The 144,179-nt window shown below is 38.7% G+C and overlaps 3 protein-coding genes and 2 long non-coding RNA genes across 8 annotated transcripts; 3 read left to right on the top strand and 2 right to left on the bottom strand.

Annotated features, from left to right (window-relative positions):
- Positions 1 to 5,672: 5,672 nt before the first annotated feature.
- Positions 5,673 to 13,843, bottom strand: LOC139459067 (toll-like receptor 4). The gene is made up of 2 exons (XM_071240509.1): positions 13,797 to 13,843; positions 5,673 to 8,200 (listed from the first exon to the last, which is right to left on the bottom strand). The coding sequence occupies exons 1-2, from the start codon at positions 13,813 to 13,815 to the stop codon at positions 5,673 to 5,675; spliced, it is 2,547 nt and encodes an 848-aa protein (XP_071096610.1). The 5' UTR covers positions 13,816 to 13,843.
- Positions 13,844 to 33,033: 19,190 nt separating this feature from the next.
- On the top strand, positions 33,034 to 83,166 carry LOC139459768 (DENN domain-containing protein 1B-like). Of its 3 annotated transcripts, none has more exons than XM_071241431.1 (22): positions 33,034 to 33,260; positions 44,809 to 44,870; positions 45,274 to 45,317; positions 47,298 to 47,347; positions 48,566 to 48,673; positions 50,058 to 50,217; positions 51,846 to 51,899; positions 52,837 to 52,898; positions 54,340 to 54,438; positions 55,047 to 55,097; positions 56,546 to 56,591; positions 57,102 to 57,203; positions 58,047 to 58,155; positions 58,954 to 59,090; positions 60,849 to 60,980; positions 61,936 to 61,995; positions 64,563 to 64,595; positions 72,711 to 72,764; positions 73,655 to 73,762; positions 74,794 to 74,849; positions 76,720 to 76,801; positions 79,566 to 83,166. In XM_071241431.1, exons 1-22 carry the CDS (start codon positions 33,244 to 33,246, stop codon positions 80,634 to 80,636), a joined length of 2,697 nt encoding a protein of 898 aa, XP_071097532.1. In that variant the 5' UTR covers positions 33,034 to 33,243; the 3' UTR covers positions 80,637 to 83,166. The 3 variants fall into 3 exon arrangements, with proteins under 3 accessions (XP_071097532.1, XP_071097530.1, XP_071097531.1); XM_071241429.1 differs by having other exon boundaries at positions 76,720 to 76,879; XM_071241430.1 differs by lacking the exon at positions 64,563 to 64,595 and having other exon boundaries at positions 33,035 to 33,260; positions 76,720 to 76,879.
- Positions 83,167 to 83,218: 52 nt separating this feature from the next.
- LOC139459770 (uncharacterized) lies at positions 83,219 to 85,913 on the top strand. Its single transcript, XR_011652700.1, has 2 exons — positions 83,219 to 83,759; positions 83,984 to 85,913. It is a non-coding gene; the product is annotated as an uncharacterized lncRNA (long non-coding RNA).
- Positions 85,914 to 95,060: 9,147 nt separating this feature from the next.
- Positions 95,061 to 103,051, bottom strand: LOC139459066 (uncharacterized). The gene is made up of 4 exons (XM_071240508.1): positions 102,943 to 103,051; positions 98,283 to 98,446; positions 97,054 to 97,128; positions 95,061 to 96,475 (listed from the first exon to the last, which is right to left on the bottom strand). Exons 1-4 carry the CDS (start codon positions 103,019 to 103,021, stop codon positions 96,341 to 96,343), a joined length of 453 nt encoding a protein of 150 aa, XP_071096609.1. The 5' UTR covers positions 103,022 to 103,051; the 3' UTR covers positions 95,061 to 96,340.
- Positions 103,052 to 113,150: 10,099 nt separating this feature from the next.
- LOC139459767 (uncharacterized) lies at positions 113,151 to 121,054 on the top strand. Of its 2 annotated transcripts, none has more exons than XR_011652698.1 (3): positions 113,151 to 114,310; positions 116,681 to 116,822; positions 117,736 to 121,054. It is a non-coding gene; the product is annotated as an uncharacterized lncRNA (long non-coding RNA). The 2 variants fall into 2 exon arrangements; XR_011652699.1 differs by having other exon boundaries at positions 116,678 to 116,822.
- The last annotated feature ends 23,125 nt before the right edge of the window (positions 121,055 to 144,179 follow it).

Below are 144,179 nucleotides of genomic sequence, written 5' to 3'. Positions count from 1 at the left end.
CCTGTTTCTATTTTGTAATGATGTTAGTGAGTATGTGAAAATCCTGACCACTCTGAGCCAAAAATTGATCTTTGTGATTGGAGAAATGCATTTTACTGTATACTTGTACTTTCAATATTGTCACTTTTTTCAAAAAGCTTTTGAGAACAAAAGCTCCATGACGTCCAGGGTTATTGTCATAGTGCAAACCACTTCAATACGTTTCTTTGAAACTTCAAAAGTTGTTTAATCAGGGTTACATCATTCTAGGCCTCATGAAGGATGAAACGTCAAAATTGCAATGAAAATTATTTGAACAGGTCACTGAACTAGATATTTGGGAAAAAAAGGTAAGCATGTCCTGCGAACGCAGTAGTACCCGCCACTCACACAATTTGCATCACACTCACACAAACAGCAGTACTCCTGCCCTGGTACGGCAACCAGCAAACAAACCAGACCAGCAAGTGATGGACCAGAACATACAGTGACACTTACGCAAATTTACCGGTAAGTATGAACTTGAAATTGCTATACTAATCTTCCATTTTGTCTGCTGTGTACAAGTCCAAAGATCCTGTAGATTATAAGTAAAAAATAACGTTAAATAACATTCGTTTTGCAAAGCTTTCAAAATGTTTATGGTTTTATGAAGGGCATTTTGAAATTTGACGCATCAATGAAAACATTTGTCTCCGAAGCAATCCCATATCTCGACCTGTACCGTATGTTCCCCATGAACAGGTGAGTAATTGACTTGCCTTTGCATGTGTTTGTGATGGTAGACGCACTCCTTTCCTCGAACACATGGATCATCACTTGATAGTGACTCCTGAACACATACTGATGTTAACACGTATGGAAATTCTAGCAGCTACATCATCATGACGCCCTCATATCAATGGCTATTCACATTTTACCAATTATTGGCCTGTCATATCTGAAAAAGATGATCCAGTACATTACAGCTAGAACCTTGATTTGCTGACTAAACAGCAACTTGCAACTAATCACAACTTTCAAATCACATTGGTATGCGACGCAAGAGACAGGGAGAAAATGCATGTCATTTACAGACATCCCAGGAAGTGAATTCACGGGCGCTTCATGTTAGCCTTGCAGGAGTACTCTCTCTTTTCCAGTGTCCTCTGTACGATATGATGTATCACCATTAAACATGTGTAATCGGGCATAAGCATTTTGTGAATTTCACTTTCAAAACCAGTTGAACCACGAAACATTTCTATGCAGTGTCATTTTCAAAAGTTGTTTCTATTTAGCCTGACTTTCGCCTCAACTTGGAGTTTTTCATGTGTATCTTAACACCACACTCAGCAATGTTTCCAGATGTATGATGGCCCTCGGAAATAATCGTGTCAGACAAGACAATCCTGTCATTGACTTCCCGAGCAGCGAACCACGCAATTAGGATCTTATGCCAAGGTATGAACTAAATCACCGAGCCTGACCACTCGATCCATTTAGTCGCCTCTTATGACTATCGTGGGTTGTTGGGAACCTTTATTCTTACCTGGAATTCCATGGAGATAGAACAATAAGGGACCGGGTGAGTACATATGGAGGGTTACCGTGAAGATCCGGGGAAGAATAGGTCTTCAGTAACCAATGCTTGTTGTAAAAGGTGACTATGCTTGTTGTAAGATGCGATTAACGGGATCTTGTATGACATTATTGTCGAAAATAAGATACAAAAGAAGAATTTTGTCCACACATGACACACTGACAATGCTTCCTCATGTGTAACACAAAATGGTCATCTTTCGGAGGTTATACTTAATTCGAGGGCTGAAGACAAGGGGATCCCGTTTTGCAGCATCTATTTGGTTTGCAGCTGAAGTCGTGGGTTATGTGATCCGAAGCTATGGTGGTATTAAAGGAATAGTACTTAATGTCAAAGACTATAAACTCAGGCAATATGCGGACTAAACTTAGCTTTTCTTAGACAGTACAGAGACTTGTCTTAGAACTTCGATGAATAGTCTTTTAATATTTCATAGAATGTCAAGACTGAAAATGAACATTGATGGACCAAATGGAGAAAAATATATCTTACTAAAGAGTGAAAAATCATCAGCGCTTTCTACTTTAGGACCTAACCAGAGAGAATCTTTTTCCATTTTATTTGGAATGGTAAACCTTATAAAATAAAGAAATTTAAAAAGGACCATAACAAGCAAGAATTAGAATGATTGATTTGAAAGGATTTATCGACCCATTGACATTTTAACTACATTTTAACTGTATTTAGAGGCACTTCTGCAATAATATTTCACCCTCGTAAAATCCTAATTGAGAATCTTGCAACGATGTGGGCTAACATAGAAATATCTATGTAACCCTTTTTGGAACGATGCCTTCGCAGCATGGAAGAGGTACAGACACCGTTTCTAAAACTGATCAAACTGACCTAAGAAAATTTAACCACTATGGTTTAACCATTAGTTCAATAACTCATGACTTATCTTCATAACTGGTTCAATAAGGGTGTATATACAGTAAAGGGTCGCTGCAACTCTAAAAGCTTCATGTCTTTCGAAGAGGAAGAAAATGTTAGAGGGACTTTCTTTGTCTTTAAAAAAGTTATTAGGAATATTCCCAGAGCCCTGAGAGAGACTGTTAACAGTACGATCTACCTAGATCAGAAAACTGGAATTAATATGATGCTGTTGAACTTAATTACACCCGCACAAGGATGCGCAAACTGTACCAGCAGTATGTAAACATTTGCGTTTGTACTAATTATTAAAGGTGTACAGAAAACACGGAGTTGCTCGATTTTCAATATTCACCACGTAAGAAACACTCAAAATGAATTCAAGGATGAAAATAATAGATAAAAATGTGTATACTTTTTGTGACGATGAACCAGAGAGTAGAAAATACCTCTTTGTTTCCTGTGAGCATGTGAAGGTGTTTGGGAATGATCTGATCTTGTTCATTATTATTTGATATATGAACAGAGTTCCACCATCCGTCCGACCGTCCACTTCTCACAGGGGACAACATTTCTGAAAAACTGTTTAATTCAGAGAAATGACATTTTACACACTGATGTTACTGGTCATGATCTCGAATGAGTTCGAAAGTTGGTGTCGTATGCAAAGTTTTTGCCCCTGCTTCGTGCTTTTCAATTTGGAGCATACTGCATTTCCTCAGAAACGATTGAAGTTACTTGAATGAAAGTTTGCATGCCTATCTTCGAGATACTTTTCTTGACTAAGTTCGAAAATTGGCACCGTCAATTATTGTTTTACAGTTATGGCACTGCCGTCATATAGCTGGAATATTGCTGAGTGCGGCGTTAAACAACAAACAAACAAACAGTTAGGGCCCTGAAATTGAGACAAGATTTCACAGAAACTACTGAAGTTCCATGAATGAAAGTTTGCATGCTTATCTAAGAGATACTTGTCAGTTCAAAGCAACGTGAAACCAAACTCACCAATTACTGTAATCAACCACTTTTCATGTCAAGTCTTGTTGGCGGCAGTTGTATCGACTACCACAGCCTGGTGACAATGGCTGTTTTTAGTCTGTCAAATGTATTACAATAATCGGGCAAATTCGTATAGAAAACAGAACAAAACTTTCAAAAAATGTTGTACTGGAGAAAACAGTATATGATGCCATGTGGCCGATGGTACATTTCTCTTTTAACAAGTTCGTGAAAATCAACTCAGGTTAATATATATTATGTTATGTTCAAGATCACGTTGATTTTTATTTACTTTTAAAACTGAAATGTACTATGGGCCATATGACCTCACATACTGAATTAGGGGTGGTAGGGTAGCCTAATGGTTAAAGCGTTCGCCCGTCACGTCACACCGAAGACCTGGATTCGATTCCCTACATGGGTACAATGTGTGAAGCCCATGTTTGGTGTCCCCAACCGTGATATCGCTGGAATGTTTCTAAAAGCGGGATAAAACCCTACTCACTCACATAATGAATAAGTTGTCTGTCTGCAAGAGAAAGGGAGATATTGCATGGCGTTAACTTGTCCAGACAGCACTGTCATGGGGATTGTATGAGCGCTTCTTGTTAACATTGCAGTAGTACCCTCCCCTTTCCAGTGCCCTCTGTGCGATTTTGAAAGCTTTACTGAGGTCATGAATGAGTGAGTGAGTGTGTATGGTCTTTTAGCAAAAGCCAACTGCTGCAACGTCTGGGGTTGCGGTTGACGTTGCCGTAGACGTCTATCCAATTCATCCCACACGTACTATATCGTGTTCGAATCCGGGGATCTGGAGGGCCAGGGGAGAACATCAACGTTGTTGTTGTACAGACAGGCTCTTGTGATCCTTGCTGTATGCGATCGAGCATTGTCTTGCTGCAATACACCGTTGCCTTTTGCTGTAATTGGGAGGACGTGTGATAGGAGAATTTCGTTGACGTATCGTTGAGCCGTAAGATTGCCCTGGATATGGACCAAACCTGACCTGCCATGATGAAAGATAGCGGCCTACATCATAACGCTAACTTCACCAAACCTGTCCACTTCCTGTACGCTGTTTCCGGCGTAACGTTCTCCCGAAGTCTGTAGACCCGTGCTCTTCCATCCCCTAGGCGGAGGAGAAATCTTGATTCGACGCTTTCTCTCCATCGCAGTTGAGTGCATACTCTCTGTTGACGACACCAAAGCAGTCATTGTTGACGATTTTGTCGACTCAATATGATGCTTCAAACTGAACGTCTTGCTCGTAGACCTGCTGCTCTTAAACTGTTCCGTACGGTTTGGCTGTGGTCGTCCTTTCACGTAGGTGGCGCAGTCGGATGTAGCGATCTTGGGTAAGGGGTGGTTACTCTTGGTCGTCCCGACCTTGGCCAATCATGTGTTCACCCATGCTGTTGAAACCGATCTCATAGCCTTGTGATGGTGCTGGGCGCTACATTAAAACCCCTGGCTACAGCTGATCAGGAATCCCCAGCCTGCAAGCGGCCTATGAGGTTGTTTCATTGCACTTCTGTTAATCTTGGCATGTTGTTGAACTGTCACTTTTCGATTGACGCAGATACCAGGCAATCAAATACCCTGCACTTTAATACCGTTTATGGTGCTGCTGCAGCTCCATTGCCTTTTTGTTAATGCAGTAGGTGCGTTTTTCCGAATCGTACGTGTTTCGCGACTAATGGTTTACTTGTATTTGTTGTGATCATGTTGATCCGGGAAATTTGTCACTGACACTATATCACATTAAACCTCTTCATTTTGCGACTCTCGGTCCGCTAAGTTTGCTTTTATGGCCAACAATATCCGTATTGCGTTTTTTTAAGAGTATATAAATTTATATGAGGAAGTCCAGCATTTCATATATTGTTCTCTCAGTAAACTTCAAATGATATTTGCTTTTCACTTTTTAAGTTTCCTGAAACTTTGAGATGTTGCTATGTCTATGGTAACAACAGGTAGTAATAAATGCCCTATGGATCAAGGAAAACAATAGCATACAGTTATAAATGTGTATTTTATTATGTATATTGTATATATATTATTTAATTAGCTAATATTACATTTATTACTTTTTAATAACCTCGATCTCATCAAAAATATTTTTGAAATAGCAGAGATGGCACTCAAAATGGAAGGGACTTTTCACAAACTAATCAAAACTTTACAATTTATGCTGACATCAAGGTGGACAAAAACCCGCCACATCCAGGACGTACGTTCAGATCCATCTCAAAACATGTTCAAAGAGTCGTTGCCAGGCGTTGTATTCCTCCAAGTCCTCCAGAACAAACACACCATCTCCATCTAGTAGATGAGTGAGTAGAGGAGGGAGCGGGTGACGTAAGATGGTATCCGAATATAGAAGCATAAGTCTCTTAGGCATGTTATTGTTGCATGCATAGATCCCAGATGACAGTGTAAAGGAACACAACTCGTCCTGAAGGAAAGTCTCGGTCACATACAGGACAGTCTTCCAGCTGTTGTGAATACAGTTAATAATTTCCTCAGCTGCGCAAACGCCCACTTCGAAGTCTCTGTCTGGAATACATAGTCGTAGACCTCTCTCAACCTCCATCTTCTGTAGAAAAGTGGTACACACCCACTGATAATCATCATGTTGAGAATAGTAAATGAATATGTCATACAGATAATCTTGTCGGCGTTGAACACAATAATCAAACCCTATTAATCTCAACATCCCGTATTTTAACGAAATGGTATTTTTCAGTATCACATGACAAATGACAAGACTAGATATCAGAACACACATCAAACAAACTGAAAAGGCAAGCCAAAATCTAGCGTAGCAATATCTCCAGTGTCTCCCAAAGGAACTAGTAATGTTTGAAAGTTTGATGAGCTGGCCCTCCTTGTTGAGGCAACTGTACGAGTCAAAGCGTCGAAACTGGACATCTGTGTCAATTATCCACGTCAGAAAGTCCAGGGCTCCACATCCACAGGACAAGATGTTTCCATGAAGGTCAAGTGAAATCTGCTGCGAATCAAATACCCTTTCATCTAACATTGTTCTTGTATTTGTGCTCAGAACACCGATGGAATTAAATGAAAGATCAATATGAGTGATGTTTAACATTCCAGACAATTCAATAGGGACATCTTCAAACACATTACGGCTTAAGTTCAAATATTTTAAGTTCTTAAGATCCCTGAATATATGTGTATACATTTTGTATAAAGAGTTAAAGGATATATCTAATGAACGGACGTTTTTGAGCGGACTAAACAGTGTCCGGGAACTCATGTTAGACATTAAATCAGTATCAAAGTGAACATTGTTTAGATACAGTATCATGACGTTTGGGAATGATTGAAAAAATGTCAATGGGATTTTTTGAAAGTAATTCCCTGAAAAATCAAGATATTTTACATGCTCTACACCATAAATGCGCCATGAGTTCACTATCAAGGCAGAATAAGAAAGATCCAAATATGTCAAGTGTTCACCTCCATGGAAACATATGTTAGTCCCCTTAAAAACTCTTTCATGTGCGCCTGACCCACTCAATAAAAGTTTCTCCAATAACGGAGGAAGATAGAATGTCATGTTTCCCCATGATTTCCCAAGCAAGTCTTTGGAATTTTTATCCTGTCCATCACCAAGATACAAATGATTTATCTGCTTTGACACATCCAGTACAACAAGGTTAACAAATTCAGGAAGAAGAAACAGCAACTTAGGCTCACCAGCTACAGCATTTCGTCTGAGGTCAAAATATCTTAGACAGCTTTGAAATGGTTCCTGTAATAGCGCACTACTTTCAATCACAATTATGTTATTTTCTCTAAGAATCAGTCGCTCAACACATATGGTTACAAGGTAACGGGTCATTTCAGACGTGAGCATGAGTGTTTGATTGTTTAGTACATCTTTGACAGTAACATCATATCTGTGCACATGTGAAAAGTCTATTTCGGTCATATTCCTTCCACTTAGTCCTTTTAGGCTTAATAAAGACGGATATAGTCCAAAGGGTGTGGTGTCTCTGGCAAGCAAGAATCTAAGTTCAAAAAAAGGAGAGAAGACATTGTCATCCAGAAATATAAGATTACTACACCATGACATTGTTAGGTTGCTTATAGGTGCTTCCCTGAAATTCACAAAGGAGCTATTCCCTAAACGTCTTATAAGGACAGGTGATCCAAAAGTGAGACTCTTCAGCCTCTTCATTTGTGCAAAGCCAGGTCCAAACACGGGTTCTCCAGCCCCATCAATAACCAGTGATTCGAGATAGTGAAGATCAGCAAATGTAGCGTCAGGATATGTCAATGATGAAAACTGCATCTTCATTCTGCCCACACGAAGTGTTGTCAGAGATGTCAGGTTTTGAAATGTCCCAAGAGGAAGAGAGGAATAGGTAAAGTTAAATCTATTCCCATCTAAGTTGAGTCGTTGAAGGGCAGGCAGGTTTTGCAGAGCACCTTCCTCCAGAAACTCTATGTTGTTATCATTCACAAGCAGCGTATGTAATGAGGGAAGGTATGGCAGTGATCCTTTCCGGAGGCTTGATAAGTTGTTGTTACCCAGATTTAGTTCAGTTGTGTTTCTGGGAAAACCTCGAGGGACTCTGCTGAAACCACAACTTGAGCAGTCCACTGTTGTTTCATTGGCTGCATGGGAAATGTTGCATTTCTGAAGGTCGGAATGTTGCTGAGGGGAACACTCTAATGTCATCAGATTCGGAATTACAATCCAAACCAAACAGCAAAACTTGACTGGCATCATCCCTGTCAATATAATTGTAATATGCATAAATATAATAATATATTATTAGCAACCAGTTGATATCGGATGATATAAGATGAGCTTTGCATTCCTACGATTTCAGTTGTTTTGTTTAACCTTTAGCCTGATGAATTGTTTTAGCATAAAGCACTGTAAAGAGAGTGGACGGTTTCAAACAGTCGCAGCTTCATTAAACAAGGGACAATTGAAGAAATATGTTCCACATTTATTCCTGATAAAAAAATACACATCACTGTAGAAAAATATCCCCGGTGTTTTCAATCATGCCAAGCTGAAAACCAAAGCGAACATGAAATTTGTAAATTTTCTTGAACTTACCTTTTTAAATCGTTAAATTTCTGCAAATTAAGTTCAGTAAACATATCTCCAATATGTTAATTTTAACAAAATATAAAGTCAATTTTGTATGGCAAAAAACAAGGCGATGGTAATTAATGCCCAATTTCAGTAAATGTCTTTTCCACACGTTTAACAGAATATAAACGTAATTTTCGAAGTCATCACGTCAGTTACAGAAAGAAGAACAATCGGATTAATCAGACTTGTCATGTTATTAAATTTGCAGGAAACAATAAATGACTTATGAATATTTACCAATCCTAAGCTTTTGTTGAATATTTACGATATACCAAACACGAATCCCGTGTTGTGATTCTAGCTGACGTACGAAAACCAAACATGGCGCGCTTCGCCCGTCCCCAGCATAATTTATTGATCTTTTAACATCAACAAAATTTACATTGCCTGCATATATATGTCTTGGCGAAAGTTGATGATGCTAAAGCTGGAATATTGCCGTGTACGCCAATAAACAACAAACAAACAACTTCAATTTCAGTTTAATATGATGAGAGAGAATAGAAAATGCAGATCGTGAAATCTGACATCAATATTTCAGAAAATGCAAGGACACCGGATGTGATGTCACAGACAGAGGTAGTTTGCTGATACTTTTTCAGTTTCAGTTTCAGTTTTCGGTGTTTAATGCCGCACTCAGCAATATTCCAGCTATATGACGGTGGTCTGTAAATAATCGAGTCATGACCAGACAATCCAGTTATTGACATCATGAACATCGATCCACGCAATTGGGAGCCTGACCACCCGATCCTGTTAGTCGCCTCTTACGACAAGCAAAGTCGACTTTTACGGCATGTATGGGTTGCTGAAGACCTATTCTACCCCGGATCTTCACTGGTCCTGATACTCTTTCGTTGCAAAACAATTACACTATATTTTTAATAGTTTGAATGGTTTTGAATAGTCACATCCAGAATAAACCCAAATCACTACATAGTATCCAGTAAACACCACTAATATGAAATAACAATGTGACTTTGACGATATAATTATTATTTAATCCGTTTGACCTTGTATGCTCCCGGAAATGGTAGACGATGACGCAACATGCCACGTGCATGTTTCTTGGTATCTTTTATTTGAATTTTTGTTGATTTATAAGGATCACCATTCAATGTTGAATATAAAGAGATAAGATTCACGTATCTGCCTGATGATTTTGCTTTCACTGTAATATTGTGTCCCACGCAATACGTCAAGATACCGTCGATCGGCAATGATCAACTTCACCAAAGAGTTGTGCGAAATGGGCGCGTGGGCGTGTTTGTTTGTTGTTTATCGCCGAACTCAGCAATATTCCAACTATGTGACGTCGGCCACTAAATAATCGAGTCTGGACCAGCAAATGCAATGACTGACATCATGAGCACCGATCCAAGCAATTGAGAAACGATGACATGTAGCAACCAAGTCGCCTTTTACGGCAAGCATAGTTGCCTTTTACGGCAAGCATAGTTGCCTTTTACGGCAAGCATGGGTTGCTGAAGACTTATTCTATCCCGGATCTCCACGGGTCTGCATCAATATGTAGGTTAGGTATGGAAGGATCGATGCTCATGGTGTCAATCACTGAATCAGAGGGGCAGTCGGGTAGCCTAGTGGTTCAAGCGTTCGTTTGTCCCGCCGAAGACCCGGGTTCGATTCCCGACATGGGTACATTGTGTGAAGCCCATTTCTGGTGTCCCCCGCCGTGATATTGCTGGAATATTGCTAAAAGCGGCTTAAAACCATACTCCCTCACTCACTGAATCAGAAAATTCCTGCTAAATGACGTTAACCTTCAAATTAAATCTGAACCAGACAAACTAGAGATTGATATTAGGATAGGATGACATCATATACTGATGCCGACAACATGATCCACATAGTCGCCTCTTACGGCCAGCAAAGAGGGCAGAATTACGAGGCGGCATGTAAACCATGACGCTTGGACCAGGCAAACCAGTGGTTCGCCCGACACCGTCTTTTACGAAGCTACACAGTCAATCAAGACCGACAGCAGACCACCCAATCCCCTTTTAGTCGGCTCCTACAACACAGCAGGGAATCTTTTATACCTCGGACTCCCATGAAACATGAACAGTTGATTTAAGACAAGGAAATCTCCTCATGTATTGAGGAATTTGTAAACGATAGGATGCAGTGATCTTCAAGTTGATGCATTTAAATAACATATATGCAGTTGACAAATATTGTTCAAGTTATCTCTACACCACCTGGGGATTCCAAGGAATGGTCACGAGTCCCCATTATCCTGTGATTCTGTCTAAATATGTTCAGGTGACCAGTCGAAGGGACTTGGACGATGACGTGAATTGTTGCTCGTACTTTCAGTCACTGGAAGATTCCGGGGTAGAATAGGTCTTCAGCAACCCATGCTTGCCGTAAAAGCTGACTATGCTTGTCGTAAAAGGCGACTAACAGGATCGGGTGGTCAGGCTCGCTGACTTGGTTGACGCATGTCATCGATCCACTGCATGGATCGATGCTCATGATATCAATCACTGGATTGTCTGGTTCAGACTCAATTACTTTCAGACCGCCGTCATATAGCTGGAACATTGCTGAGTGCGGCGTTAAACAACAAACCAACGAACCAAATCATCACTGGTTTGCCGGGTCCAGACTATACCGCCATGGTACTGATGGGATTATTGTTTGGCGTTAAATCCTAACTCACTCACTCACACTCATTGGAGTAATTGACCTGCTACAACATTCCCTCACACGCTCAATGACAGGACAATTATTTTTGGAGAGGAAACCTGACACCATCATGAAGCTTAAGTATGTAAATGTGAGGTGTCTCGAGATGTTTCTCTTTTATGGGAATTTGACTGTGCGGGGACCTTGACACTTGCAATACGTGGATTGTAAGGTTGTCTGGTTGTTGTTTTTATTAACGCCGCACTTTATCCATTAAGTCACCTCGTACGACAGGTCGCCAGGGTCCTATTCTGACAATGAATCACCAAGGGGAAAAGAGAAGAAACGCTGCAATGAGGAAGTGGAATCAACGTTGCGCCACAAAGAGTTAATTACAGCGAGGATCAACCAGGAAGCTTAATGACAGTGTGTTTCCTATAACTTTCCCATATTTACATATTGGTACTACTAGCTACTTCATAGATAGAGGTTATTACGCGAGTGTGTTTGGGGATGGTAAATATCCTGCATTAGGAATAAACATTGTATTTAGCGAGCCTTGGCAAAATCTATTTTGATTTGTTGAGAAGCGTTCAAGCCGAGGTCTAGTACAAGCACAGATATGGCTACTGATCCCGCTTGGCTAGGCCTCGTGCCCTCGCAAAATTATTTCGAAATTTATATCTCCAAAGTTGCCAAAACTTATAAAATGCCTTAGCTACGTCACAGATAGACACTGATTCTCAGTATGTTAGACTGTTCTTTTCATAGCAATTATCCCTGTAGTTTATCCAGATTCCCGATGGGTAATTCTGACTCCAAGGGCGACGCCACGTTTGTTTATAAACAGTGAAAGTAGTCCTACTTGACCTTTGATATTTGCATGTCTATCTGCATATGACCCCAACGGATATCGTTTTTATCCGTTGGCTTTATCCTGCCGAGAAACCTACCCATTATATGATAAATATATTTATTCACTAATGTTTTTGATTTTCAGTATATTAGACTGTTCTTTTGATTATGATAGCAATTATCCCTGTAGTTTATCCAGATTCCCGATGGGTAATTCTGACTCGATCGCCAAATGACAAGGGCGACGCCATGTTTGTTTATAAACAGTGAAAGTAGTCCCACTTGACCTTTGATATTTGCATGTCTATCTGCATATGACCCCAACGGATATCGTTTTTATCCGTTGGCTTTATCCTGCCGAGAAACCTACCGTGTAGGAGATAGTGATTCTAGGCCATACTAATTCCTCTGCAAGAGATAGTAAGTCCTACGTAGGAGGTACTAAGTCCTACGTAGAAAATAGTTATTCTAATCCATACTAAGTCCTACGTAGGAGATAGTAATTCTAGTCCATACTAAGTCCTACGTTGGAGATAGTAAGTCCTACGTAGGAGATAGTAAGTCCTACGAAGGAGATACTAAGTCCTGCGTAGAAGATACTAAGTCCTACGTAGGAGATAATAAGTCCTACGTTGGAGATACTTAGACAAAAACAAATTTTCACCGTGGCCCTACTACGCTTCCGTAGAAAACATTAGTGAATGAATCATACTTGAACATATATCAGAAATTCCCTCAGACTTATCCATAATATTCTTTTTGGGTTTAACGTCACACTCAATAATCCAGCTATATCACGGGGCTCTGTAAATAATCGAGTCTAGACCAGAAAATCTAGAGACTGACATCACGAGCATTTATCTAGGCAACTCCGCTACTATGGCATCTTCACCAGGGATTTCGGCAGCAGTGGAGATCTAGCCTAGTGCTTAAAGCGTTCGCTAGTCATACCAAATATCCGGGATCGATTCCCAATTTGGGTACACTATTTGAAGATCATTTCCAGTGTCCACCGCTGTGATGTTGATAGAATATTGCTAAAAGCGGCGTAAAACAATACTCAGTCACATTTAGCGAAACTAACATTGTTCGAACACTGCTTTGAAATAATACAAAATGTGTTATGTTAGGGAATTGTTACTTCTCTTTCTGAAACAGTTAACAATACTGAGTTATGAGTAAGTGAGAAAAAATATTCCGGCTATATCACGGCGGGGGACACCAGAAATGCTAAAAGCTGCGTAATACCATACTCGCTCAACACTTGACAGAGATTAAAACTGTAAACTTAAATTATATCAAATATGCTATTGTGTCATTTGTACAATGTGTTTAACAATATTGTAACCCTTGTACTTGGGGTGCTATATATTCAAAACATTTGACATGAACAGATACAATTCACCCGGCATACATTCACGAGAGACTCGTCAAGATCCGGGTAGAGAATAGGTCTTCAGCAACCCATGCTTATCGTAACAGGCGTCTATGCTTGTCGTAAGAGGTGACTTACGGGATCGGGTGGTCAGGCTCGCTGACTTGATTGATGCATGTCATCGATGCTCATATTGTCAATTACTGGATTGTCTGGTCCAGACTCGATTATTTACAGACCGCCGTCATATAGCTGGAATATTGCTGAGTGCGGCGTTAAACGAAAAAAAATTAAAAAAACCCAACAGCATTCTCGAGACTATCAGCTATACTGCCACCTACCTGTCAATTCCAGATTCATGATCGTTGAGCTTCTCTGTTGTGTTACCTGTGACAGCTGCGCTAAGTTGTGTCGGGGATCCGACAGTGATAGTTAATATCAGGGTAGATGACACCCGAATAGGCTGACCCACAAACGTCGCGTCTCTCCGCTCTGTTGCTTAGGGATGTGACGAACACCGGAGTATGCAAACAGGAAAGTGTGATTCGATATATGGACACATCATACCAAACGACATTTAAATGACTTGTTGTTGCCCTACGTGGCGCTCGGCATTAAGGGAGTAAAACAAGGACTGGTCGGCTCGTATAGTCAGTATACTGTGTCTGGGGAAGGGAGGGAGGGTGGTGGTGTGGAGTGTATCCATGTTTAGTTAGTGAGTGAGTTAATGCTTTATGTCACATCGGCAATATTTCAGCCTTAACGTGTCGAGAAATTATACATTTTTGATACATATATTTTAACTAAATAAAAACCTGTCATCGATGGACAATTTAATTATTAGAATATCACATATCAATATTTAAAACTAGCATACACCTATAAAAAGATATGACTATAAATAACGGTACAATATAAAAAAGGGCTATAGATCGCCAGCAGCTGAAGGTAGATCACCATGCTAGGGACCATGGGGACTTACAGTACTTGAGCTTCCTGCATGGAACCCAGGAGGATTTACATTATCCCTTCGGCAACTAGCGATTGTACGCAAAGTTAGCCACAATTATAATTACAAATATACTACGTTTAAATTCATTCTTCCAATTTAAAAAGTCAGTCATTTTATACAAGACATATTATCAAAATTTACCATACAATTCTATTTCATTTAAAAACTCAATAATTATATGAAAATTAATATTGTTAATAAGATCCTTTAGAGAAGATGATTTGAAATATTTATCCCTTGTGATTGCAAAATCAATACAGTCAAGCAGGACATGCTTGACCTTGATTCTCTCATCACAAGGGACACAAAATGGAGGATCTTCACCTTTTAATAAATATTAGTGACTATATCTACTACGGCCAATACAACATCGTCGTAAAATGACCTCTTCAAATCTGGACTGACAACCCAAGTAGGTGTAACCGATATTTGGTTTAATTTCATGTAATTTATTGATACCTACTTGAGTGTCCCACTTCTGTTGCGTTTGATCTCTGATGTAACATCTAATACCAGGTTTGATATCGCTGCATCAGAAGTGGTGTCACAGATTTGTTGAGTGCTGCTTTTGCAGCAGCATCGGCCACTGTGTTCCCACTGATTCCAACATGGCTGGGTAACCAACAAAAGACGATGTCATATTGGCCAGTAGCAAGTTTATTATATAATTCAATAATTTGGATTAAAAGTGGATGGTTACATGATATAATTTTGATAGCCTGAAGACATGAGAGAGAGAGTCTGAAAATAATACAAATTACCTATGCTTAGATTGTTTACCAATACATTTTAGAGCTGTTAAAATGGCATGGGATTCGGCTGTAAAAATGGAACTATGATCTGGAAGTCGTGAAGAAATAGTCCTGGATCCAATGACAGTGGCGCAGGCAGCCGCGTCACCATCCTTGGATCCATCTGTGAATATAGTTTTGTAAGTTTTATATGTGTTCCGCAACTGATTAAATTCTTGTTGGTAAATTAGTTGGTTTGTTTCGGATTTCTTAAGTTTAGTTAATCAACCTCTGGCTGTACCAACTGCAATGGTGGAGATGACAAAAGCTGAGTTGGAGCTGTATTTATAAGATCGATATTAGCAGCTGAAATAGCAGGTTTGATTCGTAGACCGTGTGGAGGAATAAGGGATGGCTTTTTAAGGTATTTGTCCTCATAGAGAGGATGAAAAAACGCAATCATATGCAGGATCAGTTTGATTTGAATACAGCTTTGTAAGTTATTGTAATGAGAGTTTTATCCTACGTTGATTAAGTGATGGCTCGTCAGCCTCCACATACAGACTTTCGATAGGGTATGTTCTGAAGGCTCCTAGGCTAAGCCTCAGGCCTTGATGATGAGTACTATCATATATTTTTAAGTTACTTTTACGGGCTCCTCTTCCCACTTTGAATTTGAAACGACTTTCAGAAAGTCAAGAGCCTTCGGGCATTTATTTTTCAAAGGTTTTATGTGTGGTAAAAAGGTCAGATGGTTGTCAGAAATAATGCCCAAGAACTTGGCTTCTTTTACAACTTTAATAGAAGTGCTATCCAAAACTAGTTCTGGGTCTTTATGTGATTTGTATTTTCTACGAAAATGTATACAATTCGTTTTTGATTTTGAAACTTTAAAACCATTTTCTAATGACATTTATGGATTTTATTTAGACATAACTGTAATTGTCTTTCAATAGTATGCATATTTTTACCACGACATGAAATGTTAAAATCATCCACGAATACAGATCCATCAATGGAATTATTTAAAAAGTTAGATAAGCTGTTTATTTTAATACAGAACGATGTGACAGACAATATAATGCCTTGTGGGACAACCTGATCCTGACTGAAATGATCAAACAGTAGTATCACATGTAGTGTCATATGCTTTTTCTGAATCGATAAAAAAGATAGACACTGCATGTTGTTTGTTTATGATGGCATTTTTAACAAAGTTTCCAAACGAACTAAATGATAGATGGTACTTCTGTTTTTACGGAAACCACATTGTATATGTGCCAGTAGATTATTGGTTGCCAGGTACCAAACTAAGCGATTATTGATCATACGTTCCATAGTTTTGCAAACGCAGCTGGTCAATGAAATTGGTCGATAATTTGAAGGATCAGTATGATCACGACCAGGTTTAGGTATTGGAACAATAATAGCTTCACGCCACGAAGAAGGAAATTCTCCTGAAGTCCAGATGTCATCTAATATTGTTAAAAGGGTTTCTAGACATGATTGTGGTAGACATGATTGAGTTGATAAGGTATATTATCAGATCCTGAAGCAGTATCATGAGCTTGCCCAAGAGCAGTATGGAGCTCATGCATGGAGAAGATTTCATTATAATCTTCCCCATTATCTGATTTGAAATTAATAGATTTCTTTTCTTGCTGCTCTTGGTAGGATTGGAATGTAGGGACATAATTCGACGAGGAGGAATGTTTAGACACCAAGTTTATTGGTAATATCTGAAGTATCTGTCAACAAGTCATCCCCATTTGTAAGATGGTGGATGCTAGTTTTCGCACCCTTACCTTAAATTCTTTTAATCATGTTCCATACTTTAGAAAATGGAGTACGTGAATTTATTTTAGAGACATATTTTTGCCAAGATTGGCGTTTGTTTTGTTTAAATATGCGCCTGGCTTTAGCATTCATAATCTTGAATTTATTTAGATTATGCACCATTGTGTGGCGGCGGAAGTAATGCTTGGCCTTTTTCCTGGCCTCTATGGCTTGTTTGCTAGCATCAGTAAACCATGGTTTTCGTATGTAAGGAACCGCAGAAGACTTTGGAATACATTCATCAGCATTTTTTTGTTAATTCATCAGAAAAACATTTGATAGGATCAGGAACACCAATAAAAAGATTACGTTTAAGTTTGTTTGTACAGAGAGTTCCATAGAAGGCACAGTTTGCTTTATTAAAGTTCCATCTTGATGATGGAGGGACATCAGATGGGGTCACAGGCTTTAAAATAGTAGGGAAATGGTCACTTCCACAGAGGTCATTGTGGACTGACCATTCAAATTCATTCAGTATATCTGAATCTGTAATTGACAAATCCAGAGAAGAGTAAGTACCTGTTCCAGGACCTGTGTCCGACCCATCATTATATATGCTCAAATCGTTATCAGAAATGAAATGTTCTATGGTCTTTCCTTTGTTACTTGTATGCGCACTGCCCCAAAGCAGTTTATGTCCATTGAAATCGCCCATAATGATACATGGCTTGGGGAGCTGGTCATACAGGGCCTGAAGGTCAGTCTGCGTCATAGAAGACGATGGAGGGATGTAAACGAGCATAGGGTAAGAACAATGTGCATAGTTATACGGACAGCGACAGCTTGAAGTGGGGTATCAAGGAGGTACAGGGCTGTGAATAACACCCTGCCTCACCAAGACAGAAGAACCTCCAGTTGCTTTAGCACCCGGAGGTGAATAGAAATGATACGAATTATATTGTCTGATATCCTTAGATCAGTAGTTTTCAAGTAAGTCTCTTGCAGGCAAAATGCTGATGGTTTATGATCTTGTATTAATAATTGCAAATCATTAAAATTATTTCTTAGTCCTCTGCAATTCCATTGGACGAAATTTGGAGAGCTACTCAAGGTGGCTCAACTGGTGATCTGGAACGTGAGGGAGGACCACTCCCAGGTATGGAGTTGGAAGGAGTGACCTCGATCTCCAGAGGTTCAAACGAATTGTGAACCTCAACAGGGTTAGACGTATGAGAAGGCACCTCCAAGTGTTGGAGGGCCCTGGCTCTTTTCTTTATCTTTTTTTTTCCTTGTTTGTCAGGTGGACAGTGCCCTCAACATTCTCAATTTGTTTCATGGCATCATGAGTCTGATACTGGTTTAGATGGTAGAACATCAGTTTGAGTTTCTGATGTTGATGTTCCTGGAAGGGCGATAATGGGATCAGGGATGATCTGTTGATAAGTAACCCACGAGATCATTGTCTAACACTGAACAGAAGTTTTGGTTGGTGAGGGAGAGGACGCTGCAGCTGAATACGTTTTAGTCAAATGAGTTTGCGATTGAAGAGGTATTAACTTTTTAGCTTCATGATAAGAAATATTGTTGTTGCTTTTGTTTTTAGGATTTTTGTTTCAAATTCAAACTTTGGGCAGAATTTGGTAGATGCCATATGCCCTCCGCTGCAGTTCACACAATTGATAGTGTTAGCGCATTCAGAGCTGTCATGAGCTCCACCACAACGGAAGCATGCTGCATTGTTACGACAATACTTGACACCATGTCCAAATTGCTGGCATTTGAAACAACGGAGCGGGTTAGGTACATAGACCTCCACTCCGATGTTGAAGTATCCGGCTTTAATGGAAGTGGGAAGGACTGAAAGAGAAAAGGTGAAAAGGTATGTATTCGTTTGTGTGATTGTTCCATCATATATCGTGATTTCAAGCTGTTTAATAGAATATTTCGTGACAAACATTTTTGTTTCTGGGGCATGAAGTAAAAATAGAACCGTTTAGTTTTGCGATACGATAATCAAATGCGCGCGGGGCGCGTGCAGTGGTGGGAAAATCATGTTCCTAATACGGAGGTATTTTAGAGAGTCAAGCTATCATTGCAGCGCAATTTCGAATTCCAATTGCGTGGATCGATGCTCACGTAGCTCTACTCTGGGTGCGGCGTTCAACAAAATACAAACACGTAGACACGCACACAGGCATACTCTAAACAAACGTGACGTCTCAAAGACAAGCTCCTTCCCAGCGCGTGATACCTTCGTTACACTCTCGGTAACAACGCTTTTGAATATATTAAAGTCCACAGTTTACATTTACATTTTCAATAACGTTAATAGATAATTATGATAAAGTGACAGACTAATTTTGGGCAACATTATGCCATTAGGTATTATATCAATGTTAACAGCAAATTAAACAGGGCTGACAAATTGAAGACTAACACACATAAGAACCTTGATGAAAGCAATGTGCCTGTAAGAGAGAGATACACTGACATATCGATACCAACGACAACAATAATGATAATTACAACGATTAGGGTCCTCATACTTTCCAAATTCCTTCTCTTTCTCGAACAACAATAAGAATTACAACAATTACACAGTAGGGTTATCATGCTTTCTTCTCTTTCTCGAACTTTTGCCAGGAGCAATAATTTGTGTACAGTCATTTTTCAGCTGTAATTATTTTGGGATGACAACTGAAACAAAGATAAATTGTTTGTGATTAGGCCCTGTACCTAAAACACTACTATCTGATTTCTATTCTGCAAAATATATTGAATTTATGTGGCGAATGGGCCTCACAAACTTTGGTCAATTTATTCTGCAAAATATACAGTTAAAGTGAGATTTGAAATTTGGACAACATTAGTGTCGGAACAGTCACTGTCGCAGTTCCGTGACAGATTGCCGTCTACTGACTCAGATAGTTTAAATGAACCTAACGATGCCTTGAAACCGTTCGGAAAACACCGTTTGATGATTGGTAATATCAATATAGGTGTCATTTACCTGCACGATTCATTTGGTCTCCAACATTCGAACGGAAGTCCAAATATAAAAACAACGATTACTCCCCTGTTGTATCGATTGACCCCGGAAAAATAACAAATATATGTATTAAACATTTTCTAAACATTTTTTTAAAACTTTTAGATAATGTATCTATTAGATGATGGATTTATATCAGTGTATGTTTGAAATTATGTAATTTGAAATACTTTATACTACTGACGCTTAACTGTGGCGTTTATCCACTTATGGGCTGCTTTGATATATGCAGTGTGGGCGCGGCCATTACAAGAATCTTGAAATTTGCCCTCTAACCCCAAATGTAGTCACGTTCATATTTTTGTTTATGTGTTTGGGAATGCCATCATAGTTCATTTTGTAAAGGTTTACGACTGACCATGTTTCCCAGATGAATTTACTTTGTTGTTCGAGATTGCAGACTTACGGAAAATCAACCAACTTCTCCCTTACATTCTTACTGTATCAGTTACATGATAGTTTTATCGAAACAGAAATTCAAATTGACAAACAAAGAAAGTAATTTAGCAGGGGTAAGTGTATTCGGCGTCACGACAGTCGTCACTTGTTTGTAAAAATAACGGTCAATCGACTGCGAGTTCAACTCCAAGCATGGTTGTGATCATCTATCACTGTGGGGAGTTTTGATTGGTGGCCGCGACATTCGTGACCAACTCGTGTTATTCCGGGACAAGCCTAATGGCGACTCGTGCCCCTCTCATGTCCATTTTGTGCGACCGGGTTCCGTCTAAGCGCAAACGGGCATACCTAAAACAATTGTCAACTCGTTGCGTAATGGTTCACATAAATTTCCCCATGTAGTATCTTTATTTCAGATGCAATTTAAAGCACATTGGGACGTGCGGAATTATACAGTGTGATTAAACACACTTAACTGTGTCTTCACTGTCTTGGGTATATTTTTAGACGCAGGACATATGTAAAATAAAAAAAAATATTTCTGAGGGACTTTTTGATGAAGAACTTGAAATCATACGCGCATTCTGATTGGTTTGTCGTATTTTCGCACATAACATTCATCGAGAGGGGGGCGAGTCTTCTTGCACGTTACGGAAAGGGGCGAGTGGTGACGAATGGGCAGCGATAGTATAGAGAGCTCCGCGAACGGACTTTCGCTGTGAGGAGCTTGGTAGCGATAGAACAGAGAGCTCCGTGCAATCGTTGTGAGGAGCTTGGTCTCATAGACTAGGGTGAGAGTAGCTTCCCTTGGATAAAGGGCAGTTACTCTAGCGGACAGACAGACGGATTGCCGAGAAAGGCAAGTAGAAACAATTTCTGGTGGCAATTAGCATTTTGCATATATGTAGTTGCCACTGTAAAAAAAGGATTCAGTTGGAACTATATTGACTGTCACTGTCCGACTGACACATCACTTACCTTATATATATATTAATGCGCACATTCCAGGAAAACTTGCAACGTTTAGGTAATGCTTGTGAGAGATGGGAAGAGAATTTCGAGCACGGAAATGAAGAATGACATTATATGATAAAGAGGTTATTGTGGAATGTATCCGGAATAAGAGTATGTATTCCTAGTACAGGATATTTACCATCCCCAAACACACACACGTGTTAAACCTCTATTTACACAATTGTATATAGTATCTAGCGTGACGTCATGTTTACAAAGACAGCCATGTCTGGGGATAAAATGGTTCCTTAAAATGAGGGGTGACGTGAGCGTATGTCTGTTCAACTTGCTTCACGGGAACATCTGTTGTAGTTTGTTTACAACAAATTTATTCAAATAATATCATCATTGTGTGAGAACGGTGTGTTAAGAACTGCCTCAGTAAGTCAGACAGAATGACAGCGTGCCGTAATACATTTATCATGTACATCAAGTACAAGACGTCAAAATGGTCGACACGTGATGGGGGGAGGGGGGGGGGGGGGGGGATTTCCGAACTTGTTAATGAACCTGTGGCGGTTACATGTGTTCGTCATCATTGCTCAGTTGGCCGATTATTGAAAGGTGAAGACAGAAATGTCAAATAGATACTCAGGTAAATTCGTAGATTGCTGTAGACTGTCACTGTCAGTCAAGGCACAGATTTGCATTTCCTCGTTTTGTTCACTAGGATGGGTCGTAGCGAGGATGATAATGCAATTAAACAGTCTGACGTCGCTCAATGTATGCTGAAACCTTTGAGTCAAGATAAAGTTAAGAAACAACGCTTCTGTATTTATTCGTGCTGGGGAGTACACAGCGGTTCCCTCAGTCATGTCAAAGTAGTCCGTTTGTGCCGTTCATACTCGTCAATTTCGCGGCCCAAATTCGAAAACATTTTCCCATTGGCGCAGTCTTTCAACTGACCAAGCATGAATAAACACACACACACACCACCACCTCATCCCCAGTCTACACCCAGTCTGGGTTCAACCAAGCTATTTACGTTTACTAGCTCAGTCGTTGATGACTGTTAAACTTCCTAGTAGCAACGTTTTAAAAATGTATATTCATTACAAAGTTCGGCTTGACAGTGTTATGCTCTACAGACAGGTGTAATGCAAAATTGCACAACCACACTATTCCAGTTCAGCTTTATGTTCAGAAATGTACATAAAGAAGGAAGTTCTCAAGTAAGAACTGTGATGTTTTCCTCCTTCCCGCATTAGTCTAAAACTGTATTACCGTATTCGATGTAGTAAGCGCCCAGGGCGCTCTTAAAATTAGAAATAGGGGGCTCTAATTAGAATATTATTTTAGAGTTGAAAGATAAATTTAGTGGTTTATGCTGACGGCCTGAACTGTTTATATACGAGATATTTTTCCAGAATTTAATTGCCCATAATTTAGGGTGCATATAACACAAGCGCAAAGTATTATACACAAATAAATAAGTCTTGTTTACATTGATCAATCGGAAGGGGTGCTCATTGGGATTGTTCACTTGCCAATATATTAGAAAATATCGCCGTGGGCGCTTATTACGTCGAATATGGTTTAAGATTATTCATTACAAACATCGTATTGAGTTACATGCATCGTACAAGTTTAACCTTAACAAATATTTCTCTTTTGTATACTCACAAACAGGAAGCCTTTGTCGAAAGGCGCGGTGGGGAAGCCTAGCTTGTGGTTAACGTGTTCGCAGGTCACGCCGAAGATTCGGTTTGATTCCCCAAACGAGTACTATACGTGAAGACCATTTCTGGTGTCCCCCATCGTGAAATTGCTGGAATATTGCTAAATGCGGCGTAAAACAATACTCACTCACTCATTCACCTTTAGCGAAACTAACATTTACGTCATGACAAACAACTATTTTCAGTGAAAGATTTGTGTGTCACTATCTTATGATGGCCAACCCATTACAACAAGCAAGTAATTACTTGTGAATCACGAACGCCAAAATAGTCGCCAACCTGTAGAAGTTCTTGCTTTCGCTTTTCGATTGCCTGTTGACAATTGTTGGACAATTCGAAAGACTCATCTTTTTCAGATGGTTGTATTGAGGTGAGGCGATGCCAGAACAATTTGCTACAAATCTGCGTTAATACGAGGCCATACCTAAGAAACGACTCACGTCATGGACATTTTTAGGGGGCGGGATCTGTGTGACTGAATCTATTTTTAAGGGATCCACATGGATGCTATCTATGCTGAAGATATGCCCTAAGTAGGTGACTTATTTTGACGCGGATTTACATTTGCTTGGTTTAAGAGTGAGTCCTGCGAAGTTGTCGGGGGATATAGAAATGGGTTCTGTCTGTGTGTGTGCGTGTGTGCGTGTGTGCGTCCCGAAATCGTTTCCGCAGCATAACTCAGAAACAGTTAAATATTTCTCTATGAAACTTTGCATGTCTATCAGACTCATGCTGAACTGGTGCCTTTTACTATTTAGGAATTTTATAAATTTTTATTTGTTACGTTTCCATGGCAACAAGTTGGACTTAGGTTCTTTAAGGGTGGTGTTTGTTTCCGGAGCGTAACTCAAAAACCATTAAATACTTTCTTACAAAACTTTGCATGTCAACTAGGCACATACTGAACTGGTGCCTTTTGCTATTTAGGAATTTTATAAATTTTGATTTTTTAGGTTTCCATTGCAACAAGTTGGACTGAGGTTCTTTAAGGGTGGTGTTCGTCTCCGGAGCATAACTCAAACACTTTTAGTAATTGTTTTTGTTTATGTTTCCATGACAACAAGTTGGATTTAAGTTTTAATGTAGGATTGGTTTACTCAAGGAGTATAACAAATAAACCGTTAAATATTTTCTTGCCAAACATTGCATGTATATATATAAAGCGCATACTGAACTAGTGCCATTTGATATTAAGGAGTTTTAGAAATGTTTATTTTAGAATTTCCATTGCAGTTGATGAAGGCCATCGGGATATGGGCCCATATCCTCAGGAACGCTACCCGCAGTTCTGCTGCAGTTGTCGGCCTTGGGCGTACGTCGTTGAGTCGATGTTGGATCTCACCCCACAAGTGTTCAATGGGATTCAAATCCGGATTGAGGGCAGGCCAAGGCCTGATTTGGGCGTTGTGCTGCTGGAGGAAGTCCCAGGTGACTCTGGCAGTGTGGGGACGGGCGGTGTCTTGCTGAAAGGTGTGGTTTTGATAACGGGCCAAAAAAGGTACGATATGGGGTCTGAGGACTAGGTCAATGTAGCGGAGAGCTGTGATGCCATTACCCTGTACAAATGCCTGTACAAATATTTTGAAAGACCACAGGTCCCACTCTCTGGTTCAGTCCGATTCCACCCCAAACCATGAAGCTTGGGCTGCCCCACTGGTCTTGTTCCATAACACAAGCATCAGCATAACGGTCGCCCCTCCTTCGCCAGACCCTGACACTGCCATCCGCCGTTGAAACACAGTGGCGACTTTCATCAGTGCTGTTGACGCCAATTTGGATGCTGCCTGGCCCATTGAAGGCGGGCCATTGCAGGCGGGCCATTGCAGGCGGGTGACGATCTCTCAGGATAGGTACACGAGCAGGACGAAGGTACGAGATGTTGTTGGCAGTTAGGCGACGTCACACTGTAGATCACTGATGGCACCCTGGTGGTTGCCAATGGTTTGCCGAGCTGTTTCAGTGGCCATTCGGAATCGGTTCTGCAGATGTTGGCGTATAATGAACCGATCTTGTCTGGGAATAGTGACTCTAGGACGACCACTACGCGGTCGGTCGTCCGTGGTGTTGGTGGTGTTGTGGCGATGTTGCAAACGATATATATTTTCAGAAGTGACGTTTCTTTTGCCTTTCAGTGCACTAAGAAATTAGACACTAATTAAACCGATGATACTTAAGTACTATTTACAGGTAATCATAAAACAGGTGAATGTGAAAATTACAAATACAACATTATTTATAATAAATAGCATTTACATATTGTCAAACATGCCAATAAAGGCATTTACATATTGTCAAACATGCCAATAAAGGCATTTTCACTTGAAATACGGTCAATGTCCCCCACTTTTTCACGACGCTTGCTTGGAACAAATCATCAAGTCCCAACACAATGTCACTTGCACCTCCTGGAATGTTGATGCTGCCTGTAGAGTTGTCAATGTCAGGGGAATCTGAAGATTGACATTCAGTGTCCACATTCACAACACAGTCTCTAGCACTAGCACTACCAGTCTTTCAGCTAGAGTTCTATTCATTCTTTCAACCTGTCCATTGCACTGTGGGTTGTATGGAGAGGTTCTTGTTCTTTTAATGTCCAGCTTGCTGCACAACTTTTGGAGAAGATTAGCTTCAAAGTTCCGACCTTGGTCAGAGTGTAGTCCCTCTGGCAGTCCATAGCGGCACACAATTTCGTTATATATAATTGTAGCAGTAGTTTCCGCCGACTGATCAGGTACTGCAAATGCCTCTTCCCATTTGCTGAAAGGATCACACAGCACAAACAAGTATCGATTACCCCGTTGTGTTGTTGGAAGTGGGCCCGCAAAGTCCATGTTCCACCACAAGAATGGTTGATCTGGGATATTCGTCCTCCCCTCAGGTGTTCGGTCTGGCAGTGAAGGATTTTTCCTCTTTAGGCAAGTTACACAGGACATGCACCACTCTCTAACATTGCATCGCCATCCAAACCAGAAGAATTTCTTCTGCACAGCAGCAATAGTCTTATCAATTCCAATATGGCCATTTCCTTCATGAAGAGCCCTTAAAATCCTCTCTGCTGCTGATTGAGGGCAAATCACTCTTTTCACGCTGACAATGGTTTTCAGCACAAGCACATTGTTGCACAGTTCAAGCTTATCACCCTCACTCATAATAAAGCTCTTCACATCTCGCTTGATATCGCTTGGTTTCTTGTGATCAGTTACCCACTGTTGCAGTACTGTGATATCTGCATCTGTCTGTTGCATGTGAATCAGTTCCTCCATTGAGAATAAACTTGGTATGGCGATTGCATCCACTTGAGGCGCCCTTGACAGTGCATCCGGAACTTGCGTATCCTTGCCTGGTCTATGTTGGATCGTAAAATCAAAATTCTCCAGAGCAACCCTCCACCTTGCAAGTTTACCTCTGGGCTCCTTCAGACTGAGAAGATATGTCAGTGGCTTGTGGTCTGTTATAACTGTAAACTGGTTTCCCTCAAGGTAAACAGCAAACTTCTCCAGCGCCCACACAATGACAAGACACTCTTTCTCTGTAGAGGAATGGTTCTTTTCAGCTCCCGTTAGTGCTCTTGCACCTGTCTTTAACACTCCATCCTAGTGGCTGCGTTTTGCTAATACAAAGGGGATCTAATGGGTCTGGTGTCGCCTGTTTCTATTTTGTGATGATATAAGTGGGTATGTGAAAATCCTGACCAATCTGAGGCAAAAACTGATCATTGTGATTGGAGAAATGGATTTTACTGTATTCTTGTACTTTCAATATTGTCACTATTTTTAAAAAGCTTTTGGGAACAAAAGCTCCATGACGTTCAGGGGTATTGTCATATTGCAAACCACTTCAATAGGTTTCTTTCTTTTGTCATATCCAAAATACCTAATTGTTTAAATATGTTTCCAAAGTGCACAATTCCTATCTCCTCTTTCTGTTTAATGTATACATGAAACATTCAGGGTATCCCTCTGATCATATGCCCCCTCTGGGCAGGACCCTCAGTCCGCAGGATTATCTATAAATGTCAATTAACAGCTCCATAGGTCGCTGGGTCTTACCTATTGTCTTTACTATACAAAAATGATGTATCATACTGCTATTTTCACTGTTCTGTTTAAAATTTACCAGGTGAAATTGGTGAACAGTGAGAAACTCTTTTTTAACGTTCTCCCCACAGGTTGAATTTGAAATGTGCCGTAAAAAAATATCTCAGCTTTCTTTTTAGAAGAAAAAAATCCTAAAAATGAAAAAAAGAAAGAGATAAAGACTACCCTAAACACTTGTGGGTTTCACCGAAGCGGTAAACGTCTGAGACCTGCACCACTTCGGGCTTTCCTCCCACATTAAGCTGACACGCCGTGATATAACTGGAATACTGTTAAAAGGGGCGTTAAACCCAACTCACTCACTCACTCACTCTCAGTGACGGGAACACATGTGCTATGAATTGGGCCTGCTTTCTGAAGATTGGTGTCCAGCGATATCGCCAATTCAAGGGACACGTGTACGCTTATTTTATCTTTAAATATCAATTTATTTAGTAAATTTACATTTTTTTTATCTTAAGGGGTTAGGATGGTCCTGATCTTTGAAATTCTTAAAAATTCTTTATGTTCAATTTCAACATTTCTGTTCTGCGCACGTAAAATCCTTTTCTATTTTTCGCCAAGACAGCTTTCCAGCTAACACATAACATTTTCAAAACATTTTCAAAGGGTTTCATTGTAGTTTTTCAAATACATTTTCATCAAAACATTTTATTAACGTTTTAGAAATGTTATGCAACTATTCAAAATGTTATTGAAATATTTTCAAAATGTTATTCAAGAACATTATGCTATACCATAGGCGAAACTATTTCATAGCATGTTATTACAATGTTTTCAACACGTTGCAGAAATGTTTTGCTAGAACATATTTAGTGAAATGTTATCATCATGTTTTAAATACGATGTGTACACATATGTAAAATCATTCGAATAAGGTGTAAATGTTTTATAATTATTCAAAATGTTATTGAAATGTTTTTAAAATGTTTTTTTCCCCCAAGAACATCATGCCATAACATTGGCGAAACTATTTCATAACATGTTATTACAATGTTTACAACACGTTGCAGAAATATTATGCCGGAAACTATTTCATAGAATGTTATTGAAATGTTTTTAAAATGTTATTCAATACAAGAACATCATGCTGTAACATAGGCGATACTTTTCCATAACATGTTGCTGAAATGTTTAAAATGTGGCAAAATGTGGAATGACGTCACACTATTACGTCATAGTTTGCACCCGCCATCATCAGTTCAAGTTTACTCTACATCCCAGATTTCTTTGGGGGGTGGGGCGGTGAGGGTCCATTTTCAAAAACAGTATCCGCTTATCTAAGCAGTATCTCAATGGCGTTGTGTAAATATAACATTTGTTGCATTTGACCACTTTCTAAATGGCCGTGTGTATTCATAGCTTTCGGCCATGGGAGCCGTGCCAATTTACACTGTCTTGTCAGTGGGTACACAAAGTACGCGATCTAGGGGTGCTTTGCAAAGCGCGAATCGCTTGCGAGCGATGTACAGCGATTCGTCTTTCAGCCGCTTGCAAGCGAAACAATCGCAGGCTGAGGTAACTTCGTTCTCAAACCAAAATGGCGGCTGACTTTGAAAGCGGAACAAGAAATTCTTGAATTGATCAAAGAGGAAATGAGCAAATGTAGCTAACACCCCATCATCTTCAGTCTGCTCCACATCTTCAAAGTAGTGATAAATTTCATCAGCTCGTCATCGAATCTCTTTTATTACGTCATTCTACGTCAAGGAAACGAAACGGTAGTTGCGCCGCCATTTTGGAAGAATGCGGATGAGCTTCGAACTGTTGCAGCGATTAATTTGCCTTCTCTGAGCGATTCGTGGCTTGCAACGCGACCCTAGACTACCAATTGTCGGATTTCTATTTTTGTGGAAACCTCGATGGCTGAGGGTGTGAGACAAAAACATTATGAAAGCTTAACAACTGCAACAGACACCAACCTAGTTGAACCTACACAATACGTAATGATCGAAGTGAAAACAATGTGCATATGCGGAAATTACATTCCCTTGCGTACTTGAACAATCATCAAATTCACATCAGCAATGAATGACTTTTACCCGTGTTGAATGCAGAGCGTAACGTGTATTTATAGCGTATTTAAGCTTATGGCATATCATATTGTGTAGAAATTCAGAGGGACACTGTTGTTCTTAAATTGGCTAATACAGCAATGTGTTTCTCACAGCCTCGTAATGTTAATGTCACGGTTTGTTTGATACCAAGTTCTTTTCAAACATGATCTGTCAATGCATTTCATTGTTAGTAATACTCGCATTATTAAATGTGGCATTGAAATGAAGTTCAATATGCATAAAGGCCCTGGTGTAAACAACTATGAAAATACAGTAGTAGTTGAATGCTTGTTAAAGTGTCACACGCACAACACGTACAATATGAAATCGATGCACATAAGACAACAGGTGTATGGAGTGCTTCCAGCCAGACATTGGCTTATGAGACACTCTATACAATATAAACAAAATATATACACAACACATATAATGAGACCCGTGAAGATTCCGGGTAGAATAGGTCGTAAAAGGTGACTATGCTTGTCGTAAAAGGCGAAACCGGATCGGGTTGTCAGGTTCGCTGACTTGGTTGATGCATGTCATCGATCCCAATTGCGTGGATCGATGCTCATGATATCAATCACTGGATTGTCTGGTCCAGACTCGATTATTTACAGACCGCCGTCATATAGCTATATAGAGTGCGACGTTAAACAACAAACAAACAAACAAACAACAACAACATATAATGGGAGAGGTCGGAAATTTAGCTACGCAATCAGAAGACTCACAGGAAAAATAACAAACTTCTCGATTCAACAACGAAAGAAAAAGAGAACATATATATAGAGAGGGGTAATTTAATAATCATGGCGACGACTGTTGTCTCTTAAAGCTTTTAAAAAGTGTTGCGGCAAGCAATTTTTGTAAAACGTTTGAATTCATTAATAAAATATTTTGTCTTCGCATTTCACATTAAAAGTTCGGTTGTTTTCTTCAGCTGCACAATATAAATACATGTAGCTGCTCATGAACTTGCACACCACTTGATATTTGAATACTGTACAGAACATGTTTTTATGTCTTACAAACTGCACCTGTCACCCACACGCACAACAGTTAAAGAATGATGTGACGGGAGTAAAAAGGAGAATGTGATCATACGACGACTGGTAACTCGTAACTAAACTCATTTCATCAATGAAGACCTAACATTCACAGAGGACGTTTGCAAGCGGGCACTTTAGTATTCATAGCCCATGTCAGCCTGTATGTGCAAGCCCATGGGCGACATAGTTAAAATTTTGAGTTATCGATTCATTATTTTTTCTACCTTAGGATGTACAGATGAAAACAAGCAATGTTGAATTTTGGAATTACCTTTGACCGAGACTGGCCACAGCATGGAGCGTTTCTGGACAAATGGGTTTCCAGAATTAAAATAATGTTATGAACCTGTATAATATATTTCACCTTTGGATTAACAATATAATACTTATTATACCCCCGTTTGCGAAGTAAATCGGGGGTATATAGCGTTCCGTCTGTCCGTCCTTCCGTCCGAGCTTTTGTACGGCCATAACTTTTTAACTATGCACCCTAGCTTCACCAAACTTGCTACACACATTTACAACAATGAGTACTTGTGCATTTTGCTAGTTTGAAGATTCTGATTTTTTAAATTTTTGCCGTTTTCATGGAAAAATTAAGAAACATAAACTTTTAGGGTGGGTGTTTTGTACGGCCCATATCTTTTTAACCATGCACCCTGGCTTCACAACATTTACCACAATGAGTACTTGTGACTTTTGCTATTCTGAAGTTTCTGAATTTTTTATTTTTTGCCTTTTCCCAGGACACATTAAGAAACATCAAGAATGTATGTTGTGCTAAGCATTGATTATCCCACATTAGATTGAAATATATTTGCAAAAACGTGTTCATTTCAACCATTATGCATCCTCATGGGGTTACAAAGGAAAGGGCAGTTCCTCTGACTTAAAGCAACAGGTATATTTCATTAATTAACTAACTATTTACTATTTGTTGTTGACCAGCGGGGATAACGGGGGTATGTGAGCTTTGCTCACTTCTTTCTTGTTGAATATAGTTCATGTTATAACTTTGTTTGTTTTCGCTGCAGCCAGGGGTCAAAGGGGACAACAGCATTCCAGGAGATACACACGGAAATGTTAGGTATGTATTGAGGAATACACCAAATACACCAGGGGCTGTGAATGATGCAAACGTAAGTGCAGAAACTGTTGTTAAATACCATGAGCTACTAGATCAAGTATCTTTTGATGGTTTGTGGCTTTAAATTGATGCTAAGAATTGGATTTGTATCTGCACTCAGCCACTGACCGTTAAGTGGGTTGGGGTGTTCCTGGTGTACCACTTTTTGTATTCAATGTGATGATTGATGCTGTAATACTATTATAGTTACCACAAGAATTTATCAGTTTCTGAATGAATGTTTCCACCAAACATATGTTAATGTTAGAATACTGATGAAACGTTATCTTAAATGGAATATTGTCTCTTCGGTTGGATGTATCTATACTATATATATGGTGGGTTTTTTAATACCTGCTTTAGATTATTTCAGAATTTGTTTTATGTTTCAGAAACGTGGATCAAGGCAAAACCAAAGAAAGAAGACTGTGACAATCAATATTTTAGAAAGGTGTAAAAGGTTTCTAAAAATATTGTAATCTCCACAGAACTGAGTTTTGGGGTTCTTTGTTGACTGAATGTTGAAGACATGGCATGGATTATCACGTCGGTCATTGATATTGTATTTTCTGCAGTACATGCCTGAGGGGTGTACAGTCCCTGACTCTTTGTCCTAATCTTTTTATCTTGTTAACTGTGAGTTGCTGTTGAAAGTTTTGAACATTGGCAGCAAAACACTGAGGTTTTTCAACACCCTGTTTCGTTTTTAAAACATTTTGGAAACGTAAAACCAAATGTTCACAGAAAACGTTCCTGAAATGTTTCCGGAACCATACAAATTGACTTGAATAAAACGTTTCCAAAAGCATTTCTGGAATATTTTACAGAAACATTTTAGAAACGTTATAACCAAATGTTTCCATAACGTTGCTGGAACCATACATAATCATGCGATGAATTTTTTTTAAAAACATTTCTGGAACGTTTCGTAAAATGTTTTAGGGATGTTTTTAATAACATATTCGAGTTAGATGTGTTCAAGCAAAACATCTTATAAATGTGCCTACTGCCTATGTTTGTGAAATATGCACTAGAATACTTTGTTTTAAATATTTTATTTCGATAGAAAAATGAAAAGGGGGACCTATGAAAATGGCATTTCCAATATGAATAGAACGATTTGTTAAATCAGCCTGAAGAAATGGAATAGATGCAGATCTCGACATCTGGAACCATATAACGTTATATGTTTTATAACAAATAAAAATCAACCGAATCAGTAAATTCACCAAATAAACACACACACAAAAATAATTAGTATAAACACTTCATTCTTTGAACGTTCTCTAAATTTATTTCAAAACAGTTCAGGACACACTGAAAAGAAATGTCACAAAAATAGCTTTAAGTTAGCATGTTCGATCTATTGGTGTTATTCAAATTCACACTATTAATTCCACGAAATATGTATACCAGTGAGCCGAAACTCATTTATATTCTGTGCGCTTGTGTATGACTCATACGACGGAGTTATCTGCCCCTGACGAGCACTTGTTGATAAGACATTTCCTAAAATACCGTCACGACTACAGCTACTTAGTGACATAATTGTACATAATGATACACAAGATGTCGCTATGTGTGTGTGTGTGTTCATAGTTGGTACATTTCTCTCGAATTGAAGATAAAAATGCAACAATAATCACGTGACCATCCATCAAGATGGCGGACGAGGGTGTACTTCCGCTCTTATGATGTAGATTGTGAAAAGAAGATTAACGTTCATCAAATGCTGAGGTGTCTTTGGAATATTTCGTGGAGCGCACCTGCTGTGTAGTTCCGGACGTGAATCTACAGACATGGGATCGCGTGTCAAGTATGTCGATACTGTTTTGTTCAAATACCTGCTTCCGTGTTGTTGGGGACACCTTTCATTTGTCATTGATAACGGTTCAGTTTTGACAACTGTTGCAAATACCGCAGGGGAGGAGTAGCGTGCTTGTTGTGCATGTAGCTTAACATTTCATTCATTGGGAAAATGTGCAATTTCAGTTATTGAATTAGGGTTGAGATAAAGTCAAAGGAATATATTCTGGAGAAATCACAATGACAGTGTTGTTAAGATTCCAGCTGGCATATAAATCGCAAAGTTTGCACGTTGTGGATCACATGACAGTATGCGTTCAATAAGTGGACAGTTTCATGTCAAGGTCCTTCTATTCAAGTTTAAGATACATATTTCTTTACAATATAATTTACCACATATTTTGAGTATCCTCTGGGCCTAATTATTCAAAGCCAAATGAACAGGTTAGATATTAGATAATGACAGGCATTCAGCTGGTGATGAAACTATGCTTGTGAAGATATCCAGTAACTTTAATATTTATGAACAATACTTTCTTGCAAGTCAGTGCAGGGTTTTAACTTGACCTACCAAATAGGGCTGGGACAGGTCCAAATTTACTACCCGGGTACCCACCATCCTATTACCTGACCCTACCCGGGTACCCCCTGTAGATATTTAGAGATAGGTACAAACTGTTGGATTTGGAAAAGTTTGACCGTAGCCATGGCAAAATGTATTCAGATACACGTGTAAAACGATCTGGTCATGCATACACTGAAGTTTAATGTGTGAGGTTTTATCTTTATTCAAACATATAAAAGTACGAAGGAATGGGTACATTGTCAGAAAGAAATGGGAACATTAGTGTCTTATATTGTAACCAGAGTTTCAGATAATTTTTGTCAATAAACAATATATATCACGTGACTAACCACGGGTCCGGGTAGTTCTGCGGGCATGGTGGGTACCCGGGTCCTACTCAGGACCCACCCGACCCGAGTTACCCGTCCCAGCTCTACTACCAAACTAGGGCTCCAGGGAAACCCCAATACTAAATTTGAGGGTCCTGTAAAGTAATAAAATTATGTAGTGTACTGTATTGTAAGATTTCATAATTGCTTAAATTAAAGGACCTTTATGTTTCTTGTCAAGAATTTGGTAGAATGGCATGGTAGGTTATCCTTGTGAGTCTCGCATGCCAAGTCACCCATGACACAGTACCTGTGTCAGTGTTAGAAATTGGCACTTGTCCTGTAGTCCTTGCCAAACTACCCAATAGTTAAGGTATCATAAGGACTAGTAGAAATTTGCCATTTTCAAGGGTCTTCCTACATGTTATCATTATAAGGACTAGTGGACAAAAAATATTAGTTTCTACCCTTGTGTGTCCATTGAATGGTGAAATTATGGGGAATGTGTCGATTGATACCCAAAATATCTCTATCCCCCAAATTTAACATGTCTTAAGTGAGAGTGGGGCCTTAGAGCATACACTGTCTTCTTATTCCAAGAACATAATACTTCATGGGCAATGGATATACAGGAAATATCAGCTGTTTCATTTGATCCATGGTGATACTTGTGCCATCAACATGTTTAAACAATACTTCCTTTGTTTGTGTATTGTTTAACTCGGCAAAATTCCACCTATATGACGGCGGTCTGTACAACACCTCTTTTCCTGTAACAATACAAGAGTTTATTTATTTACCAGGCATAGAGAAACAAAACACGTCCATTTGCTTTGATATTAAAGGCATCTTCTGGGGGCAAGTGGGTTTTTTTGATGTGTGTGTGTGTCATCGTGTCTTCTTACACAAGTTATTGCAATTTGGGGTAGTGAACATTTTATGTTGAAAACAAATTTTCTACCTCTGAAACACTCATCTTGTACATTCCACATCCCCCCGTCTCCTCCAGAGAATATAAAAAGATAAATATTGTGTCAGAGAATTTATATTTTGTATGACAGAAGCAAAATAAATTCTTCATCTGAATCTCTTAAAAACTTCCATGCTATTCACACCCAAACCCAGAATATCGAGTGATCAGTTCCTTCGATTCCTTCGTCTTCAACTATAATGTTACACAACATGGTCAGAGTAAGAATAATCTTCAAGGTGATTGGTAAACGGTTGCTGATAATCCTGATTCAACATTTTTCAGTGGACACAGTTACCATTACTTATCAGCTTTGTCATGACAGTAATGATTACTCCTCAGTTGACATGTTAAGTTACTCTAGTAGAGTTCTCTTGTAGTCTTGCAGTGCACCTGTACTAAGCAAGCATCTGCCACTTGTAGAAGTAGGGGATAACAAGGGATAAGGGATCATAAGACTTACATCGGAACAACGAGAGATAGGGTTGTCTCAATACACAGATGCATTGCAACTTTACACCAGGTGATATGATACAACACCTACCCATGTGTCTGTCCAGTCATGTTGTAATTCTGTATCGATTTTCAAAAAGTAACATTTACTACATTTTGCAATAGGCCTAACCTGGGCAACACCATCTAGGATTCCAAGTTAAGTGCCCTTGGCAAGCAAATTGGGACAAAATAGTGATATTGTTCAAAATTTGTTTACTAATGTTGTTGTTTTCGTAATTTTTAAAAAGTGGGAATTGTTTAATTGAAATTTGGAATTTAATCATTTGCTGCATCTGATCAGGTCCAGACAACGCCCTGATCATGAATGGTTCTCATGAAGTACAACTGAATACTAACCAACATTCCACTCAGTGACATGAATCAAAGGAGGATATGACTTTCATCAATGGATGAGGAGGAAAATCTGATAGTTATATATTTCCTTAATGCATTATGTCTGATAACTTGACTAGCCATCAGATCTTTTGTCAGTACATGTCATTGTTAAATACATGTGACAGTTCCTTGTAAATATTTTTGTTGTCCCTGAAAGCACTTGATGACATTTGTTCTGCAGTATGGTATTCTGATATTGTGAAGATGTGTCTAATTCCACGAACAATGAGAGTATATTAAATCATTTCCCAGTGGTAGTTTAAGAGTTGTCTTTCCCTGTCTCCTATGTGACAAGGTCCAAGGCACTCATCTATGACAGATTCAATGGTTATTGTGCAGTTATTGTAACAAAGAAACTCTGACTTGAAGCAGTGGCTATATTCTAGGGTTGTTCTGCCACTCCCAGCAATACTGCAGTTAACAGATATCCTGCCAAGCCTTTGTCTAATTATTGCATAAGATGAGAATATTGCATAAAATGAGAATCTCATTTCCACCATGGTGATGTCAGCTCAGTATATGTCCTGTTCGCTCCATCCTTGTTCTGAAAGCTGACTTATATGGGGGATCGGGAGTTCATTGTTCTTCTTGATAGATCTTGATAAAAGGGAGTAAAAAAAATAAATGTAAAATAAATTATTGTAGTAATCACAATTCTGTAATCATGGTAATAAATTTGGCAATTATTATGTTTTTAAAAAAATCTACTTTGTTATTTCCACCTCCAACTCCACCCCACCCCATCCCAACCCCGGCCTTCAGGTATTTTGGTGAAATAAATATGTAAAACTTGTTACTAAATTGGTTTCGTCTATGGTCTGACACCATTTTCTAGACTTCACTATTGTGACTGTAAATCACAGGTTTTCAGTCTGGTCAGAAGCGAACTGAATCCAGAGTACAGCATCATTTGCCACAGTCGTGATGGTCACTCTGTCTCATATCGTGCTTATCAAGATTGTGAAGATGTGGCTGTAGGTTATCTCAAGAAAGTCATGTGATAACTTATCATATAGCCACAAGTCTTATTGCTGACTTGACATGCTGAATGTGAATCCTGAAATTGTCTGCAGGGTTGAAAGAAAGGGACCGTTATTTCAAAACCATAGTGTTTCAAGTACATGTGTAAAATAATTACTAGATTGAATTTGAAGTTCTTTGGTAATAATTGACTAATAGTAATACGATGTTGAAGTCCCCAGGTTTTGTATTTTTTAGTCTTAACACTGAAGTATAGGTTGGTATTGATCTGTGTATCACCTTAGATATCTCGATAAGATACATATCACGATACAGACTTACGATATCCCGATACACCACAACAGATACTGAATAGTAAGCAATGATAAAATCACAGAAATACAACTCTATAACTTCTTGAGTCATACATTTGTTTATTATTGCGTCAACAGACATAAACAAAAAATATGAGAACAAAATATCAAACAGTTCTTTTAGGCAATGGGATGGTTATTGAATACTTACTGTGAGTGCTATGCTACTTACATCATTATGGGAGGTAACTCCATCAGTTCCTGTTCTATTTATGGCTTGTCCCGTTCTCGCAAACTGACAATTCAAGTATCCTCTGTACCTAAGTATCAATGACATTGTAGGTATTGGTGAATCGTTACGGCACTACAATATTTCCTCGCTAATTGAGGTCTTAGAAATTATGACTTATGCAAGGAAAATGATTTTACAATAATAGTATCAATGCAAATTATCCAGGGAGCAACATTTTTTCAAGCATGCATCAGGCACTCTTTACGACAATGCTTGTCATAGGAGTCGACTATCAGGATCGGGTGGTCAGACTCGCTGACTTGGTTGATGCATGTCATCGATCCCAATTGCCTGGATCGATGCTCATGATGTCAATCACTTGATTGTCTGGTCCAAACTCGATTATTTACAGACCACCTTAATATAGCTGGAATATTGCTGAGTGTGGCGTTAAACAACCAACCAACCAACCAACCAACCGTTAGGGATTCCAGGATACACTGCTGATGTTTTCCAATATAAGATTAGCCCGAGTAGTATTGTTGATCAGCATGTGTAGTTTTCAGCAGTCGAAATTAAGCATGAAAGTCATGTGGTCATTATTGTAACTCTAAAGTGAAAAAAACCATTGGATTTAGATCCTGGTAGTCACACCGCCTGCTCAAAATGTAGGGGTTTCTTTTCATTACAGACTAGAAATGGATGAATTCATAATTATGTCTCCCCCAGAATGGAGGGAGACATATTGTTTTTGGCACGGTTCCCGTCGGCGTCGGCGTCGGCGTTCCCACCGTTTCCGGACCATAACTCAGAAACCGTTTAATATTTATTCGCGAAACTTTGTATACACATTAACCCAGCACTGAAGTGGTGCCTTTTGCTATTTAGAGATTTTTGACATTTTTATTTTTTCTCGTTTCCATGGAGATAAGTTGAACATAGACTCTGAATGGGGGTAAGCTTTGTTTCCTGACCATAACTCAGAAACCGTTTAATATTTTTTCGCGAAACTTTGTATACACATTAACCCAGCACTGAAGTGGTGCCTTTTGCTATTTAGAGATTTTTGACATTTTTATTTTTTCTCGTTTCCATGGAGATAAGTTGAACATAGGCTCTGAATGGGGGTAAGCTTTGTTTCCTGACCATAACTCAGAAACCGTTTAATATTTTTTCGCGAAACTTTGTATACACATTAACCCAGCACTGAAGTGGTGCCTTTTGCTATTTAGAGATTTTTGACATTTTTATTTTTTCTCGTTTCCATGGAGATAAGTTGAACATAGGCTCTGAATGGGGGTAAGCTTTGTTTCCTGACCATAACTCAGAAACCGTTTAATATTTTTTCGCGAAACTTTGTATACACATTAACCCAGCACTGAAGTGGTGCCCATTAGTTGTTTGAAATTTCTAGGAGTTCTATTTTTGTCTCTGTTATTTAGTAATGGAGGGTGGGAATGAAGAGATGGGGTTTAACGTGAAGTAAACGAATGAATGGGGGTTAGGGGAGTGGGGGGAGACATATGTTTTTACGAGTAAAAACACTTTCTAGTTTATTCATTGTGGTGAAATCCACATAAATATGAAAACTAAATGTCAAATTGAAAATGGCGGGCAGTAAACATGGTAAAAGTAATTTTGTGATAAAATCACATTCTTGGTCAATAATATGGACATGTAGACTCTGCCTCTGGACAAGTGAATTTTTACTGTTTATCTGTGCTTGGACAATTCTTCAAGGGCTGGTAAAAAGTTCTATCAGTTGAACGTGATAGGGGTCCAAATGGACACAGCAATGGAAAAGAACGAGAACCTATCAGTCATCAAGTTTTTGACTTTAGAGAGAAGTACTCCCCAAGAAATTCATGACCACATGTCACAAGTGTATGGGGATAAGTGCCCTAGATATTCCACTGTTAAACGTTGGGCAGCTATGTTTAAGGCTGGAATTATCAGTGCCTACTATGCTGATTTGCTTCATCGCCTGAGAGATTCTATCAAAGAAAAGCTGTGAGGAATGCTGACTGCTGGAGTTCTAATATTTCATGACAATGCCTCTTCTCACACCTTTCAACTTGCAAAGGCTGCTGTGTGACAATGTGGTTTCGAAGAGCTTCTTCACCGTCCATACTCGCCAGACCTGACACCAAGTTATTGTCACCTGTTTCCTAAACTGAAAGGACACCATTGTGGAAAGTGCTATGACGACAAGAATTACCTCAAAGCTGTTGTGAATGGGTTTTTCAGGGTGGCTTCAGAAAACTTCTTTCTTCCTGCCTGGAATTGAAAAGCTTCACTATCGATATGAGAAGTGTGTTGAAAAGCAGGGAGATTATGTTGAATTTTTTTTTTAAAAAACACTTTCACAATTATTGGTTTTGTTGTTTAGGCTTTACCATGTTGACCAGCCCTCATAGTATTGTGTTTAAGACCTGTATTGCCCTGTTTAGGCCCTCATTAACATGATAAAGTTGACACGATATGACAGAATTATGAGTTTAGTCAGTGTTTGTTAGGTAAAAAAAAGCCAGTTACAGGTATTACAGGACATTACAATAAATATACTGGTCTGCAAGGTCTCCCGCGATTGTAGCTTGATAATCACGTGACACAGGACACACTATACATACAGCATAGCCTCTGTTCTGTAGCAGACAGATTTTCTTCTCTTCATTTACAAGGTACATTTTCAGTGTTGTATGAAGCATGAATGTCAATGGGTCCTTGTTTGTGGGTTGCTTGGTTTGTTGTTTTACGCCGCACTCAGCAATATTCCAGCTATATGACGGCGGTCTATAAATAGTAGAGTCTGGACCAGACAATCCAGTGATTGATACACATTGTACCTATCTCGGGAATTGAACCCGGGTTTTCAGCATGACGAGCATACACTTTAACCACTTGGCTACCAGAACCATTCAAAACCTGGATTGCCCCAATTATGTTTCTTGGTTTGTCAGCACCACACTGTGCTCATGGGTTTCACCAAAGGGATAAATATCTGAGACCTGAATCACGTCAGGCTCTCCTACTACATTATTAAACTAAACATGTTACTGGAGTACTGTTGAAAGGGTGTTAAACCCAACTCACTCACTTGTATTGTGTATGATATCACAGCATCATGTTTCGTTCTCTCATTCTCCCATGATGTTTTGGCCTGTATCTGACAGATGAAGTGTAAGATGGCCATCTGTGGCTGAAAGTTCCGCTGACCACAGAGTTCCAAACACATAGCCTTTGACATTTCAGATTATTCATGACTCATTATATTGTTCACTGGGAGTCAGAAATATTTGAGTCCTGGGTCCTGTTCCACAAAGTGATCGTAGCGCTACGACTGTCGGAAGCCTATGCTAAAGAATGGGAGTTACGATCATCTTAGCGCTACGATCGCTTTGTGGAACGGGGCCCTGGCCCTGGCATCAGATAAGCTGAGGATTTGTGTAAATAATCAAAACAAATCGTAATTACCAAATTATTTATCAGTTGCTTCCACACAAACATCCATGAAAATATTCAACCCCCAAATAATATTGTGACACTGTATAATTACCAGATGTATCCATGTATCAACTTGTGTGTGCTATATTTCTTCACAGATCTGTATTTACTGATTGAATGCAGGCATCACATATACATTAACTCTTGTATACCCTCAGCCAGTAATGGCTGCTAGTGACAACATGTCACCCGATCTACTGAAAGACCATATTCAGAGCTGGCATCTGATTGCTGAACATAAATATGTAATTAGTTATGATGTGATGTCATGTATGATAATGATATGAATGCAATGCTAATGAAAGAACAGATTAATAATGCTGCCTTCAGTTTATCATCCACATATAATAATTTTATTAGGGGATTAGTTCCACATGATTGAATGCTGACTGAATACCTGTGTTCCCTTTCCCATAATGGACTAATCCTTTATACACAATTTACAAAGACCAGTATATCAGTGGTAGATAAAGAAATGTGAATACATAGCAACCTGTCTTCATGGTCTTGTCTCATAACATGAAGTGCAATGCAAATAAATGAAGAGATTAATAACCTCCGAAAATAACCTAATAATTTGCTTCTGTCAATCTGTTAACAAATGGTCCGAAGTTAGTCAGCTTGTTGTAAGTGCAGGCACAATGAGCCATAGGTAGGTAGCTTGAGTGCCCCAGGAGGCAGGGGAGTGTAGGCTGTATATCTATAGATATGACCCAAGAAATGAAAACAATAATGGCCGTAAATTGCAAGATTGACTAACACTGCACACATGACAACAATTAAAATCTAAATCTGTACTATCTTATTTTATTTTACTTCCGACCGACTGAATAATATCTCTCTCTCTCTCTCTCTCTCTCTCTCCTCTCTCTCTCTCTCTCTCTCTCTCTCTCTCTCTCTCTCTCTCTCTCTCTCTCTCTCTACTGTATCACAATACACATTTACCTGACCATGAATTTTCTCTCACAAGTCACAACAGATAAGCTCTTGAAGGACAAAATAAACATCTGTACTATCTTATTTCATTTTATTTCTCGCTTTCCAACCATGAATATACTCACTCACTCAAGGTGTCACAATACACATTTGCCTGTCATTGTCAATACTCATCCCCAGCACTGTAGGCTACGTCATGTTCTCCATATGAACATGATGAAGCCCCAGCCTTGCTGCATGCAAGTCTAAGGTTGTAGTGACTATCAGTGTCATGCTTGGGTAATCATTAACTGCAAGATTGACAGTCATCAAAGACTCATCATAAAATCTCAGACGAAAGGTAAACAAAGCAGAGTTTTAAGTCCCTGACTCTTAACTTGCCAGGACAGCCAATTAACCTAAACCAAGCCGACATTACAGTGTGAAGTCGGAGGCCTTGCTAGATGCCTACAGTGAGCCTGTGCAGTCCTGCTTGGGCAACTCCGGCCAGTATTGCCAGGGGACATACAGGTGTTAACACTGTGGGATTACTTTACAGGAGCTGTCACAGTGATGTATTCCTTTCACTTGGGACATTCACATCCTAACACGACATAACCCGTAATAAGATTGGTTTGGGTTCCACATTCCTGACTAATGTGATCATAAAATGTCAAAAGGTTAAGCTTTTTGTCATAATAGTACCATATTCACCATAATAAGTGCCCTAGGTGCTGAGAGTGAGATAACTGACAAAGGAGCATGCTTATTAAAACCATACGCAACGAGTTAAATTTATTTTCAGAGATATAGGTAGTGAATGAACTTAGTTCAAACATCCATTAAACCAAAACATTTCGATAATAGTCACTTGTCAATTATATACCCCTTCAGCGCTGCTGGTTTCTGTAACCATGGTAACAAATGTTTAACATTCACAAGAAAGTATGGACACTTGTCGGTCTTAGGCAGTTCTAAAGATTTCTTACAGATTGGTCTAGATGTTGTTTATTTTTGGAACAGGGTGCTTAATACAACAGTTATAGTATATTTTTAGTAATATTTGTAACATGTTGTATATAAGGATTTCTGTGAAAGTAAGAAACATTTTTGCCGATGATGATGATGATGATGATTTAGATGATGATGATGATGATTTAGATGATGATGATGACAATAGTAATGATGATAATAATAATTCGAATGATTACAGTTGGGCTCTACAGCCTTTCAGCTTAGAACCCTAATAATACTACTAATAATGTGTGTACTTATTATACGCTAGCCCTGATACACACGGTGCATGCTCAAAGCGTATACACTACCAGCATGAAGCTGATGGATATAGGAAGTGCAAGTTGCTCATTAAGGAATTGCCTTGACAGAAACTGTAAGCATGGTAAGTGGACAAGTACTGGTATATTTAGCATTGTTTTGATGGGTTGTGAGTATAGATGTTTACTTGTCCTCATTCAAGAAAATTGTCAATGTCTGCTTGTCCTGAGTGGAGGTTACTTTTCGAAATTTTGTGCCCACAATCTGGCCAAATCTGGTAAATCATGGAAATGGGATGAACAGCTGAAGATATGTGACAAGATGTTTTCTGGCAAATATTTGTCTTTGGAAACTTGAGTTTAATTTCTGGTAAATTATTTACCTGAACAAGTTAAACAAAAAATTCTAACGAGAATTTATCTGTCAGTGTTCCACACCAGGGTTTGGGGTGGGGGGTGTTGATAGTGGTTGGGATTTGGAAGGGGATGTTAGGGATGGGGAGGTGGACAGGTGTGTAGGTCAGCAATGTGTAGGAGTGAGTGAGTTTGGTTTTACGCCGCTTTTAGCAATATTCCAGCAATATCCCGGCGGGGGACACCAGAAATGGGCTTCACACATTGTACCCATGTCGGGAATCGAACCCGGGTCCTCGGCGTGACGAGCGAACGCTTTAACCACTAGGCTACCCGACCGCCCCGCAATGTGTAGGATAGATAGTGTCACACACCTGAATTATCTCCTCAGAACTCCCAAGTTCAGTGTTACCAGTGATGTTCCAACCAATGATATCACTCCCATGAAAGTTTGAATTTGATCCGTCACAGCAGCCATATTGAAAAATCTATTTAAGGTTATCACTTGGCCTTTTTTGTTCAGAACAAAATTTGGCATTTGTTTACCAGTAGTTTCCACAGGGTTGTTTTTTGGTTGTTGTTGTTTTTTGTAATGTTTTGAATTTTGTATTGTTTTGACCTTGCTCTTTGATACTCACTCATTGGACATTTTGCTGAGGTAGCTTAACGTTGGCGTGTATGTTTCTCCTGATGATGACATCATATTTTGTTCAAATCAAAAAGACCGCATCCTTGGTCTTGTGGAAGGTCTGGGGTCTGGGGATCAATCAAGGTGCGCCATACCAAAAGACGTTAAAACACGATACTTGTTATTACCCTGCCTGGCACTCAAATTTGGAGCTTAAACTCGTCATCGGTTTACTGTGTCTTAGTGGGGTTTTTATGTTAAACTGTGGCATGGTATGCCAGTTGGCTAGCACTAAAAATATAAGTGCAATAATCTTGGACACAATGTTAAACCCCATTTCACCTCACCTCATATCATGAAATTCTAGTTTTATTTTTAAGTCCTCAGTATTTATGTACAAAGGCTTTGATTATCAGTGCTGACAGTTACAGCAACCTGTTTCAAGTGTGTCAGTGTTGACATTTTGAACTTGTGACTTTATGTCTAGGTGAGCTGCAGTGCCATGGCACTATTTGTTAGGGGTTTTATTACTGGCCATGATTGACAGCTGGCGTCAGCATTAAGACTGAAATGGAAACACATTTGAACCATGTTCAGGGTTGTTTGTTTTGTTTCTATTCAGAGAGAACCCGGTGAAGTTGTTCGAAGTGTTTGTGGAGGTGGCCAAGCCTGAAGCTGGGCAGGGTGAGTTTCATATACATGTTACCATGGCTACAGGGAACATTGTAAAATGAATTTGTGCTGCAATCTGATTGGTTGAAAAACAGAAATCTTTTAGTCGTCATGGTCATTATAATCCTTAATGTAATAGCTATTTTGTCAAGCTGTTTTTTTCAAGGGTTTTTTAAGTCTGACACTGACAAAAACAATAAGAATTATAATGTTTTATCAAAATTTTTCAGAAGAACCATAATTTCTCTGGGTGTTTTAACCAGGCTGGTTTCCTAATCATAAACCAAGGTGTGGAATAAATAAGAAAAATCTGTCCTAATAAGAAATATATTGGGATATAATGTTTTGGCACTATTTAGCTGTAAGAAAAATGGTCATTGGATTCCAATTATTTCATGCGTCTTGATTTTTTCAGATGCTTTCATCCTGCAGCAGTATCCTCCAGAGTATGATGATGCGGTGAGTTGCATCGTTATGTTTAGCTCATCTGACTGTTTGGCTCGATTGGTGCGACCGCGTCATACCAAAAGACGTTAATAGATGGTACTTGTTGTCACCCTTCTTGGCGCTTGGCATTATGGGGCTAAAACATGGACTAGTCGGCAGAGAGGCAGTATCCCGTGTCTGAGTAGTGTATTCATGTGAAACTGCGGCATGGTATCTCAGTGGGCTAGCACTATAAAATCACCAAATGACTATTTTGTGTTACAGGAAACACAATGCTAACCCACTCTGTGAAGTTTTTACTTACTATCAACATGTAAAACAAGGCTTCTGTAAACAATAGAAATGTTTTAAGTATTTCATTCTCGAATTTTAAAGTTGCATTTTCATTTCACGACCATACTTGTACATGTTGTACAACAGAGACAGTTTTCACCATTTTGGCTGGACTTGGCAGGTCAAATTGTATCCCAGTTAGACCTGCATATGTAATTATTATGGTGACTGTAGTGGACCTTTTGGTTCCCACATGGGGCATGGGACATGTGGGAACTGCAGTGCAGAATACGTCTGGTGTAACCATGGAAACAGCAGACTTATCAAGGATTTGATGGTTACCATGGTTACCAATGGATCGCCTGACTGGTCATGTGTCATGGACCTCAAGGTCATGGATTATTATTTCAGAATTGACTTCAATACTTTTTGTGTTAATGGAGGTATAAATGTGAAAAAACAGTGTGCATTCTCTTTAAATCTGCCTTTTTTACTCAAAAGTGTGACTAGGTAGACACAATTTTATGGATAACACCTTCTTTAATATTGTAAAATGCGACGTTTCGGTATAGATCCTTATACCATTGTCAAGCAGGACTGAATGAGGGACAAATTACGGAATATATATAGTAGGTGGAGGAGCTTTTTACAGTATCAAAGAAGTTCTTATCCATAAAATTGTGCCTACCTTGTCACCCATCAACTTCTAAGGAATGCCTATCAAACAAATCAAAGTGTGACACCAGTTTTGATGTGTGTACTCCAGATAATATACTGAAATCAATTCTTAAGAACAAGAAAGACATGTCAACAGTAATAACTTCACAGACTGCTTATGTAGCCATTAAGACAAGAAACCAGACAACAGTATGAAGCGGTGATAACACTCAGCACAGTAATGCACCCCAAGCCCTGCCCCTTCTATTACCGGCCCATGAAGATTCCGGGGTAGAATAGGTCTTCAGAACCCATGCTTGCCGTAAAAAGGTGACTAGGCTTGTCGTAAAATGCGATTAACGGGATCGGGTGGTCAGGCTCGCTGACTTGGTTGATGCATGTCATCGATCCCAATTGCGTGGATTGATGCTTGAGATATTAATCACTGGATTGTCTGGTCCAGATTCGATAAATTTACAGAGCGCCGTCATAAAGCTGTAATATTGCTGAGTGTAGCGTTAAATAACAACCAACCAACCAACCTTCTATTACCAGCTGATCAGGAAACAGTAGTCAGCTAGTGGGCATGGTTCAATATATTTTTTGGGCTGCTTGGTTAGCCCATCAAATGCCGGAGAATCACTTGCAATTTAAACATTAATGCTAAGGATGACTGTTTGCAATGCCTATATTTGATTATTTAGGAATATATACAGGCTGGCTTGAAATAGCTGGAATATTACGGTCTCAACAAGTGTTCCTCAATGAACGTGTTGATGCTGAGTGCATCAGTTGAATCAGGAAGTGATATGGCATGGTTGCAAGGAAAACTTTGTTCCTGTCATTGAGTGGTTTTGAAGTATTGTTATATTTAACTGTTCATGTTATGGCCAGGAGAGCATGTCAGGGTTGTTTGTGGTGAAGATTCAGTACACTACTGAATTAGATTGCTTGTCGGAACTATTTGATTCATGTAATGAGAAAAACAATGTTTGATTTTGTTTAATAAAAGAAAGCAATTTAAGATTCAGTGCTATTAATGGATATTTTGACCTTTTTCAGGAAGTACTTAAGACTATACCAAGGTTTGTCTACCCTTGTGAGATGGACTGGTGAGTTCAGTTATTTGTTATTTGTGTCTTCTTTTCTTTCCCACCTGTGAAGATTTGGGGTTGAATAGGCCTTCAGCAACCCATTCTTCCCGACATGGGTACTATGTGTGAAGCCCATTTCCGGTGTCCCCCGCCGTGATATTGCTGGAATATTGCTAAAAGCGGCGTAAAACCATACTCACTCACTCACCAGTTGCATGGATCGATGCTCATGAAGTCAATCACTGGATTGTTTGGTCCAGATTCGATTATTTACAGACCGCCGTCATATAGCTGGAATATTGGTGAGTTAAACAACAAACAACAAACAAACATCTTTCTTCTCTGGCCCAGGTGTGGTCTAGTGGTAGAGTGTCCGCCTGGAGAGCTGAAAGTCAGGGTGTTAAATCCCTGGGCCTCGTCATACCAAAAGATGTCAAAAGATGGTATTTGTTGTTACCCTGCCTGGCTCTCGGCCTTAAGGGGCTAAAACAAGGACTGGTCGGCTCGGAGTCAGTATACTGTGTCTGAGGGGGGTATTCATGTTAGTGGGCTAACACGATAAAATCGGCATAGGTCCAGACTAGTACAAGCAGCCACACACGCACATGCACGTCGCATTGTAAGTGCAATAATCTTGGACGCAACGTTAAACCCCATTTCACCTCACCTCACCTGGCATGCTACAATTTGCTCTGCCGAAAGTACTTACCGTATTCGTCGTAATAAGCGACCAGGGCGCTCTCAAAGTTAGAAATAGGGGGCTCTTATAAGAATATTATTTTGGTGAAAAAAAACAGAGTTGAAAGATAAATTTCATGGTTTATGCGGACAGCCTGAAATGTTTATGTAAGACAGATAGATACTGTTTTTCCAGAATTTAATTGTCCATAATTTAGGCGAATAAATAAGTTTGGGTACATTGATCAATCGGGGTGCTCAATGGGATTGTTCACTAGCCAATATCTTTGCAAATGTTGCCGTGGGCGCTTATTAGAGCGGGGCGCTTACGGTAGTTCCAAATTATGCATGAGAGGTATCAATTCTAAAGTGAGACGACCCCAAATCTCCTGATTGAAAGTATTAAGAAGTTGACATCCATAAGTCAAATTTAACTTTTATCTTTGAAACGATTCATTGTGGCCTTTAAGAGAGCTTTAGTTTGGCAAGTCATCTTGTATTTTTTTTAAAATAACTTTGTGAGGTAGACACATCTGATGGGATGATTCACTGTTTCAGCTCCAACGTAGATCACTTCACCTTCGTGTTGACGGACCAGGACAGTCAGTACAGGTTCGGCTTCTGTCGACATGCAACCGGCGCACAAACCTGCCTCTGTGTCATCAGGTAATATGTTCCGCATGTCTCGTACTCAGGGTTCGAACTGTCTTGAAATGACCTTGAATTTTCTAACTAATCCCAATCTCAAATATATTACCTAGAACTATTTGAAAATCAATGTTGATATCTGTTAACAATAACAATGAAAACAGTTTGTATGGATCTGTATTTAGTCAGTAACCATGGTAACCATAGCGTTATCTGCTATCCTGCTAATCATCTTCTGCTTTCTCTAGAGTCGAATTTGCCAGAATCCAAAACAAAATTGAATTGATAAATATCTAATGTCATTTGAATTTTGGGGTGTTCTGAACATGTTGGTAAGGTCATTTGTGACTGAATTTGTGAATGCACATGTCTATGTTCATATTAACATAGATGAAAATTGGCAACATTCACCAGTCCGAGTTAGTTCATCTAATGTTAAACGTATTCAAGGTTACAATGTCAGGTTAGCTGGCATCTTAGTGTTACATCACTGCCTCTGTGCTCGAGTGTTTTGAGCGTCCGGGGAGTGGAAGGTGGCTGGTTTGATCCCCAGCCTCGTCACACCAATAGATGTTCTAATGATGGTACTTGTTGACCTGCCCGGCGCTTGGCATTGAGAGGGATCAATCAAGGACTGGTCGGCTCAATAAGTATACTGTGTCTGAGTGGGATATTCATGATAAGCTTTGGTATGGTACCTCAATTGGCTAGGACTATCAAATCGGTGTTAGAATAGTACAGGCAGCCGCATGCGTGGGGGCGGTCGGGTAGCCTGGTGGTTAAAGCGGTCGCTCGTCACGCCGAAGACCCGGGTTCGATTCCCAAAATGGGTAAAATTTGTGAAGCCCATTTCTGGTGTCCCCCGCTGTGATATTGCTGGAATATTGCTAAAAGCGGCGTAATCCATACTCACTCACCGCACGCGTGCACGCACACGTCACTATTTAAGTGCAGTAATCTTGAACGCGACGTTAAACCCCTTTTCACCTCCCGTCACCTCAGCATTGTGTTTCATCCTTCTTGTTTAAGTAAATGTTCCATTTACCGTATTCAACATAATAAGCGCCCAGGGCGCTCTCAAAATTAGAAATAGGGGGCCCTTATTAGAATATTATTTTGGTGATAAACAACAGGGTTAAAAGATCGTAAATTTCATGGTTTATGCTGAAATGTTTATATACGACAGATATATTTTTCCAGAATCTAATTTCCCACAATTAAGGATGCATATAACACACGTATTATACACGAATAAATAAGTCTTGTATACATTGATCAATCGGAAGGGGTGCTAATTGGAATTGTTCACGAGCCAATATATTAGCAAATATCTCCATGGGCGCTTATTAGAGCGGGACGCTTATTACGTCGAATACGGTAAATAACGACTCCCTATTTTCAGCTTCCTGCCATGGTTTGAGGTGTTTTACAAGCTGCTAAATATGGTAGCGGAGCTGCTGAACCGCACGGACGACAACAGCCTGACGCCCCTGCTGGAGAACACGTTCAATCATGAGATCCCCATGCCAGGGGTGCCTGTCACCATCCTTGCCCAACAGGAGGTAGGCCTCGGCTCCAGATAATGTTTAAGGCCATTGAGGTTTTAGCTTACTTGTTATCATTCACGCTGGGTGTCATTTTGTTCGGGTATTCCATTTATTTGAATCCCTTGGATCCAGTTTATTTGGTATACTTAAACCAATGATGTGCCATTTTAAAAAATACTTCTGCTTAAAATGCAGTTTCAGTAACTTCTAATTTTCTTCTGTTTATGTGCTGCCCCAAATTCACATAAGCGATAATGTCTCGGTTGCAATGTGCAGAACGTTTGTGCATTATGCCATGCAGTAAAGTTTATGAATAGTTGATGCCTACATTCGATCAGTAAATAAAGATAAGTAAAGATATTCAGGTTCGCAACCTGAAAAGGTGTGTTGGGTTATCATGCAAAGTGTTGTTAGGCTAAAAAACATAATAGTCTTGGTTCTCAGGCACCGCCCGCATCATCATAAAGTTCCCTGTGCATTTCGTTTTTATTTCCATTTTTCAAAAACAATAAAAAATCCTTAAATATTCCATGTCCAACGGTAGTCAAATAGTGTATTCCAGTATTTTATTCATCAAGGAATACATATATGTAGGGAGGCCTTTTCCCAGATTGATTGTACACAATTGTTTATTGTAGTGCCCGCCTACACAATATTTTCAAAAGCCATTGCCTGAGAACCAATTCTTTTATTGTTTTAAGCCTTATTCTATTTGTTTTGGTAAACTTTTTATGTGTATTTGCAAGTATCTCAAAATTAATTGGGTAATGGTGATTTATAGGGCGTATTTTTTTACTTGTCCTGCTGAACCCTTTCTGCAGAATATCTGTGTTTAATGAAAACCAGTCTCGGTTATTGAAATAGGTAAAGCATAGTTAGGTTTCTTCCACGTGCATATATAAACTACTCAAAAGAAGTTAAAGATAATGACAGATTATCTTTAGTAATATGACAGAATTGGATGGTCTTTAACCACTTTTGATTAGTATGTGTATATAAATCAGCATCAGCAGCGGTAGAAACTAACAGTTTTAGTCCACTAGTCCTTATAATGATAGCATATAGCAAACCCCTTAAAAAAGGCAAATTACTAGTCATTATGATACCTTAACTATTGGGCAGTTTGGCAAGGACTACAGGACTAGTGCCAATTCCTAACACTGATCAGGAACAAAATGGACGGGAGACATTTATTGTTTTAATAAGAGATTTCAATGACTATGTGTTAGCCTGGAGGAAGAACCGACAATGTATAGTACTGAAGGTTCATATGACTGTCAGGACACCATTGTGTTAGCTGAGGTACTGGCCTGAATTACACAATATCTTCCAGGGATTGAAGTTGTTTTGTCTTCTTGGTAAGGTAGTAGAATTTTAGACGTTACAGAAATGTCTTTTTAGGTAAATAACGTATCCACTACTTTGCCAAGTAGATTTCTACTGCTCTGAAGCGGTCTCAAAGTGTGTATTTGAAAATCCCAAGACAAATGTGATCCATTATCTGTAATTCCTTTGTTCACGGTATTCTCTTAAGGGCTTGTAGGTTAGTGGGTGGCCAAGTAGATGAGGTGTGTGATCGTCATGCTGAAGATTAACAACCAGCTTCCCTAACTTGACAATATTCTTTGATTGGTCTGTTTCAGATGTTCAGCTTCACAAGTCCTGATCTCTCCCAACTACCCAATATTCCTTCTAGTGTAAGTGTCTCACCGTGATTGTGGTACCACTGAAAGACAACTCTCTGTGTGTGACCATGAGTGCATGGTCATTACAGGAAGTTTGATCGGAGTGGCCTCCCTTTAGACAATACTGACCCAAAACTATCCCTAACTCATATAATAAGCCAATACTTGTGCTGTTACCTGGCAATGACAATAATAATGCTGAACTAGTAAAGCCTAGCCTTCCAGGTACATACAGCTGCTCAGTGGCGTTTATAGAAAGACATTAAAAAAACATACAGGGATAAGATTCATCCATGGCAGGGGGCACGGTCGGCCCAGTCGTCTAAGGCGCCGCGATTTGCTGTGCAGAGTTGCGTCCCTTGGGCACGCCAGAAACCATCATTGTGGGTTCAAATCCTGGTTCGCCTGATTATGTTTCTAGGTTTGTCAGCACCTTACCCGTGCCCTTGGGTTTCACCAAAGTGGTAAACGTCTGACACTTGCATTACTTCAGGCTTTCCTCCCATATTAAGCTGACACGCTGTGGTGTAACTGGAATACTGTTAAAAGCGTAGTTAAACCCAACTCACTCACTCCCATTGTTAATGCACTCTGTTGAGTAGATGGTAAAAATTGCAATATATTTTGAGGATTTGTTTGATAAGAAAAATACCATTTCTTTCTGTAATGGAGAAAGATAATTTAACTCATTGTGGATATATTTTACGGCAACTTTTATGACCATAATTACTGATATTGCTTATTTTTAGAACTCACTCACTCATTCATCCATGACAATGTCCTGTATTTTTCAGATCTTTGTGTAGCGCTAGTTAACACTAAGATCAGATTTCAGTGAGAATGAATTTCCCATGTACTGGTATTAACAGCTTGTGTTGAATTGTCCATGAACCTCCATCATTTGATTTTAACTATGTCAGTGCATAATGATATTCTCTTCTGTTTTCAGCGTAATTTAACAGAATACTACAATGCAATAGATACAAACAATATGATGGTCATTTTTGCCAGGTGAGTCTGATTTTTCATAGTATCCTTATGTTTACTGAAGCAAAAATTTCTGAAATGGTATTTACTTAAACTGACTATATTTTTTCTATTATTATTTCAAATGTACTTTATATCACAAAGGTGGCAGTGTTTGATATTTAGAGGTGTCCAGGGGTCCCTCAGGATTGCTATAGTATTGGAACCTAAAGATCTGTGAAGATCCGGGGTAGAATAGGTCTTCAGCAACCCATGCTTGCCATAAAAGGCGACTGTGCTTGTCGTAGGAGGCAACTAACAGGATCAGGTGGTAAGGCTCACTGGCTTGGTTGATGCATGTCATTGATCCCAATTGCGTGGATCGATGCTCATGATATTAATCACTGGATTGTCTGGTCCAGACTTGATTATTTACAGACTGCTGTCATATAGCTGAGTGCGGCGTAAAACAACAAACAACAACAACAACCTAAGGACCACTAAATGTTTAATACTTACATTGGTGTCTTGACACAGCCCCTTTGACTTGCTTGCTTTATTTCAAACATTGGGTGGTACCACTTAATCTATCTTCTTAAGTTTGACTTCATTTGCAAATGTGTGCAGGCTGATATTCTGCCCCAGTGTCAGTAAATATTCCAAAATTGGAAATTTGCCAGGTCATGTTATTATAGCAATAACAAGTGTTATTGTTTTGTAGACATGACTGCATTTCACTGACAACATGTTTCAACGTTTAGTTTTACATTTTTGCATTGAATGAAATATCAACATACTCCTGAATTTAAGAAAATACGAACTTGTGGTTTTTTTTCCAATTTGTTTGCCAACATCTTCCCGAGGCAAGAGAGTTAACTGACTTTAAAAGTCCAGTTTCTACCCTTGCCAAACTATGCTGGAATTCCTGGGCTCGATCGTAGCGCCGTCAGTGGCTATTATGAGTTATGTCCCTTCTATGCCTCTCCTGTGGACCAATCACCTACCACCTCTCGTATCACTTGCATTTGCTTCAAACAAAATAGCGGCACCCAGTCAAGATGATCAGATCGATAATCAAGATCTATATATTGTGATAAAACAAGTCTTACTTCGCAAAGTGCATCAAATCACGTAAACACCTTATTAAAAACATGAAAATATTTAGAAAATATCTGCTGACGAGTTGGCAGTGCACATGCTTTGCAAATCTGGCAATCGACTGAAATCTGCACGACAGTTTACGAACCGGATTTCGATTTCGGAGCGCAATTTTGGTTGGTCTCTGCATAGACTCGTTAGTCCAGCCAAAATGTAACTCCATAATACCAGCCTAAATCGGCAAGTTTGGAAACTGGACTTTTATAGTCAGTTAACTCACTTGCCTCGGGAAGATGGTCTGATAAGGGACCTTGGTTTAGAAGCCTAGAGATAAATCCCTGGTGGATCTCCTGCATATAACATGGTGGTTATTATTGAATCATTTCAGTATGCTCAATGAAAGGCGGTTGCTGTTTACTTCGAAGAAACTGAGTCGGTTGACGGCGTGCATCCACGGAGCCGAGTCTCTACTTTATCCTATGCATTGGTAGGAATAACTTGACACTTTTTATAGGTTTAAGTGTACAGACATGCTGACCATGTTAAAAAAACTGTCCCTGGGAAAATACAATTAAAATTATTAATGATTAATACACTGTTTAATACCTGACACACCTTTGTGACTATTAAAAATGGGAACAAAAGTTAGCTGGTATAAGGATGGACAGAAAAAAGTGTGAGAAACTGAACAAAATGTGCCATGAAATTAAACTGTGGCACTCACTCAGGTAGAAGTGTTTTTCTTTAAAAAAATACAACCAGAACTAACAATCATTCTGAAAAAATAGTGTGTAAGCTTAAAGAAAATTATTTTCCATAAACAAGCCTCACACAGCCTGAGTAAGGCCTTGAAAATGCCTTAAATGTCAGTAACATTAAAATGTTAATGAAAAACTGATGACTCGGTAATCTACTTTTTGTTGATTTTTCTAAAATATAACTGCAGAAGAATTGATTTTGGAATCAGATAAGAAATGATGAACAATCAGCTGATGTCAAAAAATAACTTATGAATTGGCGTATTTAAGAAATAAATGCATAAACCTTTTTTACATGATTTATTGTGAAGTAACTTTTGACATGCTTCTGTTTCAGGCAGTACCTGTTTATACCTGTATTACCTGCCCACCTGATAGATTATGCCTCGTAAGTCGTTGGTAACAATATGGCTCTGTGTACTAAGTTGAGTGAAGAGTTGTGTCCCTTGGATACTGATTATAATAATTGTGTTCATATCTCAGTTTTGGTACAATGATGAGTTTTTGTCTGATCATTTATTTCTCCATGGTACTCTGATAATGTGCACCAACCAATACACTTTATAGAACATTTCCACTTGAGCTGCATGTACCTCAATCCCTGATATGTAATATTGCTGACTGTGCATCTTTGTGCCTGATATGTAATATTGCTGACGGTGCATCTTTATACTCCCAATATGTAATATTGCTGACTGTGCACCATTTTGCCCTGATATGTAATGTTGCTGACTGTGCATCTTTGTGCCTGATATGTAATATTGCTGACTGTGCACCTTTTTGCCCTGATATGTAATATTGCCGACTGTGCATCTTTGTGCCTGATATGTAATATTGCTGACTGTGCACCTTTTTGCCCTGATATGTAATATTGCTGACTGTGCATCTTTTTGCCCTGATATGTAATATTGCTGACTGTGCATCTTTGTGCCTGATATGTAATATTGCTGACTGTGCACCTTTTTGCCCTGATATGTAATATTGCTGACTGTGCATCTTTGTGCCTGATATGTAATATTGCTGACAGTGCACCTTTTTGCCCTGATATGTAATATTGCTGACTGTGCATCTTTGTGCCTGATATGTAATATTGCTGACTGTGCATCTTTGTGCCTGATATGTAATATTGCTGACTGTGCACCTTTTTGCCCTGATATGTAATATTGCTGACTGTGCACCTTTTTGCCCTGATATGTAATATTGCTGACTGTGCACCTTTTTGCCCGATATGTAATATTGCTGACTGTGCATCTTTATACTCCAATATGTAATATTACTGACTGTGCACCTTTTTGCCCTGATATGTAATATTGCTGACTGTGCACCTTTTTGCCCTGATATGTAATATTGCTGACTGTGCATCTTTATACTCCAATATGTAATATTGCTGACTGTGCACCTTTTTGCCCTGATATGTAATATTGCTGACAGTGCATCTTTATACTCCAATATGTAATATTGCTGACTGTGCACCTTTTTGCCCTGATATGTAATATTGCTGACTGTGCACCTTTTTGCCCTGATATGTAATATTGCTGACTGTGCACCTTTTTGCCCTGATATGTAATATTGCTGACGGTGCATCTTTATACTCCAATATGTAATATTGCTAACTGTGCATCTTTTTGCCCTGATATGTAATATTGCTGACAGTGCATCTTTATACTCCAATATGTAATATTGCTGACTGTGCACCTTTTTGCCCTGATATGTAATATTGCTGACTGTGGGTCTTCATGCTCTGACATGTAATATTGCTGACTGTGGGTCTTCATGCCTGGACATGTAATATTGCTGACTACAAGCCCCGTACATGACCTATTTGTGATGTTTCAGAGCACCCATGCCGTATGTGATAGGAGTCCACACAACTCTGATGGGCGTGAGTTCACTTGCTCTTCCTCTATTTGTTTGGAGGGGTGAAAATTGAAATTGACGAAAACTTTACCCATTTTCAATATTGCCCACATTTTATGGACAGAAATGACATGATGGAGACTTTGCGACATTTCATTTATGTTAGTTATTTTCTCAACATGTTGGAAGACATGGCAGATACAAAGTATGGGTAATGTGTACAGAACCATTCTAGGAATTCTCTACTTCAAAGTTCTTTAATATCTGCATATCGATTTTGGTTAATCTAAGACGAAGTCAACTCTACAAGGCACATATAAAATCTTAATATGGTCCACAATAAGAAAGTTAGAAAAATGTGCAGTAATAATGATGTGCCTTGTTCTTGCTGGGTAAATACAAATACATTTACGCTCTTTTCGTAAAGTTATTCAACACACGTGTAATAATCTCTATGTTGAGCATATGTAGTTACCTCCCTTCTTCTCTTTATAAGTGTTACTATATCCAAGATTATATTTTCTCTTTGCCATAGAAATTGCGGCCATCTGAACTTGGTGATGCTGTGATCGTTGATGCAGACAAGAACACAGTTCAGACAGAACATAGCGACCTCGAGGACCTGCCAGAGGAAGTGGTGAGAACAGTGGGGATCCTGGGTTGGAACTGGTCCCCAACCTGCTGCCAGGTCGTTAGAGGGAATGTAGTTTGTTCCTCGTAATATCAACCACTGGATTGTCTGGTCCAAATTTGATTATTTACAGACCACTGTCATATAGCTAGAATATTGCTGAGTGAGACATTTAACAAATTAACAAACCAACAAATACTGCATATTAATAGCGTTAGAAATTGTCACTAGTCCTGTAGTCCTTGCTAAACTACCAAATAGTTAAGGTATCGTAAGGACTAGTAGAATTTGCCCTTTTTAAGGATTTTGCTATAAGGACTAGTGGACAAAAACTGTTAGTTTCTACTGCTGCATCTACTAGTCTGAGGCTAGTCTGAGGCTAGTAATGTTTGAAGGACTAGTGGATTTCTAGCACTGCATCCAGGGATCTCTCATAATGATAAACAAAATAAATAAAATGATGGAAATAGAAATGAGATGTTATGCTCTCGAAGTCAAATCTCATAAAACATAAGTACAATATGATACCTCTCGGCATGAATATCTGACGATTCAGACAACCAGAAGGTTGTGTCAGTTGAACCCGCAGTGAACTTTGACCGCCCAGTCTAAATGAAGGATGAGAAGAATACACAGAATGATAACAAACAAACAAACATAAAACTATAAAGGCACACCCATGATATTGTTTCATTCAGAACTCACTAATTATATTCTTTTTAATGGCGGACGTTTGGTAAACTTCATGACCCGAGTCACTTCAGTCTGTCCTACAAGCTGAGGCACTTCAAGACAAATGAGATGTACTTATAGCATGAAACCCAACTCACTCACTCACTCACTTTCCAGTTGGCCTACCTCAAGAAACATCTGAAGGGGGACCGTGTGAAGAGTTCCATGCTGGAATCGGGGGACGCCATTTCTCGTGCATTCCTCAATGCTCTCGTCAGACTCATAGGTATTCTTAGACAATAAATTCTTTCATTGGTTCACATATCTGACAACCCTAATAAAATAGAAGACTGGAAAAACATAACATGAAAAGCACTTATATTGTTTTAATCTGCTGCGTGCAAACTGCATGCACAGCTTTTAATTGTTAACTTGATGTTTTGAAATACAGAAATAGAAATCTGCAATTTCTTATTTTTTGTTCCACCCACCTACCTGTTGGATTTTTTGCGTTATATGTTTGTTAACCAAGAAATAATAAGTAGGAGCCCAGTGGCAAATCGTGTCCATCTTCAATTTATTATAATGCTTGTTAGGAAAGAGGAAAAAAGAAGTAGGAATTGAAAAAAAAAGTAATCATGCTGAAACTGAATCTGAATATGGAAACAGAGTTTATTATCAATACCGTATTCGACGTAATAAGCGCCCCGCTCTAATAAGCGCCCACGGCGACATTTGCTAACATATTGACCAGTGAATAATCCCAATTATCACCCCTTCCGATTGATCAATGTACACAGGTATAATACACACTCGCAATTAAATTCTGGAAATATATATCTGTTGTACATAAACATATCAGGCTGTCAGCATAAACCACTAAATTTATCTTTCAACTCACCAAAATAATATTCTAATAAGAGACCCCTATTTCTTATATCACCCTTGGCGCTTATTACGTTGAATACGGTAATTTCAACCTCATGCAAAAGTGATATTCAAAAGTGTTTATTCACATGCTGAATTATAATTTCATGTCAAATTTACAATAGGAGACAAAAGTTATTTTTATTTCATTGTCAAGGTGGATATCGTGATGCGCTCAAGTTCCACACGGGAGAGCCAATCACATTTGAGCCTGACGCTTTTGTGACATCACGTGCAACTCCCTCCATGCAAGCGTTCCTGCAGAAGATGCTCCAGCTGCAGATCTTCCAGCAGGTGCCCTAATGTTGCCTTAATGTTGCCCAAATGTTGCCCTAATGTTGCCCTAATTTTGCCAATAATTTATGCAATGATAATTTATCATCCTAAACTGGCTTCCACAGGAGATATTGTTTGGGTGAGATCAAGCTGAGAAAATATAGATGTTGCTGCAATGAAATTGCATGACCATGCTTTGAAGACCATTGTGACATCATCAATTACCATGACCTCACAATCAAATGACATCACTATTCTCTCTGGCACTGAAGTTGTCATGACCCTGGTTATTTCTATTGAAAAACCTAAAACGTTGGAAGAATGATTTTGGGTGATACATAGAGAATCTCACCCGAGTGTCTATTGATATCAAATATATCAATACGAGTTGATAAAAGTGGAAAAATTCCAAGGCTTGCTGAAGATATTTGCGACTTTTATCAACGACATGAGGGTGAGATGTAATTTATCATCCAACATCATTCTTCCAATTTTTTCAGTTTGTAGACAGTAATAAGCAGTATCTTAAGTGTAAAAACTACTGCTAACAGCTTCAGTAGCAGAGCCATTAGTGATGTCATTTGATTGTGACGTCATGGTAACCAGTGATGTCACAATGGTCTGCAAAGCATTGTGATGCAATTTTATTGCAGCGATATCTACAGTGTAGATATGGCTTGATCTCACCCAATCGATATCTCCTGTGGAAGTCAGTTTTTGGTGATACATAGCAATCTCACACTTGTGTCTTCCAAGCTTAAATATACCAGGATTATTTGATAAAAGTAAAAGTATTCTGAGCATTCCTTGGATATTTCTAACTTGTCTAGTATATAGGGGGGCACGGGTGGCCCAGTCCTCTAAGGTGCTGCGATTTGCTGTGCAGAGTTGCGTCCCTTGGGCACGCCAGAAACCTATGATTGTGGGTTCGAAACCCGGTTTCTAGGTTTGTCAGCACCATACCTGTGCTCGTGGGTTTCACCAAAGTGGTAGACGTCTGAGACCTACATCACTTGGGGCTTTCCTCCCACATTAAGCTGACACGCCGTGATATAACTGGAATACTGTTAAAAGCGGCGTTAAACCCAGCTCACTCACTCACTCACTCACTCACTAGTATAGAGTTGGTCTCGGAAGGTGAGATTCCATATATCATGTACCGGTATTTAAAGCTAAATGTATACTATAGGGGAATTTTGTAAAAGACAGAATATTGTGTTATTATGTCACTGATTAATGTGTTTCAAGAAATACATTTTTTTACTTGGAAGGGGACAAACAATTTTTTCCAGGACATCCAGTGAATACAACCTGAAGGAATAATTTTTTCCTATATTTTCTTGACGCAAACTATTTTTGTTAAAAACATCTCATGGATAACACCATCCTTTAATAATAGGTCAGGGCAGTCGGGTAGCCTTGTGGTTAAAGCGTTCGCTCGTCTCGCCAAAGACCCGGATTCGATTCCCGACATGGGTACTATGTGTGAAGCCCATTTCTGGTGTCCCCCGCCGTGATATTGCTGGAATATTGCTAAAAGCGGCGTAAAACCAAACTCGCTCGCTCACTAATAATAGGTCAAATGATCTGCTTTGAGTTTAGCTGTTAGACCATACTCCTGATGAGGCTTTTGACATCAAAACGTTATCCGTAACATTAAATTGAGTTAAGTTTAGGTTATTAAGATTACTCTGATTTTTGCAATAATTTTGAAAGGTATTTGTGAATCATAAGAGCTTAATTTCTGATTGTTTGGCATATTGTTTCTTTTTTTAGTTCATCAATGGCCGCCTTGAAATCCTGAACTGTGGTGAAGGCTTCAATGACCTGTTTGAGAAGGAGGCTGTGCTCCACGCTGACAAACTCAATACTCAGTCCAAGTACAAGGAGTGGGCAGGCAACATGAAGGTACAGCTACAGTGTTAAAAACTGGCACTAGTCCTGTAGTCCTTGCCAAATTGCCCAATATTTAGTGAGTGAGTTAAAGTTTAACGTCACATCGGCAATATGTCAGCCGTAGCCCAATATTTAAGGTATCATAAGGACCAGTAGAAACTTGCCATTTTTATGGGTTTTGCTATATGTTATCATTATAAGGACTAGTGGACTAAAACTGTTAGTTTCTACCACTGAGTTGCCTCCCTTTCCATCACTCCCAGTTTCAAATAAATTTTCCTAGCATTGAACACTCATAGTTTTTGCACCAAGGCTTTGGGTTACTATTGTTTTGCAATTATTTCACCAGTGACCACCCAGAAATGAGTGACGCACAGTGTTCCAGTCGGTCCACACAGTCTAGCCAGTTTGCCTTTGCTACATAGGGGTGTTTAGAAAAAAAAAATTCTGTTTCCATAAAAACAACTTTGATTTTGACTGTTCATATTGGTGTGTACCTGACAAAGTTCCGAATCACAATTCCATGGTATTGTTTTGATAGCACAATAACTACTCTTGTATACGGATAGACAGATTAGAGAGAAATACTCTCATCAAGTTGGACCTAATGTGACAGTCAGATGATTTGTGCTTTCAAATATGTGGGGGCCGGGGGGATTGTCATCTTCTGATGACTCTTGTTTTTGTTTTTTTAGTTCAAACTGGTATGTAATTATGTAACCAAATAAACAGTTGTGTACTATCAGCCTGGGTAAGGGCCTCCCTATATAAATGTATTCTTTGATGAGTAAAATACTGGAATACAGTACTTGATTACCGTTGGACTTGGAATATTTAAGGATATATTCATTTATTATTATTTTTTTTTATAATGGAAATAAAAAAGAAACATGCGGTAAACTTTATGATGACGTGGGCGGTGCCTGAGATCCAAGACTTTTTTTTTAGCCTTATGTTTGTTTTCCAGCGACAAGGGAAGAAGTTCCAGAAGAGTGGGAAGGAGGTTCTGTCTGACGTGAGAGAGAGGGTAACTATCACTGTTCTCTGTACATTAACCCCACTGAGTGTCAGCCCTGGACCCACCCACTAGCCTGAGATGTGCTACCAGTTCTAACTAACACAGACATTGAGGGTGCACTTTGGACCTCATGAAAAAAAGCCTTTGTTAGGAAAAGAGACTGATCCTGCAACTAGCTGTGTGGGGAAAATAGCAATCAGCTTGTCTGTTTGTTTGTATGTAATCATTAAACAACATCCCAATCTACCTATCTAACTTGAAATTACTGGATCACGTTGCCAGAGGTATTTTGAAATAATGGCCTCATTTTTTGGTTTAAACATTCCCATTGTAAGGACCCATGCTGTTTTGGAACTGACAGAAACACAGGTCACTTTTCACTGTAGAGGGAATTGTCACATTAAGGGCACTTTCTGGCCTAGGGAATGAATGTAATGGAGTTTCTCTTGTTGTAGACAATGATTCAGGAAAACAATTAATCTCACCAAAATCAGACGTTAGTCCTTGTTACCCCTACACAAGGATCTGAGGACATCCTATCACGGGGTGCATCAGAAAGAGCTTTCAGCTGACCAATCAGAACGTCGCTTATGAGATTGCGAAAATGAATATTCTAATGTGTTTTCATGCAACCTTGAAGAGGTTAACTCGGAGCGTTCTGATCAACAGTTACAGGCTGTACAACTGATTCTGTCAAAATCCTTTTGTGTCTCTAGCTTCAGTGGTATAATCATTTGAAACGGAAGAGATTTTCTATGGCCCGTTGATGGAATTCGCCATTTTGGTAACTAACTCCGTTAAGCTCGAGAAAGCTGCTTTCTGATATGTAAATGTCTACTTCCTGTTGATCGTTTCATTGTTTTGTCATAGTTCCCTAAAGATTATGATGTGCCCTGTAATGGGATGTCCTCAGATCTTTGTGTAGTGGTAGCAAGCACTAAGATCTCATTTGAATGAGATTGAAAAGAAAGAAAATGTGATAAGAGGGTTGGAGTATCACAAAACACGTGTGGCTCTCGTGTGTAGATTTACTGGCTGAAACTCCCTGCATGTCTGCCTCTTGATCAGTTCAGAGCAGGATGGGACATCTTTCCACACTGGACAAAATTTGACAAAAAAATCATTTGTGAAATATGCAAATTCATTGCTATAAAGTTATTGAGTAATATCTGATTCATCTGATTCTGAACCTTGTATGTCTCAAAATGGAATTTTGTCAAACTTGAGACCTAGTCATCAATGCTTCACATGTTTGAAACTACAGTCCTCATCACTCGCGAGTATGTACGACCACTTTACAGTGTACTATTTTGAACCAGCCAATCAAACCATGGCCTGGCACAAGTGAGAGGGAAATTAGCAGGTGCTCTGACCAATGAGTGCTCAGAATACAGTGCACAAACAACACATATCTTTGTCTTGCAGCCATCTACAACATACTCTATATATTGCTTCAAAATCAGACAATGGCAGGTTTCACAAAAATATCCTCCATGAAGCAGAGCTCATTTGTCTTCAACGATATATGTACTGCCTCATTTTATTGCTTATTAAATGATATGAGTCCTTGATATACTGCAAATTGGCCGAATGTATTCATGACGCGTGATGGTGGAACGTGTAGACAAACCCAAGTATTGATGACAAAGGGGCAGTTGATGAAGTGTGACTGTTTTCTGACTCATAGTATTGTTTGGTATAGCATATGATGCAATATAGACACCACACCTTTGCATGGTGCCATCATGATAACATTCTGTTTACAATTTGTTCCTTCTTTTTTTCGCTCTTCACCTTGAGATTTAGGGTCCAATCTGTCCCTGTTTGGTCACAATTTATACTAAATTTTGATGATAATTTGACAGGAGTATCACTGAAGCCCAACTCTGAGTTGAGTCATCGAAGGTTGATAGGTGCTCACATTATCAACCACTGGTTTGCCAGGCTCGACCAATCATTGAAATCCTCACATAGATGAGGTGATAGTGGCTGTGGTATAAAGCCCCGTACATCCACCTTCCTTGTATTTCAGCATATTGAGGTATAATAACCATATTTCATAGGCCTAAATTGTTTGGCTTCTATTACATGCTGTTAAAATCAGTGAAGAATTGTCCTTTAAAGTTTGATATTTTCACAAATTTGCATCAAAATGATCCTCAAATATATCTGTTTTTTTGTACAATTTAAATGTAAGGCCCAAGTAACTTACCAGGTAGAGGTTGTATGTAATCGGAACCAAGCAATTTGTTTAACATGTTCAAAGCACATTGGCCTATGTCTCTGCCTCTGCTGGAGGCATGGGATCACCCAGTGGTCTATGATGCCATAAGATGCTTTCAGAGTTATGTCCCTTTGCCATGCCAGGATCCGCTGATCTTAGATTCATCTTGGTGATGATCTTAGGTATAGCATAATACCATGCCTATGGTAATGCCACAGTGGACCATCCCCCTATGTAATACCGACCTGCTGTGATGTAACTGAAATACTGTTCAAGACAGCCTGATACCCACCTGACTGACACACTCATTCTATCTTTGCTTCTTCTCATGTGACTGACTGTTTGTCAACAGGCACCGATTATGATGAATTCTGCTGTTCAGTCTGTAAGTGACAGTTTGCATGTCCTGTCCACGCCATCCTCGATTGTTCGGTGTAGTATGTCTCTGTTCTGTTTTATGAATACCATGGACTAATTCGCCACCATAGTTTTATCTTTCTTATCACAAACTTGGCACAGAATTTCTCTCGCCCATGAGCTTGAAATCAACAGCACAGACCAGACTGTTGTTCAAGTGATATACCGCTAGTTTCAGCCTGGAAAGAACTGCGGTTTGAGTGGACGGTATTTTTAGCATCATGTAAATCAAGCTATGGCAGTTAATTGGTCCAGGGTATTTATCAACACAGGATGGAAATCAGGGCTCAAAAAATTCTTAAATCCAACTTGTTCTGCAGGGCAAGTCGATAATAGTTTGTGCTCGTCCTGCAATATTTTCAATTGCTATGTTAAATTTTAAAAAGTTTTATGTTCTCAGTTGTTATTTACGTCTGACAGTAAAATGTAATTCAGAGTCCCCGCCATCTTTTTTTTACAGTCATACTGTATTTAAGAAATTTTCCTTTTTTTGGCCTGTTTGTTAATTAAATCATGTTTTTTTTGTCTTTAGCCCCACCATCCCCAACAAAAAAACTTTGTATGTCAGCCATTTTCCTCACAAAATCAATCATGATGTTCACTATCACTTTGACATTTTAGCTTTAGTAACGAGTCACTTACAACAAAAATATAAAAAAATAATGATCTCCCATTAAAAACTAGCTTCGATAACTTCTGCGCAAACGCACTTCCATTTCTGAGACAGATACCAAGTATGTCATCCTATTTATGATATGGGCGACATATATTTCATTGTTATTACTTTGATCGTGCGATATATATATTTTAGGTTCAAAATTATCTTGCATCTTTTACTGAAAACGATTAGAGATGAATTGATACGCCAAGTAGGACGAGTGTTTCTTCAATTCGTTCTCGGCCTGCACATGCTGGTCAATATGAGTGGATTTTTCGAGCCCTGGAGATACGATACACCTGATGATCGCAGACGGTCAGACCCGCACGTCTCTCCCCTAACCAGCATGTCCTTACATTTTTCTTTTGTTTCCTGATTTCTCACTCTCCTCTCCAGAACAGAAATATGTGAATCTGTGTAAAAATATTGTTTTTTTCAAAACATGATTATTTGAAGAAAGTGTTTTTTGTAGATATCATGTTGCAAGGAATTATGAATGTTCTACTTTAAATGTTGCATGTATATAACTGTGGAAACTTCAACCTTTGTATATATGTGAAGTCAGCATCTTGTAGTCTTACAGAAAATTACATGTATCGTATCATGGGCTGTGGCGTAACCTAGCCTTTTAAACATTGGCTCATCAAAGACCCAGGTTTAATTCCCCACATGGGTTCAATGTGCGGAGTCCTTTTGTGTTGTCCCTTGCTGTGATATGGCAGGAATATTGCTTAAAACTACAAAACACTCACTCACTCACCTTAGCATCTTCCTGAGTCAAGGGAGTTAACTGACTGTAAAAGTCCAGTTTCCACCCTTGCCGAACTAGCCAGGAATTTCTGGGCTCGATCTGAGTTATGTCCCTCCTATTAAAAAATCAGATTCCACCTCTCATGTCGCTTGCATTTGCTTCAAACAAAATGGTGGCACCTTTTCAAGACAATCTGATCGATAATCAAAATCTATATTGTAATAAAACAGGTCTTACTTCACAAAAGGCATCAATTCAGGTGTGCACCTTGATAAAAAACATGAAAAGATTTGGGAAATATCTGTTGATGCCGAGTTGGCAGTACACATGCTCTGTAAATCCTGCAATCGACCGAATTTGTATGGCAGATTACAAACCAGATGCCAATTTCGTTACGCAACTTTGAATAGACTATGCATGGTCTTGTTAGTCCAGCCCAAATATAACTCCATATATCCAGCCTAGTTTGGCAAGGGTGGAAACTGGATTTTAAAAGTCCCTTGACTCAGGAAGATGTCCTCTTTGTACCTCACATGTATGATGGAATGTCACATATAGGGAGTAACTCCTACATGTCCTATCTGTGGTCGATCTTACTATGGAATGGTTAGAAATAAATAAAAGAAGTTCAATTTTGTATGAATATCACCATTCTGACTTCAAAAACCAATCTGACCCTACAGTTTCTAAAGGTCCCCAAGGGATAAGAGTGTCAGATCAGAATAATTATTTCATAAATTTGACTTGGCTATATGCCCTCGTCAATATGCCCACATTTTATAACAAAATATGCCCATTAACATATCTTCTTATTTTCATTATATTTGAGGCTGACGGATAAACAATGTTTGCATGCATATGTTATATATCTACCTAACTTTATCATACTTTGTCAAGGAGTATTGGACATCAGTTAACAAATTTTCCAGTAGTAATTAGGAATGAGTTATAAATGTAATGAATAATATGTTACTGTGCTGTCAGCCTGGGCCCTGTTGCACAAAGCTATCTTAGTGCTAAAGTGGTCATAACTCCCATACTTAACTCAGGCTTATGATAATCATAGCGCTAAGATCGCTAAGAATAATATATTATTGTGCTGTTAGCCTGGGTCCCGTTCCACAAAGCTGTCTTTGCACGAAAGTGATTATAACTCCCGTACTTTAACTTAGGCATATGATAATCATAGCGCTAAGATCGATTTGTAAAACAAGAACTTGGTCTTCCAAGGTACAGTAAAAGGGAAGACAGATAATCCCCAAATGGGTGGCATCTCTATAGGACATCATATAACAGAACAAGAGAGATTGTCAAGTCAGATTTTCAAATAGACCATAGACCTATCTTACTAACCAAGGTATTTAAAGTTAATATGAAAATGAATAAATTGATATTATAATGAATCATACATGTCATATTTTCTTCATGATTTTAACTTGGGGTAGATGCTTTGTTTTTCGGTGGTTTTAAATATACTTAAGTTTCTGGGTGTTCTTGGTTTGAATTATTTTAATGTTTTGTCCTTTTTTTAATTAGAGTACCTCTCAGAACTTTTTTTTAACTTGTTTTTTTACATTCATTTTGATCAATGTAGTGATGACTTTCACCTGGTATTGCTTCTAGTGTTAAGTTTTTCTCTCTAATATTCCAATTTGTTTCAGAACTTTCCAACATTTCCATGGATATTTACTATGCCTTTAGACATTTGTAGAAATTAAGATATTGGTAAGAAGAAATGTGGACCATGTTTCCAGTGTGAATCTAAAGTACAATGTCCAAGGCGCCTCAGCTTATGTACAGAGTGAGATACCAGGATCGTGATATACATCTATACTAGGGCTGGGACGAGTCAAAATTTACTACCCGGGTACCCACCCCCCTGTTACCTGACCCTACCCAGGTACCCACTGTAGGTCTCAAGAGAGAGGTACAAAATGTCCGATTGGGAATAGTTTGACCGTAGTCCTGGCAAAATGTATTTTGATACACATATATAAAAATTTCTCTGGTAATGCATGTATACACTGAAGTTGACTGAAGTTTTATCTTTATGCAAACATATAAAGTCAGAAGGAATGCGAACATTAGTCACTTATAGTGTAACCGTGGAAGTTCTAGATAGTTTTTGTCTTTAAACAATATATCACATGATTAACCATGGGTAGTCCTGTGGGTACCCGGGTCCTACTCAGTACCCATCCGACCCGAGTACCCGAGTCAGCCCTAGTCTATAACATGCATTAATTTTGCTTTTCTCACAACTTAACATGTATACCTGAGCTGACATTTTGTGCTATTACTGACCTACTGATTGAGACAGCATTAAGCTTACTCACTCACTTCACACACTGATGCAAGTCCATACGTCCTTGTAGTCCTGTCTGCAGATTGGGGTACAAGCATGGCATATGTACACCCATGTCTGTTGATGTCATCGTATCCAAATTGCTTGATCAATGCTCATGATGTTAATCACTGGACTGTGTGATCCAAAATCGATTATTTACAGACCGCCGTCATACAGCTGGGATATTGCTGAATGTGGTGTTAAACAACAAACAAACAATGAAAACTTGATGTAATACTTCCTAAACATTGTCCTTCCAAACATTCAAGCTTCATGTAAATTACATCGGTCAGTAGTTCATGCATACCAATGCCATGAAACAGTTATAGCATAAAAATATAATGCCACTCATCTTGATTCTCTTGGGGTGCGGTGGCATGGGTTGCCCAGTCGTCTAAGGTGTCGCGATATATGATTGTGGGTTCAAATCCCAATTTGCCCCGATTATGTTTCTAGGTTTGTCAGCACCATACTCGTGCTTGTGGGTTTCACAAGAGTGGTAAAAGTCTGAGACCTGCATTACTTCAGGCTTTCCTCCCACATTAAGCTGACACGCCGTGATATAACTGGAATACTATTAAAAGTGGCGTTAAACCCAACTCACTCATTCACTCACTCTCATGGGGTGTGAAGGAAAATCTACAAATTGATTTATTTGGGCCTCAAGTATATATCCTAGTTTCTGTGTGCATCTTGAGTAAATATTGTCACAATAGTGCTTGATACTCTCTTGCCTTCATTATGTTACAGTTTTATGTTAAAAAGTATCCGGTTGAATAGATTTTAAGCCCAGTAATAGATATTTTGTTCAGTCATTGACCATTGTTGGTCTTTGCTGTTGGTCAATATGCATTTTTGTTTAGAAGTTTACATCATTTATTTACAAATTTATATTCAGAGGAAAGGGGAATTTTGATTTCTAGATCTTATCTTATTCCACATTTCATTTTTTTAAACGTCAGTTGATCCATAACGCAAGTAAAATAACAATATCATCAAACAAGACCATGCTTCCTGGGAAGGGTTTACAGGTACAAACAACATGGATGTTTTCGAGGGTACAGAGTAGGATGTAGAATGCTGTATTATCATGCCACTAGGAAGTCATCATCATCATCATCATCATCATCAAACATGTCTAATACACAGCTGACTGCCTGTAATATTGCTGGTCAAATCCCCCACACCCCACACCATCCACCTCTTTATATATAACACCCTATTCTCCCGCCATCCTGTCCATACTACTTGCTGCACAACTATTTGTCCTTGTATTCAAGGTCTGCACAGGCTTTAATAGGCCTTTAACTTTGATTCTACCTTAAAAAGGCATTGAAAATAGATACATTCATTTGAGAAACCTTGAATAATCCTCACCAGCCCTATCTGTAGTACATTAGAAATAATACTTTTGACTTGAAGAAAACAATTTGTAAACAATCTACTTCTGGTTAGAGTTGAATATCCACGAATATGTAACAAATTTAAATGGAGAAAATATAATAATGTATTTGCATAGTCTGGAAATTTTGTGAGGGAGCCTGAAAAAGGCCTGGAATCGTTGGACTGAATTTTTATAAGGACCTTTTTTATGAATTTGGAGTATTTCTGATTTGATGTGTATGTATACTGAACAAAAGACGTCAGGGATCATAAATAATTTTGGAAATATTTTTTTGTAGTGACTGAGCACACAATTTCATAAAAATATCCCCAAAGATGTTCATGATCCTTAGCTTTGTTTTGTTCACTTTATGATGTATGTATGCTGTGTACAACAGTGCCTACCTGTCATAGTCTCGTTTGTCCACCTGTACATAATGTCTTGACTTTGTTTGTTGCCTTGGCTGCATATGTCTACAATGTGTCTAAATCAGTCTCATGGTTTGTTTTGAAATTAACTGTATAACCCACATTTTGTGTGGACTTATTAATAACACCGTCTCATTAAAGTCAGATATTTTACACCGATATGATACCTCTCTGTGTGAAGATCTGATGACTCCACCATTCATCATAAAAGTTCACTTTACACCCTTTCCGAATTATGGACCAACGAGTTTATGCACAAAATCAACATCCAGTTCATAAAGTGCCATGCAGATTTTGGTTGATTGCAAGATTTTCAAAGCATTTGTACCGTCAACAGATATTTTCTCAATATTTTCATGTTTTTAATCAAGGTTCTCATGTAATTTGATGCACTTCACAAAGTAAGACCAGATTTATTACAATATGGATCTTGATTTTCGATCAGATCGGCCTCACTGAGCCCCGCCATTTTGATTGGAGCAAATGTAAGTGATATCAGAGGTGGACATAGAAGGGACATAATTCGTAATAGCCACTGGTGGCGCTACGATCGAGTCAAGAAATTCCAGCCTAGTTCGGTAAGGGTGGAAAATGGACTTTTACAGTCAGTTAACTCCCTTGCCTCGGGAAGATCAGGTGAACTTTGACCACCCAATCAAAATGAAGGATGTCGTCCTCAGATCTTAATGCAGTGAGGTATTTTATAGGAGTAAAATATCTGATTGTAATGAGATTGTGAATAACAAATCCAAGGGATACTGTTTTCATCAATCTTTTTTCACAACTGGAAGTATTTTGCCAAACTACTTCCTCAATTGTGATGTATCATCCAAATGAGTGAAACCTGTATAATGGCTACCGTATTCGACGTAATAAGCGCCCACAGCGACATTTGCTAAGATATTGGCTAGTGAACAATCCCAATTAGCACCCCTTCCGATTGATCAATGTACACAAGACTTATTTATTCGCGTATAATACGCACTTGTGTGTTATATGCACCCTTAATTATGGGCATTTAATTTTGGAAAAATATATCTGTCGTACATAAACATTTCAGGCCACGAAATTTATCTTTCAACTCTGTTTTTTTTTCACCAAAATGATATTCTAATAAGAGCCCCATATTTCTAATTTTGAGAGCGCCCTGGGCGTTTATTACGTCGAATACGGTAATGCTGTGTCATCTAATTTGATTATGTCATTTATCAGTTAAAATGAAAGTTTTGTCTTACATTTGAAAACAGCCATTTAGTTCACGAGTTTTTCCATATTCCTGCTTTTCGTCTGCTGGAAATTACTTTTGAAATTTATCCAGCAATATATTTGTATCACGGGAAGGTTCCTCTTTGTCATGTTTGTCAGCATCACATTGTGGACCCGTGAAGATTCCGGGTTAGAATAGGTCTTCAGCAACCCATACTTGCCGTAAAAGGCGACTATGCTTGTCATAAAAGGCGACTAACAGGATCGGGTGGTCAGACTCACTGACTTGGTTGATACATGTCATCGATCTCAATCACATGGATCAATGCTCATGATGTCAATCACTGGATTGTCTGGTCCAGACTCAATTATTTTACAGACCGCCGTCATATAGCTGGAATATTGCTGAGTGCGGCGTTAAGCAACAAACAAACAAACAAACAAACAAAACAAACATCACATTGCGACATCTTGGACTGGGACCATTGGTGACTTGCTTCTTGGGTCAGGGCTGAGGTCTTCGACTTGACCAACACCAGGAAACAAACACAGGAAGAAAGGACAAACATAGCCTGATACTAATAACTTTGCACACTCTCCCTTCAACATGTAACACAGTCACAGCTGTTCATTCTCATGAATTACTCAGGGTGGATGGGTAGCCCAGTGGTTAAAGTGTTGGCTCGGCACGCTGAAGGCTATGTTCAATTCCCCAAATCATTTAATGGGTACAAGGTGTGAAGCCCATTTCTGGTGTCCTTGACGTGTTATTGTTGGAATATCGCTAAAATAGCTCTAACAACTCACTCGCTGAAATAATTACACAGCTGACTAATTAATTATCACAGTTGCCATGGTAACGGAATAACAAATGAAATATACATGTTAATTATGTTAATTGAAGTTAACTACTCCATGTTTTAAATGGTATAAGATAGAGTATGTATGTGTGTAATAATGGTTACCATTGGTTGAAATGGCACATATTCGTATCTTGGATGCAGGACTTTTTTAACCACAGAGATGGGATTACTAGAGGGTAACAGCCACGCCCAAACTACTGGGAAATAAGTCAGATAGACCTGTAGGTCTGTGAAACTGTGGTAGATAGATCAACATAATAAAATTTGTGTTCGATATTGAATCATGCTTGACTGCCATTTTGGTTTAGCGTTGAACCCCTTGAGGGTGCTCAAAGGGTACTTATGGAACCAAACAATGTTCCACGACCATGTTTATGTTCTGGTTGCCACGGATTCCAGATATGTATTTGTCAGCACTGTATGTAGATGGTGTATGTGTTTTACAGATGAAGCACCAGGGTAAGAAGGCTGTTTCCGGTATCAAGGCAAGATTAAACGAGGTTAGTCCTACAACAGTCAGTTGACTGATTAAAACATGTTTTTATGTTTTAACATTTTCTCTTGTAAACAGTGTGAACATGTGTCATGTTTCTTGCACAATTTAATGATTTTTCTTTCCTTAGGCTAAAAAAAAATATAGTCGTTCTCAGGCACTGCATCATCAGAAAGTCTGCGAACGTTTCGTTTTTATTTCCATTTTCAAAAAAAATCAAAAGATCATAATTCTTTAAAACAATGCGATCCACTATAGCACGCAGTTACTTCTCATAATATGATAATGGCGGCAATTGGAGTTTGTATGCTTGTATATGTAGGGAGGCCATTTCCGATGTTGGTGGTACACAACTGTTTATATGGTTATGTACTAGCTTGAACAAGCAAACAAACAAAATCACCACCTGCCCACTCCATATTTTCAAGTCATTACCTGAGAACCAATTCTTTTATATTTTTAGCCTTATATTGTAAAAAACAGTATCAGTTTTCTGTTGACCTGTTAAGATTTCAAGCTTTTTTAAAAATATAAATTTCTTGTATAGAACTAATCAACATGTCATTTGCAATATATATTTCAACTGAATTACATGCGGTGGTATGATATGACTTCCAGAACATTCTTTGGGGCGGTCGGGTAGCCTAGTGGTTAAAGCGTTCGCTCGTCACGCCGAAGACCCGGGTTCGATTCCCGACATTGGTACAATGTGTGAAGCCCATTTCTGGTGTTCCCCGCCATGATATTGTTGAAATATTGCTAAAAGTGGCGTAAAACCATACTCACTCACTCACTCACTCCAGAACATTCTGACCAAAATTCATTTCTTTGAAATATTTGTAAAAGTATTTTTTCTTTATGCACGAATGTCTCAAAAAGCACATTGTCATGTGACAGATTAACGAGAGCACAAAGAACTCGAAAGGTCTCCGGATGGGATCTCAGCGCACACCAGACCGACAGAGGCCAGCCACTATCATTGGACCGACCATAAAGGGCTCGCGGGTAAGCTAAGTAGTGGGGCTGTGTATTGGCAAAAAGATTGTGTTGTGATATGTATCATGATATATTGGAAGCTAAAGTGTTGAGAGTGATTGACATTTATTTTACATGCAGGTGATAATTTTTTTTATGCGATTTCGATCGGACTATTCTTAGACTTTTAGTCCATCCAAAATGTAACTCCATAATACAAGCCAAGTTCGGCAAGGATGGAAACTGGACTTGTATAGTCAGTTAACTCCCTTGACTCAGGGAAATGGGAAAGTCGCTGACATTTTGTAGTCATGGATAGAGCTGGGATGGGTAGCTCAGGTACTTGGGTCGGATGGGTCCTGATTAGGACCAGGGTACCCACAGGACTACCCGGACCCGTGGTTAGTCATGGAATATATTGTTTCATGACAAAAATTCACTTTATAACTACATGGTTACACTACAATTTTAAGTCTCTACTTTTCGCATTTCTTCATGACTATGAACACGTATAAACATAAGTCACGCCCACTCATGAATATTGTAGACGTATGACGATTGTTGGTTTAACGGCACAACAAATGTTCCTTCTGACTTTTATATGTTTGACCAAAGCTTAAACTTAAGTCAACTTCAGTGTATACATGGCCACATCTGTTTATACGTGTATCTACATACATTTTGCCAGGGCTTCAGTCAAACTGTTCCCAATCGGACATTTTGTACCTATCTTTTGACACCAACATCGGGTAGGGTCAGGTAGGGTCGGGTAATAGGGGTGTGGGACCCGGGTAGTAAATTTGGACTCGTCCCAGCCATAGTCATGGATACAGGAGAGATAACAATGTGAGGGAAAAATCACCTCCTTATTTCCGATGTTTTGTCAATCAATTGCGAAGGGAAACATCATTTGTGAACTAATTTTGTGTAGATTTTAGGTTAAATCATACAAATAACAACAAGACTTGTTGTAATTGTTTTTCCCCCATATAAAGTTGATGAAGCTTTAAATCATTGGCTACTGGGAGCGTGCCTACCTACTGAGTTCTTTCTTCTTTCAGCCTCCAAGACCTCCGCCGGTGTCAGCTGCCAGTCTCAGAGCAAAAACATTAGATAGGTAACATCAGACTAGGAGACAAGTGCCACATTTCTCATGCTGTGATAACTCTTGGTTTCATTTTGGGTCACAGGTGACCCGGTTTGCAAAACAGTGTGATTTGCTCCACAAAGTTCTGTCCCTTAGGCGTACCAGAAACCTATGATTGTTGGTTTGAATCCCGGTTCGCCCCGATTATGTTTCTAGGTTTTTCAGCACCATACCTATGCTTGTGGGTTTCCACCAAAGTGGTAAAAGTTTGAGAATTGCATCACTTTGGGCTTTCCTCCCACATTAAGCTGACACGCCGTGATATAACAGGAATACTGTTATAATACTTCCTACAGTAAGATGTCACACATTGATTTAACCGGAATGCTATTAAAAGCGGCTTTAAACTCAACCCCCTCACTCACTCACTCATCTTAAGGATCATGTTGGTTCATTAACGGATAACAGAATGGCATCTATGATCTGTGAATAAATTTTACATTTGCAGCAATATGAAAAGAAATTTTGAAGAAATATCATTTTGCGGCAACATGACAAATAAGAAATGCACAATGCAATATGTTAACAAACATTAATGGCATATAATGCGGGGTGATATAGTCATCATCTGGTTTGTTTGTCTGTCTGCCCATTTTTCGTTTCCGGAGCATAGCTTGAAGACCTTGAAGAAGAAGTGATATATTTAAGAATTTTTCAAAATTTAATTTTTCCTGTTTCTGTGCAAGTTTAGACTTAGCTGATGACCAGTGAAGATCCGGAATAGAATAGGTCTTCAGCAACCTATGCTTGCCGTAAAAGGCGACTATGCTTGTCATAAGCATGATAAGAGGCGACTAACGGGATCAGGTGGTCAGGCTCGCTGACTTGGTTGATGCATGTCATCATATCCCAATTGCGTGGATCAATGCTAATTGATGTCAATCACTGGATTGTCTGGTCCAGTCTCGATTATTTACAGACCGCCGTCATATAGCTGGAATATTGCTGAGTTCTGTGTTAAACAATGTCAAACAAACAAACAAACAAACAAACAAACAAACTAACTTAGCTGAAACGGAGGTAGGTGGCAATTCCCGGGCCAAACTAAAACTTGTTCAAAAGTTTTTATCCAAACTTGGTACATGTATTGATCAGGGGCTGAATTGGTGCCTTTTGCTATTAAGGAATTTTAAAAAAATGTAATTTTTTCCACTTTCCATGGCAACAATTTTGACTTTGACTCTAGTAGTGTGTTTGTCTGGACCATATCTCTAAAACTAATAAGTATTCTTTCTTGAGTCTTTGCACACACAGAGACCAGGTGGTCAACTGGTGCATTTTACTAATTAGGGATATTTAGTATTAATATTTTTTTCCATTTCCATGGCAACAAGTTTGAATGGTCATAATGATGTTGTCTGTACCATATCCCTGAAACTAACAGGTGCTCTCTCTTGAAACTGTGCACACACAAAGACCAGGTTGTCAACTGGTGCCTTTTGTTATTAAGGGAGTTTAGTATTTATATTTTTTCCATTTCCATGGCAACAAGTTTGACTTTGACTCTGTTCATATTGGTGTGTACTTGACAGAAATACAAACTTCCGGATCCCTATTCCATGGTATTGTTTTGACAGCTCAGTAACTACACTCGTATGTTGACAGACAGATTAGATAGAAATTCTTTCGTTAAGATGATCTGTTCTTTTGAATTTGTTGGGGCCGGGGGAATTTGTCATCTTCTGATGACTCTTGTATGAACTTGCAATGATTACAAAAATTATGAAAATTTCCAAATTTTCGTAATCATTGCAATGTAATACAAGAGTCATAGCATGGGAGGTTTTCTCTCAGATGCTTTTTTAGCCTCAATAACCCCGAACTTCAACCATATTTTCAGGCCAACGACGATGTACAAAGTGCTGGACGTCCCTGAAGATGAGTCTACGACAGACGATGACCCGATGTCGACATACCAGCGTGTAAGCTGCAGCCTCCTGTCCGACCCAGAAATACAGCAGGCATACCAACGATCTCCCACCTCCGAACTCTGTGGAGAGGTCAAACACATTATTACACGATACATAAGACAGAACACTATATCGTTTGGTCTTGGGTATCTCTCCCCCCATAAGTAACCTGTCCTGCATGGTGCCATTATGCTCTGCAGCCAGACCACTGTGTTGATTGTTTGTTTTACAAATCTGCTTGACCTGCATGTCCACACGAAAAGACTAAACAGGAAACTAAGAACATGTTGATTGGAGCTTAATTACGAGATGAATGTTAATTCAGTAACCAAAGAATTCAAGTGGTTTATTTGAAAATTACATGTCAAGCTGGTTTTAATTTCCTAGAATTTGTTTTGAAAAATATGAATAAAGAGACATTCAAAATATGCCACTCAATCACACCTTTGACTGAAGATGACTGTGTTCGTCCTCAGCAAATGTGGAGTAGTGTAGTCATTTTTAATCAAACACCATATTGTATCTTCTTTTTTTCTTTCATTTTTTTTTCGCTTTTTCAAAAGTTAGTAGAGGCTCAAATGTAAAGCAAACAAGAATTGGTCTGGCTTAAGTAAAATATTTACTCGTATCTCATCCTTTAACACTGACAAAAAGGCAAATCACAAGTCTTTGTCTGGAAACTAATAGCTCTTGACTCTTCTAATACACATATTCTCGACTCGCTATAAGAGAATGAAAGGCAAAGAAAAGATTTGCTGATTTTTCGGAGAAGGTGTTTGAGGAGAAGGTTGCGGTTTACTTGTCCTGTCGGTGGTGGTGGTGGTGATGGTTGTCATGGTGATTAGGACTCTGAGGGCTAGGAAAAAAACTAACCAGAATAAAAATCTAGAGAATAAATATCGGACAAAACAGATTCCATTGATTGTGATCACTGGTGGCAATGTTCACATCTGTTTACAAAGTTTTCTGTGTATTCATACCGGTAATCGTTTTGGAACTCTTGTGAGAGATTTAGGAATTGTATTGTCAATGTGGGATTGCTTGTCAGATTGTGATAGCAGCAGTTACGACAATACGTCAGCCTCTTTCCATGTTGGTGATGAAAAGTGGATAACTTTGTGTTATAGCATCCCAAACATTACACCTGTTGTAAGCATGTGCCTGCGGTTCAGGAATATATTCACCTTAAACTTAAGGCATGTGCAGTGGCAGACATCATTCCTTGCATCCAAACACCATTGATTAAACTTTTCCAAATGTAAACAAATGCATAAAGCTAGTTCCAACCGATTTGATAATTGCCCAATACTGGAACTTCAGATGTCTGTAAGATGGTGATTTCACAATTTGTTTTAATATTTTGATACTTTGTATTGTAAATCTTCCAATTACTAGTGTACATTATAGAAAATACGGGGCGGTCGGGTAGCCTAGTGGTTAAAGCGTTCGCTCGTCACGCCGAAGACCCGGGTTCGATTCCCGACATGGGTACAATGTGTGAAGCCCATTTCTGGTGTCCCCCGCCGTGATATTGCTGGAATATTGCTAAAAGCGGCGTAAAACCATACTCACTCACTCACGCACTCACTCACTATAGAAAATACAGGAGCACGGGTGGCCCAGTCGTCTAAGGCATCGCGATTCACTGTGCAGAGTTGCGTCCCTTGTGCACGCCAGAAACTTATGATTGCGGGTTTGAATCCCGGTTCGCCCCGATTATGTTTCTAGGTTTGTCAGCACCATACCCGTGCTCGTGGGTTTCACCGAAGTGGTAAACGTCTGAGACCTGCATCACTTCGGGCTCATCACCCACATTTAGCTGACACGCCGTGATATAACTGTAATACTGTTAAAAGCGACGTTAAACCCAACTCACTCACTCACTTATAGAAAATACCCATATTTAATTTTTTTATGACAAGTGTCTGTGAGTTATCACCCCTTATTTGGTGTTCGAGTCCTTGAACTATGCCTCAAGTCTATCTATACCCATCCTGTACTCAAGTATCTGTCAGGCCTAACGATGTTGGTAGTTTTGGTGGTGGTGCAGCTTAATGGTGTAGTGGTAGTCGTTTAGAGTTATGTGCCCTTGCTGACGTAGGGGTACCCCAGTCGTTAATCATTTAATCTTAATGCCTAAGGCCTGGGTTCGATTCCCTTCATGGGTGCAATGTATGAAGCCAATTTCTGTTGTTGCACGCTGTGAAATTGCTGGAATATTCCTAAAAGCAACATAAAATCAATTATCTTATTTGTAAATTGCTATCTTGTTTATACATTTCCAGGAAATTAAATGTTTGTAACTCATAACGATAGTCGGTTCGATGTGTCATTAGCTTGGTGTGGTGGATCATGCGCACATGGAGCGTACTAGGTCATCACACAGCAAACACATAAACTCTTTGAATCGAAAATGAGTTTTAAGCCTAACCCCAGGAGGTTTCTATATTCCCCAGGGGCAGTCGGGTAGCCTAGTGGTTAAAGCGTTCGCTCGTCACGCCGAAAAGCTGGGTTCGATTCCTGACATGGGTACAATGTGTGAAGCCCATTCCCGGTGTCCTCCGCCCTGATATTGCTGGAATATTGCTAAAAGCGGCATAAAACCATACTCACTGACTCACTTTATTCACAATGTCAGTGTAATCACACAGTCAGTCATGCAGCCTTCTTACTTACACTGACTGCATTTCTTACTAACATACCCATTCCTCTATCACAATTTCACATTCACTGCCTTGTTATCCATCTCCCATTTCAACTGTTTTATTTTCTTCAGCAAGCCAGTGATGACTCCTCAGTGGAAACTCCCTCAAGTGGCTCGCAGACACCTGCAGAGATGGAGGATTCTGGGATACCATACATTGGGCTGAACTCAAGCCCTGCGCCACAAGTCACAAATGATACTCAGGCAGAGTTGTCTCCCTTACCAAGGTCCTCTCCTGTGATACGAAGGGCAAACGGAGCCCCTAGTATGGTTATTCAAGGACCTCCCCCGATTGCTGCCCCTAGGTCAAGGTCATTAAAAATCGTAGGTCCACGTCCTCCACCACGACCATCAAAGACTAAACCAAATGAGGAACAATTGATAAGATTTGAGTCGATAGAGTCTGAGCCTGACACTGTGTTTGATCCATTTGCAGTTAGTAATACACAGTCACCTGCCAGTCAAGCAAACCTAGCTGATGATTCCTTCGAATGTTCTCCAGGGTTTGAGAGAGCTAGGCCTAACCGAAGTTCGCTCATAAACCGGTCACCTGCATTCCGAAAAACAGGACACGAAACGCCTGTACGAAACTCCTACAAACCGGACAATTCCCCCGAAAATTCAGAAGTCGAAGACCCAAAGCTGCTATTTGATCCTCTGGCTGGTTTCGACAAATCAATTAACCCAGCTCTTTCCAGTCTGTCAAACCCCACTAGCCAGAAATCCCCGTCATTATTAAAAGAATGGTCATTCAGCCAGCTGACCAGCTCCCCAGTGGTCAGTCCGCCCCCAAGACCACAAGGCACCATGTCAAACCCTGCGTACAACATGACAATGCCACAATCCATGAGGAACCAACCGCCACCGATGGCGCCAAAACCAGGGCAACCGCAGTTTTGTTCAAGTCCTCTTTACAAAGACCCCAGGGTGTCGAATCCGTTGTATGTTGGTATGACATCGAACAGTACCTCTCGGGCAGTGAGTCCGACTCCACCTGCTCCTGTTCCCCCAAATGACCCTTTTAAAGACATCGGTGAACTGAACGAACTAGTTCGGTTAAGTATTGGTCCTCAGATTACCAAACCAACGAATATCCCGCAAGGGGAAACCCGAAAGAGTCGTACATGGGAGACATTCGATTGACGTGCATACAGAGCTATATATTGACTGTGATATATTTCAGTTGTTATTTTATGTGTGTACATCGTTACATTTGTACGACGTTATGTGTTAACGCCAATGTCCGTGTACACCATTATGTGTGTACGGCGTTTGTGCAGGCTCACGTTGCTGCCTGATTGGTCTCGGATTCATGTGGTACTCCATTGTTGATAATCATTGTTACTTCTTGTGTTCGTGTTACCATGGTTACCCATGTGTCAGTCTGTTATAGAAACTGTACAGGTTATGTCTGTACAAGTTATGTCGTTTCTGTAAACTGTGCACTGAATCAACTCATGTGAGGCTGACTTGTAAATACAATAGGCTGTCAAACAATAGAAATTAAGATTCTATCACAAAGGAGATGTTAAGGTGTTGTCATTCTTGTAAAATAAGATGAATATATAAACAACATTAAATTCAAATGAAAATAGAGTTATTTCCTTCTGTTGGCCTACTAAAAAAAATTCATTAAAAAAATACATGCCTTTTGATTTTCACCCACTGAATTATAGGTTCTAAAAATTGTAGTTTTGTTCCAAATTTGTAAAATTATCAATTGACAGAACTGTAAGCCAAATAATGAAGAATAAATTTCCCTAGTAATGAAGAATGTGTTTTAGGTGCTTTGGACAACAAAGATAAGCATTTCAGCTTTGAGGAAGTAAACAGTGAGCACTGTGTGTTATTGTAGATTGCATTGAAACTTGCCTCTTCGAGTGGTTAAACGCTGGTTGTCTGGTCGTCTGCTATGATCGTCATGAAGTATTGTGTAATTTTTATGTACCAGGCTGTAAAATAACACACAAAGATCTCATTTGACATTTGACGGGGGTCCGTGATATCTAGACGTTTGATGTTTGAATGAGGTGTATTTGAATGAATTAAGTTTCTGTTTCCTAGATGAGTAGTTTAGTGTCTCATGTTTTAGACATTATTTGTGTCTGTACAACAATGTCGGTATCATTACGATACTACAGTTGGTTTTGTTTTCGGCTATTATCTAGACTTGAATCTGCTCAATTAAGTTCAAGGAAACCTCGCTGATTTACATGTGACTAGACTATCGCTTAGTCTCTAAATATACATAATTCTGATGGAAACAAACAGCTCCATTTAGACTGAAAAGGAGCCCCAGTGAGATGGGTGATTCAGGAACTGTTGAAAATCTAGACTTGCCCCATTTTTAATATTTAGGGCTATAGCATTACAGTAAGGGCTGGGTGGAAGGGGAAATATTCTACTCAAAACAAGTTAAGAAAACCCATTGTGACAGATTAACTACTAGTATAGTAATATGAAAAAAAATGGGTCACCCTTTCTTCTTTGAGTAGTATAAAATGGTTCAGGGACTGTTAGACAGACTAACATCCAGAGTATGATTACGGTTGTGAAGGGCTGTAATCTTCAACTGCCTTCATTTAACATCTTGGGCAGTCCGGTAGCCTAGTGGTTAATGTGTTCGCTCGTCACGCTGAAGACCCAGGTTTGATTTCCGACATGGGTACAATGTGTGAAGCCCATTTCTGGTCCCCCTGCTGGGATATTGCTGGAATATTTCTAAAAGCGGCATAAAACCACACTCACTCACTCACTCACTCACTCACTCACTCACTCATTTACCATCTGTTTGTGTCTCAGTTGCATTTTTCGACTGACTTTTTCCAAGATACCTCCTTGCATTAACCCTTGTGAACTAGTTTTGCACCTTGTCACTGAATACATCAACTAGGTAAATCAGTATCTTCTGAGATGATGACTAGAATTTATTTTGTTCTGCACAGTTAGTATTATGATTGTAGCCCATGAGGATCAGTTTTAAGATTAGTGTTTACAGTCTTATCTTTTGGGGAAATATTTGTTAATCACTGGTATCAAAAGGCGTCTGTAAGTATGAAAACATCACTGCAGTAAAGGGGCACCCATAGGTCAGACAAGTAACACTGACAGACCATGGTGCTCTTAAGGATTCCGTGCGAACCGAGGTGCCCTTGTGCAACGTAACCTTAGCGCTACGACTGTCGTAAGTCTATGTTAAGGTATGGGAGTTACAATCACCTTAACGCTAAGATTGCTTAAGGATTTCGTGCGAACCGAGGTGCCGTTGTGCAATGTAACCTTAGCGCTACGACTGTCGTAAGTATGTTAAGGTATGGGAGTTACAATCACCTTAACGCTAAGATAGCTTAAGGATTTCGTGCGAACTGAGGTGCCGTTGTGCAACGTAACCTTAGCGCTACAACTGTCGTAAGTATGTTAAGGTATGGGAGTTACAATCACCTTAACGCTAAGATAGCTTAAGGATTCCGTGCGAACCGAGGTGCCGTTGTGCAACGTAACCTTAGCGCTACAACTGTCGTAAGTCTATGTTAAGGTATGGGAGTTACAATCACCTTAACGCTAAGATTGCTTAAGGATTTCGTGCGAACCGAGGTGCCGTTGTGCAATGTAACCTTAGCGCTACGACTGTCGTAAGTATGTTAAGGTATGGGAGTTACAATCACCTTAGTGCTAAGATTGCTTAAGGATTTCGTGCGAACCGAGGTGCCGTTGTGCAACGTAACCTTAGTGCTACAACTGTCGTAAGTCTATGTTAAGGCATGGGAGTTACAATCACCTTAACGCTAAGATAGCTTAAGGATTTCGTGCGAACTGAGGTGCCGTTGTGCAACGTAACCTTAGCGCTACAACTGTCGTAAGTCTATGTTAAGGTATGGGAGTTACAATCACCTTAACGCTAAGATTGCTTAAGGATTTCGTGCGAACCGAGGTGCCGTTGTGCAATGTAACCTTAGCGCTACGACTGTCGTAAGTATGTTAAGGTATGGGAGTTACAATCACCTTAACGCTAAGATAGCTTAAGGATTTCGTGCGAACTGAGGTGCCGTTGTGCAACGTAACCTTAGCGCTACAACTGTCGTAAGTATGTTAAGGTATGGGAGTTACAATCACCTTAACGCTAAGATAGCTTAAGGATTCCGTGCGAACCGAGGTGCCGTTGTGCAACGTAACCTTAGCGCTACAACTGTCGTAAGTCTATGTTAAGGTATGGGAGTTACAATCACCTTAACGCTAAGATTGCTTAAGGATTTCGTGCGAACCGAGGTGCCGTTGTGCAATGTAACCTTAGCGCTACGACTGTCGTAAGTATGTTAAGGTATGGGAGTTACAATCACCTTAGTGCTAAGATTGCTTAAGGATTTCGTGCGAACCGAGGTGCCGTTGTGCAACGTAACCTTAGTGCTACAACTGTCGTAAGTCTATGTTAAGGCATGGGAGTTACAATCACCTTAACGCTAAGATAGCTTAAGGATTTCGTGCGAACTGAGGTGCCGTTGTGCAACGTAACCTTAGCGCTACAACTGTCGTAAGTCTATGTTAAGGTATGGGAGTTACAATCACCTTAACGCTAAGATTGCTTAAGGATTTCGTGCGAACCGAGGTGCCGTTGTGCAATGTAACCTTAGCGCTACGACTGTCGTAAGTATGTTAAGGTATGGGAGTTACAATCACCTTAACGCTAAGATTGCTTAAGGATTCCGTGCGAACCGAGGTGCCGTTGTGCCACGTAACCTTAGCGCTACGACTGTCGTAAGCCTATGTGAAGGTATGGGAGTTACGATCACCTTAGTGCTAAGATAGCTTTGGACAACGACACCCAAATTGTTATGTTACACTGTACCTTGCTGGACATTGTGTGACATTTACCTTTATCATATAATAGAAGTGGTATCACATTCCAATAAATATGCGAATGAGATCAGTAAACAGGAACTACTTTCAGTAGGCTCTGTACATCAGTGGGATGTTTACTTGTCAAAACCTGTGCATCTCATTCCCAAATATTAAGATATGCTTTCCTGATGTGTCAGTGTCCATGTCGACAAACATGGCTGCACGTCATTTGGCACTACATCAGAAATGAGGCGATTTACTCAGGCATTGTATTCCTACACTATTTCAGAAATTTCCCAATGTGAATGAAAACAAGAAAATACTTTTTGTCAAAGGTTGTTTGTTTGTTTCTTTGTTGTTTAACGCAGCACTAAGCAATATTCCAGCTATATGATGGCAGGTTGGAGTGGTCTGGACTTGATAACGTACAGGCCTCAGTGATTTTGCTGGAATATTGCTGAAGGATTCCTAAGACAACAATTCTTCACTAGGAATGAAGTGAAATATAGGCTGTGACAAATGCTAGAGATCCAGATATGCTGTGTATGTGCGTACAATATTTAAAACACATTACCATAACATAATTAATTTTGGTGCCTGTGTACAAATACAAATACACACAAAAATTAAAAACCCAGTAGTATAACACAACACTGCATAATTACCCCATGTAGTCTTTTCAGATAGACTATCATCTAGTCTTTGAAATCAACCTATTTTACAGATAGAAACAGTTGTTAAATCATAGTTGTGAAATGTAATAATAAGGATCCCAGAGACTCTCTTCGTTTTCAGACGAACATCTAGTCTCTGAAATGAACAAATTTTATGGATAAAAATAGTTGCTAAGTAATAGTTATGAAATATAATAAAAAGAAGCCCAGAGACTCTTCATTTTCAGACTAACATCTAGTCTACTGATTTCCTGATACTGCAGTTTTCTAGACTTGCTAAATATTATAGACTTGCATGGGCTGTATTGGATATTTTTGTTTCAGGGTCTGTATGACAGACTATCTTTTCAGCTTGCATAGCTGTACATCTTGACAGATAACTTCTTTGATAGGCATTTAGAAGTTGGAGTACTAAGTAAGGATAAGAATTTATGGATGAACAACTTCTTTATTACAATTAACAGCTGGCTCTTTACAGATATTTACTGACTGATATTGTAACTTAGACATGTATTGCTGTTGTGCTCATGTGACGCACTTGGGGAAGCTAATGAACAGGTGAAATAGAAGCCATTGAGGCAGAGCTACTGTAAAGAAAGGTCCTCTCATTGGTGTAACAATACCCACTATACTCGATCCAAGTGAGCAGAAACACATGGAGTACCCAAAGAATATTATCTATACTCCATGTGAGTGTTTACATGTGAGTAATAGGCGATTTACGAGATCAGGTCGTCAGGCTCGCTGACTTGGTTGATGCATGTCATCGTATCCCAATTGTGTGGATCATTGCTCATGATGTCAATCACTGGATTGTCTGGTCCAGAATCAATTATTTACAGACAACTGCCTTATAGCTGGAATATTGTTGAGTGTGGCGTTAAACAACAAATATACAAAACAAACAAACGTGTGTGAATACTCAGTAGCTTATAAAACTGTCTGGAGCCTTGAAATAGCAAGTTTGACATGGTATGAGTATTATTGTTCATGTGAATAGCAAGTTTGGGAGGGAAGAGACTGAACACCTCAATAATTAGATAAAATTTAATAAAGGTCATAGACAATACGCAGGAAATACTATAAGTTGTGAACTCTCTAGGGTTATATGGTGTGATGTACCTTGTGTTTGAGCTGTGTACCCCAGGCTCGGGGTACATAGGCTCACACACAGGATACATCACACCAATGCCCCAAAGAATTGACAACAAATTTATCTCACCGACATTCATTCATACAGACCCAGAAATAGAATATCTGAAGTTTCACCAAGTAAAATGCTTTGATTCAACCATTTTGACAGCTAGCAGATGACGCAAACAGAATTACTTCCCTTTACCCAATGCATTTGAATAAGCATCGGTCCATTTCAGTTCAACAATGCGAGATTACCTAATGTGTGTTCTGATTAATATCTCAGTGGGATGCATGGAAAATAATTGCCCGCTCCTTAACCAATCAGAAGCTAGTATTTTAATGTAAGGTGAGATAAAATATGTTATAGAATGTTATGAATTATTTTGCTATGAAGGTGCAGAATGCATCATATTTTTGTATGAAGTTGCAGTTACTGTGTGAAAGGAGCACTTGTTATCATGTTACTGCTCTGAGTGTTATAGTCAATTGTAGGATGGTTTAAACTTGTTTGTGTTACATTGAAAGGAAAGGTCAACAACCACTTACCTTGATCAGTAGGGAAATTAATGGGACTGAAATATGTTATGCTGTAATGATTCATTAAATATATCAAAATCATAAACATGCACAGTGATATCAGCTCCATGCTCTTTCAATGAGAGAGATTGTTATTTCAACTTATGTGATCGCCTGAATTTTCTTCATTATCATCACGTGTATGCAGGTACATTTGTACATTTGTGTGTGTGTGTGTGTGTGTGGCTGCTTGTACTAGTCCGGACTGATGCCGATTGATAGTGCTAGCCCACTGAGATACCATGCTGCAGTTTAACAATCAATTCTTAGCGCTTAGACAGTCACCTCGGCTATTATTGCTTTGTGAAATGGGGCCCTTGCCTAGACTAGATAACTTACATGCCACTGTGATAGTGCTGGGGTTCATTTAGAAGATTATTCTCTTGAGATTAACGAACACATAATAGTGACCTCATTTCACCATCTAGAGATGTGCTAAAACTTTGAAACAATTTGATTAAACTAAGGTTAAATGGAACTTCAATTGTCAAGGTATCAAGTTGCCATGGTTACAGGATAATGGTTACATTATGTCGTTAGGCGGTGTACAGTTGAACCCTTTGTCTGTAACTCCTGGGGACCAGAGAAATAGTGTAACTTGTCCCGGGTTTGACACATCACACTCGACCAGATTAACGTTGGACATTAATGTCATGATACAGCTTACCAGAGTATCATTTAACTTATTTGTTATTCTTAGTACTATCAATTGACATAGAGACAACCAGGAATTTGACACCTCCATGTTTTTCACTTCCAGGTTAGGGCGGTCGGGTAGCGTAGTGGTTAAAGCGTTGCTCACCCCGAATACACGGGTTGGATTCCCGACATGGGTACAATGTGTGAAGCCCATTTCTTGTGTCCCTCGCCATGATATTGCTGGAATATTGCTAAAAGCGGCGTAAAACCATACTCACTCACTCACTCACTCACTCACTCACTCACTCACTCACTCACTCACTCACTCACTCACTCACTCACTCACTCACTCACTCACTCACTCACTCACTCACTCACTCACTCACTCACTCACTCACTCACTCACTCACTCACTCACTCACTCACTCACTCACTCACTCACTCACTCACTCACTCACTCACTCACTCACTCACTCACTCACTCACTCACTCACTCACTCACTCACTCACTCACTCACTCACTCACTCACTCACTCACTCACTCACTCACTCACTCACTCACTCACTCACTCACTCACTCACTCACTCACTCACTCACTCACTCACTCACTCACTCACTCACTCACTCACTCACTCACTCACTCACTCACTCACTCACTCACTCACTCACTCACTCACTCACTCACTCACTCACTCACTCACTCACTCACTCACTTCCAGGTTAATATTGTGGTGAATATAGTAAGAGTTTGCCAGGACCCGGATGTGAGTTTGACACAACCATGAATTTGGCACACCCGACCGAATTCAAGACAACATGGTTTGACTATTTGCTAAGCTATCCAGTTGCCATGGTTACTGGACAATTATTAATGTTATCCCCCGGGTATATATATACTTAACTGTATATTGCATTGTAAATAGCATCTTTAAGATAAATCTGAGCTTTAAGTGAAGCTGTAAATGCTCGATGGGTTCTGCAATATGTAGCATAGTGTACTATAAGTCAAGTGCATTTGTTGTGTGTAGATATAAATAAATAAACAAGTGCACAGGTGCGTCCCTCTTTGTTGTTTGTATGCTGAAACATCAAGCACCCTGAGAAGACTTGAGTTACATGTTTTGTTTGTTTAATGCCACACTTAGCAATATTACAGCTAGATGGCGGTCTGAAAGTTATTGAGCCTGGACCAGACAATCCAGTGTTTGGTTGTCTGTTTAATGCCACACTTAGCAATATTACAGCTATATGGTGGTCTGAAAGTTATCAAGCCTGGACCAGACAATCCAGTGTTTGTTTAATGCCACACTCAGCAATATAACAGTTATATGGCGGTCTGTAAATAATTGAGCCTGGACCAGACAATCCAGTGTTTGTTTGTTGTTTAACAAAGCACTCAGCAATATGATGGCGGTCTGTATGGGGCTGGACCAGACAGTCCAGTGATCGATGTCATGAGCATTGATGCACACAATTGGGATACGATGGAATTCATCAACCAAGTCAGCGAGCTTGACCACCCTATCCCGTCTGTCACCTCTAACGACAAGCACAGTCGCCAAACAGTACAGTGAACAACAATACAATGCTGTGAGCAACAATGTGCGCTGTTGGGGTAAGATGATACACATCAACCAAGTCACTAGCCTGACCATCTGTTCCAATTGGTCATTTCTTACAACCAGCATCAATTGCTGGGAACCTATTCTAACCCAGATTCCCAAAGTTACGCTCATGATATCAACAACTGGTTTACGTGGAATCTGTACAGGGATCTGGGCCACCTTCACATGACACATCCCCACAGATGACAACCACCTTCACATGACACATCCCGACAGATGACAACCACCTTCACATGACACATCCCGACAGATGACAACCACCTTCACATGTCACATCCCGACAGATGACAACCACCTTCACATGACACATCCCGACAGATGACAACCACCTTCACATGTCACATCCCCACAGATGACAACCACCTTCACATGACACATCCCGACAGATGACAACCACCTTCACATGTCACATCCCCACAGATGACAACCACCTTCACATGACACATCCCCACAGATGACAACCACCATCACATGTCACATCCCGACAGATGACAACCACCTTCACATGTCACATCCCGACAGATGACAACCACCTTCACATGACACATCCCGACAGATGACAACCACCTTCACATGTCACATCCCGACTGATGACAACCACCTTCACATGACACATCCCGACAGATGACAACCACCTTCACATGTCACATCCCGACAGATGACAACCACCTTCACATGACACATCCCGACAGATGACAACCACCTTCACATGACACATCCCGACAGATGACAACCACCTTCACATGACACATCCCGACAGATGACAACCACCTTCACATGACACATCCCGACAGATGACAACCACCTTCACATGTCACATCCCCACAGATGACAATCACCTTCACATGACACATCCCGACAGATGACAACCACCTTCACATGACACATCCCGACAGATGACAACCACCTTCACATGACACATCCCGACAGATGACAACCACCTTCACATGTCACATCCCAACAGATGACAACCACCTTCACATCACACATCCCGACAGATGACAACCACCTTCACATATAACATCCTGACAGATGACAACCACCTTCACATCACACATCCCGACAGATGACATCCCTATGTGGAATAATTACCAACAAGCACCGGTCCAAATTGAGTTTTTATTGGTAAATGCATATTTACAATATTTCTAAAACATGAAATATTTCATTTCAAAATTGAAAACATTAAAACATTATTAAAATATGAATGAGGAAAAATGCAGTGTATTCCAATTGCTGGGCAGTGATATCTAAATAATAATTCAAGGTGATCCCAACTGTTATTGCTGAAATTGGATTTTGCCTATGAAAACAGCCTTACACTATAACATGAGACTGTCTGACAACATGATGCTTTCACTGAGGAATTATACAGGATTGACGTTAGGGCTGCTCGTCATCATCCGCAGAGCGGAAAAACTTCATTGCATCCACAGATTCGAACATTCTGATGAACATGAAGCTTATTGCAGTGTTCAATGTTAGGCCATAATAAATTCACTGTTACCTACAAACTGGTAGCAGGACGATACACTGATACATCAATGGATCATGATTTTATACTTCTCGACACAACTATCGATCACATTCACATACTAAGTAAAACACATAAATTTTTACCTTAAAATTTTGCTTAATAAATGTTACACCAAACACTAATTAGCAGTGAAAATGTCACTATTTTCATCCTGGGCGTCATACGTGACACTGCTAACTGTAAATCCTTAGTGTGCCAGGTATATTTGGCCATCATGTCTATGAAAAAGATGGCTCACGTACCACTGATAAGAGCACATGCAAGTATCGTGATACGCATCAGATCGTGAGCACGGTATCGTGACACTTATCGGATCGCACAGTTGGTGTATCATCCCAGCCCTACAACAAACTCGACTTTCTTTCCTTGCTGAGTTAATACACAGGTGCCATTTGTCTTAAACATAAAATAAAATGCCTCCTTCAAATACTTTAATATTTGGATGAGTGAGTTGGCCTATATGCTGCTTTTAGCAATATTGCAGAAATATTACGGCAGTGGCACCAGAAATAGACTTGACACATTGTAACCATGTCAGGAATCGAACCCAGTCCTTCTGCTAGATAAGCGAATGCTATAACCACTACGCTACGCCACCACCCTAAAATGTGTATGAAAAGGTAATACAGAATTTATTTTGGTCCTAATTTCATATTTCGCTGCAGACAAAACATGTATGAAAATATTGAAATTGTAGATTAGTTAGCTATCAGAATATTCATAATATATTGGTCTGAGAAAAAGTTATTCCATACACATATTTTAAGAGACAGAGAACATGGGAACGAGGAGATCTAATGTCATATGAAGTAAAAATGGCTTTGAGTATCAAGTTATTAAAAACACAATTCATCCCAATTCAAGGTGAAATCAATCAATGAAAATAACTGTGAATCTTAAAATTGTCGAGTTAAATTACCCATTTCAGTGAAACACTTTTCTTGTGAACGGTGATAACATCAGGTCTATTTACAACCATGCAGATTTTTTCAGGTCTTTATCTTATTCTCCCTCGATCATCCACTTTATCTTCCAAAACTGGCCCCGACAGGAGATCTCACATGGGTGAGATCAAGCGATAGCAACATTGCAGATAACGCTGCAACGAAATTGCATCACAATGCCTTGCAGACCATTGTGATGTCATTGGTTACCATGACGTCACAATTAAATGACATCACTCAGGCTATGCTGCTGAAGCTGTTAGCAGTACGTTTAACACATAAGACACTGCTAATTACCGTCTTCAAACTGAAAAAGTTGGAAGAATAATGTTGGATGACAAATAAAATCTCACACCGTGTCTTTTGATAACAAATAAATCAACACTGGTTAACATATTTGATATCAAATGACACTCAGGTGAGATTCTCTATGTATCATACCTACCGTATTCCACGTAATAAGCGCCCAGGGCGCTAATAAAATTAGAAATAGGGGGCTCTTATTAGAATATAATTTTGGTGAGATTAAAAACTAGGTTGAAAAATTGTAAATTTGTGGTTTATGCTGACAGCCTGAAATGATATAAAAGAAGAATCTGTGTGCATTATACATGACATATATTTTTCTAGAATTTAATTGCCCATAATTAAGGGTGCATATAAAAAACGAGTGCGTATTATACACGAATAAATAAGTCTTGTGTACATTGATCAATCGGAAGGGGTGCTAACTGGGATTGTTCGCTAGCCAATATATTAGCAAATATCGCCGTGGGCGCTTATTATGTCGAATACGGTATATTCTATCACGATGTCTACCCTGGACCAATTTGCCACCTTAGCTTCATTTTTAGGCAGGTTTCAATGACACAATGCTTAAAATAGCCATCCAATCAAACGACACTGCTCTACCATGACTTATTTCCATTTCACCTGTTTTGTCTCAAGTTTCGCTTGCCGTCGTAAATACAACTGGAACATCTTATAACTGTAGGGGTGTGTCATTTTGTGAGTGAGTTGGGTTTAACGCCGCTTTTAACAGTATTCCAGTTATATCGCGGCGTGTCAGCTTAATGTGGGAGGAAAGCCCGAAGTGATGCAGGTCTCAGACGTTTACCACTTCGGTGAAACCCACGCGCATGGGTATGGCGCTGACAAACCTAGAAACATAATCGGAGCGAACCGGGATTCGAACCCACAATCATAGGTATCTGGCGTGCCCAAGGGACGCAACTCTGCACAGTGAATCGCGGCGCCTTTGATGACTGGGCCACCCGTGCCCCCGTGTGTCATTTCAATACATTGAGGTCTCGAGGCCTGCGTTGTTGAATGTAGATATATGCTGAGACATTTTGATTGGTAGTTGATCGAGAGCAACTCTACGCTAAGTTAGTGTTTGGCACTTTTCCATGCTGAAAACCATGCACAAAGCACATTATTACCCCGGTCAGTGAATCAGTGTGCACATGAATTTCATTCTCAGTTCTCTAGGGAGTATAGAAGGTGTAAGAAGGTTAACAGTCACACTGCCATCTCATCCTACCAGGTACCCATTCACTGCTGGGTGAACAGAGGCGTAATTTGAACAAAGCCACTTGCCTAAGGACACACCACGCTTCAGTGTGCACAGGGAGATGGCAGCATCACTCATACTATAAGGCTGTGGTGGTGAAAGGGTCCAGGGTATATCCTAATATGGTGAAGTGAGGTGAGGTGAAATGGGGCTTAACATTGCATTCAAGATTATTGCACTTAATATAGCAACGTGCATGCTCGTGTGTGAGAATGCTTGTCCTGGTCCAGACTAATGCCAAGTTTATAGTGCTAGCCCACTGAGATACGAAGCCGTAGTTCAACATGGATGCCAAACTCAGGCACAGTATACTGACTCCAAGCCTTAATGCCACGTGCCAGGCAGGGTAACAACAAGTACCATCTTTTTAAAGTCTTTTGGTATGACATGGCCGGGGATCAAACCCCGGACCTTCCACTCCCCGGGCCGGCACTCAACCACTGGACCACGGATGCGGTCCACAAAAGAATAGACATAGAATACACTGAATAGTCAAGGATGTATGTTTGTGTAGAGTCTAAGGTCATAAATCCAATACCACAAATCTAAAAATACACAAGTACTTAGATTTACAATATGCAGCCAGAGTACATTGACATTCCAAACTCTTTAAAGTTAATGTATGGCCAATATAATAGGCAGAATTATTCCCATCGTTGGTAGGGTATTGACCTGGATTTTGCATTGCAATATACTGCCATACTTTAACCTGTATTGCGATACATATGGCAACATATTGCCAATTTACATTTTCATGAGTTAATCAGAGTCATACCCTGTATTAATGTCAGATACCATCAAGCTCCTTCCCAGCGTGTGACACCTTCGTTATACTCTTGGTATAGAGAGCTCCACGAACAGGCTGTCACTGTGAGGAGCTTGATAGTCGCGATGTGTACACACTAATTGATAAAAAAATCGTCAGAGGCAAGTTGTATCAGAAAGATACGATTTTCCATCTCCATATCAATTAGATTTACAAATGAATCGCAATACGTATTGCTGAAGATTTGCACCACAATATACCAGTGTACAAGTAATACCGCACACCCTTTATCGTTGCATTCATGAAGTTGTAACAATACCTCAGACAAAATTTCTCACAAGTGTCCATGTAAGAATACAGGTGTCAGCCGAATGGTCATGTACAGCAATATCCTGAAACTGTCAACTCCACATATGACGAAGACATTTAGTGAGTGAGTGAATGAGTTGGTTTTAACGCTGCTTTTCACAGTATTACAGTTATAGGTCTTCATGCAGAGCTATCGTATAGGAGTTAAAGAGTGGACTTTAATGAGATGGACATCATTATGAAGTCAGCCACAGCAAACCCACTTGTGAACCTCAAGAGGGACAATGTTATTGTTTATGTGAGTAAGCAAGTAACTTAGAAACATTACAGTAATATCACAGCGGGACATGATCAGAAAAGGGCTTCACACACTGCACCCATGATAGGAAACACTTCAACCACTGAGCTACCCCCTACTCCTGTTGTTTACGTGAATAACAAATACATGTACCGTGAATAACAAACACTGGCTATAATAAACTGACTCCTTGAAGTTTATATCTGGAGTTGAGTGCATTTCAGAGTGTTTGGTATTATCAAGTCTTCATGTTGAAGTTGAAATTTGAAACTGTTTTTTAACCTGACAAAAAAGATATAACACCAATCCCACCATACACTTGGCCTCCAACCAAGAAAGCATCCCTTCAGAATAAACCCAGAGACAACCATAGCATTGTACCACAATCATTCTTCAGTTAATGACAATAGTTAGTGTTACAGCATTGGTGTGGCATTTATGCGTGGAAAAAATCCTGTTTCAGACATCAGGGGAGATCACTCTGTTTTTCCAAGCCCTGCCCGGGAGGGGGGTCAAAGCTACCAGATAGAAAAATAAGACAGTCCTGAGAAACCTATTCTAGTGTAGAAAATATTTGCAAGGTTGAAAAAAGCAGACTAAGTCAATTTGTACAGCTTTTGTAATCGATTGCTTTATCGACAAATGCTACAGAATTTCACAAAATTCAAAGCCTTTTCAAGGCTCTCTAACCAAAATACATGGCAATGCATACAATTTACAGCTCTATGGCTAATAATTTACTAACTAGATTGTATACAGATACAAAATTCAGAGTTCTCAACACATTCACATTTTTTTCAATGCATGAAAGTATTTATTTCTTCATAATTTTCCAGATTGTGATTGGTCAGCATGGTGAGGAAATTCAAGGCCTTTATCAATACACATCACCCATTTTCAAGGCAGAATCTCAATTCAAGGCCTTAAGCCTGTGTGAACTTTGTACTAACAAAGTCTTTGGCCAAATTTCTGTAAGTACTTGGATCATGGGTAAACACACCCAAACCTTTTGAAAGTGGAAAGAAATAATTTTGTCTCTTTACACTTTCACTGGTCACGCAGAGTTCTTTTTCACCAAAGGGGCGGATGTAAAACTGTGGGGTTCCTCACCAAATAGTTTGTTGGTTGTTTAACGCCGCACTCAGCAATATTCCAGCCATATGGCGGCGGTCTGTAAATAATCGAGTCTGGACCTGGCTATTCAGAGATGGACATCATGAGCATCGGACCACGCAATTAGGACAGATGACATGCATCAATCAAGCCAGCGAGCCTGATGAGCCAATCCCGTTAGTCACCTCTTACAACAAGCATGGGTTGCTGAAGACCTATTCTACCCCGGATTTCACGGGTGCAGCTACCAGTCAGAGTGGTGGACAAGAAAGGCAGTACTGTGTAGCTTATGTCCAATACATAGGAAATTATTAAATGGTGATTTGTTCAGCATTATTCTTTTGCCCAAACACCGGGTCCTGCCAAATTAGTGAGTTGATATACTTCATGCCAGTCAGCAAAATTCCAGCTATTTCATGGCAACCTGTAAATAAACAATTGGCTGATGGCACCAGCAACTATCCATACTTTCAGGGCATGATGACATGAAATCATCGATGCCGCCCATTGTGGACACCCAGTTTTCAGTACCCTAACGACAAACTGTGACCTTAGCCACTAGTTCGAAGCCAGCTTATAGTTGTCCAAGGAAGATACGACAATCATACCAATAAGATCTTACGGAAAAACAGGTACAAGACACATACAGGAGATTCATGACAACAACTAGATCAGATATTAGTGATTTGATTCCTCCACTGTGTACTTCATGGCACTCGATTAATCTTTCACGGGAAGAAAACGCGTAAGACGTTTTTTTCAAAGTCTCTGTGTGTGAACAGTCACTCCATGTGATAAACATCTTTGGCACTATCTTCACTATGCTGAAAATCGATCCTCTCCCCGAAGCCGCCGAGCTAGCCACATGTCCTTGGGCATGATGGTCACCCGCTTGGCATGGATGGAACACATGAGAGAATCCTCGAACAGGTACACTAGATATGCTTCAGCGGCCTGAAAACAACAACAACAACAGGGTATCTGTACTGTGTTCAGGGATGTATCTGGGCCTGCACAGAGGCAGATATTCGGCCCCAAGTCTGCAGCAATTGTCAGTACAAATTCCCAAATTGGACTTACAAATTTCCCAATTCATGGAGCTATATAACAAATGTTATATTCGGGATAAGGCTTTCTTAGTAAAGTACAGATTCTAGTATTTGTTTGCGTTGAGTTCCCACCGGGATTCGAACCCACATGATGGTCAGTTGGGGAGTGTGGTGATGGGGACTCAACCCAAAAAGATACTAAATTCTGTACTTTACTAAGAAAGTGATATTCCAAACATAACATTTGTTACATTTGACCATATTTAAATGGTATTATGTATTCATGAAGTGATAGTTAACTAAATTAATCCATGTTATGGCATTGTAGAGGGGACTTGTATTTCACTGATAAGAGGACCAATCTAGCTCGTCATCTCATAGGGTGGTATTCTATCTCACAATCATGTTGGGACAATAGGTAATCATTTGGTAAGTACTTTAGGAAAGGTTGTTAATTGTTACACCAATATCCTGGAATATTACCTCTTGTAGAGCCATAATAGCTGTGGCCTGCCAGTTCAGGGGCTCTCTGAACATATTGCTGGCAATCTCTCGAACCTGTAAACACAGACCCATTACACATGTACACACAGAGCAGTTGACAGATTTGGATATTCAGATTGGACAGATTCGGAAATAACCTACAGGCTTTCAGTACTGAGTATTTTCATTTTCATTTTCAATGAGGCTAAAAAAATAAGAGTCTTGGTTCTCAGGCACTGCCCTCATCATCATAAAGTTCATTGTACATTACAAAACGTGCGGCAGACTTTATGATGATGCGAGATGTGAGAACCAAGACTATTATTTCTTTTTAGCCTAAGATGTGATCTGTCATTCCAACTTGATACCTCTCCACTGGAGGTCATGTCAGGTGATGCCCAATCCAAATGAGTGAGTGAGTGAGTATGATTTTACGCCACCTTTAGCAATATTCGAGCAATATCACGACAGGGGACACAAGAAATGGGCTTCACACATGTCGGGAATCGAATCGTCTTAGGCGTGACAAGCGAACACTTTAACCACAAGGCTACCCGACTTAGTGATATTTTTAGGCTAATGACTGTTATAAAATGATTTGGCTGTCCCATTTAAGGAAATTTATGTCTGCACAAAAGAACCCCTCCCACAAAACAGACATGTCCCGATAGCACAACCTTGTGGGTGTAGATATCATTGCGCTTACAAAAGACATGCGTAAAAGATCCACTCCATAGGCACAGCCAGTAACATTCACCATTCAGAACTGCCTGTTTACTTTTATTTTTTCAAGATACAGAAATCATATATGCCACTCCAAATGCAGTCCGTCTCACAGTCCCTGAACAATATTATTTTCTCTTCTGCCCAGCCCTTTCTGTTATGCATTAGTCCTAAATGAAGTAAGTCTAGATCTTCTACAGATTTAGAATCTCCCATCTCACTGGGGCTCCTTTTCAATTTAAATGGAATTGTTTGTTTCTATCAAAATTCTATACTTTCAGAGACTATGTGTTACTCCCTCAAACTGAGAACTTAGAACCCTGATTGATTGATGGTAAATATTGAAAGTTTACTTGGAGTAAGCTCATGTGGAAGGATTCCTGAGTTTAAGAGTTGTTGGATCCATAAACATGGTAAACCAAGCAAAAACTATAACACTTTAATCTAAAGCCCATTAGGTATTTTTCCAGCTGTTACTTCCATGCAACTAGCCCTGATATTCTCACCACCCGAGAGAAGGGTAACTTCCTGATGAGTAGATCTGTTGACTTCTGGAACTTCCTTATCTCCATCAACGCCTTGGTGCCTGGCCTGTATCGTCGCTTGCGGGGGCTCTGTCCACCTGGGCTGCTGTCGCCCTTCTTGGAGTGGCCTCCCTTTTTCCCACTCCCTGTTAAAAGAAACAACACTCAAGTTTTGGGGAAGTTCCTAATTGCTCATGAATATCACCATCTGTTTATCAGTCCATCTTCTAAAACAAAACATTTGTCACCTTGAATCTATTACCTGGTATAGCGGAACAGTACCCCATTTCTTACAATGATAATGTTTTCATGCTTAATCATGTGTCTGAAGGTAATTCAGCCACATGTGATTGAACAATCAGCTTGACTACTTCCAAACCATTTCTCCAGCTTTGATCTATTTTTCGCGACCTTGTTACACATGAAAGTTATACCATCATTATTATATTCAACATACAAGCTCTGCAGTTAGCAAATGAAACGACCCTACACTATGTAAGAATTTTGAAACATTAATCCCTCTCTAAGTCAAGACTACTGTTGTTCCTTTTCAAAATGAATATACTATTTTTTCTTTTTTAAGATGAGTTTACACTTCTTTTGAAAGATGATGAATGTGTAAAAACAGGTCTGAAATGCTCTAATTAAGTTCCAACAGAGATATGGAAATTGACTCCCACGAAAAACTGCATTAACAAGAGGTCACTCAAACTGCTGTGTGTTTCTTGCTTAACATCATACTCATCATCAGCAATATTCCATCTATAAGACTGTGGTGTAACCAATTGAGTCTGGGCCAGACTGTACATGCAAAGAACCAAGTCACCGAGTCTGCCCACCTGATCCATTTAGTAAACTCTTCCAACTAGCATAGGCTGCTGAGGACCTATTCTTACCAGGAATCCCCAAGGTTCATATACTAATGCTAATAAAGAATGTGTTGCTTCTTGAGCCAATTAGATGTATTCCAAAAATGTTCATCTTCAGTTCAGCTTCTTGATTTGGAAAACACAGACCACACTTATTCCTTTGATGAAACTCCCTTATGGGTGTAGATCAATCTCATTAAAATCAAATCTTAGTTCTCGCAACAGCTAAACAAAGATCACAGGACATCCAAATACTGTACGATCTTTTGCGAACTTTGACCGACCAATGAAATGACTAACAAGTCGACATTAGCCAGTCAGAAAGCTGCTTTCTCGAGCTTTACAGTGCTTGTTTCAAACTCGCGACTTCCATTCCTGGCAACACTTTGAAAAATATTGATTCAAAATTTTATAACTGAACAAAATAAATTCTGCAATGTCTAATAGATGGTTGATATTGTATGGCAGTACTTCCAACGGGCTTTGATAAGTCTCTTCCATTTTCAATCTGTATCCCATTGAAGCGAGAGAATGTAGAGCCCGTAACGATTGTTCGGAATACCCCGTCTTAATTTTTTCGAGGTTGCATGATAAGATAACACATTACGATTGTTACTTTCCCGATCTGGTAAGAGACGCCTTGATTGGTCGGATGAACGACGTGACCCGTAATGGGATGTCTTCAGATCTTTGTTTATCTGTATACTAAGATCTGATTTTAATGAGATGGGGTGTAGGTGCCAAATGACACAATGTGAAAATATCCACAACAATATGGTGGTAAGTACTACATATGAAACTTGAAATCAGATATGCATCCTTCGCCCATTCATACAACTTAGAAACCTTGATGCTGATTCGCTGCCCAGAGAGATCTGACACGACCTCCTGTGGTGGGGTGCCCAGATCTTCAAGCAGAATGGTCTGGTAATGAGCAAAAGATCTGATTATAATATATTAGGTCTCCAGAAACCTTTATGCTTTTTGTTGGTTAGTAACTTGGTGTCTTGGATAAACGTATGTGTCATCATACCTGGGGGGGCGTGGGTGGCCCTTTCGTCCAAGGCACTGCGATTCGATGTGCAGAGTTGCCTCCCTTGGGCACACCAGAAACCTGTGATTGGGGGTTCGAATCCCGGTTCACCTCGATTATGTTTCTAGGTTTGTCAGAACCATATCTGTGCTTGTTGGTTTCACTGAAGTGGTAAACGTCTGAGACCTGCATCACTTTGGGCTTTCCTCCCACATTAAAGGGGCACTGATCTAACGCAATTCCCCGGACTGATTGTTGCTTTTGTTATTGTTTTTCCCCCGTGAGTACCCGGATGATACGTAACGCAACTGAGCGTGACCAGAGACTGGGCTACCGTCTGCAAGGACAGCTAAATAAACTTGGAGGCTGGAGGCAATATATGTTTTACGCATTTTTGCATAAACACTGATTGGTTAACTGTGATCTATAAAGATTTCGACAAAGGGCGCATGTTAATTAATTTCTTCAGCCTAAACAAACAGACAAAAAAAACAGCGGAGCTGGAAATCATTTGGAAATACCCCAGATGGTTATAGTTTAATACTAAAAAAAGTATCCATGCAGTGAAAGCATTTTCGGATTTCGGATTGCGTCGATAATACGATTACTACTCCCTTGTTGTCATCCACGTTTTCTCGTATAACCCTACACTTGTGTATTTGTCGTCATTCACTTGATGCTCAGTTAATGAATTTATTACAGGTACAATTAGTGGTAGCACCACTTAGATTACCTGACAAAGGTTCCCATTTGGCATTTATTGTGTCTGGGGTAATTATTCAATCTAAATCCAGGTTTGAAGTGAGGTGAAATGTGTGTTATGTAATATGCACATGGCAGACAAGCAAGAGGTGAATGATCAGTTGATTTACTATTTTTTGTAAATCAACGGATCGTTCCTAGTCATCAAAGGATGAACAGAAAATACGTTGATTGATTAATCACTGTTATCTTGCAGAGTTGATATGTCAAAAGTGAGTGTTTACATGTCTAGGTTTACTAAAACAAAGGGAATACACTCATATCATGGTGTGAAGTGCCGATGTAAAAACAACATACTTTGTTCAAAGGGTTAATTGATAATACGTTGATTGATTGATCACTGTTATCTATCACTCAATGGATTTTTTAGAAACCGTGGACGTTATGAAAATAGTTGTCACGTGGGCTTTCTCAGCCGACCCTTGAGACTTGACACCTATGTGAAACACCTGAAACAATCCAAGTGATCAGTTGAGAAACGAACACGGGTTATAATATCCGAAACGATATATATCTTTTAAAATATTTGATTGTTACAGAGACACGTGACGTCGAATAAGTTTCTTTGTACAGCTGCAGACGAGTGTGATATTGTTCCTTTGTGTGGATATTCACGGATACATTCCTCGAACAAGGAAGCTGCCTAAAATTTATACAAATAAATTTGGTACGTTGTAATTATAGTATTTTGCATTTAGTTTTCCTTCTTTTGAACCGATTCGTTCATGTTTCTCTACGTCTTGGTTGGGAAATTCTTCAATGCGCGATAGACGTTGTTTTCACAGGTCTTTTCCTTCGTAAGCATGTATATATTACCGTCAATATGTAAAATGTGATTCTCTCAGGCAATTTATAAAATGTGTAAATATTTCAGTTATTTTGACTAAAAGAATCTGTCCAGACTGGTTAAGACGATCAAAAGGGCCTACAAACATCACAACAGATTATTATGTAGGATTAGAAGCCAAAAACATAGAAATGTACTTTTCAACGTAACATTTTCAGTCTCTTGGTGATGATATTAAACATCAAAATGTTTGGAGTTCGTTATTATCATAATACAGATGGAAATGTTTTTCAGTCACTTTGTAAAATAACTGAATATTTAGACGTTTAATGAATTTGAAAATGTTACACATTTTGACAGTAAAAAAATAAACACTATAAAAAAAAACAATGCTCAGGTGAAATATTTACTTTGTGTTGCAAGTCAAAATAGTGTAAACGAAAATCGCAAAATTGCCAAGCAAGTGACTTATCAAAACTTCGTCACCATTACCGATGCTACCCACAAAGATACCTACATTTCCTTATTATCTCGAAAACTGTATTTCATTTTGTTGATCAGTGTGACCATACGCCCTTATTACTACCCATAAAAGTGACTAATGCGCTTACGAATGGCGCAGCAGAGGTCGCGAACTAGTCTAGATTTCTGCTATACATCCGGGTACTCACTGGGAAAAAACAATAACAAAGGCAACAACCAGTCCCGGGGAATTGCGTTAGATCAGTGCCCCTTTAAGCTGACACGCCATGATATAACTGGAATACTGTTAAAAGCAGCGTTAAACCCAATTCACTCACTGTCTGGCCCAGAGTCGATTATTTACAGGGCGTTGTCATTTAGCTGGAATATTGCTGAGTGTGGCATTAAACAACAGAGAAACCTAAAGAAGACCATAGTATTTCTCACGTTTGGAGAGTCTCATTATGTGTAATTGTTAACGAAAAGGACGATGTTTGAGCAGAATGAGTTACTCACTGCTAAGTTGATTCCGTCCGTGGAAAGACCTTGGGGCAGACATTCAATCATGGTTCTAACTGTGGCAATTAGGCCTAAAAGCACGAACAACTTTACGATATGTATAAATGATTGACTTTATCAGTGATAGTTGACACCCTGGTTGCAGTCCTAATCTATAAATATGTAGCAACGGTGTCATAGAACACATCCTATTCGAACAGTTTCACAAACCATCATCGTCCCCCGGAGTTCGTCGTGCAGGCGATGGTTGTTTTCTCTTTCTGGAGGAATTTTGGCTTATTCTGGGCATGTTGTCTGTTTCATGTTCTTGACAGCATCATTTGAAGGTCGTCGCTATTTTACATACTTTTCGAGACCATGTGTATGCGTTAGTTTTATCGACTATCGCGCTTTTCAAGGGAGACAACTCATGGCAACTGTCCAATTCGCGTCTAATGTTACAAACCAATTAAAGTCAGAAAGTTCGCGTGTTTTACGACTGCTTATGACACTTGGATACAAGGACATGTCATCAGTTTTCCGATATTAATCAGCGCATATATCGTCAGTTGAATGATCATGTCGTTTATATGTTTATGTTAGGCGTGGCGGGCGTCATATATTGTATTCAGACGGTAGTCATGCGATAAGTTTGTCTGACATTTGTAGACAGAACCCAGCTACCCTAATGTTATCGATATTACCGCCCATGTTCTTTGAACACTTGTATTCCAATATCTGCATATTTTGTTTTCCCACATTGCGAGGCATATGTAATTTTGTTTCATTAAAATAGGCTTCATTGTTTTTTTAGAAATCAAATGGTTTCTCGTTCAGTAAAGAATGGTTGATTTTACCTTGATCTGCTTCACAGTTCTGATTTTTTCCCCATTTACGTCAAGTTTACAAAGTTGTGATTGAGAAAGTTTTAATCATACATCACATAGATCTAGCATCTTGTACTGAAAGTTAATATAATATGAGCAATTATAATGTATCTTCATACACAGTAAACATCGCCATGGCCTAATGTAATGTTGAAACCCCATAATGTTAGACAATAAGTAGGTTTATAAGTACAAAATATTTAGATCTAGCTTCTATTTGATTGTAACAAATGTTATATTTGGGATAACACTTTCTTAGTAAAGTACAGATTCTAGTACTTTTTGGGGTTGAGTTCTTGATTGATATTTTGAATATTACTTCAGATTTATATCATAATGTTCCACATAAAAATTATATGGAGACTTTTATCCTAGGTTAGGTTTTATTAAACAGTGGTTATAGGCCTATCTATTTTGTTTCAATTTGAAAGTTTCTTCAAGTTACTTATTATCCTGATTATGGGACACTTCAAAGAAAGACTGTATTAAGACATCAAATGTGTGTAAACAGAAAATAGGTTACTAGTTTACAATATCCAGCTTAGGCAAACTCACTATATACTGAGTTGAGCTTATAACACAGACAACATCAACTTTGCTTTATTTCTTTACATATAGTATCAAGCACCACCTTTGCAGGCCTTGGATGTCTTGTGTATAGTATAGTACTGCCATGACGTTTGTTTCTGGAATATATCAACTTTGCTTTATTTCTTTATATATAGTATCAAGCACCACCTTTGCAGGCCTTGGGTGTCTTGTGTATAGTATAGTACTGCCATGACGTTTGTTTCTGGAATATAAATGGTACAATACATACAGACTTAGCTTTAACTTATTTAATCTAATTACCAATTGTGTGTTTTATAAATGGATTACAGCAGTACAGTGAAGCTTTGTTATTGGGTGTACCATTCCCATGGAAACTATCCAGTTGGCCAGTTATTGTAATTATGGTCTTTTCTATGTGTGTAGGTTGGTTGTTCGATGGGTGGTTGGCATTTGGCATAAGGGGAGTAAAACGGGCACTTGTTGTCTTGGAGTCCATATGATGTGTCTGAATGGAGTATCCATCATGTTTCACTGCAGCATGGTACAGTGTAACTCGGTGGGCATGCACTGTACTCTTTACATTATGTAATGTCTGAACTGGTACAAGCAGCCACATACATGTTGCTATACAAGTACAATAATCTTGAATCCGACCTTTAACCCTGTTTCACCTCACCTCCGCTGCCTCAGGTCACAAATATTATATGTCTTTATCTGTTGTAAATGAGGCAGGCTCTGTCGTTGGTCAAATTGGATGGGAATTGAAAGATTTGTAATATCTTTCAGAGAAGTACTTCCTGTAAATTCACCAACTACAAGACTGCCACCTGACTCATAATTGTTAAATAAGAGTTTTTCAAACTTCTTTGAAATTGAAGTACTGTCAAAAGTGGCAGTTAATCCATAATAAAACAACAGGCTCAAATTTGACCAATTCTATTTATATTTCTGAGCAGATCTTATTGCATTCTTCATTCTTCACAGAGTTTATGACACTTTAGATGTACATAACATTTGTATGGCAGCATATTATGTTTTCAATGTAATTTCATAATTACATAGAATGAACATTGTCATTCTGTTAACTGTTTGAATGCCTATCAAATGTGCCCCAAAAGGCAATGAATACGACCATTGCATAACTCTGCTGTTATACTTAAACTCCTTTCAATATTTTATTGAGGTCTCATCATTGTTATAATACAGTCTATGCACTACCACGCTTTGTGAACATCTACAATCTGTTTCACTTTGTGCCTCATCATGAAATAGGGTAATGCTCATGTTATAACCTTAAGTTGCTGTTCACATCTTTATTAATCTCAGCTATGGCAAAAAAGGTCTTTATGTCAATCATTGTCAAATAGTCAATAGAAGGGAAAGTCATAGACTGCCAAACAGAGTTTTAGAATATAGCAAAAGAAGAAAAAAAGAAGAATATCATTCACACTGTCATTAATATAAGCAAGCAGCTGGATAACCATGACTTGATATTTATGCCAGGCTCAACTCAGTATGTGGCGTCTCTTATAAATGAAAAACTCAAGACAGTAGATGGATATACATGTACTTGGTTTGAACAACTCTGGAATGATACATCAAATCCTCAGCATGGAAATATGCTACTCAGCTACCATATGTTTAAAAAAAAGATCTTGTCCCCGAACTTAACTTGCAAACTTTTATGTCCATGAATCTCAGAAAATATCTCCCCAGACTATGTTTGGAAGTCTCACCCTACACGTTGGGATAGGTCGGCACAATGCACCCCCATCCCTTAGAGCTCAGAACTTGTTATTTGTGTAAGAAAGAGAAAAATGAAGTTCATTTCCTTAATTGACCCATGAAGATGTAGAACAGGTCTTCAGCAACCCATGCTTGCCGTAAAGGCGACTATGCTTGTCATAACAGGCGACTAAAGGTATCGGGTGGTCAGGCTAGCTGACTTGGTTAATGCATGTCCTCGATCCCAATTGCATGGATCAATGTTCATGATGTCAATCACTGGATTGTCTGGTCCAGACATGATTATTTACAGACTGCCGTCATATAGCTGGAATATTGCTGAGTGCAGTGTTAAACAACCAACCAACAAACAAACAAAACAGAGGGTAACATTTACAGTATATAACTTTATCATTGAATCTGTACTCTTAGTCTATTTTGAGCTTAACTTTCTTTACCATTTTTCACAATACACTGGCTTTTTTGCTGTTTTGCTGTGGTAATAAGTTTATCATAAATATGCCATACACTTGTGTTGACACTTTGGTTATTAATATTCAATGTTTCTCTCTTATTATTATTTTCGATGATTTAGGAATATTTTGCATAATTTGATTATATTCTAATATTATTCAATTATATGCAAATGTTGTTAGTGCTAAACAGACTAACTGCTTATTCTATTATTGTTCAAGTTTATACTCTTCATTATTAAGCTTTATTCCATTAATTCGATCATTAATTCGAGAACATGCTACCAAGAAGAAGAGATAAGGTGACACTGGATCACCTACACAACCTCTATTATTTGGCAAAAGAAACATATATTTGAGTATATTAGCCCTTAGGTCGTATTTTTCCAAAAAAAACTATAGTGAATGGTTTGGAGACAGTATGAAAAGTCTTTTCAAAATCAGTGAAAAATAATAAGCCTGGCCTGTCTGTTTGATTTCATATATATATAATATAACACATTAGTCTCTCATGTTCACTTATACAGGAATGCATGCAGTTTGATTGGAATGAATTGTTATGCCAAATGTTGTTTTTTCAATTGTGTTGATTTCATATGTCCTAAGCATTTATTTAAAGTTAGGTATTGATATTGGCAGTCAAAATTTTTAATGTCTTCAATCTTTATTTTGTTTTGGTATACAAGTTATTATAACATTGTCTTTAGTTATTTTAATGTCTTTCAATGTTTCAGTAATACACTGTTTATCTGTATACCCATATACCCACATCTGTTTATAAATATTTAAAGAAATCAACAGGAAATGGGTATTTAGGAAAGTTCATGCATTTCAATGGTTATTTTTCAAAATGTCAGCAATTGAATTACTCAGTCTTGTTGTCAGGTGGTGGGGTTGCTTGAAGACTTGGGTTTGATTCCTCACATGGGTACCATGTGTGAAACTCATTTAGTGTGTCCCCTGCTGTTTTATTGCTAGAATATTGCTAAAAGTGGAGTAAAACTCACTCACTTACCCAGTATTGGTGTCTTGATTTTGGCTTATATTTTGCTAGTTTCACCGTGAGGTTCATCATTGGATGAGTATAGTTGCTCATTAATTCCCATGTTTCCCCATCAGTGTTTCCCCATCAGTGTTTCTCCATCAGTGTTTCCCGATCAGTGTTTCCCCATCAGTGTTTCCCCATCAGTGTTTCTCCATCAGTGTTTCCCATCAGTGTTTCTCCATCAGTGTTTCCCCATCAGTGTTTCCCCATCAGTGTTTCTCCATCAGTGTTTCCCGATCAGTGTTTCCCCATCAGTGTTTCCCCATCAGTGTTTCCCCATCAGTGTTTCTCAATCAGTGTTTCCCCATCAGTGTTTCCCCATCAGTGTTTCCCATCAGTGTTTCTCCATCATTGTTTCCCATCAGTGTTTCCCCATCAGTGTTTCTCCATCAGTGTTTCTCCATCAGTGTTTCCCCATCAGTGTTTCCCCATCAGTGTTTCCCATCAGTGTTTCTCCATCAGTGTTTCCCATCAGTGTTTCCCGATCAGTGTTTCTCCATCAGTGTTTCTCCATCAGTGTTTCCCCATCAGTGTTTCCCCATCAGTGTTTCCCGATCAGTGTTTCTCCATCAGTGTTTCTCCATCAGTGTTTACCCATCAGTGTTTACCCATCAGTGTTTCCCATCACCAAAAGTGTGCCAAAAAACCTATGATTGTTGGGTTGGGATCCTGGTGTTCTCTCTGATTATGTTCCTTAGTTTGTCAGCATTTTTGTGTTCATGGGTTTCATGCAGTGATATAACTGGAATACTGTTCAAAGTGGCATTAAACCCAACTCATTCCACTTTATCTCGCTCATTTGGTACTTGGTGATAATGTGGCTGTTAAATGTGTTTTGTAATATAGTGAAACATTGCTCTCAGTCACTCAGTCACTCTTATTAAAATGAACTGTTGCATGAAGCAATAGAATTAAAATTTACTTTCAATGTTATAAGTAATAACTATACTGATAGAAAGACGCAAGGGAATTCCTGATATATGAAATATAGTATGGTTATGCTTTAACTGTTTTGGAAATGTTGCATATGCATATTTACATTTCTTTTTCTTAAACACAGAAGTAAACATTTCTCTGAATATTGTTATGAATTCCCTTTACAATTTTTCTGTTAGTATATTATTGTAAGGGAACTGAATCACCCTGTGTTAGCCTATCCCATTCACCTGTAATGGTGTCAGCATTTCACAGATGAATGGGATAGTTTCCAGGCCAGGCCACGTGGAGGCCCAGGGTATCTGGCCCAAAAAAACAGTTAAAAAAAACAATACCTTAGTAAAGTCTTACTGTTTCTTCTATAGATCATTAATGTGCCATATTGATTACAACAGCAACATATACCCCAAAAGTATTAGTGTGAAATTTTCTTCACTGTCATGTTATCCTGACTTTCTTCCATCTGTTGTGGGTGGAAGGCTTCTGTGAGGGTATTGGTTGTCATGTTATCCTGACTTAGTTGAGGGCTGCTGCGAGGGTCATGGTTGTCATGTTATCCTGACTTTGTGGCATCTGTTCTGGGTTGAGGGCTGCTGTGAGGGTCTTGGATGTCATGTTATCCTGACTTTCTGGCATCTGTTCTAGGTTTAGGGCTGCTGTGAGGGTCTTGGTTGTCATGTTATCCTGACTGGGTTGAGGGCTTCTGTGAGGGTCTTGATTGTCATGTTATCCTGACTTTCTGGCATCTGTTCTAGGCTGAGGGCTGCTGTGAGGGTCTTGGTTGTCATGTTATCCTGACTGGGTTGAGGGATGCTGTGAGGGTCTTGATTGTCATGTTATCCTGACTGGGTTGAGGGCTGCTGTGAGGGTCTTGGTTGTCATGTTATCCTGACTGGGTTGAGGGCTGCTGTGAGGGTCTTGGTTGTCATGTTATCCTGACTTTCTGGCATCTGGTCTAGGTTGAGGGCTGCTGTGAGGGTCTTGGTTGTCATGTTATCCTGACTGGGTTGAGGGCTTCTGTGAGGGTCTTGATTGTCATGTTATCCTGACTTTCTGGCATCTGTTCTAGGCTGAGGGCTGCTGTGAGGGTCTTGGTTGTCATGTTATCCTGACTGGGTTGAGGGCTGCTGTGAGGGTCTTGATTGTCATGTTATCCTGACTGGGTTGAGGGCTGCTGTGAGGGCCTTGATTGTCATGTTATCCTGACTGGGTTGAGGGCTGCTGTGAGGGTCTTGATTGTCATGTTATCCTGACTGGGCTGAGGGCTTCTTTGAGGGTCTTGATTGTCATGTTATCCTGACTGGGTTGAGGGCTGCTGTGAAGGTCTTGATTGTCATGTTATCCTGACTGGGCTGAGGGCTGCTGTGAGGGTCTTGATTGTCATGTTATCCTGACTTTCTGGCATCTGTTCTGGGCTGAGGGCTTCTGTGAGGGTCTTGGTTGTCATGTTATCCTGACTGGGTTGAGGGCTGCTGTGCGGGTCTTGATTGTCATGTTATCCTGACTTTCTGGCATCTGTTGTGGGTAGAGGGCTTCTGTGATGGTCTTGGTTGTCATGTTATCCTGACTTTCTGGCATCTGTTGTGGGTACAGGGCTTCTGTGAGGGTCTTGATTGTCATGTTATCCTGACTGGGTTGAGGGCTTCTGTGAGGGTCTTGATTGTCATGTTATCCTGACTGGGTTGAGGGCTTCTGTGAGGGTTTTGATTGTCATGTTATCCTGACTTTGTGGCATCTGTTCTAGGTTTAGGGCTTCTGTGAGGGTCTTGGTTGTCATGTTATCCTGACTGGGTTGAGGGCTGCTGTGAGGGTCTTGGTTGTCATGTTATCCTGACTTTCTGGCATCTGTTCTGGGTAGAGGGCTTCTGTGAGGGTCTTGATTGTCATGTTATCCTGACTGGGTTGAGGGCTGCTGTGAGGGTCTTGATTGTCATGTTATCCTGACTGGGTTGAGGGCTTCTGTAAGGGTCTTGATTGTCATGTTATCCTGACTGGGTTGAGGGCTTCTGTAAGGGTCTTGATTGTCATGTTATCCTGACTTTCTGGCATCTGTTCTGGGCTGAGGGCTGCTGTGAGGGTCTTGGTTGTCGTATTATCCTGACTTTCTGGCATCTGTTCTGGGCTGAGGGCTGCTGTGAGGGTCTTGGTTGTCATGTTATCCTGACTGGGTTGAGGGCTTCTGTGAGGGTCTTGGTTGTCATGTTATCCTGACTGGGTTGAGGGCTGCTGTGAGGGTATTGATTGTCATGTTATCCTGACTTAGTTGAGAGCTGCTGTGAGGGTCTTGGTTGTCATGTTATCCTGACTTTCTGGCATCTGTTCTAGGTTTAGGGCTTCTGTGAGGGTCTTGGATGTCATGTTATCCTGACTTTCTGGCATCTGTTCTAGGTTTAGGGCTGCTGTGAGGGTCTTGGTTGTCATGTTATCCTGACTGGGTTGAGGGCTGATGTGAGGGTCTTGATTGTCATGTTATCCTGACTTTCTTGCATCTGTTCTGGGTAGAGGGCTTCTTTAAGGGTCTTGATTGTCATGTTATCCTGACTGGGTTGAGGGCTGCTGTGAGGGTCTTGATTGTCATGTTATCCTGACTTTCTGGCACCTGTTCTGGGTTGAGGGCTGCTTTGAGGGTCTTGGTTGTCATGTTATCCTGACTTTCTGGCATCTGTTCTGGGCTGAGGGCTGCTGTGAGGGTCTTGGTTGTCATATTATCCTGACTTTCTGGCATCTGTTCAGGGTTGAGGGCTGCTGTGAGGGTCTTGGTTGTCATGTTATCCTGACTTAGTTGAGAGCTGCTGTGAGGATCTTGGTTGTCATGTTATCCTGACTTTCTGGCATCTGTTCTAGGTTTAGGGCTGCTGTGAGGGTCTTGGTTGTCATGTTATCCTGACTTTCTGGCATCTGTTCTAGGTTTAGGGCTTCTGTGAGGGTCTTGGATGTCATGTGATCCTGACTTTTTGGCATCTGTTCAGGGTTGAGGGCTTCTGTGAGGGTCTTGGTTGTCATGTTATCCTGACTTTCTGGCAGAAGGGCTTCTGTGAGGGTCTTGATTGTCATGTTATCCTGACTTTCTGGCATCTGTTGTGGGTAGAGGGCTTCTGTGAGGGTCTTGATTGTCATGTAATCCTGACTTTCTGGCATTTGTTCTGGGTCGAAGGCTTCTGTGAGGGTCTTGGTTGTCATGTTATCCTGACTTTCTGGCATCTGTTCTAGGTTTAGGGCTTCTCTGAGGATCTTGGTTGTCATGTTATCCTGACTTAGTTGAGGGCTGCTGTGAGGGTCTTGATTGTCGTGTTATCCTGACTGGGTTGAGGGCTGCTGTGAGGGTCTTGGTTGTCATGTTATCCTGACTGGGCTGAGGGCTGCTGTGAGGGTCTTGGTTGTCATATTATCCTGACTTTCTGGCATCTGTTCAGGGTTGAGGGCTGCTGTGAGGGTCTTGGTTGTCATGTTATCCTGACTTAGTTGAGAGCTGCTGTGAGGATCTTGGTTGTCATGTTATCCTGACTTTCTGGCATCTGTTCTAGGTTTAGGGCTGCTGTGAGGGTCTTGGTTGTCATGTTATCCTGACTTTCTGGCATCTGTTCTAGGTTTAGGGCTTCTGTGAGGGTCTTGGATGTTATGTGATCCTGACTTTTTGGCATCTGTTCTGGGTTGAGGGCTTCTGTGAGGGTCTTGGTTGTCATGTTATCCTGACTTTCTGGCAGAAGGGCTTCTGTGAGGGTCTTGATTGTCATGTTATCCTGACTTTCTGGCATCTGTTGTGAGTAGAGGGCTTCTGTGAGGGTCTTGATTGTCATGTAATCCTGACTTTCTGGCATCTGTTCTGGGTCGAAGGCTTCTGTGAGGGTCTTGGTTGTCATGTTATCCTGACTTTCTGGCATCTGTTCTAGGTTTAGGGCTTCTCTGAGGATCTTGGTTGTCATGTTATCCTGACTGGGTTGAGGGCTGCTGTGAGGGTCTTGATTGTCATGTAATCCTAACTGGTTTGAGGGCTGCTGTGAAGGTCTTGGTTGTCATGTTATCCTGACTTTCTGGCATCTGGTCTAGGTTGAGTGTTGTGGAGAGTTACGGTTCATTTCAGCTTCTTTTCTTGACTTTGTTAAATATGTTTGTTTAGAAATATGGTACTTTTGAATTTATAACTTGCATAATGTCTATGCCATTTTGTTCCAAATGTTGTATATGGTCATCTGTTAATATTAGGGTTGGATCAATTACTAGCCTATTAAGTGTGAAATGTTGATTATTTGTCAGAATGCACTGAGCCCTGCAGTGGTAATGACAATTTGTCCAAAATGCCTGTTGCTTATTTGCCCTATGGCTGAAAAAGTGTCTTAATTCCAGATGCCTCACTACCATGTCAAATGGTGCCCTCGGTGTATGAATGAATTTAGTTTTGCATCCTTGGCATTTCTTTATGCGACCATTTAAAGCGATCAACTGGAAGTTGTTCTCTGTGTGCCCACCAAACCTAGTTTGATATCTGTGAGGATTATTCATTGATGATTTGTTTGGTTGTGTGCCTTTTCTCAGAACTACACTTGAAGTTGGTGATCTATTGCCCACAGTCTTCATCTACCTGGCACACTTTGCACACAAAGGTTTCCTTTTGCAGTGTTCTAAATGATGCATTGCTGCCAGAGCATTCAAAGTGATACCAATACCTGCAGCTCTCACACTGCACCTGCAACATGTGCAATACAAAATTGTTATTTCTATTGTTTGTTATTTCATTTCAGTTGGTTTTTTTCCTTACAGTCAAACATATCATTATTCATGCTTATATTTTTCGTTGTGCTACTTTATAAACTTGCTAAAACATGTTCACTTATGTGATTCATTTAATCATTATTTCCTGTAGGGCTGGGACGAGTCCAAATTTACTACCCGGGTACCCACCCCCCTATTATCCGACCCTACCCGGCTGCCCGCTGTAGGCCTCAAGAGATTGGTACAAAATGTCCGATTGGGAAACGTTTGACCGTACACCTGTCACCATGCATTTAGATACACGTATAAACTGATCTGGTCATGCATACACTGAAGTTGACTGAAGTTTTATCTTTATGCAAACATATAAAGCCAGAAGGTATGTTTACATATATAGTCAGAAAGAAATGTGACTATTTGTCACTTATAGTGTAACCATAGAGTTCTAGATAAGTTTTGCCATTAAACGATATATATATATAATTATGTGACTAAACTCGGGTCCGGGTAGTCCCGTGGGTACCCGGGTCCTACTCAGTACCCAGCCGACCCGAGTACCCGAGTTACCCGTCCCAGCCCTAATTTCCTGAGTACTTTGTGTTGTAACTGGTCAAGAATTCTTACCCAATCTTGTTCCCTCTGTTTGGTCCCTTGTGTTGACTTGACACATTTGCCAGTGGTATCCACTTGTGTATGCATTGAGCAGCCTCTACAGATGTCAGCCATTGCTGGTAAATCTGAAACAGTACATTCTCATGTTCCAATTTCTTTAGAAATATTCATTGCATTTAATTACTTTTCTTAATTTTTTCAATGGTGTACCTCCATGTCAGTGGTGTCATTAACTCACTCTATATTCTTAAGTGATAATGCCTATCAACCAGTTAACATTTATAGAGAGTATTATATGATATTTAATGTGTATTCCATCATTTCCGTCAGTTCTAGTGTAATGTCATTCTAACCTTATTTCGTAAGGAAGTAAACAATGATGTCCGAATGATGTAAACCATATTCTGGTGCATGGGAAGTAATATTTGCCCTTGTGCACATGCAAATTTTATGAATTCTGTTATTTCTAACCCTTTGGGTTATAAAGAGTGGTATGTTTCTGTTTGCTCATGATTAGTTTCAGGAATCTGTACCTACCAGAGTTTTGCAGCAAATATGATGCTATGTGTGTCCTGAATTCATCTGTGTCAAATTGGGTGGACATGTTCTTCCCATCAAGAAGGAAGTCAACAAACTGAAATTTCAAGTTATCACTAAGGGTAAACTAGAGTTTATCAGTTTGAATATTACTAACAAAAATTATGCATTGCCATTTCTCTATATTGAACAGCTTGAAAAAGGTTAATATCTGTTACTAAGGTCATTTAGCAGTAATTAGCTGTCAAGTATGTGTCCTACCTTCATCACAAATATTCCACAGCTTGTGGAATCTTGTTGCAATTGGTGATTTGCTGTTATTAGCTTCCATCGTTTCTTTAATATTTCCTTGTCTAGGAGGCCCTTTTCACTTCTCACTTGGAGTATTCTCCTCCAAGCTGACAAAATTGCTTCTTTACTTTTATAAGACGTGTCTTCACCCAAAGGATTTAAGTATAAAATCTCATTTCTTTGTGGGAACACCACAAACATGTGCCAGTGCTTTCCTGTGACATATGGAGCAAGGATCATTTCTTTCAGAAGCAGATCCACCTGTTCAAGAAATAAATTCAGTCTTTTAAACATTATTCTTTGCTATGACCATCTTTTTTACTTATATATATATTCAATGTATTGATGAATGAGCAGGAAGATGTGTTCTTTCTGAAGTCAGTTTTGCTAAGTCAGTTATACACTCTTTAAATAGCAAGTCAACTGTAATCCCCCGCAGGTGTAGATAATGTTAGATGTACAGATATAACAGGCGTATATGTCACATGTACATAAGTCTTCTACATTAAATCTTGCTTCACATGTCCCTTGGAGGGAGTAGAATGTTTCACTGTTGTTAGAGGAAAGGATTTGTCATGAATTGTAATGCTCATATTTGCTCTGATTTTAGAACCATTACAAACTTTTGACAATGATTGTATTCCTTACATTCCTGAATAATGGTGGTTGTCCATGATTAAGAATAACGTGTGTGGCAACAAGGCAATCCATCAGGTATACATCATCTCGATCTCGACATTTAGCCCCGCAGTATGCATTGAGTACCTGTAAAATTAGAAAGCAATGCATTCAAACTATAATACATGTGTTGCATTCACATAATTTATTACTGGATTGTCTGTTCCAGATGTGATTATTTACGGACCACTGTTATAAACAGAGTGCAGCATTGAAACAAGAAACAACCATTTTTGCTTTCATGCTTTCTGATATTTTGATGTAATTGAATGGTTAATGTTGCATTGAACACTGGTTCAGCTATGTTATCATGGCAATGGTGTAATTGCTTTTCCTGTCAGTAAAGCCCAAACTAATATTCTTCCAAGAAAGCCATGTCTTAAGGGTCATGACAGACTAAGCATAATAATTTCTGGGAAGCTGCAACTTGGTATCAGTGACATGAACATCAGAATTACCAAAACAAAAAAGATATCAATAGATGTATCATATGCCAAATAATTAGTGCCTCATCAGATTTGAAAATAATTGGTTATTATGAACGTACCTCATCTGTAACTTCATGCCCTGGTTTCAGTGCTCCAAAGCTTCTTCCCGTCAGTTTATGTCCATCTACTACAGCCATCACAGCATTAGTGTTTGAGTGAAACCTCCATACAGACCCATAATCCAAAGGTATCGGCAGCTGAAACGCAAGTGAACGATAGCTGTCACTTCTGTAATGTTAAAACTTCAAACTCGTTGGTGGAAGAGTAGACTTGGTTTTGGGTACAGGCTTGCTGAGGACTAGGGGGTTATTTCCCACCTACTCAATGTTGCCCACATTCATATGTGGTCGTCCATGGCAACGTAATGAATTCGGTGGTCACGTACAGTTACTGTGTGTCATCGCGCCGCGATTGCATTTTTCTCAAATCAATCACTGGGTTGTGAGGTCAACATTAAGTTGTGTACAGGACACCATGATATAGCTAGCTGGATTCAAAGTGTGTATTCAAAACATCAAAAGTCAGTCCAACATTTGATTATATCTACCAGTACATATTCTGTTGTATTCGTAGCTCATTGACTTACAGTTTCACTCTGTCTCCTGTTGATCTGAAGTGTCCCCTCCCCTTGATTCTGTAATACAGGAATAGTATGTTTACAATAAGTTAATATTGAAACTTAATGAGAGCAACTGTACAAACAAGCAGGGTATTATGGTACAGATACGGCACATACGTTTTTGGTTGTGTGGTCATCTGTTGTTTGCTTTACAACTGTTTCTTTCCTCTTTCTCCCCACAAATTTTAACTCTGGCAAGTCATCAGAAACATCATCCTGCTCCTGCAATTGGTAACATAACAGGAATTTTCAGTATGCTACTTTTCCTCACAAAGTCCCAAACAAAACTCTTCATTTGGTTCCAATTCATACATTTTCAGTGACAGAATTTCTTCTATAAAGAATTTTATAGACATTCCAAATATGTGCACATAGCATACCTCTGTGGATGTGTTCTGCTCTGATTCTGCCAGCAGGTCTATTACAGCCAGTTTCTTCCCTTCCTCAAATGTTGCTGTTGAAGGTGCCTAGGATCAGAGAATGAAGGTTTCATCTTTACTTTCATGGTATTACAGAGATTTATGACTTGATAGATACTTGTCAGTATTAAAAAGAGATGTAAGTAAATGTTTCGATAATATGTACCTAAAATGTACACAGTGCATGGATTCTACTAATAATACAAGACTGTTTGAAGAAACTTTTAGTATATTTTGTCTTCTCTCTTTATACTCACCATAAAACTTGCCATATCAGGTAGGTCATCTTCTGACTCTCCATGCTCCTGGAAGTGGTCAATTTTATTTAAGTATTCACACCTGTTTGATTGTCATTATTCATTGCAAACTTTAATTTATAATGCCACAGAATGTAGTCCAGCATGTGTATAAAAAGAAGATATCAGTTCTTGCGCCTAAGTTCAAGATGTGTGAACGTTTTTTCTCAAATCACATGCACGTGCACACACACACGTCATATTTATCGTATTATTTGAAAGTACATGTAATGTTAAAACATCCATTCAGTATGAAACATGCATTGCTTAAACAGATGATTGCACATATGACTAAATGTATGTTTCTCTTTTTTTTAGTTCTGCTTTTCCTTTTCAATAGTTACCTTATTTTCTGTTTTTCTGGTAATATTTGAAAGCGATTTTGCCCTCTCTGCAAGTGAAATTGTGATCAATTACACATGGTTATTTGTTCACTTTATTTCTTCTTTAAAAAATCAATCATTTGTGTTGCAAAATGTATATCCTCCTTATAATCCTGAATGCACATTTAGAAATTTCACTTGTTCATGCACCTGATGAAAGTTTTTTTGTGTGTTAATTTATTGATATTGTATTAATCATTGAGTCAATAGATTTAATACAAAACTTACGCATCATGTGTTTCTTCTTGTTGAGCAAATACTTTTTCTGTACTTTTGACTTAAGGAAATTTTTAGCTGCTGTTGGCATCTGCCTGTGTTTCCTCCTTTTCCTAAAACAGTTTCTATTTTGAACAGTTAGCTTTATCTTTTCTAGGGACTTGTTGGCCTCTGTTACTGTTTCCTGGCTGCTGCACCTCATCAGTAGATCCCTCAACTCCAACAACAACCTCACACTCGTTTGTTTCCTTTGGGCATTGCCAGTGTCATTTGCAGGCGCCTTCAATGTTGTGTCACTTTGCTCTGCACCAGTCATGTCAACAGCTGATGGAGAATCTTCTGAAGAGACTTTTGGAAATTTGACATTTATACCTGTTGGCAGTGATTTCCTACAGTCTTTGCTGACATGGAACATTTGGATGTCTCTGTATTGCTTGGGAAGGGCATCCCAAGGTAGTGTATTGTGATATAATGTTGCCAGAATATGCTTACATGGAAAGAAATATCTTCTAAAGTCTTGGCAAGAACAAAGATCTTTGTTTTCCCTATTTAAAACAACATTGTAATTGTTCACTTGGTAAGCAGATTCGCCTTTATGTATAGACTGAATCTGTGTCACCTCATTTAATCGCTTTCTGCAGTGGTCAAAGCATGTCAACCCTCTCCCATTCAAGAACCCTGGTACAGAACTCTTCAATGTCATCTTCATTCTGTCATTCTTTTCATAGTAACTGAAATGAAATTGTTTATTTGTAGAATATTTCTCAAGACTGTGTATGTGATAATTAGCAGTTAACCTGTTTTTAGATTTAACTTAATTGTGTCATTTGTGCATGCAGTAATTTTGTTTTTGTATTTATTAAAAATTTAAGTTTAAGTGCATGTAGCCCATGCTTATGTTTTGTTGAATATATTTAGTTTATACACATCCATCCACACTGCCTTACCTCAGGTAACAATATATGGGTTGTTCTTTGTTGTTGTCATTTTGCCTATATCCCAATATGCTTGCACTCTTATCAAAACAAATTTGCACTTCTATGAGGATGTAATATGCATCGATGAGTGTGAAATACCTTACTTAAAATGGACTATCCCATGGTTAGACATTGATAAAAAACAAATATTAATATAGTGTGACTCATAAAAAATATGTTGATTCATCCATTACAGTTTTTACAATATTTTGCTGGTTTTTAATGTAAAATTAGATCCATCAACAATATCCTGGCTAATACAAGAAGTGCATTTCCGGTCAACTAAAGGTGTATTACTCCATCTCCCACAATCGATTTGTAAATAAAGACAAGATGTTCTAAACAATAGCAATTATATGTATACCATGTACACATGTTTTGTTTAAGTATGTAAATATGTTTCCAGTGTAGTGTTATTATCTATGACTTTATGAAATCTTGCCTTACCAGAAATTGCCCTATCAGAATTCCTTTTTTGAATAACATGATCTTCAAGGTGTGGTCTGGTAACCAATTTAATCCAATCAACTGATGTAGATAACATCCAAATTTTGAGGTTACTAGCAATATTGTATCAACATTAGCCACTTCTAATGTATATTGGTAAAGTAAAGTTATTCTACAAAGACTTCTGTTATAAACAAAATGTGACAATTTTCTTGTGATACCCAGACGTTTTCCTCCTATTTACTGTAAACTCCATATCTTATATACATTGGAGTGAATGGTTTAATGATAAATAAATGATAAATTCAGATTTTCCACTATAATAGGCTATTCGTAACCGCATAACTCTCATCCGTATGGGAATATTTTTGTATTAATTATGATACCGAGATCCTTGTATGCATTTACATTTTCTAAACATTCATAATATTTCTTTTTGCCTCAAAAAATAAGTATTAACACTTAACCACAATTATCTTCAGTTTCTAAACGTTACAGCGAATCCAGCAAGTAATTTCTGTAGGTCTTTCTTGTAGATTGTTAGTAATATGCTTACATCAGCATATATCAATCCACAACGAACAAATAGTGTTGGCATACTGGGATGTAGGCATACTGGGAACAAACCTGATATCTAAAACCTACTGTTATCTGTTATCAAATTAACTTAAGTAGTAGATCTAGATTACCTCTGTTGTCTGCTCTTGTGGTGTTTCATTAAAAGTTGAATCAGCCCTGTTATGCTCATGTCTGCAGTATGTTTCTGCTCACTCTTAAACAGAGAATGGAGCCTCTCCACTCCATTAGTAGTTGTCAGTCCCACATGCTGGTTGAAAGGTCTGAAGGCCATAGCCCATGGCTGGAATTGTAATATTAGCGTTAAATATCACACACATTCACAGTTTATATTTATTTTATCTATTTGTGTACAAAAGAATTCAACTTTTATTGTACAAGATGTTAATAAAACAAATAATAACATTGACTTTAACATTTGATTATCAGAACAAAATTAAGAATCCTGGCACAGTCTCTCAGATGTTTTCTAGGAACTGATTTAAATATGATGCATCAAATATGCATCATGAAAATAAAGACCAGGAGTATTCTGGATTAAAATCATATATGCATTTCACTTCATGGAAATTCTGTGGCCAACAAGTTGTGGGACTTTCTTCACATAACAAATTGCATACACTTTGTATCATTTTACCCACGTTTCTTATAGTGCATTCACCTTACATATATACCTTAGGTGAGCACAGCCAGAAGTGGTCCATATAGTTGATGAAATTCATGTAGTGCCCCCACTGAGTTCTCAGTTCCTGTACTTTAGTCCCATAGTCTGACTGATCCAGGCAGGACATAATGTCGGACAAACTGAATAACAGGCATGAAAACATACTGAAATTCTCAATTGAATATTCATGTAAGTAAATTTGCAAACATTTTAGAAAGTAAGTAATTTCAATATATTTGAAAGGAAACAGGAAGTTGTACCTAAAGACAAATAATATATACTGTTTAAGAAGTTCGAAATATCATAATATAATGTAATTTATAACATTAAAGAACTTGCAACACAGAGGAGATAATGGGATACACTGTGATTTAAATTATGGACATTTTGTGAAATTATTTATAGTCGCCTCAGTCTTGGCTGCAGCGATCTTAACATATATAAGTATAATAGACATATTTTGGATACTGAAATTAATTTCTGTTGATATCATACCGAAGATTCTTTACGTTTCTTTTTCATGTTTACAAATGACTTTAATCTTCCAAATGAAATGTATTTTCCCAAACAGTGCTATATAATAATTTGAATTTGAGTAAGGAATATTAAACCCAAATATTATATTCTATTTAAAACATCATATTAAAAACTGACAGATTTTCAATGAAGTACTAGTAAATGAATCAACTGTACATATATTTATCATATGTACACGTCTAGCTTGGCAGGTATAATTAATTTATTACATTGAACCTTATGTGATATCATAATTGCTTCTTGTATTATGCGTCATGGAGCAGTATTAACGCTTGTTTACCATTATTTTTTCATATGTTTGTGAAAATAAAAACATTTAAATAAAAAAATATGCTTGTTTTTTCTGTTTGTAACATAAATTCATCTCAGTAGTAATGAAACATTCAGGGTATATGTTGTATTGTTATGATAGTGTGTTTTCAAACTATTGTTAATACTTCTAAAGTTCTGTTGACTCATTACACAGAAAGTAGCACAGGAACATACTCTGACAATATTGCTTCCCGATCTGTCCTTGATGGTATCCTCTGCAGCCATCTTTTCCAGGCTTGCTTTACATGGAAATGGCAGATGTAAAAACTGCTTTCTGCAAACAGAAATCTTCATCGTGTGTACTTTCTAAAGTTATTTCTCTATCATGAAATTTGATCCTCTTTTGTTTGAAGGGCATATCTGAGAAGTTGACAGATGACAAATTAGACCAAATTTTATGAATAACAACTTTTTTATTGTAAAGCTATTAAAGCATAACTAAGAAGTTCTTATCTATAAATTTTGTCTACTTTGTCATCTTTGTTCCATTTGTAAATGCTGCAACAACAACATGTACTTTATCACAATAACTTACATAAGTGAATACATTCTTTAACAATAAGCATTTGCTAGTATTTCATACGTGGTTGAAATCTGGTATAAGAAATAGTGTCAGTGCTACCAGTAAAAGCCATGATTAAAGAAATGTAAAAGCTGCAAAATTTCAAATAGGTAGTGTGTACGTGTGCATGCATGAGTGATGATGTAGGTGGACAATTTGACACAATAGCTACCTGGAAAAATCTTTTGGATGACATTTTTTTCCCTCTGGTCATCATCAATTATAAATATGTCTGGCTTCCACTCCTTATGTAAGGAAGCAAACTTCTCCATGCCCTCCTGTAGACTATCAGTGGTCTGGTCTTCTGTTATGATGAAACCTACTGGAACATACACTGAATCTGTCCGTACTGCCAGTTGATACAGAGGTAGGTTGTACTTGTTAGTGTTGTATGTCGCATCCAGTAAAACAGCACTGCCAAACTTTTCAAGCATAGTCCTTTGCCAGTGTGTTGACATGACAAGTAAGAAGGTGTCACCTGAGGTGTCGCTGAAATGGCAAGATATCTTTATACACAAATATCTTTACATATATCAATTTAACAAAGGCTGCATGGTATTGGTTTTATTAAGGCACATTGGAACATTGATGCATGTCATTGTATCCCAATTGAGTGAATCAATGCTCATGATGTCAGTCACTTGATTGTCTGGTCTAGATTTTTACAGGTTGAAACAACAAATTTTTAGATATACAAACAAACTTCGCTGTACCAAACACAGTTAAGAAAGATATATGCTATATATGCTATAATAGTTCTAAAAATGTACTAAAATTCTTCATTTGTGTAGAAGTACTCCTTGCATTGTAGCCAGAGATGAATCAGGTCCTTTTTCATTGCAAGTCAGTCAGTATATGAAATAATTGGTCCGGGTTATAGTAGCAGGAAGATGATATTATTCTCAATAGCTCATTATCAAGATGATTTTGCTGAAAGTGAATCTAGATGCTTGGCATTACAAGTAAAAACGAATGTATGAATCAAGATGTGTACTGTTAAATCTTTTTAAATATATTCAAGTGAAAGGTGCATCTATCAACGTTAGCATATATGGGTCACATGTAACATCACTTAAAATGCTTTGAATGTCTTCAGTTTATTGGGGGGTGCGAATGGCCCAGTCGCTAAGGCGTCGCGGTTCGCTGTGCAGAGTTACATCCCTTGGACACGCCAGAAACCTATGATTGTGGGTTCGAATCCCGGTTGTCCGATTATGTTTCTAGGCTCGTCAGCACCATACCCGTGCTTAAGGGTTTCACCGAAGTGGTAAACGTCTGAGACCTGCATCACTTCGCGATTTCCTCCCACATTAAGCTGACAAGCCTCGATATAACTGGAATACTGTTAAAAGAGGCGTTAAACCAAACTCACTCACTCACTCATAACGCTTATTCCATTCATGGAGAATAATTCTTAAAAAGAACACGTTGTCCCAATAAAAGATCGGTGTACTGTTAGCTTGTCTGCATTGTTATAAAGATAAAATGACTACACATCCACGGATGTATCATTCAGTACAGACGTGGAGCAGGGCTAATCAGCACCTTGCGGCTGTTTGTTTATAGTAAGAGACTTGTACCATGGGGAGTGGACATCGGCATGTCTGATGACCATGAGCTCGTGACTGCTGATAAGATGCTGACAGTTTTATCACTAAACACAATTCTTTTGCTCAAAATTCCTTGTGAGCTAGCACTATAAATCAGCATCAGTCCAGACGAGTACAAGCTGCCACACACACGTGCATGCACGTCGCTATATAAGTGCAATAATCACCTCGCCTCACCACAATTGCACCATATGAATGAATACACGAGTGTGTGGTGAATATTATTTATCGCTGACATCATAAGTTCTATGTAATATACACAGTTTTAATTCTTATTTATTTAAAATGCAGAACAGCACACTCATTTGTGTGTATACAAACGGGTTCAGCGCAAACTTGTCACATCCAAAGGCTTTTTTGCAGCACCAATTTTATAGATTATTATGGAGTAGAAGCGAATAGACACAATAGCTTCACAATTATGTTTTCTGGGCTTAGGGGTATATATTAACTGCTTATGAATTAAGTTTTTTTACCTTACATTGTATTCATTATTTTCAAACGAATATTAGTATTTCCTTACTTTCTTGGTCGAAACCAGCAGCTGTCTAAACGTGAGTCTGTCTCATCTCTTTTCAGTTTTTCCAGTAAGTCTGAGATGACTCCTTGTTCCTCTTCGGAATTTCTGAAATTCAGTATGATTTTAAATAGAAACATTTGTTGAGCGAATTTGAAATAAAAACGTGCATGTTTGTTGAATCGTCATCCATTTAGTAGAGTAGAGTTTATGCGATCATTTATATCGTAGAATTGGAAAAATTAGGTTTCATTATAAAACACTACAGTGAGATGAACAAATGGTACTCCTGTTGGTCATTTTCTACAACTGTCTCAAATGTACTGTTAAAATCAAATATTTGAAAACAATTTCTCTTTGAATTGAAAACACATTGGGTAAATCGTCAGTCAACCTATCATATACCAGTCTAGAAACCTGTGCAGTGTTATTTACTTATATGTATACGCAGCAGTTAACGACATCACCTGTTGTTTCGTACAGCTGTGTGAATGTGGTTGTATAAATCCTTCTTGGTTGGACTGAACTGCCGATTCGTTGAATTTGGTTCTGATGGCATAAACTCCTTCATGAATTCCTCTACCCTCGCTCCAACTTCTCTGGGCCGCCTTTCACCAGTTTCCACGACTTCATGTATTTTGTTAATCACAATGTTGTCAACCCTGTTTGTGCCACCGCTCTCCTGCAAATTATTATTTTCTATAATAAACGTCGATCGAAACCTCACCTCCAAGAATGAAGAGTTGTAGGGGGAGGCCCACACTACCTGGAACCGCCCATAGTTTTCAGGCCCATACCTACATAAATACTAAGGACTGCTGAACGTTGATATAAATTAATCATTGCAATAAATGTAAGTTACTTTTAAGGACATTAACAATCTTAAATGTACATCGATCGCTCATCGCAACAGAAATTTTTCATGTTTGATAGGCATTTCGTAGAAGTTGACGGGTGAAAAAGTAGACAAAAATGTTCTATGGATAACAACCTCTTTATAATACTGTAATAACGACGTTCCGGTATAGATTCTTATACCGTTGTCAAGCAAGACAGACTAATGAACGTAACAACAATTATAATACTTGAGAGGGATTAACATGAGGAGATTGACATGTACTGTTACGAGAGAAAAATATTATATTCAGGTGTCAAGCGTGTACGCATTTTAAAACCACCATTAACACATCATCAACAGATCACAATGTTATACGAGGCCAGGCCAGCTAGGGCATATTAGACACCAGTTACCGCTAAACGGTCAATAATAATAATAAAACCACTTACAGTGCTAAAATAATACAAATACCCTGTGTTAAAGGATGAGAGTAAATGCAGGGAGTCCGAGCTACGCAAAAAGCAAAAGTAAACATTATTTATTTTAGCGTCTACGCTTAAACATATTGTTAATCAGTGCGACTACATGGGTTGACAAATCCTCGCTCTGCATCAGATATTAATTTTCATTTGGTCTGTAGGTGACCAAGATCTGAAATTTTGATTCAAAGACGAGGCACGGTTCCAAACACAAGTTCTTAGGTCCAAGTAGAGATTTCAATTTATCAAAAAGTGTTTCTCGTCTTCAATACTATTTGTATTACAGTGTTTACAAATACGAGTATCCAAAGTAGTCATTAATGAAAACCGAAAATTGTGTAGGTCACAAAACGCAGCCCTGTTTTACACCACTAAGTACAGCGAAACTGTCTGTCATTTTACCATTTTACAAATACCTGCGAGCGATTAATTTCATATGATGATTTAACCGCCCAAAAGAACTTCCAGTTTACTCCCAATTAGAATAGCTTGTACCAAACATAATCGCGATTCACTCGATTGGAAGCTTTCATTGCATCGATATAACACACACAGGTTGAGCGATTCACGGATTTCCTGTTTTTGATAATAGAATATATGGTATAAATATGATCCGTTGTACTTCTCTTACGCCGAAAGCCGTTTTGTTCCTCTGCTAATAAATGATTTGATTCTAGCCATTTAGAAAAGCGTGTAGTTAAAATATCAGCGTAAATTTTTCAAGGTATTGATAATAAAGAAATTTTACGTTAACCTAACGGATCACGTGGATCCGTATCTGATTTTGTTATTGGATAAAAAAAAATGTGCCGCCAAACCTCAGGACAAACATTATTATCCAAACAAAACATAAATATGCGTAATAGTATTTTTAGATTAGAAAAAGACATTGCCTGACAACGATACAGTAACTTTTCGATACTTAACGTTCGTATCCTGTCAGTGATGCCTGAGTTTCTCTTATGGGTGAATAACATAAAATGACATTTTACTATACCTCGCCAGTGGGGTGTTCTAAATGGTCTTCAGGTCTCGGAAATGAAACAATAAAGCGCCGTTCAAACTGATGTTCGGTCAGTCTTCCCTCGCCCAATGCTTTATGTAAATCAGCTGCGTATTTCCGTCTTTTCCGTCTGTCACCTTTTTCGGCCTGTATATAATAAAGACATTAAAAAATGATGATATATGTTGGAAGTGATAGTCTAATACGATTCACGATTTTGACTTGTGCCATTTGTTCCCGTGATTTACCATGTGAACAATTGACTTGCCTTTGCATATGTTTGTGACGATGCCACAGGTAGGGCGTTGCGCTCATTCGCGAACACCTCATTTCATGATTTAGTCTATTTGATAGTGATTTTTATGCATATGCTTATGATATAGTTCGAATCGTACAATTGACTCTGCAATTAGTAGAATTTTCTTAAATCAATTGAGATTTTTTTTATAGTTTTTATTTAATGTTATGATAAGCATAGTGCTGTTTACTGTATCAGCTGGAAAGTGTACAGTACAAAAAACACCAACTGCTTTCATTTCATCCGAATCCCCTGTTGTAATTTTCTCCAAATATATATATAACATATAGACGATTCTGTCATATCATAAGTCGCTCATGATTTTATCATTCTCTAATTAATAACATATGCCTATAACTGCCATACGATTGTGTATCAAGGTTCGGATGCAAATATGTTTTTAGGACCAAGTTGACAAATGTATGCTCCTGAAATATTCATGAACCGACTTTGTTATACTTTACAATCCTACATGTGGATTTGCAGTGTCACCTTTGCATATGGAAAACACAGCATCTCTCTGACATGCAGTTTTGCGCCACAGTCCAGTTTTGGTGTCGTGAACAGTCGCTCCATGGTTCTTTTCCTGGCATACTGGTGTTCAGCTGGTGGTTCTTCCTGGAATAATATATTGTAACAGAAACATAACCATCCGTTATACACTACAAATTTGTGTTTAGGACGTAAATACATTCAAGCCATATTAAGATCTAAACATGTTTAGGATCGTGTTTAAATCCTGAACGGGATAACATTTAGTCTGGGGTCTAAACACACAGAACCCGCTATCGTCTCACAGCCTAAACACCACCTGAACACAGCATCTCCAAAATGTAAGCATGTTTCTTATTTAAGTATGTTTATAATGTAAACTTGTTTACGTAAAAGTCCACATAATTGTGTTTATCCAAATAATCTAAACTTGTTTAAATAAAGTACATATCATTTGGCAATAAGTCAAATATGGAAAATATGTATGATATGTATTGAAATCAGATGTGCCAATTAGATTCACAGGCACTTACATAACACATATACCATCAGAATTTACAACGAACTTGGTCCAATATAAACAAAATAATGTTCAAATAAATCAAGCTAAGACAATGGTGAGATAAAGAGATAAGCTAACATAAAAGTTGACATTTGATCTCCGTACCACATGTGGTAGCGTGCCGGACTACAAATCAAGAGGTTGCAGGTATGGGTTCCTATATCACGCCGGGTATTAAATAAAGTGTTGTGTTATGTGTTGTTGCTGTGTGACTAATTGTACTTACAGAACACAGAAGCTGTGAACGTATGTCTGATTACAACGATAGACTCCAATATTTCTAAAGTTACCACCCAAATTTCAGTATCCTCATTAAACGCTAAAATACATACAGAAAGCGTCCATTATCAAGTTACTGAAAGTGAAGATTACGGATCTTACAGATTGAACGAAAACGTATGTGTTGAGTATGACTTTAAAGTATCTTGAGGGGAAAATATCCAACAATACTGGTAAAATAATTAGTATTCACGGTATTTTGTTTAAAATAATCTTTTCGTCATTAAAGATGTGACACTAAGTTCAACAAGTAGTACCTATATTCCCTGTCTCATGAGTTGCACAAACGTTCCTATAACTGTACGTCCCTTATACCTTGTTATTTTGTTTAAAATAATCTTTTCGTCATTAAAGATGTGACACTAAGTTCAACAAGTAGTACCTATATTCCCTGTCTCATGAGTTGCACAAACGTTCCTATAACTGTACGTCCCTTATACCTTGTCATATAATTGACAGCAAAACAATTATGTCAATAGAATATATGTTTTAGGCCACGAGAAAGTACTTATTACATTATCACCTACGTCTGTTCAACAATTAAACACCTCACCTCACTCCATTGTTCTGTCATAATATTGTGATAATACGTTGTAACCAAATAGTAATTTTACACCCATCTCCTAATGTAACACAACAGCGGTTGCATAACATTCAAACAAAGCGACTTCATTGAAATATTTCCGTCTTTTAACTCTCAAATATATTTTATTCCTTTGTTGTCTAAGGAGCGTTATCATGTTGTATACTTTTAAATGTGTGTGTGTGTGTATATATATATTATTCATTTTATGTAGTTTGTATTAGTCGAAAGTATTGATTTACAGAGATACGGTTATTACCTTATTCTTTTCTTTGCGCCCTTTTCCGTATTTACAATCCCACGTCTGCGATGATACAATGATATACAGGGTATCATCTTTTGGCTTCAGACTTTGATTCCTGCCATTCAGCAGAATCCGCGGTTTATCTGTCGCCGTCGGGATATCTGTATGGGCAATGAGAAAGGAATTATTTTAACGAAAGTTATAAGATCGTATGTTCATTATACCTGTGAACATGAGACGAACATATGCCTAGAACATGTAAAAGCGCTAAATGCCTTCTTTACATTATTATTATTCAGATACCAACTGTGTTGTAATCGCGAAACTAACTGATACTCACATAATAAATACTTCTCTACTCACAGTTTTTGTTGAAGTGCTTCTTAGTTGTTGTTTTCTTGAAGCTGTATCCTGTAACATTACAAAAGCTGGCTTTGGCAAGCGCGACACTTTCGTTGTTCTCAAACTCCTGGGTATATTCGAACCTGCAAAAAATATTTTTCATATTTGATTTGAATGTTTTTCATCCGTATGATCAGCGATGCAGGTACGATTATACGGTGTATATTCATCAAATTGATGTTTATCATTGCCAGCATTAGGAAATGGTGTTTACTATGATCAGATAAAAAGTTTAATTCGTTACATTTCATCATTGTAGTTGAAAATCTACAAAAAATTCTTAGTTATATTATACATGTATATTTTATTTTATTTTTATCTATTTGTTTTTATATTCGTTATAAATTTGATTTTGATGTAAAACAATATCATTCCACGTAATTATCACAGCTTAGTTATAGTTTATATATCCCGCCCCCCATTTGAATTCACTTAGATTTAAATGTCTATTAGTTTAACTATGGTGGAATTATATTAAATATCTTATACAATTGCATACAAATCTATCTATCTATCTATCTATCTATCTATCTATCTATCTATCTATCTATCTATCCATCCATCTGTGTGTGTGTGTGTGTGTGTGTGTGTGTGTGTGTGTGTGTGTGTGTGTGTGTGTGTGTGTGTGTTTGTTGTATTTTCTTATTACTTGTATATAATTCCTATGCACTGTACATTTATTATGCACTATTATTATTCAAATATTACAATATAATGAAATGCATGTTTGAGAAGGCCTCGTAAGTGTGTCACTTGTGCCTAATCCATTTGATTTTCCGCATAAAATATGTTTATAATAACAAAATCTAAAGTTGAATTAACTTACTCGTATTCCATCTTCAAATAATAGTGTAGTGATCAGCTAAAACGCATGTGGTCCTCGCTGAAAGTGTCAGATGAAACTGACCTGCTGGGTAAACGCGTCACCTGCTGGTCACTATCTAGATTTGTCATCCTTCATGCGATATAATAAGGGGGATAGTGTGGCCCCTGACATGAATTTGTTGAAAGGTTCTCGCAATAGCTCATTGGCCAAGTGCCCCGGTAGGCATCACATTGCATAACGGTTAGTTCAAGCTACACACGTCTGTTCATCCTGAAAAGTGCCAACGCTTAGCCTCTGAAAATATATAATTTTATTAGAAACAAACAAGTACATTCAAATTGAAAAAGACCCCCATTGAGATTGGAGAAATAAAATATATCAATAAAGCAAACGATTGCTGTCGCATTTTGAGGTTCGAGTAATTAACTGATCATGGACTACATGGTCGATAGGCGGTGTTGATTCAACACGTCTTCTGTCTATGAGGTATCAGGGTTATAGTGTAAATAGCCCTAGACAATATGGGGTCATTTTTTCCCCAAATTGTGGCCACTTTCTCTACAGTTTAGGCCATTGCCTCCAAATTGGTTGGGGCATGGGACAATTTTTTCCTGCACCCAGTTACAAGGACCATAATTGCTAACAACAAAGTTACGCGGTGTGTAAGCATCTATCATGCGTTAATTCTCTTTCTTTGGTGCACTTCGTATTGTCAATGAAATGGAAACCCGTATATTAACATTTAGTCCAAGAAATGAAGCTATTGTATACATAAATATACATCTGCAACAAATGAAGACGAATCCAAATAGTGCCCTAAACAATGTTTCATTTCAGGAGCTGAGGCAATTGAGACTTGCCAAATCTTCATAGCCCGTATATTATCGTGATAAACAAGAATTACCTCACAAAATCTGACATAAGGATAAAAGCGTTGTTAATAAATTCAGTGACCAACCCGCCCTTTATTTTTTCAAACGTCTCCATGGCTGTGACTGTTCATTCTCCATACCGCCGGGGCCGAGGCCACATTTGGGTATCCAGCATGTCAAGCAAACGAATTAGTTTTTCTGTTTTGTTTTTTCAACAGCACCGAAAGTTAATATGTATTTTATTTCATAAGAAAGTAGGCCTTCGGCCCAAATTTACAGTATATATTTGGTCCAACACTGAACAATAAAAACGTTGTGTTGTGTTGATGGCATGATACATGTACATGGCATGGCTTTTAACTACCTTTACATGAGGTGAAGAGATCGATTAATTGCATTTAAACAGTGTTGAATGAATAACATGTATGTTTGGTACACATCTTTCTCGTAACGTACTGTATTTGGAACAAATCAATGCAAAATGGAATATTGATATTTCATTACAGAAAATCCTTTCATATCTTGGAATATTATCTCAGTGTCCCTTTATTATGCGGATGTAGACACGTTTAAAACAAATGCCTTCAGATGAGAATACAACCGCTTTATTTATATGCTGCCTGTGCTATACTAACCCAAACATTTTGGGCATTTTTTCCAAGAGTGCATGTGCTCGTAAACTCATGTTCTCTTCGAAAAACCTTAAGATGAAAAGACCGACTTTTCATAGTCATCTAAATTATTATATTAGGTTATATTATTTTCTTCTTACTAAAAACGAGTACATTAAAGGTAAACTTGATTCTGACGTACCACGTGAGAAAAGTTAAGGGCGGATTGGATAAGAATTGTATTCTCACCACACTCTATGTTTGTGAAGTGATACATTTCATTGAGATAATATACAACAAATTGTTAATTGCTTCCAGCTGACTATTTTTCAGGTGAAGACCATCAACCCGGGCTCTGCGGAAAGTGTCACGACGCATGGTATGACATCTTCCGACACTGAGGGGGTATTAGCGCACAACCGTCATGTGTTATGGCGAGAGAGCTGGCATCCTTTATCAGTTTCTCAATAAATGCAGTGTGATAAGATCGTATCAGTTGACAGTGCACATACCCACGAACATATGATATTTTCTCTCCCTGTGATTCGCCATGGGTGTCCGTTGCCTCCTCTCAGTTTTGCTCGTCTTCCTCCTCGTGTAGAATTTGGTCAATAAACACGATGTCATCAGAACACATAATCTGACCCACGGTTTAGCAGTAGCTTGCTGCTAATTTTTCAAGGGGTCGATCTGTGGAAGAAGGGCGCGTGTGTTTGTGGCGGGTGGGGGTGAGGGGGGGGGGGGGGGGGGGGGGGTATCCAGCAAGTCCAGTTTCTTCTGTGTGTTTTTTTTCTCAACAGCTCCGATTAAATATAAATTTACAACTCTGTATGATCACAGTAAAAATGTGTTTAGATCTAAATCCTAAATGGTTAGGGTTTCAACATTTGTAGGATTGTGTTTAACATGCTAAACGTGTTTCGAGTCTAAATGTGGGAAGACTCGAAGTAATCAGTTACACTTCCATTGTTTTGCAAGTACATGTGAATCTGATTGGCACATCTAATTTCAATATATATTCCACATCATATTTACATTTTACTTTATGCCCAATGATAGGCACTTCATTTAAACATGTTTAGATTATTAGTATAATATCCAATGGTTTGCATTTTATCGTTAACATGTTTAAAGGTTAAACCAAATGTGTATTCCGCTTAGGATTTCAACACATTCTTAAACATGTTTCTACCGAAACATGTGTTGTATGTATTTTGATTCTAAACTCATTTTACAGTGTAAGTACCATGATATCTAATCTGAAATGTGTCTCATGTGTGGTTATGAAATACGTGGACCAATAACTGTATGACATGTACAAGGCAACAACGGGAAGTTTCCTCAGAGGTCAACAATACATTTACATGAATACATGATATAAAAAAATATTTTCACTGTAGGCATTTATTCACGTTGGGCCATAATATAGTAATTTTAGAGACCGGTAGAGTAGGATATGCACACCCTTTTTTGTGTAAATTAATTTTTAAAAATCGTTGAAAAATGGTCTCCAAAAGTCTGTTGGTGATGTTTATAGAAGGCGGGCATTTTGGTCTCGAAAAGTAGGTTGGTGATATTCATATAGGGCGCGGAGGGTTTGGTAAACAGGAACGGAAAGGTGCTAAACTGGGGTATCTTGTCACTTTCTATTTTTTATAGCGTTATTAAGATGTCCATCTACACTTTTGTCGCAGAAAGTATCTTTCTATCTTGTCTAAATTAATTTTTAAAAATCGTTGAAAAATGGTCTCCAAAAGTCTGTTGGTGATATTTATAGAAGGCGGGCATTATGGTCTCGAAAAGTAGGTTGGTGATATTTATATAGGGCGTGGAGGGTTTCGAAAACAGGAACGGAAAGGTGCTAAGCCAGGATATATTGTCCCTTTCTATTTTTTATAGAGTTATTAAGATGTCCATCTACACTTTTGTCGCAGAAAGTATCTTTCTAGCTTGTCTAAATTAATTTTTAAAAATCGTTGAAAAATGGTCTCCAAAAGTCTGTTGGTGATATTTATAGAAGGCGGGCATTATGGTCTCGAAAAGTAGGTTGGTGATATTTATATAGGGCGTGGAGGGTTTGGAAAACAGGAACGGAAAGGTGCTAAACTGGGGTATATTGTCACTTTCTATTTTTTTTGTAATTATTAAGATGTCAATCTACACCTTTGTCGCAGAAAGTATCTTTTTAGCTTGTGTAAATTATTTTTTAAAAATCGCTGAATAATGGTCTCCAAAAGTCTGTTGGTGATATTTATAGAGGGCGGCCATTATGGTCTCGAAAAGTAGGTTGGTGATATTTATATAGGGCGTGGAGGGTTTGGTAAACAGGAACGAAAAGGTGCTAAACTGGGGTATATTGTCACTTTCTATTTTTTTTGTAATTATTAAGATGTCAATCTACACTTTTGTCGCAGAAAGTATCTTTCTAGCTTGTGTAAATTATTTTTTAAAAATCGCTGAATAATGGTCTCCAAAAGTCTGTTGGTGATATTTATAGAGGGCGGCCATTATGGTCTCGAAAAGTAGGTTGGTGATATTTATATAGGGCGTGGAGGGTTTGGAAAACAGGAACGGAAAGGTGCTAAACTAGGGTATATTGTCACTTTCTATTTTTTATAGAGTTATTAAGATGTCCATCTACACTTTTGTCGCAGAAAGTATCTTTCTATCTTGTCTAAATTAATTTTTAAAAATCGTTGAAAAATGGTCTCCAAAAGTCTGTTGGTGATATTTATAGAAGGCGGGCATTATGGTCTCGAAAAGTAGGTTGGTGATATTTATATAGGGCGTGGAGGGTTTGGTAAACAGGAACGGAAAGGTGCTAAACTGGGGTATCTTGTCACTTTCTATTTTTTATAGAGTTATTAAGATGTCCATCTACACTTTTGTCGCAGAAAGTATCTTTCAATCTTGTCTAAATTAATTTTTAAAAATCGTTGAAAAATGGTCTCCAAAAGTCTGTTGGTGATATTTATAGAAGGCGGCCAATATGGTCTCGAAAAGTAGGTTGGTGATATTCATATAGTGCGTGGAGGGTTTGGTAAACAGGAACGGAAAGGTGCTAAACTAGGGTATATTGTCACTTTCTATTTTTTATAGCGTTATTAAGATGTCCATCTACCTTTTTGTTGCAGAAAGTATCTTTCTATCTTGTCTAAATTAATTTTTAAAAATCGTTGAAAAATGGTCTCCAAAAGTCTGTTGGTGATATTTATAGAAGGCGGCCATTATGGTCTCGAAAAGTAGGTTGGTGATATTCATATAGGGCGTGGAGGGTTTGGTAAACAGGAACGGAAAGGTGCTACACCGGGGTATATTGTCACTTTCTATTTTTTTTGTAATTATTAAGATGTCCATCTACACTTTTGTCGCAGAAAGTATCTTTCTATCTTGTCTAAATTAATTTTTAAAAATCGTTGAAAAATGGTCTCCAAAAGTCTGTTGGTGATATTTATAGAAGGCGGCCAATATGGTCTCGAAAAGTAGGTTGGTGATATTTATATAGGGCGTGGAGGGTTTGGAAAACAGGAACGGAAAGGTGCTAAACTGGGGTATATTGTCACTTTCTATTTTTTATAGAGTTATTAAGATGTCCATCTACACTTTTGTCGCAGAAAGTATCTTTCTATCTTGTCTAAATTAATTTTTAAAAATCGTTGAAAAATGGTCTCCAAAAGTCTGTTGGTGATATTTATAGAAGGCGGCCAATATGGTCTCGAAAAGTAGGTTGGTGATATTCATATAGGGCGCGGAGGGTTTGGTAAACAGGAACGGAAAGGTGCTAAACTAGGGTATATTGTCACTTTCTATTTTTTATAGCGTTATTAAGATGTCCATCTACCTTTTTGTTGCAGAAAGTATCTTTCTATCTTGTCTAAATTAATTTTTAAAAATCGTTGAAAAATGGTCTCCAAAAGTCTGTTGGTGATATTTATAGAAGGCGGCCATTATGGTCTCGAAAAGTAGGTTGGTGATATTCATATAGGGCGCGGAGGGTTTGGTAAACAGGAAAGGAAAGGTGCTACACCGGGGTATAATGTCACTTTCTATTTATTTTTTAATTATTAAGATGTCAATCTACACTTTTGTCGCAGAAAGTATCTTTCTAGCTTGTGTAAATTATTTTTTAAAAATCGCTGAATAATGGTCTCCAAAAGTCTGTTGGTGATATTTATAGAAGGCGGCCATTATGGTCTCGAAAAGTAGGTTGGTGATATTTATATAGGGCGTGGAGGGTTTGGTAAACAGGAACGGAAAGGTGCTACACTGGGGTATATTGTCACTTTCTATTTTTTTTGTAATTATTAAGATGTCAATCTACACTTTTGTCGCAGAAAGTATCTTTCAATCTTGTCTAAATTAATTTTTAAAAATCGTTGAAAAATGGTCTCCAAAAGTCTGTTGGTGATGTTTATAGAAGGCGGGCATTTTGGTCTCGAAAAGTAGGTTGGTGATATTCATATAGGGCGCGGAGGGTTTGGTAAACAGGAACGGAAAGGTGCTAAACTGGGGTATCTTGTCACTTTCTATTTTTTATAGCGTTATTAAGATGTCCATCTACACTTTTGTTGAAGAAAGTATCTTTCAATCTTGTCTAAATTAATTGTTAAAAATCGTTGAAAAATGGTCTCCAAAAGTCTGTTGGTGATATTTATAGAAGGCGGCCATTATGGTCTCGAAAAGTAGGTTGGTGATATTCATATAGGGCGCGGAGGGTTTGGTAAACAGGAACGGAAAGGTGCTACACCGGGGTATATTGTCACTTTCTATTTTTTTTTTTAATTATTAAGATGTCCATCTACACTTTTGTCGCAGAAAGTATCTTTCTATCTTGTCTAAATTAATTTTTAAAAATCGTTGAAAAATGGTCTCCAAAAGTCTGTTGGTGATATTTATAGAAGGCGGGCATTATGGTCTCGAAAAGTAGGTTGGTGATATTTATATAGGGCGTGGAGGGTTTCGAAAACAGGAACGGAAAGGTGCTAAGCCAGGATATATTGTCCCTTTCTATTTTTTATAGAGTTATTAAGATGTCCATCTACACTTTTGTCGCAGAAAGTATCTTTCTAGCTTGTCTAAATTAATTTTTAAAAATCGTTGAAAAATGGTCTCCAAAAGTCTGTTGGTGATATTTATAGAAGGCGGGCATTATGGTCTCGAAAAGTAGGTTGGTGATATTTATATAGGGCGTGGAGGGTTTGGAAAACAGGAACGGAAAGGTGCTAAACTGGGGTATATTGTCACTTTCTATTTTTTTTGTAATTATTAAGATGTCAATCTACACCTTTGTCGCAGAAAGTATCTTTTTAGCTTGTGTAAATTATTTTTTAAAAATCGCTGAATAATGGTCTCCAAAAGTCTGTTGGTGATATTTATAGAGGGCGGCCATTATGGTCTCGAAAAGTAGGTTGGTGATATTTATATAGGGCGTGGAGGGTTTGGTAAACAGGAACGAAAAGGTGCTAAACTGGGGTATATTGTCACTTTCTATTTTTTTTGTAATTATTAAGATGTCAATCTACACTTTTGTCGCAGAAAGTATCTTTCTAGCTTGTGTAAATTATTTTTTAAAAATCGCTGAATAATGGTCTCCAAAAGTCTGTTGGTGATATTTATAGAGGGCGGCCATTATGGTCTCGAAAAGTAGGTTGGTGATATTTATATAGGGCGTGGAGGGTTTGGAAAACAGGAACGGAAAGGTGCTAAACTAGGGTATATTGTCACTTTCTATTTTTTATAGAGTTATTAAGATGTCCATCTACACTTTTGTCGCAGAAAGTATCTTTCTATCTTGTCTAAATTAATTTTTAAAAATCGTTGAAAAATGGTCTCCAAAAGTCTGTTGGTGATATTTATAGAAGGCGGGCATTATGGTCTCGAAAAGTAGGTTGGTGATATTTATATAGGGCGTGGAGGGTTTGGTAAACAGGAACGGAAAGGTGCTAAACTGGGGTATCTTGTCACTTTCTATTTTTTATAGCGTTATTAAGATGTCCATCTACACTTTTGTCGCAGAAAGTATCTTTCAATCTTGTCTAAATTAATTTTTAAAAATCGTTGAAAAATGGTCTCCAAAAGTCTGTTGGTGATATTTATAGAAGGCGGCCAATATGGTCTCGAAAAGTAGGTTGGTGATATTCATATAGTGCGTGGAGGGTTTGGTAAACAGGAACGGAGAGGTGCTAAACTAGGGTATCTTGTCACTTTCTATTTTTTATAGCGTTATTAAGATGTCCATCTACCTTTTTGTTGCAGAAAGTATCTTTCTATCTTGTCTAAATTAATTTTTAAAAATCGTTGAAAAATGGTCTCCAAAAGGCTGTTGGTGATATTTATAGAAGGCGGCCATTATGGTCTCGAAAAGTAGGTTGGTGATATTCATATAGGGCGCGGAGGGTTTGGTAAACAGGAAAGGAAAGGTGCTACACCGGGGTATATTGTCACTTTCTATTTATTTTTTAATTATTAAGATGTCAATCTACACTTTTGTCGCAGAAAGTATCTTTCTATCTTGTCTAAATTAATTTTTAAAAATCGCTGAAAAATGGTCTCCAAAAGTCTGTTGGTGATATTTATAGAAGGCGGCCAATATGGTCTCGAAAAGTAGGTTGGTGATATTTATATAGGGCGTGGAGGGTTTGGAAAACAGGAACGGAAAGGTGCTAAACTGGGGTATATTGTCACTTTCTATTTTTTTTGTAATTATTAAGATGTCAATCTACACTTTTGTCGCAGAAAGTATCTTTCTAGCTTGTGTAAATTATTTTTTAAAAATCGCTGAATAATGGTCTCCAAAAGTCTGTTGGTGATATTTATAGAGGGCGGCCATTATGGTCTCGAAAAGTAGGTTGGTGATATTTATATAGGGCGTGGAGGGTTTGGTAAACAGGAACGGAAAGGTGCTACACCGGGGTATATTGTCACTTTCTATTTTTTTTTTAATTATTAAGATGTCCATCTACACTTTTGTCGCAGAAAGTATCTTTCTATCTTGTCTAAATTAATTTTTAAAAATCGTTGAAAAATGGTCTCCAAAAGTCTGTTGGTGATATTTATAGAAGGCGGCCAATATGGTCTCGAAAAGTAGGTTGGTGATATTTATATAGGGCGTGGAGGGTTTGGAAAACAGGAACGGAAAGGTGCTAAACTGGGGTATATTGTCACTTTCTATTTTTTATAGAGTTATTAAGATGTCCATCTACACTTTTGTCGCAGAAAGTATCTTTCTATCTTGTCTAAATTAATTTTTAAAAATCGTTGAAAAATGGTCTCCAAAAGTCTGTTGGTGATATTTATAGAAGGCGGCCAATATGGTCTCGAAAAGTAGGTTGGTGATATTCATATAGGGCGCGGAGGGTTTGGTAAACAGGAACGGAAAGGTGCTAAACTAGGGTATATTGTCACTTTCTATTTTTTATAGAGTTATTAAGATGTCCATCTACCTTTTTGTTGCAGAAAGTATCTTTCTATCTTGTCTAAATTAATTTTTAAAAATCGTTGAAAAATGGTCTCCAAAAGTCTGTTGGTGATATTTATAGAAGGCGGCCATTATGGTCTCGAAAAGTAGGTTGGTGATATTCATATAGGGCGCGGAGGGTTTGGTAAACAGGAAAGGAAAGGTGCTACACCGGGGTATAATGTCACTTTCTATTTATTTTTTAATTATTAAGATGTCAATCTACACTTTTGTCGCAGAAAGTATCTTTCTAGCTTGTGTAAATTATTTTTTAAAAATCGCTGAATAATGGTCTCCAAAAGTCTGTTGGTGATATTTATAGAAGGCGGCCATTATGGTCTCGAAAAGTAGGTTGGTGATATTTATATAGGGCGTGGAGGGTTTGGTAAACAGGAACGGAAAGGTGCTACACTGGGGTATATTGTCACTTTCTATTTTTTTTGTAATTATTAAGATGTCAATCTACACTTTTGTCGCAGAAAGTATCTTTCAATCTTGTCTAAATTAATTTTTAAAAATCGTTGAAAAATGGTCTCCAAAAGTCTGTTGGTGATATTTATAGAAGGCGGGCATTATGGTCTCGAAAAGTAGGTTGGTGATATTTATATAGGGCGTGGAGGGTTTGGTAAACAGGAACGGAAAGGTGCTAAACTGGGGTATCTTGTCACTTTCTATTTTTTATAGCGTTATTAAGATGTCCATCTACACTTTTCTCGCAGAAAGTATCTTTCAATCTTGTCTAAATTAATTTTTAAAAATCGTTGAAAAATGGTCTCCAAAAGTCTGTTGGTGATATTTATAGAAGGCGGCCAATATGGTCTCGAAAAGTAGGTTGGTGATATTCATATAGTGCGTGGAGGGTTTGGTAAACAGGAACGGAAAGGTGCTAAACTAGGGTATCTTGTCACTTTCTATTTTTTATAGCGTTATTAAGATGTCCATCTACCTTTTTGTTGCAGAAAGTATCTTTCTATCTTGTCTAAATTAATTTTTAAAAATCGTTGAAAAATGGTCTCCAAAAGGCTGTTGGTGATATTTATAGAAGGCGGCCATTATGGTCTCGAAAAGTAGGTTGGTGATATTCATATAGGGCGCGGAGGGTTTGGTAAACAGGAAAGGAAAGGTGCTACACCGGGGTATATTGTCACTTTCTATTTATTTTTTAATTATTAAGATGTCAATCTACACTTTTGTCGCAGAAAGTATCTTTCTATCTTGTCTAAATTAATTTTTAAAAATCGCTGAAAAATGGTCTCCAAAAGTCTGTTGGTGATATTTATAGAAGGCGGCCAATATGGTCTCGAAAAGTAGGTTGGTGATATTTATATAGGGCGTGGAGGGTTTGGAAAACAGGAACGGAAAGGTGCTAAACTGGGGTATATTGTCACTTTCTATTTTTTTTGTAATTATTAAGATGTCAATCTACACTTTTGTCGCAGAAAGTATCTTTCTAGCTTGTGTAAATTATTTTTTAAAAATCGCTGAATAATGGTCTCCAAAAGTCTGTTGGTGATATTTATAGAGGGCGGCCATTATGGTCTCGAAAAGTAGGTTGGTGATATTTATATAGGGCGTGGAGGGTTTGGTAAACAGGAACGGAAAGGTGCTACACCGGGGTATATTGTCACTTTCTATTTTTTTTTTAATTATTAAGATGTCCATCTACACTTTTGTCGCAGAAAGTATCTTTCTATCTTGTCTAAATTAATTTTTAAAAATCGTTGAAAAATGGTCTCCAAAAGTCTGTTGGTGATATTTATAGAAGGCGGCCAATATGGTCTCGAAAAGTAGGTTGGTGATATTTATATAGGGCGTGGAGGGTTTGGAAAACAGGAACGGAAAGGTGCTAAACTGGGGTATATTGTCACTTTCTATTTTTTATAGAGTTATTAAGATGTCCATCTACACTTTTGTCGCAGAAAGTATCTTTCTATCTTGTCTAAATTAATTTTTAAAAATCGTTGAAAAATGGTCTCCAAAAGTCTGTTGGTGATATTTATAGAAGGCGGCCAATATGGTCTCGAAAAGTAGGTTGGTGATATTCATATAGGGCGCGGAGGGTTTGGTAAACAGGAACGGAAAGGTGCTAAACTAGGGTATATTGTCACTTTCTATTTTTTATAGAGTTATTAAGATGTCCATCTACCTTTTTGTTGCAGAAAGTATCTTTCTATCTTGTCTAAATTAATTTTTAAAAATCGTTGAAAAATGGTCTCCAAAAGTCTGTTGGTGATATTTATAGAAGGCGGCCATTATGGTCTCGAAAAGTAGGTTGGTGATATTCATATAGGGCGCGGAGGGTTTGGTAAACAGGAAAGGAAAGGTGCTACACCGGGGTATAATGTCACTTTCTATTTATTTTTTAATTATTAAGATGTCAATCTACACTTTTGTCGCAGAAAGTATCTTTCTAGCTTGTGTAAATTAATTTTTAAAAATCGCTGAATAATGGTCTCCAAAAGTCTGTTGGTGATATTTATAGAAGGCGGCCATTATGGTCTCGAAAAGTAGGTTGGTGATATTTATATAGGGCGTGGAGGGTTTGGTAAACAGGAACGGAAAGGTGCTACACTGGGGTATATTGTCACTTTCTATTTTTTTTGTAATTATTAAGATGTCAATCTACACTTTTGTCGCAGAAAGTATCTTTCAATCTTGTCTAAATTAATTTTTAAAAATCGTTGAAAAATGGTCTCCAAAAGTCTGTTGGTGATGTTTATAGAAGGCGGGCATTTTGGTCTCGAAAAGTAGGTTGGTGATATTCATATAGGGCGCGGAGGGTTTGGTAAACAGGAACGGAAAGGTGCTAAACTGGGGTATCTTGTCACTTTCTATTTTTTATAGCGTTATTAAGATGTCCATCTACACTTTTGTTGAAGAAAGTATCTTTCAATCTTGTCTAAATTAATTGTTAAAAATCGTTGAAAAATGGTCTCCAAAAGTCTGTTGGTGATATTTATAGAAGGCGGCCATTATGGTCTCGAAAAGTAGGTTGGTGATATTCATATAGGGCGCGGAGGGTTTGGTAAACAGGAACGGAAAGGTGCTACACCGGGGTATATTGTCACTTTCTATTTTTTTTTTAATTATTAAGATGTCCATCTACACTTTTGTCGCACAAAGTATCTTTCTATCTGGTCTAAATTAATTTTTAAAAATCGTTGAAAAATGGTCTCCAAAAGTCTGTTGGTGATATTTATAGAAGGCGGGCATTATGGTCTCGAAAAGTAGGTTGGTGATATTTATATAGGGCGTGGAGGGTTTCGAAAACAGGAACGGAAAGGTGCTAAACTGGGGTATATTGTCACTTTCTATTTTTTATAGAGTTATTAAGATGTCCATCTACACTTTTGTCGCACAAAGTATCTTTCTATCTTGTCTAAATTAATTTTTAAAAATCGTTGAAAAATGGTCTCCAAAAGTCTGTTGGTGATATTTATAGAAGGCGGCCATTATGGTCTCGAAAAGTAGGTTGGTGATATTTATATAGGGCGTGGAGGGTTTGGAAAACAGGAACGGAAAGGTGCTAAACTGGGGTATATTGTCACTTTCTATTTTTTTTGTAATTATTAAGATGTCAATCTACACCTTTGTCGCAGAAAGTATCTTTTTAGCTTGTGTAAATTATTTTTTAAAAATCGCTGAATAATGGTCTCCAAAAGTCTGTTGGTGATATTTATAGAGGGCGGCCATTATGGTCTCGAAAAGTAGGTTGGTGATATTTATATAGGGCGTGGAGGGTTTGGTAAACAGGAACGAAAAGGTGCTAAACTGGGGTATATTGTCACTTTCTATTTTTTTTGTAATTATTAAGATGTCAATCTACACTTTTGTCGCAGAAAGTATCTTTCTAGCTTGTGTAAATTATTTTTTAAAAATCGCTGAATAATGGTCTCCAAAAGTCTGTTGGTGATATTTATAGAGGGCGGCCATTATGGTCTCAAAAAGTAGGTTGGTGATATTTATATAGGGCGTGGAGGGTTTGGAAAACAGGAACGGAAAGGTGCTAAACTAGGGTATATTGTCACTTTCTATTTTTTATAGAGTTATTAAGATGTCCATCTACACTTTTGTCGCAGAAAGTATCTTTCTATCTTGTCTAAATTAATTTTTAAAAATCGTTGAAAAATGGTCTCCAAAAGTCTGTTGGTGATATTTATAGAAGGCGGCCATTATGGTCTCGAAAAGTAGGTTGGTGATATTTATATAGGGCGTGGAGGGTTTGGTAAACAGGAACGGAAAGGTGCTAAACTGGGGTATCTTGTCACTTTCTATTTTTTATAGCGTTATTAAGATGTCCATCTACACTTTTGTCGCAGAAAGTATCTTTCTATCTTGTCTAAATTAATTTTTAAAAATCGTTGAAAAATGGTCTCCAAAAGTCTGTTGGTGATATTTATAGAAGGCGGCCAATATGGTCTCGAAAAGTAGGTTGGTGATATTCATATAGTGCGTGGAGGGTTTGGTAAACAGGAACGGAAAGGTGCTAAACTAGGGTATATTGTCACTTTCTATTTTTTATAGAGTTATTAAGATGTCCATCTACCTTTTTGTTGCAGAAAGTATCTTTCTATCTTGTCTAAATTAATTTTTAAAAATCGTTGAAAAATGGTCTCCAAAAGTCTGTTGGTGATATTTATAGAAGGCGGCCATTATGGTCTCGAAAAGTAGGTTGGTGATATTCATATAGGGCGCGGAGGGTTTGGTAAACAGGAAAGGAAAGGTGCTACACCGGGGTATATTGTCACTTTCTATTTATTTTTTAATTATTAAGATGTCAATCTACACTTTTGTCGCAGAAAGTATCTTTCTATCTTGTCTAAATTAATTTTTAAAAATCGCTGAAAAATGGTCTCCAAAAGTCTGTTGGTGATATTTATAGAAGGCGGCCAATATGGTCTCGAAAAGTAGGTTGGTGATATTTATATAGGGCGTGGAGGGTTTGGAAAACAGGAACGGAAAGGTGCTAAACTGGGGTATATTGTCACTTTCTATTTTTTTTGTAATTATTAAGATGTCAATCTACACTTTTGTCGCAGAAAGTATCTTTCTAGCTTGTGTAAATTATTTTTTAAAAATCGCTGAATAATGGTCTCCAAAAGTCTGTTGGTGATATTTATAGAGGGCGGCCATTATGGTCTCGAAAAGTAGGTTGGTGATATTTATATAGGGCGTGGAGGGTTTGGTAAACAGGAACGGAAAGGTGCTACACCGGGGTATATTGTCACTTTCTATTTTTTTTGTAATTATTAAGATGTCCATCTACACTTTTGTCGCAGAAAGTATCTTTCTATCTTGTCTAAATTAATTTTTAAAAATCGTTGAAAAATGGTCTCCAAAAGTCTGTTGGTGATATTTATAGAAGGCGGCCAATATGGTCTCGAAAAGTAGGTTGGTGATATTTATATAGGGCGTGGAGGGTTTGGAAAACAGGAACGGAAAGGTGCTAAACTG

This window comes from Haliotis cracherodii, unplaced genomic scaffold (genome assembly GCF_022045235.1).
Source record: "Haliotis cracherodii isolate W230 unplaced genomic scaffold, xgHalCrac1.p SCAF_13, whole genome shotgun sequence".
Classification (NCBI taxonomy): Eukaryota; Metazoa; Mollusca; class Gastropoda; order Lepetellida; family Haliotidae; genus Haliotis; species Haliotis cracherodii.
The sequence above is the reverse complement of the archived record's forward strand: the minus strand, read 5'-3'. Positions and strand labels throughout refer to the sequence as shown.

What these genes read in the sequence shown, in the direction of transcription:
- LOC139459768 (XM_071241429.1), top strand. An exon ending in ACCTGCCTCTGTGTCATCAG is followed by an intron (nt 48,674 to 50,057) that starts GTAATATGTTCC and finishes CCCTATTTTCAG; the next exon opens with CTTCCTGCCATGGTTTGAGG. An exon ending in CCATCCTTGCCCAACAGGAG is followed by an intron (nt 50,218 to 51,845) that starts GTAGGCCTCGGC and finishes GGTCTGTTTCAG; the next exon opens with ATGTTCAGCTTCACAAGTCC.
- LOC139459066 (XM_071240508.1), bottom strand. Translation starts at nt 103,021, where the DNA reads ATGCCCAGAATAAGCCAAAATTCCTCCAGAAAGAGAAAACAACCATCG. An exon ending in AACTCCGGGGGACGATGATG is followed by an intron (nt 98,447 to 102,942) that starts GTTTGTGAAACT and finishes TTCTTTTAACAG; the next exon opens with GGAGTGGGAAAAAGGGAGGC. An exon ending in AGTTACCCTTCTCTCGGGTG is followed by an intron (nt 97,129 to 98,282) that starts GTGAGAATATCA and finishes CTGTGTTTACAG; the next exon opens with GTTCGAGAGATTGCCAGCAA.